This window comes from Geotrypetes seraphini, chromosome 1, assembly GCF_902459505.1.
Source record: "Geotrypetes seraphini chromosome 1, aGeoSer1.1, whole genome shotgun sequence".
NCBI classification, from domain to species: domain Eukaryota; kingdom Metazoa; phylum Chordata; class Amphibia; order Gymnophiona; family Dermophiidae; genus Geotrypetes; species Geotrypetes seraphini.
In genome coordinates, this window is record NC_047084.1 from 87,656,372 (window position 1) to 87,759,729 (window position 103,358).

General features: G+C 44.7%; 1 protein-coding gene across 6 annotated transcripts; it reads right to left on the minus strand.

Annotated features, from left to right (window-relative positions):
• Window positions 1–4,119: 4,119 nt before the first annotated feature.
• LIPG (lipase G, endothelial type) lies at window positions 4,120–62,650 on the minus strand. Of its 6 annotated transcripts, none has more exons than XM_033934686.1 (10): window positions 62,524–62,631; window positions 54,901–55,097; window positions 46,962–47,141; window positions 42,231–42,342; window positions 39,183–39,407; window positions 30,314–30,556; window positions 23,665–23,785; window positions 17,162–17,383; window positions 6,767–6,871; window positions 4,120–4,415 (listed from the first exon to the last, which is right to left on the minus strand). In XM_033934686.1, the coding sequence occupies exons 3-10, from the start codon at window positions 47,139–47,141 to the stop codon at window positions 4,403–4,405; spliced, it is 1,221 nt and encodes a 406-aa protein (XP_033790577.1). In that variant the 5' UTR covers window positions 54,901–55,097; window positions 62,524–62,631; the 3' UTR covers window positions 4,120–4,402. The 6 variants fall into 6 exon arrangements, with proteins under 6 accessions (XP_033790577.1, XP_033790555.1, XP_033790586.1 ...); XM_033934664.1 differs by lacking the exon at window positions 62,524–62,631 and adding an exon at window positions 62,272–62,508; XM_033934695.1 differs by lacking the exon at window positions 54,901–55,097 and having other exon boundaries at window positions 62,524–62,650.
• Window positions 62,651–103,358: the final 40,708 nt, after the last annotated feature.

A 103,358-nucleotide genomic window follows, 5' to 3' on the forward strand; every position in this document is an offset into this window, starting at 1 on the left:
CAGAATAATATGGTAACTAATTAAACTCTCCGTTTGACTCTCGCTGAAATCGTATAATTACACAGATGACTTGTACAAATCTTCACAGTTAGTTTCTTCCACAATACATCCCTAATGTTTTTGAATTTAAGAACTGGCTTATCTTTTACTCAGTATTTAAAATCCTCATTCAAAGAAGATCACTGTCATCTCTGAAAACTTTTAAAAATTGAGAATGATGCATTCACTGCAGCATTTCTTCCTTGTCCATGGCGGAAGTGACACTGTCAATCTTTATCTTGGTCATACAGTGTTTCCAAATCTCACTGAGAAACACATTTTCCCAGCGCAAACCTCCACAAGCAAGTCAATGCTCAAATCAGCCCTGCTTTTTGACTCTTTTAAGCAGCATATGGATTCCTCAACCTGTAATCACTACCGTGCCTGAAACATTTTTAATGTTATGAATGATGCCTTCACTGCTGTTTTCTTCCTTGATTCCAAAATGTAAGCTTGCTTCTAGATGTAGAGCTGGCAAGGTTGATGTTGTGGATAAAATGGACACTATAATATAGTATTATCTCTTAAGATTAGCTTTTTAAATATTCAATATCAATAGGATTTAATAACCTTCAGCAGAAATAGTAATGTTCTTCAATTTTTTGCAGAGCCTCGACCCTGAAGGTCCAAATGAAACATGATCATGGTCGGGAGAGGCAGAAAAAAAAAAATTCAATAGTTAAAGAGATAAGTGCAATATTTATTAAATTAAGTATATAATTAAAAATGATCCCGTGACGATTTTGGCTCATGCTAGAGAGACTATTGGATGCATGACTGCAAGAGTCTGCTGAGAATCGAAAAATATTATATTTGTCTAAGGGAGAAAATATTTGACTGTTATATGCTATATCCCTACAAGTGAATAGTGAAAATGTATTAATACTCTAATGAAGGGCATAACACTGGCACCAAGGCTGAATAGGTGCCTCATGGGTAGTACTTGCAGTGCCACTGGTGGCCAATAGGGGCTGCCATTTTCCCTTGTCTTAAATGCTAGAAGTTTAGCTATTTCAGGAAACATGCACAATAAGGAACTATGGGCTGGATTCACTAACCTGCCCGATCAGGTCCTAATCCCGGCAAGTCCGACTGATTCAGTAAACTTAAACATGCAGATGAGGGCGATCAGATAACGCCCCCATCTGCCTGCACGGCTCGCACATGTGCAGACCATATAGGAACAGCAATTTTTTATTTTTTTTAACTTTTGACTTTGAGGAAACGCCGCCACCTCCACTGACCCCAACCTGCATGGCTCCTAAAAGCTGGTCCCGCTTTTGCCAGATAAATGGAGCTCGTGGTTTTAACCCACTTTAAACCTGCGGGTTAAAACCATGGGCTCGCTGGGCGGGGAAGGGCAGGAGAACGGCGATGCAGGGGAAGATCAAGGCACAGCATGGCGGCATGAGGGTGAACAGCAGAGATAGCAGGGCAGCATTCGGGGCGAGCAGGCAGGAGAGATTGCAAGGCAGAGAGCAGGGCTTCCAGTCAGAAAGACGTTTTCGACTGGTCCCCAGCAGTCTCTTCTTCAGGTGATCGGCCAGCCCAGTCGGATTGGAAATTTGGTGTAGTGAATCGGGTCGCTGTCCAATTTGCATGCATTTCACCTTCTTTGCATGCAAGGATTCCAAGTGGATTGCTGAAGAGGTAAGTGAATCAGGCCAGAGGGAAATTTGATAGTTAAGTGGTCGCAAACCGATCGGTTTGCTTAGTGAATATAGCCCTATGAATACTACAGATACAATATATTTAAAGAATTTTCTTCTGCTCAGAATTTTAATAAAAACTCATTTGTACGCTATAAAGTTTCTATTCAAACCATTTACATATATACATGTCAAATAAATATAAGTGGTTAACAAAAGAATCATCATATACATAAAAGCTTCCAAGACAACAGTATAAATACTTACAGCATTTGACATGACATATAAAAATCAATCTTCAACTGGTAACATACACCCCCAGCACTAACAGGCATCATCATAGCATTCTCAATCATACCACTTAGAGGCAGATTATACAATTTTTACAAAATGGAATACATTGGCCTTGCATAACAAGGCTGGAGGTCCCCAGGAATTAAGATTCTCTCAAAGTTCACTCCAATTAACATACAATGAGACCAAGCCCTGATAATACTGTAAATTACAATGGACCTTATAACAGCTTCATACACTTGCCCAAGCCCCAAATTTAGGGCTTATGATCATGTAAGATCAGTTTAGGTCAATACGAACAGCTTGTATATGTAAAAACAGAAAAAATGTTCACACCTATGGATGGATAGATCTATGAACCATCTATGGAAGGTGGTATGTTCTATGGATGGAGAATTACAGGCTAACTTATGAACAAGTTTGCTTTTAATTTAAGATGGAACGAGAAAAGGGATGGGACTTGTATACTACCTTTACACATATACAGGTACTGTACTTAGGACAATAGAATATAAAGTGACTTGCCCAGGAACACAAAGACCAGTGCTGGGGATTGATCCTACAACCTCAGGATGCTGAGGCAGTAGCAATACCTAGGGTTACCAGACGTATGGGAAAACCGAGACATGTCCTCTTTTTAGAGAGCTGTCCAGGTTCTTGGATGGACTTTCCAAAACCCAGCAGTTTGTCCAGATTTTGGAAAGCCCTGAGCTCCGGCCACGTCTGGAAAGCCTTCAACAAGCATGCTCGGATGACATCACACATCCGCACATGCTGGAGGCCCTCCATATGCAGCCTGGAGGTCAGGAAAAAAAAAGAGATGCAGCTTTCAGGGGCGGGGCTAGAGGCAGATCAGGGCGAGGCAATGCATCCAGGTTTCTCCATCTTCAAATATGGTAACCCTAGCTCTACCATTAGGCCACTCCTCACCTGCCAGCTACATTTTCACTATGGTCTTGTTGTGGACCTCCATTTCTTCGGAAAAGGCATCAACTAAAGTGGGATCGATTTTATTTTTAAATATGAAACTAGCATCAAGTATGCTTAACATTTACCATCTTAAACCTTTGTCCAGTGCAAAGGCAACTGTACTTTAAAGTGAGATCTTAAGTTCCACTACATACAGCTAGCATCATGTCCAACTTCTCCAGCTCTCAAATAAGACCGAGTTGCATGAAATTTAGGGAGGAAAAATATAGTCAGAGCTCTGTTTCCAGAAACATTTGAGGAAGACAGTCAGGTAAGTGCTAAAAGGAGGGTAGAAGCCTTCTGAAGGCTATTGCTGTTCTGTAGGCAGATGTTTCTCACACCATTCATTATTCCAACTTCTACTGCCTTAGTCCGAGGGAAAGCATTCAGGTGGCTTTGTTTGAGAGACAAATTTAGCATAATAAAACTACATCGCCACAACTGCATAGCAGCTGCATAAAAACTGGTTCAATAGCAGTGCACACCTGGAACCTTTATAGTTCTTTATGTAGAGAGCAGATTTTACCAGAAACATGCTTGAAAAGTAGAAAGTAGATCTGGGCCACAGAGTGTGAAAAAAACCATGAAAATACTCAAACTTTAGGGGGGGGGGAGAAGGAGATTGTATACAGTACATGAATTCATTTCACTTTATAGCAGGAGTGCTTGATTCAGTCCTAAGGACACCCTCAACTAGTCAGGTTTTCAGGATATCCACAATGAATATTCATGAGAGTACTACCACCATCACATGCCAATTGCCTCCATTGAATATATGCACACATTGAGGAGTGGGGAATCTCCCTCTCCCACCCCCTATTTAGGTATGTCTTGAGGATAGGGTCAAGAACGACAGCTATCTAGAAATCTCCCAACACAAAATAGAAGCTTTTTTTTTCCTAAGTGGATTTTTCTTTTACCTGGAAAAAGAGGCCCCTTCGCCGAGCTTTTCCACCATACTGACATTTAAACCACTGTCATAGCTGTGTCTTAATATTGTCATCGTACTCTACTGTATTTAATAAAAGATTTTATATTAAACACTAGTTTGATTGTAAAGAAGTGGCAGAGCTTTTCTTGGAGCCATTTAATACCTCACTGTGGACAATGCAAGGTAAAGCAGAGCCTTGAGAATACGGGTTAATGAGACACATTTTGGAGGTGGAACTAAGTGTAAACAGATCTATTTAGTAGAATATCAAAGACAATAATCTGGAATCTGCTGTCATTTTTTTAAAACAGGCTTCCTCTGTGTGGAGAGATGTGGCCATCAGTGGTTCACTTGCCAATTCGTTCCTGTGGTTGAAATGTCTCATTCTGTAGAGTTGTCGTCATAACTCCTCACTCCAAATAGATGTAGAGGGTTGGAAGAGGGGGGGGGAAGTGTTGTTTGTTTTTTTAACAGAGTTCATTTTATGGTGGAGTCCTTCTTCAAAGAGGCCCCTGTAGCCTTATAAACTTAATCTGAAGGATGAAAGAGTAAGAAAAGAAAAATTTTTTGTTATACCTTCATCCAAACTGAGCTCTAACAGCAACATATGTTTGCTCAAATAAGAGAAAGTTAAAATGAATCGCTCTTCCTCAACAAAATTAGGAAACCTATTATAGGGGGTAGAGAAATGGCTTTATGCCTACAAATGTTGTAAAATTAGGAGATATGAATTATGGAAGTCTATTAAATTTAAAACAGTTGGTCAACCTTGACAAGGAATTCTAGCACCGACACAAAGCATTTCAAAGTATCATCAGCTAAAATGGGTATCTGGACAGACCAAAGCACCAAACCTGTCAAGCCAGAAAATGACAGAGCATACGAATGATCTAGTTCACTCAGCTTTCTTGACTATGGAAACGGTCCTTGGAACAGGCACCAAATGGAGATGAGTACAATAATTCACCACTTTTCGGTGAAGGGATTTAGATTTCTCTTGAATATCCCCTTTCACCCTCATCTTTTGACTCCTTGTTTTTATGCTCCATCGAGATGTTGAGCTCCTGTTCCAAGTTACAGCTTGGAGATTTAAACTGCTTCATCTCCCCGATCCTGCTTTTCCTCCAGAGTACACTAGTTATATATAATCTATCTCGTATACTTTGACAGACTGTTAACCATTTTGGTGACATCCCAACCTAGGCCAATCAGAGCCTTAGGCCCCTCCCAACCGCATATCTGCACTGGTAATTTTGCACTTTCGCACGTAAGTATGCCCGTTTGGTGAGCAGCACTAATCCAGCCATAGCGAGCAGATAAGTCTTCTTATTTTTCTGCTTTATTCATTCAATACTGTGATTGTGGGGGTAAGACATCGTAAGTGCTACGATGGTCTGATGGCAACCGATGTTGGATTCACGTCACTTGAACATCAAAAACAGGTTGTGGGTGTGAGAACTAAAATTCATTGATATACAGTCAAACCTCGGTTTGCGAGTAACCCAATTTGCGAGTGTTTTGAAAGACGAGCAAAACATTCTCGCAAAACGTCTCTCGCAAACCGAGTCTCGATTTGCGAGCACCCCCTGATAACCAGCATCGCTCCCCCCCGCTCGAATCGCCCCCCCCCCCCCCCGCGAGAACAGGAACCCCCCACCCACCAACTTTAATTCACCCCCCCTTTGGCACCGGCACTCAGCCCACAAGTGTCGGTGCCGCTTGAAGATCTTCTTCTTCCCAGTCTCTGCCGGCTTTGAGCATGCATCTGCACATGCTCAAGCCCTTCTAATTCTCGAGAATTAGAAGGGCTTGAGCATGCGCAGATGCATGCTCAAAGCCGGCAGAGACTGGGAAGAAGAAGATCTTCAAGCGGCACCGACACTTGTGGGCTGCGTGCCGGTGCCAAAGGAGGGGTGAGTTAAAGTTGGTTGGGCGGGGGGTTCCTGTTCTCACGGGGGGGTGCCGATTCGAGCGGGGGGGGCCTTTGCGAGCAGGGGGAGCGGTTCTCGTGCCGGTGCCAGACGGGGGGGGGGAGCAGCGCCCTGGCCTCGGGGGGGGGGGGGGGGAACATATCAAAGCGAGTTTCCATTATTTCCTATGGGGAAACTCGCTTTGATAAACGAGCATTTTGGATTACGAGCATGCTCCTGGAACGGATTATTATATACTGTATATTATTTGAACTGTGATTTATATTTGTTTATATAAGTGACAATCACAAGATAACTATATAGCTACTCCCTTATTATATATGGTTCAAGCCACATATTCACCATGGCCAAAAACAGATGATAGCCCAAGTTTTTGGAGAAGGAACAACAGGCCGCTAGCCAAAATGTCTAACTAGAGAATAACACGGGGACAAAATTTTCCCTATCCCGGCAAGTTCCTTTTCCTGTCCCTGCCCCATTACTGCAAGCTCTGCCCTTGTGTACAAAGCCTCACACACTTTAAAATCATAAGTGTTCGAGGCTTGTGCGTTTAAGGCAGTGCTGACAGGAATGGGGAAGGGTTGGGTCAGTGATAAAACTCGCAGGCATGGGACGGGGAAAATTGAGTTCCTGCAGGGACAGGGAAAAATTTGTCCCTGTGTCACTCTTAACCTCTCTTACTTTTAATAATAATTTTATTTTTATATACCGCCTGACCAGGAATGGTTCTAGGCAGTTCACAAGTAAAACTGAACATACAGCAAAAAATACAATTTAAAAATGGAAATAGATCAGACAGTAAAACATAAGAAATGCATAAAATTTTAAAAGACAACAAAATGGCATTAGGATACAAATTCTACAAATTTAGGTGGGTGCCTTCTCAGATTTGTAGCACAGGCCAAAGATGAGAAATGTGTGAGAAATAGGATAGGGGAGGAGCCAAACATTACCTTTTTCTACTTTTGACTTCCCAGCCATCTCTACACTTTGAGAAATAGAGATCTTTCCCAGGCGTTATCTCGGTCCTCTGGAGATCTTCAGCACAGAAAGTAAACCTACAAGTGTCAACAAGGCAGTCAATGCAAAAGTTTCCCAACGCACAAAAATATTACCTTAGATAAGGTGATACCAATTAGAAAGAGGGCCCCTTTCATTAATACTGCTGCCCGATTCGCCAAAGGCCTTCATGTTCCCCTCTTCTCTCTAGCGTCCTCCAGCTTCCCCCCTGGCCTCCCGGTCTCACCTTTAAAGCTAATTACAACAGTCTGCAGAGGATCACCATTAGGTAAAATGATTTTATTTTCAATATAGTGATTGAAATGTGTCAGTTTTGAGAATTTATATCTGCTGTGTATATATGAAAATGGAATGGAAAAATAATTGCATTAGTAAAGGGGATGGGATCTGGGGCAGAGCTTGGGTGGGCCTAGGGAGGTCTGTGGTTGGGGTACTCAGTTGATATTTGTTAGACTTAGGGGGTACTTAGCTTGAAGTAGTTGAGAAACACTGCTGTAGGCAATCAGCTGGCGCCAGTGCCTCTCCTTCTCTCTGGCTCTTCCCTGCTGGCATCCCCTACTGGCATCTCAGAGCTCATCTGGAGGGCCTCTGCACATGCACGGACGTCGACATAATGATGTCATGCATGTGTGTGATGTCATCACAGCGACGTCCGCACACTTCTGGATGCCTCAAGCCATGGCCACTACCTTTGGTGTGCCCCAGCTTGAGAAAGTTTGAGACACTGCTCTAAATGGACCAGGGGAGGCCAAGCCCAGGGCCCCTGCCCTCCCCCCTCATGGTGCATGCTTGCTTCTCAGATGGCCATCCAATGCAAATCTTACATGATATCCGAGTATCAAGGCCTGGGAAGTCCATCTCTCTTGATTTAAAAAACAAAACAAACCAAGGGTTTTGAGGCAGATGGAGGCTTTTAAAACAAAAGCAGGAAATCCAAGATGGTCGCTACACTAAAAAGTGTCCAGGGAGACACAGCAAAGTTCTGAAAAATTCTCAAAACAGGATTTTAGAGGTAGAGAACTCCTAACTAGAGAATGACACAGGGAAAAAATTGTCCCGTCTCCGCCCTGTCCCCACAAGCTCGATCCCCTCACCATCCCATTCCCGCAAACCTAGAGGGAAGATTGTTCTTTAAGTAGAAGGATGGGTTGGGGGAAGGGAGGTGGGGAGGTAAGGAAAAAAGGCAGGGGAGACTGATAGGGAAGAGTCAAAGGGGGATAGCGATTCAAATATTCTTAATCTAGCTCTTTCCCAGCGTCTTCTCCCCACTCTCTCTTCCCCTTTTCCCAGCATCTTCCCCCCAACTCTCTCTTCCCCTTTTCCCAGCATCTTCCCCCCAAACTCTCTCTTCCCCATTTCCCAGCATCTTCCCCCCAAACTCTCTCTTCCCCATTTCCTTTCAGGCTGCTTCAGCGTCTTCTCCTCTCCATCCCCCCTCCCCCCTTCACACGGTCCAGCAGCACCCGCCCATTGGCCGGAAGTACACCTCCTTCCCTCCTACCTTCTCTTTGTGGCGATTTCTATAAGGCTATGCGTTGTATTGTAGCTGGAGCCTTGAAGTCGCGTCGCATTGGTTGCTGAAAAAGTCTCCTCCGATGCAACTGGAAGCAGGAAGTTGCGTCAGGAGACTTTTCCAGCAGACACAAGCGACGTGACTTCAAGGCTCCGGCTGCAAAACGCATAGCCTTACAGAAATTGCCACGAAGAGAAGATGAGGGAGGGAGATGCACAGCTGGCGGGAGAGATGGGGGCAGTTGGACCGCGAGCTCATTCACCACGCAAGCACACTCCTTTAACTGCGGAGACAAGTCCATTCACTGCTCCACAGGGCGGTGAATGGCCTTGTTCCTGTACTCGCAGTGACCATTTTTTTTTGTCACCGTTTCAGCAGGTTACCTGCAGCTAGCCGCGGGTAACAACCACCGTGTCATTCTCCACCCCTAACTCTGTCATCCCCTGAAGTATCTCAAAGACAGTAATGATCTTCATTCACCATGCTGAACTGAATGCCTCAAACAAACAGGGATTCTTCAGAAGCTTGTTTCTTCGGGTTGCTTTTACCTCAGCTTAGCCTATAATCCTCTCCCCCCCATTGGACCTCCTATTTTTCAAGGTGAGGGGACACAGCTGGCTCCCAAAAAGTCTCCAGACCGACATGGGACCATAAACCTGCCTGCACTCACATTTTCTAGAATATCTGTGGAGCGAACTCTAAAAAGGCTAAACCCCGAGAAGAGCAAATGTTTAAGGCAGGCTGGCCAAGCAGGTGCCCTGCAGAAGAGAATGGCCTGCCTAGCCATAAAACTTCTGAAAGCAGAGTCTGCAGCTTCTCTTAGGCAGGGCTGCCCCAGGACTATTGGGAACTTCTTTGGCACCAAAAAGCCTAAAACTGCGGACTAAAACCCAAAATAAGAAATTTAGATGGAGGACAGATGAAGAGACAACTTCGTACCTTGCTTGCAGAAAGCAAAAACTGAGGAAAGGGTACTGCCCAGTTGACATGGGGAACAAAAACCCAGACCCATGGACCTGCACAGGTCTGCCTAAGCCCCGCCCCCTTGAACATGTTCACTTGTCGGGAGGGCATCTGTGCATGCGCTGGAGTGACACAATGATGTCACGCACGTGCATGTGATGTCGCAACGTTGCATCCAAGCGTGCATGGATGCCATCTTGACGTGACTGCTAGCTGCAAGCTTTTCAAAACCCAGACAAAGCGCCGGGTTTCGAAAAACCATCCGGACCCCTGTCCTCAAAAAGGAGGACATGTCCGAGGCAATCCAGACATCTGGTAACCTTAGGAAGGCAGAGCCAATAAAGGTAGGCGGAGCCAATAAAGGTAGATGCCTTCTGCGGGACAAGATGCGCAACAGCCACAGGTTCAGGATTCAAGATGCTTTTGCAATGGAGACACCATCAGGTAATCAGAGTGGCCCAGAAGTACCACTGGCCCTAGTAGTTGTGCAGTATATAATATGAAGGGGCCCACACAAAGGCAAAAAGGTCAAAGGTTCCCAAGAGTGGTGGTGAAACAGTGTCCCCAACAAAGGTTAAATCAATAACCAACACAATAAGGAGAATAAGGTAAATAATTATCAGAATTTTACAAGACTTAGGTACCTCAGTGCGAAGGGACAGCGACGGGAGCGTGGCTCCAACGCTTCACGCATCAAGGTGGCGCCGGGAAGGCGTACACCTATACACCATCATAGGGTACCAGAGTGTGTGTTTTTAAATTCAATATAACACTATCACCAAAAACAGGAGTGCAAAATAAACACAGGGCACTGTTACAACAACCAATCAGGGAACCCCCAGCCAACTCCCAAAAAATGAAAAAGCAAAACTTAGCTTCAAAAGATTTTCATCCAATGTCCAAGGAAAGTGAGAGAGAGAGCAGATGAAACGCCAGAAGACCAGGTTCAACCAGCCTGGTTTCGGGAGCAAGTCCCTTCTTCAGGAACCCATAACTGAACAAATCAATCAATGGCAGTCCTCCAGGAGAGCTGGGAAGAGGGGAGGCACCACTCTTGGGAACCTTTGACCTTTTTGCGGGTCTCTTTGTAAGGTTCTCTGGCAATTTTGTTTTTGGAGTTTGTTGTATATAATATGAAAACATTTTAGATGGCTGCCTTACTGGAAATGGTTGTACGACATACAAAAGTGTGATATTAAGCAGATGCATTAAAGCAAACGGAGGAAAGTGGTCTTGCTTTTTTCTGCCAGTCTAAAATAGTTAGTGACCTTTACGAGTCCTGGTTTAAGGTTAGAGGAAGAAAAAAACAACAACAAAAAATCATTCCTTTATCTAAGGCAGGGATGTGAAACAAAAGTCATACCAGAATTTGGTAGAAGACTTTCTTCTTTCATCCAAAGCAGGGGGCTTAGATAGAAGAAAGCCCAGGATTTGGGAAGAAAGTGTTCCTAGCTTTGAAACTCTTGAGCAGGGTCACCAGCAGTCAGAGGATCAGAATCGCTGCACTACCTGGCAAAGTGTCCAAGCAGTCAAGCTGCTGGCAGAATAGAAGCACTGATAATCTAGACCTGGTTTGGGTAGTAGACCCATTACCCTATAAGCTCAAGGTGCCATCTCTTTTGGGGAAATTCCTCCTTGGATGCCTCCTTGGGTTCAGGGAACCTTCAAGTTGAAGTTATGCACACATACCATAGAATTTAAAATCAGAGACAAGTTCCTTACTCAGGATGCAGACCTGGAATGATCTGGAACAGTTAGGTTATAGGAGGTCCTATGATCCAATTCCCAAGCAACTTTTATGATATACCTACTTTCCTTCTACATTTAAGTTAACTCAGTAGAGTACTTTGAAGATTGTTTGAGGGAGCTATACATAAACCTATACTAAGGGTTGCATTACGATAGGGGAATGAATTACAGTTAAGTAGAAGAACAATTTGCAAGAAGCATTATTTGCTTGTTAAATCATCTGTTTGCCCAACAGTTCTGTAATGTAATTTTGGTATTCTGGGCAGATTGCTGTACTGAGACCCTAATTACTGGGCAGGATGCTGTACCGAGACCCTAATTACTGGAGCTCAGGTATTTAAAGCTATGCCCTGCCCCCCCCTTGCCCCATTGGTGCTTCTTTCCTTTCCCTTCACCCACCTGTGGTCTTCTCCTGCCTCCACATCTGGTGACTTCAAGGTTTGAAAGATTTGGGGGGAGGGCATCACTGATCAATCAGGCGTATCATAAGGTTTCCTTTTATATAAAGTTGTCCAGAGGGAAGACTTCCAAGGTAAAAGGTTGACAGAGCCTGGGATGAAATGGCTGCGATGAACTTTCCCATGCTGGAAGGGCCCTGCTGAGCTGGCCATGCTGATTCATCCCATTCCTACCGATACCATGGAGCATTTACATAAGCAAAGTGACTCTTCCCTTTCACTTGGCCAAGAACCCAAGCCCTTTGTACAGTGTTACCAAAATGCCGTAGAAGTCAGAGGGAAGAGATTTTAAAAACTATGCTGAATAAGAATTCATATAGTCTGGGAATGTGCGTGCATACTCCCTTTTGACTAGGGTTAACCTCAGAATGCTTTGGCCAAGAGAAAGAGCGGGCTTAACCCTAACCTCAGGTCATTGCCCTTCACTCTACAAGCAATGCCAAGAAGTATAAGACGGAATAAACCAAGTCGTAAGTCAAAGCCTTTAGTTTCCAATGACAACTCAGGAGTAGATTGTGGTCCATCTCAAATTTGCATATTATATGATGAGTACTTTTTTTTCCATCAAGTAAAAGTTTTGATGTTTTTGTGCCTGGGTACTTGTTAGATTTCTTTCTAGGAAGTGGAGAGAATTTTAGGAATTGGTATTTGGAGTAGGACCGAGCCACATGGGGATAGGATCTTTGGCTGGGGAGAAGCAGCAGCAGAAAAGAACAGGACAGTCTAGAAGAAGTATGCAGGCAGATTGATAGGCTTAAAAACGATAAATCCCTGGAACTGGATGGCATCCATCCGAGGGTAATCAAGGAACTGAAAGGGGCTATAGCCAATCTGTCGATCAAATCAGGAAGGATTCCGGAAGACTGGAAAGTAGCGAATGTTATGCCAATCTTCAAGAAAGGTTCAAGGGGAGATCCGGGAAACTACAGACCGGTGAGTCTGACCTCGGTACCGGGAAAGATGGTAGAGGCGCTGATAAAAGGATCACATCATTGATCACCTTGACGGACACGATCTGATGAGAACCAGCCAGCATAGCTTCAGCAAAGGAAGATCTTGCTTGACGAACTTGCTGCACTTCGAGGGAGTAAACAGGCAGATAGACAAGGGTGACCCAGTGGACATTGTACATCTAGATTTTCAAAAGGCATTCGACAAGGTCCCGCATGAACAACTACTTTGAAAAATTGCGAGCCATGGAATCGAAGGTGAAATACTCACATGGATTAAAAACTGGCTGGGGATAGGAAAAAGAGAGTGGGGGTAAACGGACAATACTCGGACTGGAAAAGCATCATGAGTGGTGTGCCGCAGGGTTCGGTGCTTGGACCTGTGTTCTTCAACATATTTATTAATGACCTGGAAATTGGTACGACGAACAAGGTGATTAAATTTAAAGACAATACAAAGTTATTCAGTGTTGTGAAGAAACAGAAGGATTGCAAAGACCTGCAACGTGACACACGCTTGAGAAATGGCCAGCGACATGGCAAATGAGGTTTAACGTGGATAAGTGTAAGGTGATGCATGTCGGTAACAAAAATCTTAGACACGAATACAGGATGTCCGGTGCAGTACTCAGAGAGACCCCCCCCCCCAGGAAAGAGACTTAGGAGTACTAGTAGACAAGTCAATGAAGCCTTCCGCGTATTGTGCGGCGGCAACGAAAAGGGCAAACAGAATGCTAGAAATGATTAAGAAGGGGATCACGAACAGATTGGAGAAGGTCATCATGCTGCTGTACTGGGCCATTGTACACCCCCACCTGCAATACTGCGTCCAGCACTGGTTATACATGAAGGATACAGTACTACTCGAAAGGATCCAGAGAAGAGTGACTAAAATGGTTAAGGGGCTGGAGGAGTTGCTGTACAGTGAGAGATTAGAGAAACCGGGCCTCCATGGTCAAAACATTCAAGATAATGAAGGGAATAGACTTAGTATATAAAAACAGGTTGTTCACCCTCTCCAAGGCAGAGAGAACGAGAGGGCACTCTCTAAAGTTAAAAGGGGATAGATTCCATACAAACGTAAGGAAGTTCTTCTTCACTCAAAGGGTGGTAGAAAACTGGAACACTCTTCCGGAGGCTGATATAGGGGAAAACACGCTCCAGGGATTCAAGACAAAGTTAGACAAGTTCCTGCTGAACCAGAACATACGCAGGTAAGGTTAGTCTCAGTTAGGGCACTGGTCTTTGACCTAAGGGCTGCCGCGTGAGCGGACTGCTGGGCACAATGGACCACTGGTCTGACCCAGCAGTGGCAATTCTTATGTTCTTAACCATCAGTGCTGGGGAGAAGCAGCAGAAAAGAACAGGACAGGAGATGTTTATAGGGAGGAGGGAACCATCAGTGCTAGGTGCTCTCCCCCAGGAGCATTTTGCAAGCTGGAATCCTGCCCATGCACTACGCCCTATAGCACCCTTACCCTACATAGTATAACCACTGTAGAAGCAATCAATAGGGAGGGATTTTTGCACCCCTGTCTCTGTACCCTGCTCTCCCCCAGTCTGGCATCAGTTTCCTCTCCCCTGCCAAACTGGCTGGTGCTACGAGCACAGCAGTTTCTCAGTCTAGATCAGTGTCTCTCAAACGGTGCACCATGGCATAGTGGCGTGCCCCGAAGACATTCCAAGTGTGCCACTAGAGATTACAGATTACGTATACACTAGAATAGACATGTACGTACATATGCAAGAGTCTGTCAATGTTATGAGCATCTGTGTGCATAGGGATACAACCGCCAAGACAAGCATCATTCTTTGATGCGATTGGTCCTTGAAAACTAATGGCAAGTACATTAGATAAATTGTGAGCCCACTGGGACAGATAGGGGACATGCTTGAAGTACCTGAGTGTGGTTGTATAACTACAAAAAAAGTGGAATACAAGTCCCGATCCCTTTAGGATAATTACTGCATAAAAAGTAAAACGAAAACTAACTTCAGTAACAAAGAAAGCAAAGCTTTACCACCATTTGGATCTTCTTATCTCTGTGAACTTGGATTTTCTGCTCTGACAGAAATTAAATTTAAAAAAAAAAAGAGAACGACTGTAGATGGTGGATGATGAAATATCAACTATCAAGCTGCTTTTTGAATTAATTTGCACTCAAAAAAAACAAGAACATCTATCATTGATTAGTAATTCTATTCTGTCTTTTAGTTTCACTGTTGTTGCAATTACCCATAGTTAGCTTAAAGAACTTTAAATAACTCTCAAATTTAATTTTTTGTTGGTTTTGCAATTTTATAATTTCAATTATAATGCATCGTGAAAAACATTTGCTCCATTTAGTGTGCCGGAGCTAAAGTTTGAGATACACTGGTCTAGATCTTATGTTACCCAGGACCCAGTTTGGGTTTGAACCATGTGGCATATTGTATCCTGCATGGTTCAAATACAAGAGTACGATTCCAGGTGCAAGAGAAAAAAAAAAAAGTAGTGTTTTGGGCTTTGACATTCTCTTACTGTCCAACTATTAAATGGAAGTAGAGATGATAAAATTCCTATCTATACACAACTGTGTAAGGGCCAGTAACTGCCTCAGAAATCTGCTCCTCTCTTGCAGTTCCACAGGGAACCGTGCAGTTCTGACAATTTGGGCCGAATTTAGGACTTAAAGTGGTGAAATGGATTAGAAACTGTTTGATAGCCAGAGGGTGGTGGTTAATGGAATTTGATCAGAGGAAGGAAAGGTAAGTAGTGGAGTGCCACATGGAACGGGCGTTGGATCCAATTCTGGTGAATATATTTATGAGCAACATTGCTGAAGGGTAAGGCTTGCCTTTTTGTGGATGATACTTAGATTTGTAACAGAGAGGACACCCCAGAGGGCGTGGAAAACATGAAAAAGGATCCGCAAAAGTTAGAAGAGTGGTCTAAAGTTTGGCAACCAAAATTCAATGTGAAGTGCAGAGTGATACACTTGTGGAGTAGAAATGTGCTGAGAGGTGAGAGACTGATACGCATGGACGAGTAGAGGGATCTTGGGATGATAAATGTCCAAGGATCTGAAGGCTATGAAACAATGCTGGCTGTAGCCAGGAGGATGCTGGGTTGTATAGAAAGAGGCATAACTAGCAGTATTTATGCTCCTTTACAGGTCATTGGTGATGCCCCAACCAGAAAACTGTGTTCTGTTTTGGAGGCCTTATCTGGATAAGAATGTAAATAAAGACTTGAAGTGGTCCAGTGAAAAGACAAAAATAGTATGGAGCTTGTGCCAAAAAAATGTACATGAAGAGATTGATCCTGTTTCCATCAAAAACATTTTACCCTCCTTGTCCAATCCATCATCCTCTCCAGATTGGACTATTGCAACTCTATCTACTTAAGCCTAACTAAGAAAAACCTCCACAGACTCCAACGGATTCAGAATGCCGCGGCCAAGCTCATCTTCGCTAAAAATAAATTTGACCATGTCTCCCCGCTCCTGGCCAAGCTCCACTGGCTTCTGATAATCGCCAGGGTCCACTATAAATGCGCCTGTTTAACTTTCAAAATCCTAAATGGTATCCTCCCTCCCTTTATCCCTCTTTCTTGGAATTCCTCAAACCCTAATACCACCAGATCCTCCCACAAATTAAAACTATCCTTCCCCTCGCTAAAAGGCATTTCCCACACAGGAAAGCTAGGGACCTCCCTCCACTTCAAAATCACTGAGCTCTGGAACATCCTTACCTCCCCTCTTCGGAACTTGAGCTCTCTCCAAGTTTTCGGCAAACATCTGAAAACCTGGCTTTTCTCAAAAAATGTAAGTCTCCCTCCAACTTAGGAATCAAGGAAACTCTTATATCTTGGCATCCCAACTCCTCTAAATTTTCTTCACACTTCTTCCTCTAACCTTCTGTTGTAGTTCCTTCCTATTTCTCCTACTGTAAACCGCGTCGAGCTCTACAAACGTGGAGATGCGGTATACAAACCTAAGGATTAGATTAGATTAGATTGGAAGACCGGAATATGTATACTCTAGAGGAGAGGAGGGACAGGGGAGATATGATACAGATATATAAATACTTGAAAGGTATTAATATAAAAACAAATCCAGAGAAAAGAAAAATGGTAAAACTAGAGAGCGTGAATTGAAGTTGCAGGGGTGACAGACTTAAGGAGTGATGTTAGGAACTTCTTTTTTCACAGAGAGGGTGGTGGAAGCCTGGAATACCCTCCCGAGGGAGGTGATAGAGACGAAGACTTGACAGAATTTTAAAAAGAGTGGGACAAACACAGAGGATCTCTAATTAGGAAATAAATGGAATAAAACAAAGTAAGGCCAGTACTGGGTGTCCCGTACATGGCAATTTGATTTAGGATGAGCTGGTGAGGGCTTTGATAGAAGCCCCAGTGACAGGATACTTAGGATAGGCTCGGGTGGGCAAGTTTGTGAGGTCGCTTGTGCCTGGGAAATTAAAAAAGGTTTGGGGGAAGGGGCGGCAGCGATGAGGATGGGGGAGGGGCACCACACACCCTCACTACGCCGCTGTGTGGTGCTTCTTATTTAGATTGGCCTAGCCAATGAGGGATCTTCAGGGTTACTCAAGTATATTCATTGCAGTACTCCTGATGCCTCTAGGTGAGAATTGAGAAGCACTGCTCTAGTGCTTAAACACAGAACAAACACTGGCACCTGCAGTTCTACTCACTTCTGTTGTGTTTCGCCAGACTTGATTCTTATGCGCTTGACGTGCAGCTCTTTGTCGCTTGCGCCATTCCTTGACCAGTAATAGCTTTTCAGTTCTTTCCACAGAGAGTACCAGGCTTGACTCGCTCCTCCCCAGGATAGTTTGATTTTTAGAAGGTCACCAATGTCTTCCTCAGTGTGCACCAGAAAGGTGTTGGTGGCATTGAAGCTGATCTGTTCAGGTCTGCAATGTAAACAAATCCACTTAGGAGCCAACATGGACCTACTTCAGAGACCAACCTAAAAAACTGCCTTTTAAGCTTTTAGCTGAAACAAACTGCTACCAAAACCATCTAACCACTTTCAGGTGAAACCAAACTGCAGCCAGAACTTGCCACCTGGTGTCAGTCTAAACCAAAAAACTAAAGTTTGGCTGTGTGAATGTGAACCAATGTGGATTGTCACGAGATTTGCAGCATGGCGTCGGAGGTTCAAATTCCAGGAGCTACAAGCAGACAGACAGACAACTGGAGAGCCATGAAAAAAAAAAACCCACACAGTATTTCACGATTGTACAATGCGATTATTCATATTATAACAATACCATGAAAATATAAGTCAGCTTGGGATAAGATACTTGGAAAATCCTATGAGCAAAATGTTTGGAATAAACAATTAGGCTCTTTATTATGTGTATCTATTTCTAGTAATATGGTAGAGAATGGATGTAAAATGTTATATCGATGGTATTATACTCCTGTATGCTTAAAAGCTATGTTTGGTAAAGGTACAGATGAATTTTGGAGAATGTGTGGCACTCGAGGCTCTTTTATCCATATCTGGTGGAATTGTCCCAAGGTACAAATCTTTTGGGAACAAGTAATGAGTTTTGTATCAGAGGTATTGGGTATTCAGGTGTATAAAACTAAAGAATGTTGCTTATTGAATATGGCTATATTTGAAATACTGGATCATTATAGGAAATGGATTGGGCTAGTTTTGACATCAGAACGAATGGTATTAGCTGCATATGGGGGGGGAAAAAAGATATATCATCAATTAAGATAGTACAATGTAAGATAAAATTTGTCTATAATATGTCTAAATTAACTGCAATGAGAAGAAACCAAATATCCACTTAAAAAAAAAAAAAGTCTAAATATAAAATCAGGGAAGAATCTTCTATATTAGAATAGATTTGATTTCTTATATACCGCTATACCGTGAGGTTCAAAGCGATTTACAATGAAGATAGATTAAAGATACATTAAAATAAAATAAATAAAAATGGATCACGATGGTTTGAATCTATAGTGAGGGAGGGGGGTTTGTCACCTCCTGGCCTTAGGGGTGGGGGGGGGTTGTTTTTGGGTTGCGAGAGCTGATGGCGGGTGTTGGATTTTAACGACTTGGATAATTGTAATAGAAAAGAATATGATTTTGTTAGTTACTATAATAGTGTTTGGGTGGGGGATAATTTGGAAGGAAGGAAAATATTATTATTATAGTAATGTATATGGCTGCTTTGATGTATGATTTTGAAGCTTTGTTTTTTGAAATAGTTTAATAAAGAATATATTAAAAAAAATAATTTAAAAAAAAACAAACAACCAAAACTTGACCAACAAGTCTGGCACAATTACGTTCCAAAGTCAGTGCTAATGTAGTTATTACCCAAATACCCACCATGACAGGACCTTAATGAGAATGTGTAAAAAAATTGATTACCAGTTTTTATGCTTACCAAACTATGCACAAAAAAGAAAAAGTAGTATTGAGACGTTTCCCATTTTGTTTTTAGTTAAAAGGACAAGCGTGATAAATTCTTACTATACTGCGAACATACCAGCCTGGTGCACAAGCCAGAATAAATAAAAGCACATTCATGCAAGGAATACATTTCTCATATTGTCTATCAAGCTTCATTTTATTGTGCTTGATAACCCATTGCAGAAGGTTCCTCTCTCATAGAATGTAACTTCTACAAGCCACAAGTTTGATTAAAATGTTGCATCTTCATCATAAAACCAAAGTGAAAAACAAAAAAAGGAAAAAAATTCTAGAAAGATCCAGAAACTAGTTGGTTGTACTTGTGTGTCTTCAGGACTATCAGGAATAAAAGGCTTAGGAGGGGATTGTGTGCAGCTTAAGATGAGTTTCCCTGCTACGAGATTCAATGTTTCACTCCCAATGAGAAAAAGCAAGCCAAGCAAAGCAGAACAAATCAGGTACATGAATAGGGTAAGTCAAATCAGCTTTTTAAAATGTAGAAAAATGATCAGGATGCGCCAAAGGGCACGTTTTGGAGAAGCCTTCATCAGGAGTCCAATTCAGCTCTATGAAGGTGGTTTGAAAAGTTTGGTAAAAAAGCAAGCTAAACAATTTTTTTAAAACACTAGTTATTTCTCAACATAGTCCAACAAATTTCCAATTTTTCCATCCTGTTGGAAAAATAAGTTCATTCAAATTTAAAAATAATATTTAAAACTTTTCTTTTCCCACCAAAACTTTTTCAAAAACACTAAAGCACCCCTGACCTAGGACATTGGACACCTTTGAGTGTGTGGAAGGAAGGAGAGACATGCTGGAGGCATAGGGGGGGGGGAAGAAGGATGGAGCTTAGACCCCCCTCCCTCCAAACAAAAAGGGTGTTCCACTGCCTCTGGGGTCAGGCATCTGAGTCCCAAATTGTAACCCATGGTATATGGGCAACCCTGGTCCGTGTTATCAAATTTTCAGACAAACCAGCTCTCCTATTCTGAAAAAAACCATACCACTTAGGACAGTGAGATATCAACCATTCTGCTACAGCATCCCCTACTAGGCTTGCTGTAAATGGTTCAGTTTGCTTAAAATAAATTATTATTTTTGCTGAGAATAGGAGGCAATTATTTAGTACTAGTCTTTAAGCTCGTTACATTAACGGGTGCTAGAATAGATGTGTCTGTCTGTCTTTCTTTATCTCTCTCTCCTTGGCCGCTGTCTGTGTCTTTCTGTTTCTCCCCCCCCCCGAGCAAAGCTGTCTGCCCCCAGCACCCCTCCCCCCCCCAAAGCAGCCCCCTTTCCCTCTCCCTAACTGTCTCTCCATGGCCTTCTTCTGTCTTCCCCCAGAGCAAAGCTGTTTGCCCTAAGCACACCCCTCCCCCCAAAGCAGCCCCTTTTCCCTCTCCCTCTGGCCCCCTGTATTGATCCCCCTGCTTACCCTCCCTCCATCCCGGTGTCTTCTGGCCTGCTCCTCTTCAAAGCAGGCCGCGATCTTGGTGGCCGGCCCCAGCGAACCTCGCAGGCCGCTCCCCAAACTGGAAGCACGCTCCCTCCCGATGCGATCCCGTGCGTCAGAGGCAATGTGCTACCGAGGCTGGAAAGCGGCCCACGAGGCCCGCCAAAGCCGGCCACGATCGCAGGCTGCCCCGAAGAGGAGGATCAGCGGCAGCGGCAGCAGCGGTGAGCGAGGGCGGGAGGAGGCTTGCTTCAGGTTGGTGAGCGAGGGCGGGAGGAGGCTTGCTTCGGGTTGGTGAGTGAGGGCGGGAGGAGGGGAGTGGCCAGAATGATCCCTGGCCGGGTTCTAAAATGGAACACGGCCACGGATCACACACCACAGCAGCAGGGATCACGCTTTTTTAAAAAGCGCATGCGCTGCTAACGTTTTAATTTATTTAGTATTCTTGTGGTTTTTTTAAATTTTGTTTTCCTTATTAGTAATCTTTTTAATTACTGAATTTGGTTTTTTTAATTTCTTAGTGCTTTAGATTGTGAGCCTATTGGACAGCTAGGGATGTTTTTTCCCCCCCCCAACACCTTATATTAGTTTGTCATTGTTTGTGAACCGCTGTGAACTTCGAATGAGGTATTGGTGGTATACCAATAAAAACTGTATTGCAAATAGGTCTGTGTAAACCAGCAATCCTTAATAGTGTTAGATGTAAGGGGGAGAGGGTCTGTCTGTTGTGGGTGTCGGATGTTTGGATATGCAAAGCAGGATGTACTTCACTAAAATGTAGTCACAGGACTGAAAGAACATATGTGAAATCTCATATCAAGGAAGAGGGTTTAACCCACCCCTCTGTGCAGACTACAGTGCAAGGCAAAAATCTCTGCTGACCCTAGATATTCCTCAGGAGCGAAAGAAAAATAGAGCCCCAGCTGTAGCCTACACAAAGAGAAAAAAGCGGAGAAGTTTCACAGGGAGTGGGGTGCTGTGGCTGAACTCGGCAGGGTGAAGTTAATTGAAAAGGAGGAGAGGTATTGGGTATTTTTTATTGTGTTGTATCTTATGCATTCTTGTACCCCCACCTAGATAACAGGTGAAAATAACAGTATAAGGGTGGTCTGACCATTAGGCTAGCCACTTAGTGCTAGACTCACTAAACAGACCTACCAATCCAGGTCCGGGGGGGCTGATGCATGATGCGCCTTCATGCAAATGCAAATGATCGGAATCACGCCCCCAACCGACTGCAAGGATTGCTGAATAGCGATCCCGACGCATGCACAGACCATCTGTAGATGGTCTGCGCTAGAGGTCTGCATGGGAATGGGGATCGCGGGAATCCCACTGGTCCTGCGGGAATCCCCCATAACCCACGGGACTCTCACGGGGACCCCCCCTCTGGCCAACAGGACTCCCACGGGGATAGAAGGCTTTGGAAGAAGGGTTCGTCCATATAATATAATGGACACATCAGCCTTAGTAAAAGAGGGGGGTTTTTAAGTTAATTACCTGAACAGAAAACAAAAAAAGGGTTCCACCAAAGAGATTCCACAGGAAAACAGCAAAAGAACTGTATATTGATGATTCTGGCAGAAGTAATTGCTGCTTTTTATGGGGACGGGCAGGGATGGAGGTAATTCCTTGCGGGGATGGGTGGGGACGGAGAGGATCCTGGCGGGGACGAGTGGGGATGGAGAGGATCCTGGCGGGGACGAGTGGGATTTCTGTCCCCGCGCAACTCTCTAGTCTGCGCATGCTTACAGAGCAGCAACTTTTTAAAACTTTTTTTTACTTCTTTTTCTTCGTGAGCCCGTGGTTAAAGCCACAGGCTCGCAGTGCAGGGAAGGGCAGGAGAGTCAGAGCAGCGAGAGGAGGAGATTCGGGGCGGCAGGAAAGATGTAGGGGTGAGAGCAGGGCAGCAAGAGGAGGGCGGCAAGTCGGGGCAGAGAGCAGGAGACTCCAGGCAGAAAACAGGAGATGCAGTCGGAAAGCAGTGAGCGACTGGTCCCCAGCAGTCGCTTCTTTTCTTGATCAGCCAGCCCAGTCAGTGTTCCAGATTTGTTTAGTGAATTGCTGCCTGCCTACATTTGAATGCCGTTCCCCCTCATTTGCATGCGTGGATCTGATTGGAGGATGATCGGGACAGAGGTTAGTGAATCGGGTCGGAGGAAAATCGGGTTGCAAAGGGATCACTAAGTGGTCAGGACTCGATCGGTGGGCTTAGTGAATCTAGCACTTAGAATGGCAGAACTTGGGGTGGGGTAGGAAGGTGGCAGCATGGCTCTGGGGCATGTGAAAGCCTTTTTTCTGTTTGCAGTGGCGTATGGTCAGAGCCTTCAGGGGATTCAGTGAATCTCCAGCTCTACAGGCCCACTTTGTTTACTTATTACTCAAGCAAAAAGTAAAGAAAAAAAATTTTAAAAAGCAGGTTTCTAGGGCTGGGGATTCACCCAACCCCCTGAAGGCCCTGACAGTACAACTCCGAATTAGATTGCTTGTGCAGCTTCTGCCTGCTCAAACAAATTCAGAGGTGTGGCCTCAGGGCCTTAAGGGGGTTGGGTGAATCCCCTGACTGCACACCACTGCCAGTTTCCCTTCTTAGTGCAGTTCCCCCTGTTGCTGCCCCAATCCCAGAAGATTAAAAATGCATCAGCGCCAAGTGGGCCTGTGAACACAAACCCTTGTTGAAGTGCCGCTTCCCCCTCCCCCAAATACTTTTTTTTTTGGGGGGGGAGAGGGGAGAAGGAACAAAGCTGCACTTCAGCCGAGTCTGTTTACAGTGTCCGTACAGCACTGAAGATCATTAATCTTCTAGCCAACCCAGCAGGTGGTAGGGTGTGGCAACAGCAGCAAGAAGAGAAGATGAAAACCAGAGATTTTGGAAGGTATGCATCATAGCTAAAGACTGGATGGACCATTTGGGTCTTTATCTGCCATCATCTACTATGTTACTATGTAAAGGTTTGTGTAGAGCAGTGGTTCCCAACCCTGTCCTGGAGGACCACCAGGCCAATCGGGTTTTCAGGATAGCTCTAATAAATATGCACGAGAGAGATTTGCATATAATGGAAGTGACAGGCATGCAAATCTGCTCCATGCATATTCATTAGGGCTATCCTGAAAACCCGATTGGCCTGGCGGTCCTCCAGGACAGGGTTGGGAACCACTGGTGTAGAGCACCAAAAGCCCTTGGACAAGCATTGGTGGAGATGATTGCTGCAAGATGATGAATAATGTGGGCTGATCTATTCAAGAAAGCTGAAAATTGAGACCTTGAATGCTCATACCGAAATATGTTAAAACAGCACACTTACATTTGCAAAGAAAGTGGTTGAGAATCGTTGCTTGTGCCATAGAGGGTAACTGAGAAAGTGGGCTCACTATCTTCCATCTCTTTGTAATTGAAAATATGCATTTTCATCTGGTAATGATAAACTGGAAAAAAAAAAAAAAAAAAAATCATAACTTTAGGACACCATGGTGCAAGAGTCAATTTTCAGCAGTACTCGTAAGGCTGTGGAAAAGTGTGAGATATACATCAATGTCATTGAATGTGTCAGTATAATTCTGTGTTTAAGTGTACTCCCGCTTATAGAGTGCCAAATATTGGGGTTTCCCTGTACAAGCTATATCAGTGGTCTCAAACTCGCCAGGTACTATTTTGAGGCCCTCGGTATGTTTCTCACAATCACAAAAGTAAAATAAAACAAGTCTCTTGATCATATGTCTCTTTAGCTATAAATTACAATATTATTAAGACTTAGCCAAAAGGAAAGATTTTTAAACTATAAAGAGTTTTACCTCATGCAAAATTGTCATTTTTTAAAATAAGACATTAACTATTTTTTTTACTGAGGCCCTCCAAGTACCTACAAATCCAAAATGTGGCCCTGCAAAGAGTTTGAGACCACTGAGATATACGTATGGAGGGGCATAATCAAAAGAAACGTCTAAGTCCCTTTTGGGCTTAAATCGCTAGTCGCCCAAAGTCTGACATGGGAAAAGGTCAATTTTCGAAAAATATGTCCAACATAATTTTTTTTTAATTCGTCCAACTGTATGTCCAGCCGTCTGATCACCCAGACTGCTAAGTCATCCATCTTTATACCCCATTTTCGTCCAAAAATACGTCCAAGTCAAAAACGCCTAGAAAAAGACTGTTTGGAAGTGGGCAGGGTCAGCAAAGTGATGGACTGGACACACAAACATTGCACCAGAGTAGTGGGGTACCTTACAGGGCACTGCTGTGAACTTCACAAAAAGGGTGCCACATACACATCTCACCACAACAACCTTATAGGTCATGGTGAGCCCCCCAGAACCGACTAGACCCACTTGTCTACTACCCCAATAGCCCTTATGCTGCAGGTGCCACTTATATGGCAGTACATAAGGGTTTTGGGGGGTGCACATGTTTCACCATGCATGCAGTGGTTAGAGTGGCTTAAGGGTATGGGTTCTTCTGTTTCACTAGCCCACCCTCCAGACTCCTTAAGTCATCTCTGTGCAGCTCTACTAGGCTTTCCTATGCCAGGCTGCCAGGTGCTGATTATCTGGAGGCAGATGCGACATTTTTATTCCAATTTTTATGGAGATTGGGGAGAAGGGGGGGTGGGGGGTCAGTGATCACTGGGGGAGCATGTAGGGGTCTGTACTTTGTCCCTGCAGTGGTTATCTGGTCATTTTGGATATCTTCTTGCGACTTAGACCTGGTTTTAGATGGCCTAAGTCACAACGTCCAAGTTCCGTCTAGGCAGTGTTAAACTTTCGGTTATACATGCAGTACGACTAAGTCTAGGACGGCCCACGTCCCGCCCAAATCCCACCCTCACCACTCCTCCTGAAATGCTCCTTTTAGCTCTGGGTGTACTGCACCACTGTGAAGGCCTAAGTCGTTTTTAGATACGTCTAAAACCCGGTTCGATTATCGGCACGTGGATGACTCGTCTTACTGATCGATTTAGGCCGCTTTTTAGACATATTTCCATTTTGATTATCAGCCCCATAATATCTCAAAAAATCTACACCGAAAGTAATTCTATAAAGGACTACCCATTAAGGGTTATAGTGGCACCAAAAAAATAAAAAGCATTAAGGTCCAGATTCTCCAACTGCCACCAATAGGTGCCCAAGCTCAGTAAAAAATTTAAAAAAAAATAAAAAAAGCACCGCTATTTAAATGACATTTTTAACCGAGTTTCAAGATACCTACCAGCGCTGGAATCATGCCATTTATTTAGTTTTATAACCTGTCTTTCCCAGGAGCCCAGAACGGGTCACAAGGATACGTACACAGTAGTTATCAGGATCCACAAATGGAATAAAAGTTTAACCAACTTTATCTCGAACGCTCTTTCTTACCAAACTTTTAGGAAGTCAAAACTTATCTCTTTGATAAATTTCTCCGACTCCGCTTCTGCCTTGATGTACTTCTAAAATTCTTCCGGGAAAAATTTGATTCATCTTACCATGCTAATATAATTTTGAAAGTCTTTTTTGTAATAGCGCTGTCTGTATACAGTCTCTTCCGTAAACCGCTTTGAACTGTTTGTGGTATTGCGTTATATAAAAATACAAATGATGATGTTGATGATTATCATAAATTATACAGAATTTAAGACTGGTATCAACAACACATGCTAAGGAGAAACTACGAACACATATCGATCTTTCGGCAAAGATGGGCACCAGAAATTTAGGCCAGGGTTTTCCAGGCCTACGTTTCCAGTGCCTACCTTTTGATGGGAATCGCTCCTTCATAGGCTCTTTAGACCACCTAATGCCACGGTGGGCGTAACTAATGCTGGCAGTTGCATTAGGCGGCCTAAAGCGCCTACAGATGTGCGATTCACAAAGGTAGGCGCCAGAAATGTAGACCTAGAAAACCCTGGCCTACATTTCCGGTGTCTTCTTTTGCCGAAGGCTCGATTCTGTACCTGGTGCTGTCGTGCAATTGACATGCGATTGGCGGTTGCTTTTAAGGCAAGTGCTCTTTTATAAACAGCAATCAAACGTTAAGGGAATAGCGCTTACGCCAGGATCTACAACTAACTTTAGTTATTAGATCTACATCACCTGAACCTTAGTGTAAATCCTCATGTCTAGATTAGGCACAATCCCCCTTATTCTATAAAATTGCACATAAATTGTAGAAATGCCTCTGATCGTGCCCCCTTTTTACACCTGGGTATAAAATTTATGCGCAGGTTCCTGTGCCTAACTGCACGCAAAGATTTAGACTGATATTCATTCAATTTTCTATACTGTTCCCCCAGGGGAGCTCAGAACGGTTTACAAAAATTTATTCAGGTACTCAACATTTTTCCCCATCTGTCCCAGCGGGCTCATAATCTATTTAATGTACCTGGGGCAATTGGGGGAGGGAGGGATTAAGTGACCCGCCCAGGGTCACAAGGAGCAGTGTGGGTTTGAGCCCATAATCTCAGGGTGCTGAGGCTGTAGCTTTAACCACTACACCACCCTAGAAATCAAAATGTAGTAGAAGTGAGCCAAGTATAGGACAATCAAGTCTTTGTGACATCACTGATGAAGTTGGCTCTTAGGCATTGGTGGAATGAGGCATTGTGATGTCACAACACCAGATCCGATTGTCAGAGGCTGAAACTTTTCACACTATTTGTTCATTCAATTTTCTATACCATTCTCCCAAGGGAGCTCAGAACGGTTTACATAAATGTATTCCGGTACTCAAGCATTTTTCCCTGTCTGTCTAATGCACCTGGGGCAATGGGGGGTATTAAGTGACTTGCCCAGGGTCACAAGGAGCAGCATGGGTTTGAACTCATCACCTCAGGGTGCTAAGGTTGTAGTTTTAACCACCGTGCCACACTCTCCCACTCTCCCAATTATCAGGGCCCAATTAATTATCAGTGCTAATTGTCACTTTATTCAATTAAATTGCACATACCCCCCAAATTCTATAAATAGTGCTAAAATTGTAAGTGCCAAGGACACCCTTATTTGCAGCCTACTCTATAATAGAAAAAGCAAGCACCCATGTCAATCGCATGTGTGTGTCGGGACCAATGCGAGGACCTTTATTAGGCCAGTATGTGCCTGGCAGCAGGACCACACCACCTTAGGACAGTGAGATGTCAACGGGAACAATAGCAAGCTATTCAATACACCTTCCCCCTGTGAGTTTAATATCTTAAATGGATAGAAGGCTCGCTCCAGTCATAATTTATATCTGCGAGCATCAGCCACTATTCTTCATAGGTCCTTACTGTACAGCATATCCTCAAAGTGTATGCAAAAACAGTATTTTGAATATATATACTTATTAGAGAATGACACGGTGGCGGTTTACCCGCGGCCACCGCATTTTAGCCGCGGGTCACCGCCGAAAACGGGGAAGAAAACTAGCAGTCGCTGCGGCGACAGGGACAAGGCCATTCACCGCCCGCGGGGCGGTGAATGGGTCTTGTCCCCGCAGTGAGGCATGAAGGATCGCGCGGTCCCCGCAGCTCACACCCGCCTGCCCAATCGATTCTAGTGTTTAGCCAGCTCTCTCCCTTCTCCTCACCTTAGTTTGTAGATTTTCTTTTTCGGCGACCCGCACGCTATCAAAGAGCCGCTGCTGCTCAGTTTCGATCTTCTGCTCTGACGCAACCGGAAACAGGAAGTTGCAGCAGAGCAGAAGATTGAACACTGAGCAGCCGCGCGTGTGCGGCTCTTTGTGAAAGCGTGCAGGTCGCTGAAAAAGAAAGCCTGCTAAATAAGGTGAGGAGAAGGGAGAGAACTGGCTAAACACTAGGATCGATTGGGCAGGCGGGTGGGGGCTGCGAGGACCGTGCGATCACCCGTGTTCCCGGCTCAGACTGTAAGGAGGGAGTGAAAGGGAAAAGGATTCTGGGCCAAGGTGATGAAAATGGAAAGAAAAACCCACAGCAGGAAAGAAAGGGAAGGACAGGCAGGTGAGCCAGATGCTAGAAGCAGGGGGGGGGGAAGAAAGAGGGAAAAAAGCTAGATGGGGTTGAAAAGAAGAGACACACTGGTATGGAAGAGGAAGATAGGGGAAATCTGGACACAGGAAGGTAACAGAAAGAGGGGAAATTATGTGCATGGGGCATAAGGACAGAGACAAAAAGGGGACATGCCATGGGGATGGTATATGGACACAGGGGGGGGCAATGGCAGATACATAGGGGAGATATTAGAAAAGTATATAAAATCGTACCCGTTTGAGGCTTTTATGTATGCAGCGGTGACGGTGACGGGGCAGTGAATAGGGTTGCAGTGGCGGTGACGGGGCGGTGAATGGGGTGGCAGTGGCGGTGACGGGGCGGTGAAGGGAATGACGGTGACGGGGCGGTGCAGAGGATGGTGAGACGGGGACGGGGCGGTGACGGGGACCAATTTTTTCACCGTGTCATTCTCTAATACTTATCTCAAAAATAAAAATTCTCTCATGGGACCATCTAGGGTTGTTACCATATGGCTCCAGAAAAAAAAAATAAAAAAAAAAAAAGACACGATTAAGACATCTGTGTTTTACTTCCACTGAAAGCAATGGAAGAAAAACCCGGATATGTCTCAATCCGTCCTTTTTCTGGAGCCATATAATAACCCTAGGACAATCTGACATGATCTGATTTTGCTTAAAGCTGGGTCAGGGTAGTGATACCTGAAGAATTTAATATAGCATCTCATTCTTAAAAACCAAAAAACAATCTCTTCCCCCTCACAAGAGGCAAAGCTGAAAAATTGATGCTCATTTGGTATCCATTTGACCCCTCTTCACCGAGACGATATAACAGCTGGTTCTAGGTAAGGGCTGTAGATAAGTCTGGGGTATGCTCGAGTGCAATGCTTCACGACTCATACTCATGGACATCTTACCCATTACCACACCAGATAACGTTGCATTTAAAACAAAACAAAAAAAAAAAGACAACACAAAACCCTCACAACAAAACCATACACGCCTAAGGTCAACATCCCACCTCCTTTTGGACCAAGGGCCTTACGAAGTTAAAAACATTACTCCACAGCGATTAAAACCAAGGTCTTAACAGTCTCAAACAGATCAACATTAAGAAACACCCTAAAGACACTGGATCATCTGTTATTCTATTGTCCCTTAATACTCAACTTTTGGAAATCAATACGGGGACATATTAATCTGGTTATGGAGACAGTGATTCCATTATCTTATGAAACACCAATCTATGGGACACTATTATCCCTTAAGCCACCAAGACATAAAAACAGATTGTTAGGAGTCCTGTCTGGGATAGCCATACAAATGATCACATCAAATTGGAAGAACTTTGATCGCTTGAATTTTAGTTTCCGTCGACACTCGCTATGCCTTTGTTATGGGATGGAAAAAACGATTGCTGATCAAAGGGGAAATTTTCAATTAGTATGGAGTCCGTTGACTAACTTTATCAATAACTGAAAGTTTATAACTTACACATCCAAGGGGTGGGAGGGAGTGGGGGGGGGGGGGTTCTTTTGACTTTTACAGAAATTAACAGGGGGGAGGTTACTGATGGAATCTATACTTATTTGGGTTGGAGGAAGGGAGGGGTAAAAATGATTGCTTATGGCTTATTGGAAGTTGTAAGTGTTTTATCTGGATTTATTATATGTCTGTGTAATTGTAAATGCACTGTTGATAGTTTGGAAAAGCAATAAAGATTTATTTAAAAAAACAAAACAAAAAAAAACCCCCAAAAACAACCAAAACAAACAACCCACACCCTAAAGCAGGATTCAGCAATTCCTGTTCTTGATATCTCCCACATATTCATTGTGAATATCCTGAAAACATGACCTGACTGGGACTTTAGAGAACCAGAATTGAATACCTCTGCCCTAAAGCGTCAACTCTTATCTACTTCAAGATACAATATGCAACAATGATTTTACAGCCGTTACACACACACAAAAAGACACCCGACTGCTGTGTAAGGCAGACAGCTGCAGGGCATTCACCTTTGAAGGGCATATCTGCCCTGGTCTTCAAGTACATTCTGCTACTTCGTTTGCTTCTCGTCGTCCGGACATTGTAGCCAATGCTGTTGCAGCGGTTCTTGCGGCAACTCAAGCAGATGCCCTTCTCGAAACGGTTCGAGTCCGTACACCGAAATGCAAAACTCTCCTTGTCCTTGTTCATGAGGGAGTCCAAAAAGAGGTGCACGGATCGTTCGTGTTCGCACTTCACCACGTTACCAACATCTGTGGAGGCAGATTTCAAGAGGCGATCAGAGGGGGGTGGGGGAGGAAGCAGTTCTGAGACTTGGCACAGAAGTGGAAGAAATAGCCACATATTTTGGTCAAAGAAGCAGAGTGCAGAGAATTGGGAGGGGGGAAAGACAAGGAGCCAACTAAGATGTATAAAAAAAATTTTTTTTTTTTAAAAAGGACAGAAATTCAGGTTACTTTGATTGTTGCCAAGAAATATTCTCAAAATTAGATTAAATGCGAGCTGATTTTTTAATTCAGCGATTCCTGGCTTTCAAAAATTGATTTTATTTTTTTTAGGTACAGTATGTGTTGCTACATTCAATTCAATTAGATTTAGGCACCAAAAAAAAAAGAATGTAAACATTTAAAAATCTATTTCCATGTATTAAAGAAGTGATACAGATATTAACAAATCTAATTAACAACAACAACAAAAAAAACAACAACCACCCACAACACACACATACTGGTCCAAATGCAGTGAAAAAAAATTAGATGAAATGAGTTTTATGTACATTCCTAGAACCTTTTATTATAACAAGAATATAAATATGGCTCCAAACTTTGATTGCAAATAGCACACCAAATTTGCAATCAGCTTCAATTCTTTAATAAATCATTTTACTTTTTTTTAGGACCTTCAGAGTTGAGCGCAGCAATCTATCATGTCTTAAGAAAGCTGCTCAGATCATCATCAATCCTTTATTTTATATTTTTACCTTTTCCTTAAACATTCTTTCAATAAAGATATACTTTTGAAATCTTTAAATATCATTTAAGATATTTAAAACACCCAAATAAGGCTTTTATCTTATTATGTTAAGGTTCTGTTGGCTCGGGACCCGCCGACATGTTTCACCTCCTCGGCTGTGACATGTCAGCGGGTCCCGAGCCGACAGAACCTTAACATAATAAGATAAGTGCCTTGTGAGAGGAAGAGGAAAATGCGGTAAGCTCTTGTATGAAGGAGAATACACTGAGTAAGTCCTTGTATGATACAGGTGAAGCACAGTAAGTCCTTTAGATAACGCTAAAGGTGAAGAGATCAGACCTCAAAATGGAAAAAATTCTCTCTCTCCTCTCCTACTATAATAAATCAGTGTATTAACAGTCTAAAAAAATGATTTATGAGACATTTCTGACTACACTTATCAGCTGTCATGAGCTACGAGAAGTGAAATCTATGATAAGGAACAAACAAGCAAAGATCCAACTCTTCTGCATGGCAACAGGCCTCACAGCTGCTATGATATCATAAAAGGATGAATCATATATAGAATTCTCAAGAATATCATTTAGCAAGAGTATCTTGTGATGAAAGGGCAGAAGGGGGGGGTGAAGCTTGGAATTGCTGATGTGGTAGATTAAAGGGTCATATGCGGGAAAAGATAGATTTTCTGGTAAACAGGACATGCATATGGTATGACACAGATATTATGAACCAATTAATGAATTAACAAATGTAATGATGTGCAAGAAATAACCAATAAAGATTTATCATGTGATTTAGACCAATGTGGTGCTGGCCACCAAGAAATGTATAAAAATAGGCCTTTAAGAGGAAGTAAGCAGAACAGACATCAAAGGATCCTCAGGCCTGAAGATCACATTCTGTTACTCTATATGCTGAATGATTTATTCTTGTAAGCTGTTACTGATTTATTAATAAATATACTTATTGATTGATACCAGTATATAGAGTGTGAGGTCTCTATCTCGGGGTAGGCCTAGGCAGCTGGCCAACCTCACTTTTTAGCTCTCCCCAGACATAAATGAAGGTGATTATTTGGAATGCTCAACACCCAAAGACCTGAGCGCTGGTATATGGGGGGGAAAAATAAAAATAAAAAAAAAATGTATGACATGATTGGCAGCTGTTCCATGGGTGCTGCAGTTCATAACGAGCAAGGAAAGTCCTTCCAGCCTGTCCCCGTTAAACCTCAATACAAGGGGCAGGAGAAAAATCTCCAGCCTTATAACAAAAGGGACCTCTTGTATGCCACACCAGCTCAAAACAGCAGTTTCACCAGTTTCTACTAACACATACCTACAATGAAGTGAGAAAGTATTTTCCCCTCTTGATCTCCCCTATTGTATATATCACACTGAATGGCGACTGATCTTTACATAAAAATGTGATGTTAGAACCTGAGAAAAACCCATTAAAATTTTTTTTTATTATTTATTTAAGAAACATTATCCAACACCCATATGAAAAAAGTTCACTGCCCTTTTCACTCATCCAACCAAGTTTAATTGGTAATTAGATTCAGCCGATTGAACACAGCCAGCCCCGTTAAGGCTCGATATCTAGTGATGTTTGAGATTCATCGTGAGGGTAAAGCAGTCACCATAAAAGTTTCTTTTTTTTTTTAAATTCTTTATTCATTTTTTTATGTTACAACAAGTATAGCAATTAAACTCATATGAACTTAAAGATACACACTTGATTAACTCTCATATAAGCATAAAGTTTAACATTTCATTACAAATTAATATTCTATAATATTTTAAATATTATGTAAGAAATCTAAAATTTAAATCATTCTAATTGAATATAATAATCCCCCACCCCTCCCTCCCTATTCAATAATACATAAAATCATCCTTACTGTGAAAACTATTCAAATACTCATGTATTATATAATAACAACAAGTAAAACCCACCCCTTTTCCCCCCTAAACAAATTATCTTATCATGGGAAAAGTTAATCATTCATTACAAAAATCCATAAAAGTTTCTACAGATGTGCTATGCCATGAGCAAAATAATTCCAGGGCAGATGAGAGAAAAAAAAAATCTGTAGCCTTTTCCAGACTTGATATTTTAACAAAAACATTTCTAAAGCTCTGGGACTCCCCTGAACCACCTTCAGAGCCATTATCTCCAAATTGGGAATATTTTGGAACAGTGGTGAAATCTTCCCAGGAGTGGTCAACCTGCCAAAATTGCAGCAACAACTCATCTAGAAAGTCAAAAAATATATCCCAGAACATCCAAAGAACTGCAGGACCTCTCTAGCCTTAGCCAAGATCAGTGCGACTCCACAATAAAATAAAAGACTAAAGCTTAAATGAGATTCATCGGATAGCAGCAAAGCAAAAAAAAAAAACACTGCTGTCCAAGAGTAACATCAAACCTCATCCCACACTGGCAAAACGCAGTGTGGCACTAAGCGCTAGCGAGTCACAAAAGAAAAGCGCCGAGTGAGTAAGTCTCTTGTCCCGTCACAGCCTTACGGCAAAACACCAGCTAGCCATTGCCGGCAGTGGATCGGAGAAGTGACCTGAGATTCATCAGGCAGACACAGCACACACGGAATGGATTGAACCCTTCTGACATATCACTTGAGCAAGATAAGTTCTTTATTTTTTTGCCATTAAGGGCATCTTTTACTAAGGTGCGCTAGCGTTTTTAGCGCACACAGGAAATTACCGTACGCTACGCTTCTAGAACTAACGCCAGCTCAATGCTGGCGTTAAGGTCTAGCGCGCAATGTAGAACGCGCTATTCCATGTGTTTAAAGTCCTTGCACACCTTAGTAAAAGGAGCCCGAAGAGTTCTGAAGACTAATTTGTCACTTTGTTTCACCTTCAAGTACTTAAGTGTTTAAAGGGTTGACATGTGCATTGATGTTGCTCGAGCGGGAGGGGTGGGGTTTTTTTTTTAGTGATGAGGTCATTCCCCTCTCCAGTATGCTTGTTCAGTCTTGTACTTGCAGCATACGGGGATCCGAGGCTTCCCCCCCCCCCCTCCTTTATAAGTAATTCAAGTTTTTTGAAACAGTTTTGAAGCAGTTCAGTGACTTGAAAGATTCTTCATACACCAGAGATTGCTTATGGAATACCAACAAATTTCTAAACCGAGAGAGGTATTATTGGTGGAGTTAATTATCACTACTAGTATTTTAGCCCGTTACATTAACGGGTGCTAGAATATATGTCTGTGTGTCTTTATTTCTGTCTCTCTCTCCCTCCCGCTTCTCTCTCTCACCCTGGCCCCCTTTGTCTGTCTGTCTTTCTGTGTCTCTCCCTGCCCCTGTGTCTTTCTTCTTTTCTTTCTATCTGTCTCTCTCCCTGCCTCCTATGCAGCAGCATTTCTCTCCCACCATTTCCCTGTGCAGCAGCCACAGCAGGATTCCCTCCCCCTCCATCACTTCCCTGTGCAGCAGCAGCGTTTCCCCTACCCCCCTTTCCCTTCCTGCATTCTGGCCGGCTCCCTTAGTCCCTTACCACCCCCCCTTCCCTTCCCGTGGTCCCGACTAACCTTCCGATTTCAGCAGCGTCTACAGCACTATACACACTGCTGCTTCGGGGCCTTCAGTAGAAGGCCCCGAAGCAGCGTGTGTAGAGTGCTGCAGACGCTGCTTGAATCTGAAGGTTTCAGGACCCGCAGCCTTTGTCGGACCCGAAGTGAGCCCTTGGGGGGGGGGGGGTTGTTTGTTTGTTTTACGCGGGCCCAACCTGGAGCAGGAGGAGAAGCCTGGGAGGCAGCAATTAAAGTCCGTTCCGGCCCCCGCTGTCGTCCTGGCCAGTTCACATCCTTCAGACTGCAAGAGCTGCCGCATCCAACAGGCTCCGCGCTGCCACGCGCATGCGCACTCCTACCTGCGGGTCCCTACAGCTCACGGAAAACGGGAGCACGCAGGTGGGAGTGCGCATGCGCACTTAGGGCTTTATTATATTAGATATTTATATGCAGGTCGAAGAGAAACATCAAGTCACTTAATCCCCCATTGCCCCAGGTACATTAGATAGAGTGTGATATGGGGAAAAATGCTCGAGTACTTGAATGTAAACCACAGGCTCTAAGTGGTATATAAATACTAACCTACAGGGCTGCAGCCAACTGTGGAGCAAGTCCTGGTTGTGTGCAAGGAGGTTTCTAGCTGACAAACTGGGGGGGGATCCCTGCCAGCAGCAGCATGAGTGTGCCCGCCCATGGCTGTACCACTTCTGCGAAACTTAAAATTGAGTCATTAAGAATCACCTTACTATGACTTACTCCCTCCTTACCCTGCTAGGGACTGCGTTTGTTGGCTGCTCAGCAACCCCAGAGAGCTGAAGACCTGAACTCTGAATGAAACCCAGGTACAGTCTCCAATAGGGAAGCTTTAGTTTGTTGCTCGCTATGCTAAGCCCCAGTCTGTACATCATACTGGGCGGTGGCGAAAAGGGCGAACAGAATGCTAGGAATGATAAAGAAGGGGGGGGGGATCACGAACAGATCGGAGAAGGTTATCATGCCGCTGTACTGGGCCATGGTGCGCCCTCACCTGGAGGACTGCGTCCAGCATTGGTCACCGTACATGAAAAAAAAAAAAAGAGACATGATACTACTCGAACAGGTCCAGAGAAGAGCGACTAGGATGGTTAAGGGGTTGGAGGAACCAGTGACGTACCTAGCATATGTGACACCCGAGGCCTATCACTCTTTGACACACACCCCCCCATCTATATCAAAAATATGATTTTTATTAACAATCCACATATCGCACAACAAGAGAGTACCTAGGAAAGGCAGCATCTTAAACACTGTAGTGAGCACTAGAACACCAACACATACATTGTAAAACTAAACAAGCCAGATCCCGCACAGTCAATTGATCCTGCAGTCAATGCCAACTGAAAACTATGTTCTTTTCATACACACAGAACAGAGATACACCCTCGCCTAATATGGAATAATCAAACTAAAAATAGAAATATGTAGACAAAAGTTAAACTGAACCGCCAAGAAACCAGACTCTGCATACAATGCAACACCACAAAAACAGTGACACATGTCCCCTAATACTGTGCAAAATATAAGACAGATGTAAATTTGAAAAAACTGATACATAATCACCACTTTACTAATTAGCAAACAAAAATAAAACAAATGAGAAAGAAAATACCATTTTATTGGACTAATCCATTTTTCAATTAGCTTTCAGATGCCAAATCTTTCTTCAGAACAGTACAGTGTACTGCTGTTATGCTATCCTGTCCTGAGGAAAGGGTTTAGTCCAAAAAATTGCCTTACTTCCATTTCCTGTTTATAAACTTTTATCAATACAGTTACAATACTACTTGATTCTAAGTAAAGCAACAGAAAAATCTTTCTACCTTTTGTCGTTTCTTCTTTAATCATCTTCTCTTTGCTCTCTTCTTTCTATACAGGGCTTGTACTCTCCCTTCCATTCAACATCTGTCCTCTCTTTGCCCCTTCCACCCAGCTTCTGCCCTCTCTCTCTACCCCTTCCATCTACTGCCCACACTCTGTTTGCCCCTTCCATCTACTGTCCACCCTCTCTCTCTTCCGTATGGCATCTTCCCTCTTTCTATGACCCTGCAATAAACTGTATATCCGGGCTCCCTTCTCTCCTTTGCACACGATTTATTTCAGCTTCACCCCCTCTCCATTTTTCTTTCTCCACCCCCTCCCCTATGCTTTGTCATCTCTCTCTTTCTCTTCTCCTTTCCTTCCTTCCCACTCCACACCATGGTGTGGTATCTATCTCCTTCCCTCCCCTCCCCCCATGCCATGGCATTTCTTTCTCCCCCTCCATGGTCTTGTATCTCCTTTCCTTTTTTCCTTTCCCTCCCTCCCATGGACTTGGCATCTCTGGTTCCTCTCCCTTGTCTTCCTTCTCCCCTCTCTCTCCCCCCAATTGGGTGCAGCAGCAGCAGCATGTCTCCCCCCCCCCTTTCCCCTGTGCAGCAGCAGAATTTCTTTCCCCTTCCCCTGTGCAGCAGCAGCAGCATTTCTCCCCTTCCCCTGTGCGGCATTTCTTCCCCCCCCTTCCCTGTGCAGCAGCAACATCTCTTCCCTGCCCAGCATGTCTGGCCAGTTCACCTGCTCAAAGCAGCAGGCGTCTACACCTCACACGATCAGCAGCTGCGTTGGAAGCCTTCTCTGACATTGTGACAAAGGGAACGCTTCCGATGCAACCGCGGATTGCATGAGGAGCCGACGCCTGCAGCTTTGAGCAGGGGAGCCAGCCAGAAATGAAACAACCGCAGGAGAGAGCACAAGCTGGGACGGACACACTGTTTACAGCAGGGATGCCCACACTTTTTGGGCTTGGTAGCTACTTTTAAAATGACCAAGTCAAAAATGATCTACCAACAATAAAATTAAAAAAAAAACAAAAACACAAAGCACACTGTATGCAGAGAAAATGTTAAATTATAATTTATATTCATGGTTTTTTCAAAGAGGTCAAGGCAGATGACTCTATGCAATGTCACCTCTATACAAAAATAGACAAATACCTCCGCCCTTTTTATTAAACCGCGATAGTGGTTTTAGTGCAAGGAGCTGTGCTGAATGCCTCGCGCTGCTCAACGCTCATAGGCTCCCTGTGCTAAAAACCGCTACTGCGGTTTAGTAAAGGGGGCCATAGTGCAAAATATAGACAGCCGATATAAAATTATCAAAACGGACACATTTTGATCACTAAATTGAAATTAAAATCATTTTCCTACCTTTTTGTCTGGTGATTTCATGAGTCTCTGGTCCTTCTTCTGTAAAGCCAATATTTCTTTTTCTGCCTTTCTTTCTCTCTCCCCCTGGCCCCCCTCTTTATTTATGCCTTTCTTTCTCGCTCCCCCTAGCCCCCACAAAGCCATCATGCCAATTTCTCCACTTCCGATTCTTTCCTTACCCCCACCCTCAAGCCAGCAGCCGATTTCTCCCTGCTCCTTCCCCAAGCCAGGCCTGACGCTTACAAGCGCTGGGCCCACAAGACTTCACCTCCGGCATCAGTTCTAACGGGGAGGTAGTTCCAGGCCAGCCAGACAGCGATTGGCTGGCCCAGAACTTCCTCTCCGATATTAGAATTGACGCTGGAGATCTTGTGGGCCCTGCACTTTTTCCCTGCCCGCCTCACCTTTTTCCTCTACCTACCACGCAGTTGCTGGCTGGGTTAAGGTGTGACTCTGCGGGGGAGCCGGTGCCGGGATGCGGTGGTTAGACGAAGCAGCGGCAGAATAGGGAGGGTGGCTGGTTGTGCACCCCCTTGGGGCGTGCATCCGGGGCGGACCGCCCCCCCCCCTCCCCCTTGATCGCCACTGGGAGGAACTGCTGTACAGCGAAAGATTAGAGAAACTGGGCCTCTTCTCCCTCAAACAGAGGAGATTGAATGTTTCGATCATGTCCCCTCTCAAGGTACTGAAGGGAATAGACTTGGTAGATAAGGACAGGTTGTTCTCCCACTCCAAGGTAGAGAGAATGAGAGGGCACTCTCTAAAATTGAAAGAGGATAGATTCCATACAAACATAAGGAAGTTCTTCTTCACCCAGAGAGTGGTAGAAAATTGGAATGCTCTTCCGGAGGCTGTTACAGGGGAAAACACCCTCCAGGTATTCAAGACAAAGTTACGACAAGTTCCTGCTGAACAAGAACGTACGCAGGTAGGGCTAGTCTCAGTTAGGGCACTGGTCTTTGACCAGAGGGCCACTGCGTGAGCGGACTGCTGGGCATGATGGACCACTGGTCTGACCCAGCAGCAGCAATTCTTATGTTCTTATAAACGCAGACAGCCTATACGTTTGGAGCAGAGCTATTTAAAAAAAAAAAAAAAAAAAAAAAGAGGAGACTCATCACAGAACTACACCATGCCATGGACTTACTTCCATAGGCTATTGCTCCCAGAACTTCGCTTAGCCCACAGCCTGGCTGATGATCTCCCCCATTCGGATAGATATCAACGTGACCCACAGGCATTCGGATCCCAATGCTGACTCCCAGGGTTTCTCGGGTAAACGTATGAAGCACGTCCACAAAGTCTGCATCATCAGGGGACAGGCGCTTATGAGGGTCTGCCCCCTCAAACATTGGGCCAGCTGGATCCAGACCTAAAAAAAAAAGAGACAAGTAGATCTTTAGACATTAATCAGACGAGGCTGAAATTAGAGATCTTAACTGCAGAATCTTCAACCCAGGAGCATACAATGTCTTGATGCAAAATAATTTTCTAGTAATATAGTAACCAACAAAATTGTATTCTCAAGGTCTCGGGCTTCCTTATTTGAAGGGGGGAGGGGCAGCAATTTGAATGGTTTCCAATGCAGGGCTGGAAACACAGATGTACCTCCATAGGTGCAAAACAGCTACAGATAGAGGCCTTCCCCTATATATGGGCCATAATAAAAGGGAACTACTGGGCCCGGTGCAGCAGTATCCTGGCAAACCTGCCCTTGTGTTTGTAGAATAGCATGTCACCAGATTACCGGTACTCACTGCAGTGTTCAAAATGCCAGCATCCTCAGAGTCACTCCCTGCCCCCTTGAAATGAAGTACAGCTCAACTAAATTTTGGTGTCAGTTTTGGCCCAAAATCTGTGTTCTGCCTTTCAAATGAGAAATTGTGCACAGCCACCCCCCCCTACACACACACACTTCCTCTCCCCTCACCTCCTGGATCTCACTTGTCATTAGTGGGAGCGTCTCCTACTTGCTTCTGCTCATGCCACTTCCAATCACAAAATGGCTGTTGGGACCTCCAGCCAATGTCTTGTAAGACTGTCACTGGATGGCCTGGATGCCTTTTTAACCTGGAGCCAGCTGTGAGCAGAAGGGCAGTGGGGATGCTACTGCACCCATTACCCACCAAGATAGGCCCAGGAAGGGTCAGTAGTTTAATTTTCAGCAGACTCCACAGGTCCCATTTTCAGTTGGGCTTTATAACGAAGGCTAGAGTTATATGTCCAGGAAAACCCAGACATGACCTCTTTTTTTTAAGAGGACTGTCTGGATGCCTGGACATTTTGTTGTTGTTTTTTTTTAATGGGGAGTCTTGTCCAGGTTTAGCCAGCTCTCCTACTCCCCCCACCTACCTCATCGGCCACTGTAATTCAATCTTAAGGCAGCAGTAATAAGGTGAGCCTGCTGCCGCCAGTATGCCCCAGAAGCCACCTCTCTGCAGGTCCTGCCTATGTGGGAACAGGAAGTCGCTGCAGAGGTGGCTTCTGGGGGGCAGGCCAACAGCAGCAGACTCACCTCGTTGCTGTACCAGCTGCCCGAAGATTGAATTACAGTGACCGGGGAGGAGTTAGGTGGGGAAGTTGGGAGCTGAAAACGTCATAAGGCAGTGGTAGGGCACCTACTGCTACCTAACAGACCGTCATTACCAGAATCGGGCCCTCAATGTGTAGTTGGGATCTGGAATTTATTGCCAGAGAACGTGATGAAAGCGGTTAGCTTAGCATAAATTTCCTAAGAAAAAGTCCATAAGCCATTGCTAAGATGGACGTGTGAAAATTATCTGGCCAAATTCTTATGTGCAAGGTCCTTGAATATTCTAATCCATTCTTTAGTAATCTCTAAAATTGACTATTGTAATGCCCTGTTTAAAGGTCTGCCGCAAAAGGAAATTAGACGTCTTAAAATTATTCAAAACGCCTCTATTAAAATTATCTATAAAGCCAAAAAATTTGATCATGTGTCTCCATTACTGAAAAAAGCACATTGGCTCCCGGTCGCTCATCGTATATTATATAAAATATGTCTGCTTACCTTTAAATCTTTATTATTTAAAACCCCTGCTTTCGTTTTTAGAGTTCTAATTCCATATTCAACCTCTAGACCAGTGATTCCCAACCCTGTCCTGGAGGAACACCAGGCCAATCGGGTTTTCAGGCTAGCCCTAATGAATATGCATGAGAGAGATTTGCATATGATGGAAGTGATAGGCATGCAAATTTGCTTCATGCATATTCATTAGGGCTAGCCTGAAAACCCAATTGGCCTGGTGTTCCTCCAGGACAGGGTTGGGAACCATTGCTCTAGACTATTGAGATCAAATGACCAACATTTATTGGTCATTCCCTCGTTGAAAATTATTAACACGAGGCGTCATACTATTTTTTCGGTAACGGCTCCTCAATCGTGGAATGCCCTTCCACTATATATAAGAGAGGAAAAGAATTTGGACAAATTTAAGAGCAAACCTAAGAGTTTTCTTTTTAAAGATGCATTTAATGAGTAAACGGAATGCTATTGACTCTTTTTATCCATATATTTTATTATAATCTACATTTGTTTCCCTTCCTCTTGTTTTATACCTTAAACACCGATTGTAATTTTTTAATAATTTTCCCTTTTGTTTTGATATTGTTTGTATAAGTTATTATACCTAACAGACTTAGATTTAGCCTAGGATTGTTTGTATTTGTTGATTTAACTTGTCTTAACTCATGTTTGTGAGATATGTTTCCCATAATTTTGTATTTTTATTTAATGTACATCGCCTAGAACTTGGAATAGGCGATTAATCAAATTTTTATAATAAACTTGAAACTATTTCTAGGACAAGCAGCATAAAATCCATTTTACTCTTTTTGGGATCTTGCTAGGTACTTGGGATCTGGAGTGGCCACTGTTGGAAACAGAAATTTGGGGCATGATGGACCTTCGGCCTGTCCCAGTATGGCAATTTATGTTCTTTAGGGTCACGTGTGCAGGGCTGCAGAATGAGACCCGATGCATCTCCCTTCTTTCTCCCCAGCCCGACTGTCGCTGCAATGACCAGTGTTGGGAGAATTCGAGGAACAGTGAATGAAGGCTCAAAGAACCAAATCCCAGCCCTAGTTTGAAATGAACAGGTGGCACAAAACTGCCCCAAGTGCAGAGAGAATCAAGTGAACAGATAACATGGCAGCAGAAGGCAACGGGCCCCACCTGTAATTCTGCCAACGGTTCCATTTACCAAGCTGCCGGCAAATCCAGCCACATGAGCACCAAGACTGTAGCCAATCAAGTGAACATTTGCAAGTGATAATTGGAGCTTCTCCTGCAAAGAACAGAAAGTAAAATCTTAGAAACATAGAAAACAGAGAAGCATGATGGCAGATAAAAGACTAAATGGCCCAACCAGTCTGTCTATCCACAGTAACCATTATCTCTTCCTCTAAGAGATCCTAAGTTCCTATCCCACACCTTCTTAAATTCAGACACAGTCTCTTTCTCTACCACCTGTTCTGGGAGACTGTTCTACGCATCTACTACCCTTTCTGTAAAAAAGTATTTCCTTAGATTACTCTGGAGATTTCTCCTTAGATTACTTCATGCTATGCCCTCTCATTCCAGAGCTTCCTTTTAAATGAAAGAGAGACTCGACTCATGTGCATTTACGCCATGTAGATATTTAAATGTCTCTATCATATCTCCCCTCTGCCACCTTTCCTCCAAAGTATACAGATTGAGATCTTTAAGTCTGTTCCCGTACGCCTTATGATGAATCTGGCTAGAAAATTGACATCAAAATATTGGTAGGTGTAAACCAAGTTCTTATTTTGGTGTGTGAAGCCTGAACACAAATTTTAAGAGCTTGCTCAGTCTTTGTAAAGAATTTTTAAGTTGCACCAGCGAGATAGTTTTGAATTTAAGATTACAGTAGCTGCAAGAATTGTGTCCCAGTTCATCTTTTTAAGGACTACACGATCTTTAATAGCACATCCATCTAAAATCTCTATTATAGAACCAGACTCTGGTTTCTAATGATAGGGAATAGCTTACTACATCACAGCAAAGGCCTAATTTACTGAGCCATCTTCTCGTAGCCTCGAAATGGGAGGCCAGCCTGAGTAAATCACAACCCAAGCCTGCAAACCACATCTAGAGCTGTCCCTTGTGACAAATGGGCAGGGAGCTATAAAAACAGTTTAGCAGAATTGTAATCTCAATTTAGTAAGGGTGAGGGAGATACATAAGCAGCGAGGTTTTTGGTTTTTTTCCTTTAGCAAATGGACCATAAACACATGTTGGAGTGTATCACTAAGTATCAATTATATATGGCAAGTGTGGACCATCCCAAGGGATATCTTATAGGTGAAGTGTCTAGGGCATGCATTTCTAGAAAGATTTGCGCCCATGTTTTAGAAATAAAAGCATCAATACCAAATTTAGCTTTCCTTGCTGCTTCTAGGAAAAAGTGATGAGAGTGGAGACCAAACAACATAGTAACATAGTAGATGACGGTAGATAAAGGCCCGAATGGTCCATCCAGTCTGTCCAACTTGAAAATTTTAAAAATTTAAATTGAATCTCTTCTTAGCTATTTCTGGGCAAGAATCCAAAGCTCTACCCGGTACTGTGCTTGGTTTTCAATGGCCAAAATCTCAGTTAAAACCAACTCCAGCCCATCTACACCCTCCCAACCATTGAAGCCCTCCCAAGCCCATCCTCTCCTCTCCCAAACAGCCACCATATATAGACAGACACAGACCGTGCAAGTCTGCCCAGTACTGGCCTTAGCTCAATATTTACTATTATTTTCTGATTCTAGATCCTCTGTGTTCATCCCACACTTCTTTGAACTCCGTCACCGTTTTCCTCTCCACCATCTCCCTCAGGAGCACATTCCGGGTATCCACCACCCTCTCCGTAAAGTAGAATTTCCTAAAACTGCTCTTGAATCTACCACCCCTCAAACCTCAAATTATGTCCTCTGGTTTTACCATTGCCCTGGTTAACTAAGCAGTTCTCCAGGCTAGAACAAGTCACTCTCATCTCAGTGGGTTAGAACTGTTTACAGTATATGTTTCACAGCACACATAGCCTCTTGCTGCAGAGATAGGTAAATGCAGATTTGATTCAGCAATCCCTGAATTCCCAGTACTTTATTTTTTTTTTACGTATTAAACTTTTTAGCCTGCTCTCCCAAAGGAGCTCAGAACAGCTTACAAATCGGGTAGTCAAACATTTTCCCCTATCTGTCCTGGTGGGCTCACAATCATCTATTATAACTGGGGCAGTGGAAGATTAAGTGACTTGGCCAGGGTCACAAGGAACAACACAGGATTTGAACCCACAACCTCAGGGTGCTGAGGCTGTACCTCCAACTACTACACCACATTCCAACAGGACCCTACAGACGTGAGAGGATTTTAGGAACTCTGTATAGATATTGTCCTTAGAGAAAACGGGTACACCTACACATACATGAGAGACAAATAGAAATAAGGGTGAAGCAGGGGACATAAAGGGTGTATATTTTGGTTTAGAGTGGGTTTAGGAATCTCTGTCTCAAGTGGTTACTACTGTATATACTCAAATATAAACCGATCCAAATATAAACTGTGGTATCCTTTTTTCCCCCTCCAAAGGGGGGAGAGAAAAAAAAAAAAAAAAGATTGGTTTATTTATAAACCAAGGTTAGAAATTTGGGTTATCAAGTTGAGAATCTATAAAGATGTGTTCACCCATCTTGTAAATTACTAAACATAATAGAAATATCTGTGATGCATATATCACAAGGAGGCCCCTACATAGGAAAAACACACAACTACAAGCAACCACAAATTTAAATAATGTAGACAAAAATCAAACTTAAACCTCAAGAAGCCATATGCAGTTCAACACCAGAGAAAGAAAAACGGCACTCTACACTTTGGAATATAAAAAAGGAAGCAGAGCAAATTTACAATAAAACTGCATTTCCTGTTCATGAAAAAAAATATAAAATTATTTTTTCTACCTTTGTTGTCCGGCCATTTATTCATGCTTATCCTAGTTTCTGCTTTCTTCAGTCTTTTCTTAATGTTCTTTCCAGGGTCTGTAATCTACCTCTTCTCTCCTTGCTGTCTTCACGTCCTCTCCTACATCCATCTCTGACTTTAACCTTTTCCTTTCAGTTTTCCTCCATTTATTTTTCTGCATCTCTATCTGCTTGTGTTTCTCCAGTTGTTTTTTGGGGTGGGTTTTTTGGGTTTTTTTTTTTGCTAACTCTTCCCTCTCTCCCCTTCCAGCATCTTCTCTCTTTTCCACTTTATTTTCACTCTAACCAGTATCTCCTCTCTTGCCCCCTCCATCCAGCATATCCTCTCCCCTTTAACCTCCAACACCTCATCTCTTTTTCTCCCTCCACATACATCCAAGATCTCTCCCCATCACCTTTTACCCTTTGCTTCTTCCCAACGGAGTCGCGGGTCAGGAGCAGGCCCGACATGTGATGCAGGCAGCTAATGCCTTCCGCCAGTGGCAGTCCTCCATGCTGTTTGCCGGCCGCTGGGAGGAGGGGGAGCGAGGAATCAGTGGCGCATCTGGATTGTGAGCAGCCCGGCCTTCAGTCCCATTTCAGTCCCACTAAATTGGCTGGCAATAACTAAGCCAGATACTGCGGGGGCCTTCCCCCTTGCTAAATCTCTATAGGCTCTGTCAGTCTCTGTCCTGCCCCTAAAAATCAGGAAGTAACTTCAGAGGGCAGCGTCTGGCTTCGTTATTTGCCAGCCAGTTTAGTGCGACTGGGACAGAATGGGACCGAAGGCAGGGCTACTCACAATCTGGATGCGCTGCCGACTCCTCACTCTCCCCCTCCTTTTGGTGGCCGGCAAACAGCATGGAGGACCGCTGCGGTGGCCGCCGAGAGGAATCAGCTGTCGGCCTTGCATGTCGGGCCTGGCCCTGACCCGCGATGCCATTCCCCACAACCTGGTAGGCTTAAGTTTGGATTTTTTTTTTAACTACAGAAGTAGACTTAAATATAAACCGAGACCCCCAGTGACGTAGTAAGGGGAGGGGGGCGGCCCTCCCCGGTCACCGTCTTGGTGGGGGCACTGGCACCCATTTTCTCCTCCCCCGCCCCCTGCAGTGCACGCGCCATCTCTTCCCTTCCCCCCCTGCCTCCAACATTCCTGGCAGAAGCAGCTACCCATCATCTGCTGTCACGCTAGCATCAGCACTTCCTCTTGACGTTACTTCCTGGACTCGTGCCTAGCAGATGGTTATAATGCATTTTGGATGCCCTGGTAATCTAAGATAGTATCGAAAGCAGCAGCAATCCCTACCCACTGCTGCCCGTCCCAGTTTTGGGTTCAAAACAGCAACTTTGGTCTCTTTGGTAGGCTGCAAGACTACAGCTAGAGGTTGCTAATGCCATTTTGAACCCAGAGCAGTGCAGGCAACACTGACCGGGAATTGCTATTGGTCGGTTCTATGTTGCTATGCTTCTCTACTGGAGCTTTTCAAATCTTATCTTAGTTTTAAAAAAAGCCACATTCTGCATATTTAGGGGAAAAAAATGCAGTTTGTTCCTTCAAGTTCCACTGTGTAGAGGTATTCTATATGGTAATATCTTGATGTTCCACCTAGCTCAAAACCCCACACCCATAAAGGTTAATACTGACCAGCCAACATTTTGGCATGGAGTACCCACCTAATGGTTATGCAATGGGCTTTAATCCTGGCAAACTGGGTTCAATTCTTCCTGCAGCTTCTTATGACCTTGGGCAAGTCACTTAATCCTCCATTGCCTACTAGGAACAGAGAAAAGTACCTGCATAGAGAGTGTGCACAGTACTGTGTATATTTAAATAGAGCTACGGAAATTAGTAGCAGTATTTTAACTCCCTTACACAGGCTCACGACCTCGGACAAAATTTTGACAAAATTTCAAGCAAGCCCCGTCGTTACCTGTAGCCAATCCAGCAGCTTTGCTATTTCCTTTCCGACGACCTTGGTATTATTTACTGCACGAGGATAAAGCTGATGGGCAAGAACAAGCCAGTCTACCACCACCACGTTGGAATCCTGTTCCCTCTCCCGCAGAGCTTGTACCAGCTTCTGCTGCCAGCTTTCAAACATGCCACTCATCTACAAGAATGAAAGGAACAATTCATTTCTGCTCTCCACAAATTCACACACCAACAAGCAGTATGTAACTTCTAGCTACAACATACAGTAGGTAAAGGCTGTCAGCTGGCTCCAAATCCATTCAACAAGGTTGATCCAGTCCTAGGTTTATTCCACTGCAAGTAAAAACAAAAACTTATATTGCTTTCCTTAGGGGATGCAGTTCAGAAAGCAGAGCTAGAAATCCCCAGATGCAATAGGTGAATCCAGGACTGGATAAATCCTGCCAAGCAAATCTAGCACCAGTAGCCAACAGCTTTCCTCATCAAAAACTCTTCCAATATACAGCTGATATATGTACAGCGGGGACTGGGTAATGTCCTCTACTGCAGGTGCTTTTCAACCAAGTCTTCAGGGCACACCCAACTACCATATTTTCACCCATATACCGCACACCAGTGTAAAACGCGCACACAGGTATAGCGCGCGGGGAACACAAATTTATGTAAAAAAAATTTTACACAGCGCGCACACACATATACCGCGCATGCTAAAACCTCCTCCCACCTACTCCGAACCGGCATCCTCCCCCCCCCCGCTCGCTTACCCGAAAGAGCATTTTTTTTTCATTCGAATCCGGCATTCCCCCTGCGAACCGGCATCCTCCCCCCCCCCCGCTCACGTCAACCCCCCCCTCCACCGCGATCCTACATCCCCCCCAGCACCGCAAAACATCTCTTACCCGATTGGGCACCGGCACTAACACCAATGCACAGGATGTGCCGGTGCCAGTGCCCGAAGATCCTCCCTCGTTGGGTTGGGCTGGGTTGGGCGGTGCAAGAGAGATCCTCCTTCCTGCGCCGGGCTGAACTAGGCTTTGAGCATTTGCGCATGCTCAAAGCCTTCTGGTCTCGCTCTCTCCGAGATAATCTCATTTGCGCAAATGCTCAAAGCCCAGTTCAGCCCGGCACAGGGAAGAAGGAGGATCTCCCTCGCACCGCCCAGCCCAGCCCAGCCCAGCATAACGAGGGAGGATCTTCGGGCACTGGCACTGGCACGTCCTGTGCATTGGTGCTGGTGCCCAATCGGGTAAGAGATGTTTTGCGGTGCTGGGGGGGGGGGGTTGTAGGATCACGGGGGAGGGGGGTGACGCGAGCGGGGGGGGGAGGATGCCAGATCGGAATGAAAAAAAAAAAAGTTGTAAAAAATGCGCTCACATGTATAACGCGCACGGTTTGTAAAATCATGTATAACGCGCGCGTTATATGCGTGAAAATACGGTAGTCAAGTTTTCAGGATATCCATCATGAATACATATGAGATCTGAAGGTCAAGAAGGCGGTTTGTAAATCTCATACGCTTATTCATCATGGATATCCTGAAAACCAAACTGGCCAAATGGTCCCTGAAGAGCGAGTTGAAACCACTACTTTAGAATCTGTTTATGGAGGTATCAACTAGCTCAGTAGTTTTTATGCTTGCTTTGTGAATGTCCTAAAAACCTGATCGGCTGGATAAGTACTAAACTAACCAACCAACCCAGTGTGGACCTGGCATGAGTCAGCCACAGGGTTAAAGGTATAGCATTATTTCACTGACTGGAGAGCCACAGCTATGACACTTTGGCCCCAAGAGAAAAAAAAAAAAGAGAAAGGGCCAAAAAGGAACAAAGCACACAGTTGCTGCGGACAAGAAATTTAAAGACCAAAAAAGGTCCAAATGTGAGGTTAAAATATGTAAGCCAGGGAAAGGGAGGAGGGCTCCAGTGCCTGAGTGAGTGGAGACATCAAGGGCTGCCCGGGGACCCAGCTTGCTCAGCACTTCCATCACCCACCTATTTTGCTGAGGTCATCTTGTAGGCTGGCTCTCCAGTTTAAAAATCAGCAGCTGCAGAGTGGAGCCTAAAGGACATGCCAGGCCCCTTAGGAGCCAGAGAGTTTACATCTGTATATATTGCCCATTGAGATATGGAAAGTGCAAGTCGAAGGTTAAGAACATAGACGTTAGTTCTGCGATCGCAGGATCAATTGAAAAACTTTTAGCTTCCCTCAAGCAACTAGGAGCCTCCCCCTCCCTGTGCGGACAATAATTCTGGTGCCTCTGAGTTCAGGAGAAAGGCTTACCCTTGTTCCACCCATAGCTTACCTTTCTTCTCTGGTAGAGGGTTTGTTCCAAGTTGGTCCTTCTCTTATGAGAGGAGACCCAACCAACTTGCAAGAAAAGCCATCAGCTCTTGCTACTTCTAAGTTAAAAGCGGTTGAGTTTCCTAAAGAGGTATTTTCCCTTAAAGAGGAGGATAACTCAAGTTTCACATCTTGATATTTGGAAAGTAGTGAAGAGAACAGAGTATGCTTCAAGGATCAGTGAAAGTGACTTCTCTCACGCAGTGGTTGGAAAAATTGAGATTATGAAACATGATATTAACACTTCCTAGTGTTACTACAAAAATGGAATCTCAAATTGGAACATTGCAACAATCTAGTATATCTGTTATTACAAGATCACAGTTAGAATCTATGGAAAATATAATTAGATCACCTATTTTGAGATTTTTGAAATTTTCCTATATGTTTATTATTATCTCCCGAGATTCTATTGAGAAAATATTTTAAAGAGGTATTATCTCTAATGCTGACTCAACTGGAATCTCTAAATGTTATTATTTGCCTAATAAGATAGTACAGATTTCTCAAGGAGAAGGAGCATCATATTTCTTTGCTCCTAAAGATGTTATGGCTAATTTGATAGTCTTTTTGGAGACTACACAGGATGAGATAACTGAACGCTCTACTCTTTTGGTATCTTACCTCAGAACCTGACAAGGGTTTGATCTTGAAAAATTATTTTAGAAAGGATTCCCTCTTCTGTGGGGGCAAATTGCAAATATTTCCTGATGTTTATAGGCCAACACAAACTAGGCATAGGTAGTTTCTACAGGGAAGGCCTAAACTTACTTGCCTTGGAGGCTACTTTTTTTTCCTGAAATTCACTTCTAAAATGTATAGTTTCCCATCAAAATGTTCAGTATACTATTTTTTTTAGCCAGATCAGCTTGAGAGATTTCCGATAGATAAGGAAGCTAAATAGTATATAATTCTTTGGGTGGAGCGATATGCGATTCAGCCTTAGCAGGTTAGGAAATTTGCATTAGTTAATTAATTTTTTTGTAAATCTCCTTCCTCTCTTGTGATGTGGGCTTTTTATGTTTCCTGAATGTAATATATGTAAGCATTTACAAGAAATTTTGAAATAAAAAAATATGGAGGCCTGAACTCCTGAAGGAAAGGTGTTAGTTTGATTTTTCCTGTCACTTCTCCAATTAGTTGATATGCTTACCAGAACAAGGCACAATAAAAGGAAAATGGATGTCTGAAATGTCTTGAATTCAGTTACGGCCAAGTTTGGGACAGCAAAGTGGTAGATATGCCCAAAAGGAAGAAAGGACAAGAGATCGATATGAGGAAAACTGATGCCTAAGCCAGGGGTTCTCAGGACACATCTAACTAGTCAGGTTTTTAAGATTCCCACAATGAATATGCATAAACCAAGATTAGTACAATGCCTTTCTATCGCTGCACCTCAAGTATTGCATTCAATTCTAGTTGCTGCATCTCAAAAAGATAAAGTGGAATTAGAAAAGGTTCAGAGAACAGTCCGCCAAAATAATCAAGGGGATTAAATTCCTCTCTTATGAGGAAAGGCTAAAGAGGTTAGGACCCCCTCAACTTGGAAAAGAGATGGCCGAGGGGAAGATATGATCGAGGTCTACAAAATCCTGAGTGGTGTAGAATGGATAAAAGTGAATCTATTTTTATTCTTTCAAAAATTACAAGACTACGGGACGAAATGAAGTTACATAGAAATACCTTAAAACCAAAAGGAGGCAATATTGTTTCACTCAACCAGTCGTTAAGCTCTGCAACTCATTTCCAGAGCATGTGGTAACAGCAGTTAGTGAAGCTGGGTTTAAAAAAGGCTTTGATAAGTTTCTGGAGGAAAAGTCCACAGTATGCTCAAGAGACATGGGAGAAAGCACTGCTTGCGCTGGATAGGCATAATGGAATGCTGCTACTATTTGTGTCAACAACAACACACTCCTAATTTGCCAAACAAATCCTAAACTAGAAAAAACAAGGAAGGCAACCAAGTCACATCAAGGTCTGCGTTGGGGAAGCTCACAGTGCCAAACTTGGCTCACAGCTTATAAGCCAAATACAGTGTAACATGTCAAAAAGCATGTCACACTGTATAATGTTATAGGGCGCTCTCAGTGTGAACCCTCAGTGATAGGAGCACAGCTCCGACACTTCACTTCTGGGTCAAGGCGATAAGCCTCCACCCGCACACCATCATCGAGCGCCCTGTGTGTGCAAGAATCAAACCAATCAACAATCAAAGTGAGTAAATGAAACTCAACACAAACAACCTGAGCGACCCCCACACAAACCCTGCCAGCCAAACCCCCTCAAAAAGCATGCACAAAATCACAAACAAAATCAAAAACCATACCAAAAAGTGAAAAACATATCCAAAAATGAGCAATACTTATCCAAAACTGTAACACAAACGGAAAAACCGCGCCAGGAGGAAAGGTTCAACCGCGCTGGTTTCGGGAGGAGCCCTTCTTCAGGAACCTGGCCTCCAACAGAACACGAGCAGAGAGGAAGGCTGGAGGGCGGGGTGCCCGGGAGGAAGAGCACACCGGCTAAAACAGATCCACAGGTGACATCATGCACGAACCAGCCAATCATGCTGTGCCAGCACTCAACACAATCATAACCACAAAAAGGAACAGAAAAAGAAAGAGGGAGGGAACAAAGAACACCCACCAATGGAAACACCACAATCAGAAAAGTTCCCCCCCCCCCCCACACACACACACACACACACACACAAGCACTCCACACACTGTATCCAAAATCCATTATCTAAAGGAAGCCAAAAACCCTATTAGACAATGGTATTCCATTCCACACTTTCGTTAAGGCCATTCGGCTGAACAGATTGTAATTGAAAAATCCAATATTGTTCCCTGAGATTCAGATGAGCCTGTCGATCCCCCCTAAAGTCCCAAGGGACTTGCTCAAGCACGAACCAAGATAGGTCAGTAAAACAGTGACCAAAATCAGCACAGTGGGGTACCAGAGGGGCAGACTGAGATCCAGTACGGATCCGGCTTCTGTGTTCTTGCAGTCTGACCCTGACACTTCTGCTGGTCCGTCCCACATAGCACAAACCGCACGGGCAGATGATAACATAAACTACCCATTTAGAATCACACGAAGTTTGCGCTCTGAGGTGATAAGTGCGTTGAGTCCGGGGATGTTGCCAGGTAGAAATTGACAGAGATAAATGACACATATCACAATTCTTTTTCTGTTCTTCTTCTTCTTCTGTTCCTTTTTGTGGTTATGATTGTGTTGAGTGCTGGCACAGCATGATTGGCTGGTTCGTGCATGATGTCACCTGTGGATCTGTTTTAGCCGGTGTGCTCTTCCTCCCGGGCACCCCGCCCTCCAGCCTTCCTCTCTGCTCATGTTCTGTTGGAGGCCAGGTTCCTGAAGAAGGGCTCCTCCCGAAACCAGCGCGGTTGAACCTTTCCTCCTGGCGCGGTTTTTCCGTTTGTGTGACAGTTTTGGATAAGTATTGCTCATTTTTGGATATGTTTTTCACTTTTTGGTATGGTTTTTGATTTTGTTTGTGATTTTGTGCGTGCTTTTTGAGGGGGTTTGGCTGGCAGGGTTTGTGTGGGGGTCGCTCAGGTTGTTTGTGTTGAGTTTCATTTACTCACTTTGATTGTTGATTGGTTTGATTCTTGCACACACAGGGCGCTCGATGATGGTGTGCGGGTGGAGGCTTATCGCCTTGACCCAGAAGTGAAGTGTCGGAGCTGTGCTCCTATCACTGAGGGTTCACACTGAGAGCGCCCTATAACATTATACAGTGTGACATGCTTTTTGACATGTTACACTGTATTTGGCTTATAAGTTGTGAGCCAAGTTTGGCACTGTGAGCTTCCCCCATGCAGACTTTGCTACTATTTGTGTTTCTGCTAAGTATTGGCCACTGTGGAAAACAGAATTCACGGTTCGTGAATCGCAGACTCACTCATTCGCGGTCTGCTCCGACCGCCTCTTCCTGTAGTAAAGTCGGGATACACCAATCAGGAGCTGCGAGTGATTTTCTTCACCCGCCAGCACTCCAGCTGCCCTCTCCTGCCTTTTGGCAGACAGAAAACCGCATTTGCGATTTTTCAAAATTCGCATTTTTGGGGAGTACTGTACTGGGCTAGATGGACCATTGATCTGACCCAGTATGGCTATTGTTATGTTCATTGTATGCAGATCTCTCTCATGCATATTCATTATGGATATCCTGAAAATCAAATTGGCTAAGTGTGTCTTGAGGACTGGATTGAGAATAGTCCAAGGTATGACTGTATTAAGCTCACAAGGAGAGATGGTAAAATAGAACAGTGTATTTGAATTTGAAATGACTTCACCAATAACCAAAGCATGATACAAATAGTACGTTCATGATCAATCATCCCTCTGAATAAGAAATACCGTCTATAGTAAAAGTGCAGTAATAGCATGGCTTTGATAGATGCCCATGCACATATTGAACTAACTTGACTAGATCAGCTTGGTTGCACTTGCCAGCTGACAGCCAATAGAATAATCAGCAGCATACAGATATCAAGCTTCTATGGCCGACAGCTGGGAGATCTTTATCACTGGGAGTGGTGGCCAGATCTCAAGCACTGCAGATATATACAGCTGGTGTCAAATCTTTTGGGGGATATTAATTTTCAGTAGTACTTAAGCTACTGCTGAAGTCAAATAAATACAAGCATTGAGAGAGGAGAGAGAGAGAGAGGGGAAGAGAAAGAGAGAGAGGGGAAGAGAAAGAGAGAGAGAGAGGGGAAGAGAAAGAGAGAGAGGGAGAGGGGAAGAGAAAGAGAGAGAGATTATATATATATATTAGTCCGTTACATTAACGGGTGCTAGCTGTCTGTCTTTCTTCCCCCCCCACTTCCCTGTGCATCAGCAGCATTTCCCTTACCCCCCCCTCCTTCCCTTCCCGCGGTCCCGACAAATCTGCCAATTCCAGCAGCGTGTGCAGCACTCTACACACGCTGCTTCGGGGCCTTCTACTGCCCTGATTTACTCTGGCATGTCCCTGATGACATCATCAGAGACGCGGCAGAGCAAATCAGGGCAGTAGAAGGCCCCGAAGCAGCGTGTGTAGAGTGCTGCACACGCTGCTGGAGTCGGGATTGTGAAGAATGTAGCGGCTGGAGTGGTTTTTCGGCGCTTCCCTTCCTGCCCCGCAAGATATCGCCGCGGCTCCTCTCGATCTCCGCCAGCGTCGGAAGCCTTCTCAGACGCTGGTGCAGCTGGTGAGATGAGCCGAATATTGTGGAGAGTCCAGCGCTGGCGGCCAGTCCTGGCGGCAGTGTAGGTAGCTGCTGGGAAGAAGGCTGGGGACTCGTGCATGTGCACTCCTGCGGCCACAGACCTACAGATCAAGGAAGCACGCAGTATATATATATATATATATATATACACACACACATACATACACACACACATTGTAACCTGTGAATTAGATACCTAGTATGTGTTGAGTTAGGATAAAAACTTTTACTGTAATTATGGCAAATTATAACCCATTAACTGTATATTATGTATATTAACCTGTAACCCATTCTGAGCTCATTGGGGAGAACGGAACAGGAAACAAAAATATACATATACGCACGCACACACATACTTACTGTCCATCCATGGATTACAAAAAATGTTTTGGCTGTCGAGTTGAAGTTACAATGCTCTATGCTTTTATCTTGGCCTGCCAAAAGGTAGCAGCCTTCTTCAGGCAGATCCAGAGAGAAGCAAGTGTTAAATTTCACTAGATGCTTGCTGGCTTCTACAGGTTCATTTTCATCCTTCAGCAGATCAGCAATGGTATCATCTGCTCAGAAAGCAAGGCTAGCGTTACTTCTCTTGATTTACATGGTTTAAAAGCTATAACACAAAGTTCAAGTCAGAATATTTATGTGCAGGCCAGATTAATTTACTTAAAAAAAAGGCATTTTACGATCTTAGGAAGTGATAGAGAAAGAATACATCATTCCACAGATTACAGTCTGCCAAATCGTCTTCTCACTCAACTGATCCAAACATGTCATAGCAAGGCCGCGTGTCGTCCTGACCTAGATCAGCAAGTTTGCTAGTGTTTTCCTCTGAACAGGCTGCAGCATTGATGTATTTTGCTGCTTACTTTGGGGGAGGGAGAAGGTCAAGAAGTTATATTGACAGAGGGGGATAGGAGACAAATTCAACATTAGTACCTGGAATATTGGGGTGTGCAAAGGTGGTGGTGGTGGTGGGAAGCACCCTCCCAAATTACACCTATTCATTGCAGATTTCATGGCTTTTATGCTGGAAAGGAGAAGCACCTCAAGAGTTACCCTCCTGCTCCTTCAGGACTAGAGGCCAACCAAATTAGGTTTTGGTGCCCATTAAAAAAAATAAAAGCCCAGAATCCATTTTCTGCTTATTTTGGTTTTGGCCAAAATGTTAATTTTAATTTGAAATTATAACTTTTAGTTGAAGCCAAAAATGTGTGCTTTGAACCATTTGTCTCCCTCCTTCCCCTCACAAGGGGAGCCGACACTCCTCCCATCCCCCACCCAGGCCTATGTTACAATCCCTGGTGTCCAGGAGTGATCCCCAGTTTCTCCTGCTCATTCTAACTCTGCTCTCAAAATGACTGCCTTGGCCATACTACTGGGGAAGGGAGAGAGAAGCTACCGTTTGTATTTTGATTTTATACTCTGATCGCAGTAATAGTTATCTTGCACAATAGTTTATATGTTAACTAGAGTGCTCCAAATACATGCTTTGGATACAAAATTTTAGCAGGAAAATAAGTCTAAATTTGGGAGGACAAGCTCCTTGGGAGTTAACCGATCTGGCGATATGACATCAGCTGTCACCGAGCGTGGCACAAAGTCAACCACTGTAAAACCGTGGTGGCTTTCAGTTTTTCTATTAGCTATGGTCCATGTGTGTGGAGGGTAGTTTGCTTGAAGGCAAGATGTGGTCTTCCATTATTTAAATTCTTATATTATGGCTTGAATACCATAGGTGTAGCAGAAGGATGCAGAGTAAGGAAAATGGTAAAACCAGAGGGCATAATTTGAGGTGGAGGGGTGGTAGATTCAAGAGTAATGTTAGGAAATTCTTCTTTACGGAGAGGGTGGTGGATGCGTGGAATGCACTCCCGAGAGAGGTGGTGGAGAAGAAAACAGTGACAGAGATCAAACAAGCATGGGATGAGCACAGAGGATCTCTAATCAGAAAATAATGAGTATACATTAAGAACATAAGAATTGCCGCTGCTGGGTCAGACCAGTGGCCCATCATGCCCAGTCCGCTCACTTGGCGGCCCTCTGGTCAAAAACCAGCACCCTAACTGAGACTAGCCCTACCTGCGTACGTTCTGGTTAAGCAGGAACTTGTCTAACTTTGTCTTGAATCCCTGGAAGGTGTTTTCCCCTATGATAGCCTCCGGAAGAGCGTTCCAGTTTTCTACCACTCTCTGGGTGAAGAAGAACTTCCTTATGTTCATACGGAATCTATCCCCTTTCAATTTTAGAGAGTGCCCTCTCATTCTCCCTACCTTGGAGAGGGTGAACAATCTGTCCATATCTACTAAGTATATTCTCTTCAGTACCTTGACTGTGTCAATCATGTACCCTCTCAATCTCCTCTGTTCGAGGGAGAAGAGGCCCAGTTTCTCTAATCTTTCGCTGTACAGCAACTCCTCCAGCCCCTTAACCATCTTAGTCGCTCTTCTCTGGACCCTTTCGAGTAGTACTGTGTCCTTCTTCATGTACGGCGACCAGTGCTGGACGCAGTACTCCAGGTAAGGGCGCACCATTGAAGAAACTAAGGCCAGTACTGGGAAGTCTTGCATGGTCTGTGTCCCTTATATGAACTTTCTGTTGAGGACAAACTGGGGAGGGCTTCGATGGCTTCAATGGTTAAGATGGGCTGGAGTGAGCTTTGATGGAGACTCCAGTAGTTGGAACCTAAGCACATTACTGGGCAGGGTTCTGGGTTTCTGGCCCAGAAATATCTAAGAAAAAGGACCATTTAAACTAAATTAACTTATGGAGCAGACTGGATGGACCACTCGGTTCTTTATCTGCCATCATTTACTATGTTACTATGACTACAAGCTCTGGCCAACCCCAGAGGTCCTCACTGGCTCATATTCATACAACCAAACTTAAGGTTTCAGGTTCATTTGAAACCAGGTGAAAGTTTTGGCTGTAGTTTTGGTTTCAGCCGACCCTGAAAGTTAAAAAAGCAGTTTTGATAAGCCTCCACTTGGGACTTTCAGGCCTTGATAAGGCTGCAGAGCTGTAAGCCTGTATTTAAAAGCTGCTTAAAAAAAACAAAAAAAAAAACACCTCAAAACACCTCTTCATAGCTACCCCAACCATTAGAATGCCGAGCTTTATGTCAGATGCCGCCAGATGTGCAAGCAAGATTGTGGTGCAGAACAGGATGACCATGTTGGCCAACAACAGGCAGGTAGTGCAGCTACAGTCAGGAGAAACATTAGTGCTGCTGCCTGTTAATTGGGCCAGGCAGTGGCGTAGCGAGGGTAAAAGGTGCCTGGGGCAGTGGTGCCTCTTCTCTGCTCCCCCCCCAATCCGCTTCTTCTCCGTCCCCTCATACCGCCCCTTTAATATTTCCGGCAAGAGCAGCAATCCCAGCCTGTTGCTCAAGCCAACATCGGCTCTTCCTCTGATGTCACTTCCTAGGTGCGGGTCCAGGAAGAGATAGTAATGTAGTACATGATGGCAGATAAAGGTCCGAGTGGTCCATCCAGTCTGCCCAACCATACATGCTCCATAAATTAATTTAGTTTAAAATGGTCCTTTTTCTTAGATATTTCTGGGTCTGAAACCCAGAGCCCTGCCCAGTAGTGTACTTAAGTTCCATCTACTGGAGTCTCCAAAGCTCACTCCAACCCATCATAACCATCCCAGCCATCGAAGCCATCCCCAGCCCATCCTCAACTGAATGTCCATATACAGGACACAGGCCGTGCAAACCTGCCCAGTACTGGCCTTAGTTCCATTATTTTCTGATTAGAGATCCTCTGTGTTCATCCCACGCTTGTTTGAACTCTGTCACCGTTTTCTTCTCCACTACCTCCCTCAGGAGCGCATTCCACGAATCAACCACCCTCTCCGTAAAGGAGAATTTCCTAACATTACTCTTGAATCTATCACCCCTCAACCTCAAATCACGCCCTCTGGTTTTATCATTTTCCTTTCTCTGGAATAAATTTTGTTCTACATTAATACCTTTCAAGTATTTGAACATCTGAATCATATCTCCCCGTCCCTTCTTTCCTCTAGGGTACACATAAGAGCCGATGCTGGTACAAGCAGCAGGTTGGGATTGCTGCTCGTGCTGGGAACATTAAAGAAGTGTGGGAGAAGGGAAGGGGCACCCCCCACGAAGACGGCACCCGGGGTGGACCCCTCCCCCCCTTACCATGCCACTGGGGCCAGGAACTGTACTGTCCACCCTGGAGTTACTGGGCAAGGGAGCCTGTACCAGAATTGACAGCCATCAGCTTGGGGAAGGGAGGGAGCAGAGAAGGTTTGCTTTCCATTCTGCCGAGAGGAGAATTAATGATTTTGATGAATGAGGCAAGAGAAGGAAAAAAAACCCAAAAAACACAACTGGAAGAGGAATGCAGATGCTGTGTCAGAACTGAGATGACCAAAAAGGGTAGCAGCACTTGAAAAGGGGGGGGGGGGAGGACTGTCCATTTCAATTTTTAAATCAGGGTACAAGTTAGCTTACAATTGATCACAGGTGCCAGAAAGCCCAGGCACTCTGAACCTGCTGTACAATGGACAAGATGCATCAGAGGCTGCTACTGCTAATGCCACCAACATCCTTGGATCATCTATGGCAGTGTTTCTCAACGCAGTCCTGGAGTACCAACTTGCCAGTCAGGTTTTCAGGATATCTCCAATGAATATGCATAAACGTGATTTGCTTACACTGCCTCCATTATATGCAAGTTTCTTTCATGCATAGTCATTGGGGATATTCTGAAAACCCGACTGGCAAGGGGTTACTCCAGGACCGAGTTGAGAAACGCAGATCTATGGAACCAGTTCCAGGCATAGATTTAAAGCCCCTTCCCATCCTCCTCCTAAGACCTTCCAGATTCAAACTTAAGAATGTACATTTCAAATATTTTTCATGTTCTCTCATGGTTTTTGCCCCCAAAAAGTGTCAAGGAAAAAAAAGAAAGAAATCAAGTGCACTTTTTAGAAAGGCCACACTATTCATAATATTGCCCAAAACAAAAAATTAAGAAACATTAAAACAAAAAGCAAAGAGTCCCATACACATCAACACTTTAGCTGCACACCTCTTGAAATTAAGCCCTCTCCCTGCAGAACTCCAAAGCTGCCGACATGTCCCGTACCACAAGGGTCGGGTCGACCCTGATTTTTTGGCTTGTTATGGAATAACAAGGACATTTGCATGGTGAATGTTGTAAATTATTAAAGACTACTGAGCTGCGGTCTATAACCTAACACAAACTATTTATTTATATACCGTAAAACCTTACAGTTCCAATGCAATTAACGATAAAAGAAAAACCCAGCGATATACAAACTTAAGCTGATAAACATTTGGGAAAGTGCATTTTGACCCACCGCCAAGATCTGCCAGCTCTCAGAGGCAAAGCGATTATATTTAACTGCCGGGGGCTCATCGTGCAATTACACGTCTTCTAGAGCCTCTGGATTAGCATTACATTCTCTAAACGGAATATGAACACCCACAGGGAGCAGCTGCTTAAACCATTCCCTAACACTGTTAGCAAACCCCTTATCTAAATAGTCCCAAATGCATGAAGTTACTGTTTTGCTTTATAGACCGCACGTTCCAGTCACAGTTCCGAGAGGTGTATACTTATAGATGGGTAAAACAGGACCTTTTCCCGAAGGGTTTACAATCTAAATAATTATGAGGCAAGGGGAGATAAAGCAACTCGCCCAATATTGCAAGGAATGTCGGTTAGATTGAGCAGGGCTTAAAATCCAGGTTTGTATTTCAAGCTCTAGTTACTAGGTAATGCAGTACCACTTTAGAACGGTCTAAAACCAATAGTTGTTTTTTTTTTAAAAATTTATCTTTATTCATTTTTAAAGCTCACAATAAGTGTAACATATAATGCATTCATTTATACTTTAATAACACTTAATATATCATGAAATTCTAACTTGCATCAAATAACCCCCCTCCTACCAGATGGGTAAGAATAGCGAGATACAAAACGACAAAAAAAAAAAACAACTGCTGATCCATTCATTCATCCAACAACCTTTAGCTGCCAAGGGTAATCCTAAAAGGACTTCTCTACTATTTCCTGCAATAAGTTATCCGAAAACCCAGGAAACCATTTTAGAACTGCATCGTTCTCCGTCAGCCTATTGTTTCCAAATGCATCTCTTTTGGGCACAGCATAAAAAAAATAAAAATGAACCGCACACCACCTTGCATCCGAATATACCTTGGTGTAAATCTCTGCAAATTAAAACTAATACCATAGGTGGCTGCCGCGTCAACATTATTAAGGGCCCTAGCAATATGTTACCCCTGGCACAAAGAGCTTACTTAATATTGGGGAAGCTACCCCCTCCCCACCACACACCTGGCTCCCATGGCCAGTCATTTCCTGACTACTTACATGAGCCAAAGAGTGAAATACTGATACTAAGGGAAAGTTATTGGGACTTATATACACCGCCTTTCTGTAGTTATACAACCACACTCAAAGCAGTTTAGATATAGGCTACAAACATTTTCCCTAACTGTCCTGGTGGACTCACAATCTAATGTACCTGGGGCAGTGGAGGATTAAGCAATTTGCCCAGGGTCACAGGGAGCAGCACGGGGTTTGAAGTTGAACCCACAACATTAGGGTGTTGAAGCCGTAGCTCTAACCACTGCACCACACTCTCCTCCAAGGCACTCTTACTTTGCTCTATAGACCATAGGTGCCAGCTCTGTGGATGCTCATCACCCCCCAATATTTAGCCAGTGCCTTCACTTTGCCCGAGGAGGGGTAGTTTGTGATGGGCTCAGCACCCCCAATCATTCTAAACGTTCACTTCCAATATTTAGCCAGTGCCTTCACTTTGCCCGAGGAGTAGTTTGTTATGGGCTCAGCACCCCCAATCATTCTAAAAGTAAGTTGCTTCCTATACCATAAGCTTGAAAGACCCCTTAATAATCGTCGGCCTCCCTTATAATAACCCATTCAGCAATATCATAAGAACGTCACCAGAGTCCGAGTTAAGAAAGGGAATGTAGGTCAAAACGCAACCCTGTAGGACATTTCAGAATTCTTTCAAAATTTAAAGGCCACTTGATAAAACACTGCCTAATCAAGAAAAACACATCCAGACCAGGGAGAACTCAAGCACACTTTACCCCCCCCCCCCCCCAATCAAAGGCATGCAAAGCAAAATATATATATAGCCCCTCTGGTGGCTATATATATATATATATATATATACCTCTCAAATCTGCTGACCAGGACACCCCGACTACAAAACATTCAGGAAAGAACTGAAAAGCATACTATTCAAGAAATTTGTCAAATGAGCTAACCCAGGGGTAGGCAATTCCAGTCCTTGAGAGCCGAAGCCAGGTCAGGTTTTCAGGATAGCCACAATAAATATGCACGAGATAGAGTTGCGTCTCAAGGAGGCAGTGCATGCAAATCCATCTCATACATATTCATTGTGGAGATTCTGAAAACCTGACCTGGCTCCGGCTCTCAGGACCAGAATGACCTACCCCTGATCTAACCAAACCGTATCGACCCTTCCCCGATCCCGACGCACACCAAAGCTATCAACCTTGTAATCAATGCTCAGGCTAGATCTCCATGTAATGCAACACCACACAGGAGGAATCCGACAAGCGAGAGCAAGGCCCATCCCCCCCCCACCCCCCTCGAAGCCTTTAAACCCGTTCTCGATCGTCGCCACGTGGAAGCGGCGGAGCAGGTGCGCGACTCTCACCTTTCCACAGTCCTTCCTCCGCGAGCTGCGAGCAACCCCCGCCTGGCAGCGAGCAGACAAAGGCAATGCACAGCAGCGCGAAAAGGCTTCTCATGTCTCGGACACTTAGCAAACAATGGTCACTTTCTTTTCAACAGAGCACACAATTTCCCAAGCAAAAGTGGGGGGAGGGAGGAGGAGAAGAAAAAGAGTGAAAAGAAAGCCCCAGTGATGCCTGCAGGGAAAAGCCCGGCTCCTGTGCCGCGCACTCACTTGTAGTTTAAACGGGAATCACGTGGCCCATCGGCAGATCTCTTACTTCCCAATAATTTATGAAGGCCGACTGGTCACACCCCCGTGACGTAGTGGAAGGCTTGCCAAAGGAACGTTCGAAGGGTGAGCCCCCGCCACGCGCCCGGAACTCGCGAGTCAGGCTGCCAGCGGCTGGCGCGAGGCCTCCCTCTGATCCCCATGCCCCGCACAGACCTGAGAAGGGCTACCGGGATTTTAAGGAAAATCCAGTGAATTTATTCCCTTTCCCGGAATGTGTCGGGATAGCAGACTCGGCCGGGATAGGGGTCACGTCTACAGCATTTGAGCATGATGAATGTTTAGTAGACTTTTTCTTCTACTGTACTAGCACAATAAATTTTATATGTGGCAGCTCCCCGGATATATATATATATATTTTATTTTTTTTTGTCTGCTTACAGCATGTTCTTTAGTCTCGATCTTGCCCTAACTTGTTCCAAAATTCATCAGGGCCTTCCTTTGTTCATTCAAGTTTCAAGTTTATTAGGTTTTTATATACCCCTTATTCAAGTTTTTAATAAAATTTGATGGATCGCTTAATTGTAAAACAAAGCGATGAACAAATCTAAAAACATGTAGTACATTTCTCAGTACGGGGAGACGACATTATTAACATAAGTCAGACAATAAAACAAAACAGATCCAACAGGAAAATGGGGGAGGAACTACAATATTTGATAGGAAAGGAGACAAATAGGGGGGAAACGATAGGGGGTTTTACAGTCAGGTACTCAAGTATTTTCCCTTTCTGTCCCGGTGGGCTCGCAATCTATCTAACGTACCTGGTGCTATGGAAGACTGAGTGACTTGCCCAGGATCACAAGGAGCAGCGTGGGGTTTGGAACCCACATTAGAGCATTAACCGGTTTCTGATGCTAGATTGTACCCTTGCCATAAAATTAATTTCTTTCTATTTTAGTGCAATGACTAGAAGGAGGTGAAAAATACTTTCTCCGACTCTGTGACCGATTTATTTCGCTGTATGTTAATTGTGTCTAACTTAGGAATCGGAGAAATGCTGTTTTAGATCCGTCAGGTCCGTGTTTTACAACTGCTTGAATTCCGTCTCTTCCCCACCCCCACCCCCGGAAGGTGGAAACTACAGTCCAATATGAATTGTGCGCATAGAAATGAACTTTTACAAAATTATTTGAGGTGCTAAACTCAATTGAAATTACTTTTCCCCGGATACAGTCAAGAAATGTAGTCAATATTAGGGGTGCTCAAGCACCCACAGAGTTGGCTCCTATGATTGTGTGTGTATGTCTGGTGGATTTCTCTGGAATCAGACTTGTATGTACAGCAGAATTGGAAGACCGTGCATCCCCTTTGAACCGGCTAGCAATGATCCCGAGTGGATGCCGCCGGAGAAAAAGTTCTCAGCCCAACCAAGAAGAGAATGTTGTGGAGCCGTGAAATTTACACGTCATGCCACCCTTTTCTATTCATTTCATATCGTTGAAACGAAAAGCGTGGCATAACGTGTGAGTTTCACGGCTCCACAACATTCTCTTCTTGGTTGGGCTGAGAACTTTTCTGCGGGCCCCCATGTAGGAGAGAGCGGGCTGTGACTGCTGGTATTGTATCGGGCTGAGCACAGGATGCCCCTCACTGGTTTGAACTGAAGTCGTGGCAAAGTGAGAGTTGCTCAGCAGATCAGACCACCTCTGTGTGCAGCACTGATCAAAGGCATTCCTTATCTCCAGCAACGGATTTCTCTAGAGTTTTAATGTAATCGGCTTGAGATAACTGTTTTTGTTTTTTTTTACTGGGCACTAACATTCATTCTCTCCACTTCCATCTTCAGTAGTACCGTGTTTCCCGAAAATAAGCACTAGCATGATATTTGGGGTAGGTCCTAATATAAGCCCTACCTCCAAAATAAGCCCTAGTTAGATAGGCACCCCCCCCCCCCAAAGCCTCTCCTAAATGTCCCTGACTCCATCCCTCCTGACAATAGTGCTGCCCAATTTGCCGGTGTCAGCGCTTTCTTCCCCCCCCCCCTCATGTGTAGCAGCTTTCCTCCCCTCTCACCCATCCCCTTGCACAGCATCTTTCCATTCCCCCTCCCATGCAACAGGACTCCATCAACCCTCCAACCGCAAGGCCGACATACCGTACCTTCAAGTTTATTAGGTTTTTTATATACCACCTATCAAGATTATCTAAGCGGTTTTACAATCAGGTACTCAAGCATTTTCCCTATCTGTCCCGGCAGGCTCACAATCTATCTAACATACCTGAGGCTATGGAGGACTGAGTGACTTGCCCAAGGTCACAAGGAGCAGCGTGGGGTTTGAACCTACAACCCCAGGGTGCAGAGGCTGTAGCTTCAACCACTGCGCTACACACTTCTTCAGCATCGGCGGGTATCACACTGAAAGGCTACTTTGTTGCCTTCTCCACCGGGGCCTTCCCAGTAATGCGGCAGATGGAAGGTCCCGGCAGAGAAGGCAGCAAAGCAGCCTGTTCAGAGTGCTGCCGGCGATGCTGAAGGGAACGGAGGTATGGTATATCGGTCATGGTGGGAGGGGGAAGGGTCAGCAGGTTTATTGGGCAGGATCGTGGGTCAAACAAGCAGGGCGCAGAGGCTGCCGGTAGTTGAAGTACCATGCATATATATGGGACTGGGTGATGGAGTACAGAGTAGAAGGTAGGTTGAATGTAAATCGGGGCTGGGGGATAAGGGAGTTTCTACCCTGTAGACCTCTCCTCTTCGTCCTTATTGTTGGGTACCAACTGCAATGGGGCACTTACAAAGGCTCTAGAAATACTTTTGTTTTGGCTATTTTGTTTCCTTCATCCAAAGCAAATGTGGAAGGAGGACAGATTATTAAGGTACACAGCCCTCTGCAATGTGGCACAAGAATTGGGGTGGAGGAGAGGAAGGGAGAGATGATTGTTGTAGATGAAAAAAAAAAATAAGACATCGCCGAAAATAATCCCTAGTGCATGTTTGGGGCCAAAAATTAATATAAGACACTGTCTTATTTTCGGGGAAACACGGTAATACCATGAGCCTTTCTCTAACCTCCCTACCCAGGCAGTTTTTTTACTCTGCTGCCTGGCTCATTCCAGCTAGTCTCCATAGTCTTTTTCCAAGCCTGCCCTGCCAATCTCTTTTTCTCCCATACCACCCTCTCTCCTTGTTCCCGCTTCTTCCAGCCTCATTCTCACTCCCTTCACCTAGATTTAGCTCAATCTTTTAAAATATATTTTTTTAAAAACCCTGCCTTTCCAATTTCAAGGTGGTTTACAGTTTTCAGGTACTATAGGTCCCCCCACCCTAAAGAATTATCAAAGTGTCAGGGTTATGTGATTGGGCTACAATCCCCCACCCCAATGCACTATAGTATAGGGGTGACATTCTTCTATGCATAAAAGGTAAATAGGATCTGGGGCGATTATATGCAAGATTCTACAGTTGAGTAAACTGGTAGATAAACTAAACTAAACCTTAAGTTTATATACCGCATCATCTCCACGGATGTGGAGCTCGGCACGGTTTACAAGAACTTAAAATATAGGAAGAGAAGGAAAAAAAAGGTTTACATGAACTTATATATAGAAGAGAATAGTAAGGGGGGATAGAATTACATTTTAGTGAAAAGCCAGGTTTTCAGTTGCTTGCAGAATAATTGGAGGGAGCCCAGGTTCCGCAGCGGGGTAGTAAGGTCGTTCCAAAGACCTATGATTCTGAAGAGAGGGATTTTCCCAGTTTGCCTGCATAGCGAATACCGTGTAGAGAGGGGAAGGATAGTTTATACCTATGGGTGGGCCAGTAGAGTCAGGACTCGAGGAGTTAGAAGATAGTGGGATTAAGGGAGGAAGGATGCCGTGAATGATCTTAAAAGCCAGGCAGGAGCATTTGAAATGGATTCTGGAAATCACTGGGAGCCAGTGAAGTTTGGCTAGGAGTGGGGAGACATGGTCAGACTTGCGTTTTGCAAAGATCAACTTAGCTGCAGTATTCTGGATTAGTTGGAGTCTTTGAAGACTTTTTTTGATAGGATTAAGTAGATGGCATTGCAGTAGTCTAGTTTGGAGAGGATGATGGATTGGACAAGGACGGCGAAATGTTGTTGGCGAAAATAGGATCTTACTTTCCTCAGCATGTGGAGGCTGAAAAAGCATGATTTAGCCAAGGAGTTGAGGTGGTCATTGAGGGAGAGAGAAGAATCGATAATAATGCCAAGGACCTTGCTTGAGAACTCAAGCTGCAGTGCAGCGCCTGAGGGTAGTGCGAAGAGGATGGGCAGGTGTTCTAATTTTGGGCCGAGCCAGAGTAATTTTGTTTTTGATTCATTCAATTTCATCTGTACCGAGAAGGACCAGGAATGAAGTCTCATTATGCAAGCTGTAATGTTCTCATGGAGGTTGGTGAGGTTCTGGTCTGTCTCAAGGAGGACAAGGATGTCATCAGCGTATGTGTAGATTGTTTCAAGGGGGGATAATTGGAGGAGTTTCAGGGAGGACATATAAATGTTAAAGAGAATAGGGGATAGGGGTGATAGGGACACCGCAAGATGGTGTCCAAGGAACGGACATGGTACCATTTGTGTTGACAGTGTAGGAGTGAGAGCGTAGGAAGTTTGAGAACCACTTTAGGACGGTGGATTTGCTATGGGGTGGTAATTAGATGGTAAGGAAGGGTCGAGATCAGCTTTTTTCAGAAGAGAGGACAAGGCAATGTGTCCCATTTCTGTGGAGAACAGGCCCGATAGTAAAGCAGAATTTATAAGCCTGGTAAGGGAGGAGATGGCCTGCGCGAGAATGTTTTCGTAAAGGTAGGAAGGGAAAGGATCCAAGATGCAATTGCAGGATTTCAGTTTGAGACAGAGTTTAGAGATCTGGGATTCGGATACGAGTTCAAAGGCAGTCCAGGATCTATCAGCAGGGATAGGGTTGGAGTCGTTGGGAGGCAGAGAATTATAAGAGACTGCTGGGGGGAAAGAACTCCGTAAGGTAGTAATCTTTTTGTTGAAAAATTTAGCTAGGTCGTTTGCGGATGAGGGGGAAAGGGGAAAGGATGAGTCGTTTTTTGAGGTTAGGTTGCGCCAGATGTTGAACAGTACTATTTTGTTTTTTTGATCTGGTGATTTTATCTCCATAGAAATTCTTCCTTGCTTTTTTTAGTACTGTGTTATAGAACTTGATGTTGTCTCTCCAGGATTGTCTGTCTGAAGGGGATTTTGATTTTTTCCATTTATGTTCCAGGGCTCAACATTTCTGCTTTAATTCCCTGTGGTATGGAAGATACCAGGGAGCCTTGCGGGAGTGGAAGATAGGTTTAGTAAACAAAGGGGCAAGAGCACGGTAGGTAGTCCCGGAAAGGGTTACCCAATTATGCCAGTTGGAATCTGGGTCGGCATGTTTAGGAAAAGGGGGGGAGTTGGTTGAGAAACAGGTGATAGAGTTTGTGGGTCGGGGTGGAGTGCCAAGATGAGACATGAAAATGGGAAGGCAGAAAGAGCCTAGAAGGTGATCAGACCAGGTGACATGTTCCCAACGGGCCTCTTTGTCCGAAGTTTTTGTGCTCGGTCAGATCAAGGAAGCTGATGATGTCTAGTGTATGCCCCTTATCGTGGGTAGGGGTGGGCGAAGGAGCGGTGAAGCCTAGAGAGGTGAGGAAGTCTTTGAATTCGGTTGCATCTTTGCTGGTGTTATCATCTAGGTGGAGATTAATATCTCCAATGATCAGTAGTCTCTGGAATTTTAGGAAGGCCCTTGTTATGGTCTCAAGAGCGAGTTCAGAGGATTTGTTCCAGGGGGTTGGTGGGCGGTAAAGTAACAGGATACCTAATGGGTGGGGATGAAGTTCATCATTGACTGAAGGTAACATGAATTCTAAAGAGGTATGGCTGCTCTTTTCAAGGAGCTGGACATCGAAGAATGATTTGTAAAGCAGATCCAGGCCTCCTCCTTTCCGGTTGATTCTAGGTGAGAAGAGGCCATGGTAGCCAGGGGACAGAGTTCGTTTTGTGTGAATAAATCATCTTTTTCGATCCATGATTCTGTGATGCACAAGAAACCTGGATCGAAGTCTCCGAGTAGGTCTTTTAGTATTTGGGTCTTATTGCGGACTGATCTGGCGTTACAGTAGAGTGTTGGGACTGAGGTGAGAGAGTCGGAGGTAAGGTTGGGTAGGTTGGCTGGAGGAACAGGCTTTAAAGAGGTGTGATTGACTCCTCAATGTTTTTTGAAAGGGTGGGTTCTAGTGCGTACTAGTGCGGGGATTCTGAGGCCAGGGCAGACGTTGTTGGAGTTTGTGGAGTCGGGAAGGTTGGGGGGGGGAGAGGTTTTTGGCAGTGGGAAGTGTTGGTGAAAGAGCAGAGAAGAAGAAGGAGGAGCCAGGAAGGTGGCTTCATGGTGGGATCATGGAGAACTAATGAGAGGGGTTAGGGCAGAGCTTGCCAGGCAGGAGGGAGGAGAATTGAGTATAGGTTAGAGAATGACACGGGGAGCGATCCCCGCAGCGAACCGCTGCGTGGCTGCGGTTTGGCTGCGGGTTATGGTGACCTCATTAGCAAATCGCCGCAGACGCGGGGACAAATCCTTTCACCGACCGCAAAAACGGTGAATAGATTTGTCCCCGCAGGCCAATGTCCCCCCCTCTAGGAACCGCAATTTACCTGTGTTTTCACCGTGCTCCTCATTTGTCAGATCAACCCTTCCTGCCAATAGAACCCGCCCCCCCCCCCCCGACGATCGCCCTCACTGGTAGGAGGGTGCCCAACCCCTCCTGCCGGCACCCCCAACGGCCCCCTATATCGCCAATAGGAGGGTGCCCAACCCCTCCTGCCGGTCCCTCCCCCAACAAACCCCGCCATCCCGAAACACCACCCTTAGTCTTACTTTCCAAGTTGGACCGGACAGCTCCTCGCTCGTCTGGCCAGCAGGCCTGCCTCCGTCCAAATGAGGCGGGCCCGCCCCTCCCCTCCCCTGCCTAACCCACAGGATCCTAGGGCCTGATTGGCCCAAGCACCTAAGGCCCCTCCTATAGCGGGAGTGGCTTTAGGTGCCTAGACCAATCAGGCCCTAGGATCCTGTGGGTTGGGCAGGGTAGGGGCGGGCCCGCCTCATTTGGACGGAGGCAAGCCTGCTGGCCATACGTGTGAGGAGCCGTCCGGTCCAACTTGGAAAGTAAGACTAAGGGGGTTCCGGGGTGGGAGGGTTCGTTGGGGGGGGTCCAGCAGGAGGGGTTGGGTACCCTCCTGCCGGCTTTCTTAGGGGAGGCCATTGGGAGGACCGGCAGGAGGGGTTGGGTACCCTTCTGCTGCGATTGTCGGGAGGGCCGTTGGGGGGTCTACAGGAGGGGTTGGGTGCCCTCCTGCCGTGATCGCTGGGGGGAGGGGAGACTTGCAGCCGTAGCCGCGGTCACTATGCTAATCACAGCAGGGAGATCTTTGCCGCGATTAGGTACAGCGGCCGCGTCTACTTACCATATAGGCTAACATTGTAAGCATTTAAAGTACATGTCGTGTTTGTTTTTGCATTGCTAGCCCCAGGGGTGGTGGAAGATTAGTGATTGAAAAACTGTATGAAAAATAACTATTTTAAATTTAGTGATCAAAATGTGTCAGTTTTGAGAATTTATATTAATTAATTTTTTCTCTGCGTGTTTTGTTTTTGTATAGTTATTAACTAATATTTAACTAAGTTTTAAAGTTTTAAAGAATGTTTCCTTTATACGTAAATAAAGAAAAGTGAATGGGATTGCAGTGGCGGTGACGGGGCGGTGAATGGGGTGGCAGTGGCGGTGACGGGGCGGTGAAGAGGATGGTGAGACGGGGACGGGGCGGTGACGGGGATGGTGAGACGGGGACGGGGCGGTGACGGGGATGGTGAGACGGGGACGGGGCGGTGACGGGGACCAATTTTTTCACCGTGTCATTCTCTAGTATAGGTAAGGACTGAGTGAAACGGGAGAAGGGCTAAGAACTGAAGGAGATTACGCACCTAGTTGTTTCTAGTGAGATACAAACGGGGGTGAAACTTAACAATTGCTAATAGTGAGATACAGACTGAGGTGGAGCTTAGCAATTGTTAATTAGTAAGATAGGAACAGAGGTGGAGCTTAGCTGGGGAACGGTGGTAACTAGTCTGTATATGCAGAAGCAGGCTATATGCGGTAGCAGGCTATATATGCGGTAAACAGTGATGGGCAGTACAGGCTATATATGCGGTAACAGGTTGTACATGCGATGACTTGCTATATATATTGGCTATACATGTGGTTTTACATGCAGTAACAGGCTATAGATGCAGTCTGTGCATGTTTTAACAGGCTATAAGTGTGGCTTATAACAATCTATGACATGCTGTACATGCAGTTTGTACAAGTTAAATAAGCAGGCTATACAAGCTATACAGGTTATATAGGGACAGGGAAGGCTGTGTTGAATCAGCTGATAGAATCCCCAGGAAGAGCAGCAGTTGGGAGAGACGAAAGAAAACACAGTTCCCTCAGAGCCTGGTGTGCTTTTTCTCAAGTGACTTGGCACTAGAGGACAGCATTAGAGTAGCCCCTCTTTGTTGCTGTGTTGAAACCAGCTGATAGAACCCTCAGGAAGCTAAGGGTTATTAGATGCATAGGGGGAGAAATGACCAGGTGGAAAGAGGAAATGATAGTCCTTAGTGAGATCCCATTCTGGAGACTGCACCCTGAAAAGGATATAAACTAGAGAATGACACAAGGACAAATTTGTCCCTGTCCCTGCAGGAACTCAATTTCCCCGCCCAGTCCCTGTGAGTTTTGTAACTCTGCCTTAAATCCACAAGCCTCAAACATTTATGATTTTAAAGTGTTTGAGGCTTGTGCGGATCAGGACGGAGCTTAGGCATTGGTGGAATGAGGCATTATGACATCACAATCTGAGCTCTAGAATGTTGCTACTTATGATTTGAAAGTGTTTGAGGCTTCTACAAATGAAGACAGAGCTTGCAGGAATTGGGCAGGGACAGGAAATGAACTCGCTGGGATGGGAAAATGAGTTCCCGAAGGGACAGGGAAAAATTTGTCCCCATGTCATTCTCTAATATAAACAAGATGGAGTCAGTCCAGAGAGTCATAATAAAACATGAAGATCAATTTAAAGATCTAAACATGTATACCCTGAGGTAGAGACATCTAAAGAATGATATGAGGCTCTGAAAAAAAACCCAAACCACTATCCTAAGACGAGTGGTGGAGGAGCCTAATGGTTTGAACTGTGAGCTGAGAACCAGCAAAGCCAGGTTCAGATCCCACTAATTTTCCTCGTGATCCTGAGCAAGTCAACTTATCCCTCCGTTGTCTCAGTGGAAGGGAAATACCCACTGTACCTGAATGTAAGTCACCTTGAGCTACTGGCAAAGGCACAGACTAAATCTAGATATGATGGGTGAAAAGAGGTTAGATTCAGAAATGTGTGCATGCCTTCAGGTTGACCACTGACCCATGGCTGCATGCAGTGAGGAATCCTCCCTGTAATGTTTCAAAGCAGAATACAGGAGTGGTTTGCCAACGCCTTCTCCTGCACAGTGTGTGGCTCCTGGCCAACATAGGGCCCTGCAGCCTACAGTACCTGGTATTCCCCAGTGGTCCCCCATCCAGGTAGTAGCCAGGCCTGACCCTGCTTAGCTTCCAAAAATAAAAACAAGCTTACCCAAGGAAGCCAGACCACAGACTTAAGTTGATGAATAATCTAAGAAACATTTCTCTACAGAATAGGTGGTAGGGCATGGAATGTCCAGTGATGGGATAATCGCACACCAGACACCAGCACACCGACAATCCAGCGCTGACAATTCGGCGCAAGAAAGAAGCATGCCGTGGGAAAACTTATTTTTAAAGAGCTCTGACGGGGGATGTGGGGGGGAACCCCCACATAAACAGTGTTCACGCTGTCTTTTGGGGAGATGTGGAGGGGTGCAACCCCCCACATTATAGAGAAAACAGAACTTTTCCTGAAAAAATCAGAAAAGGTTCTGTTTTCTCTATAATGGAGGGTTCCAACCCCCCAATAGCAGCGTGAACACTATGCAGTAAGTGGGGGGGGTCCCCCTAAAATACCCCCCGTCGGAGCTCATTAAAAATAAGTTTTCCTACGGCGCGCTTCTTTCTTGCACCGAATTGTCAGCGCTGGATTGTCGGCACGCAGGTGTATCGCGCGCCACTGACTATGAACCGGAATGTCCCTCTAATAGAGGTGTTAGAGGTAAGAAACCAGAGGATAAGCATAATGGATCTCAGAGGGGGAGGACAAGATTGTAAGGATGAGCTGTATGGTCTTTTTCTGCCGCCATGGGCTGAGCTTGAGTTGCAGCTGCTAGAGCTGCATGGGCAGCAGAGGAAATCGGCAGCGCAGTCTTTTTCCACCATATGATTCACAGATGGCGGTGGCAGGCAGCCCAAAACATCCTCAGCCAGCGATCATTCCCCGTCCCTGCATATAATCCCCACCAGCGTGATTATCATGTTGGTGTGTTTTGAAGTCTTCTTTCTCCCTGTAATTACACAAGCAAACCCACTGGGCATGTGTATAAGTCACGGTAATGCATAACAGAAAAAGCAGTGGGAACACGGGCAGTGACAGCTGTCATCATGGTTTCAATTCATTACTGTACCATTTTGAGACCCAGGATTGCCGTGGCAGGAATAAGTGGGCATCGCTCCTATCCCACTGGATACCAAAGACCATCGGTAAAGACAAAGTGGGAAAATCTTGGGAGAGGGAGGGGTTATCAACAAGGAGTTGGCTTCATGAAGAGTTAGCCACATGGAGAAGGGGGGGGGTGATCCATGGAAGGGGTGTCCTCAAGGGCATTGCTGCCTCCAGGAGAGGGGAGGTGGTGTGAGGGAGGGTTTGCCAAAGGATAGATATGCCTCAGTGAGATGATTCTGTGCGGGGATTTGTCTGGCCCAAGGGGAGGGCACTGCCACGGGGAGAATTGTATTCCTTGATGGGGGCAGAGGGAGGGATTACTGCTGCTGGGAGCAGCAGATTTTTCCTCCCAAGGAATATCCCTCGCCATAGCAGCCAGCTCTGTGATCAAGTAGGGAATTTTCATTAGGGTCTTTTTGAAAAACTGGTTCCTATGTCCCTCAGCACTCCCTCTCGTTATGAAATGTGACACCTGGCATACACTCCCAGAAAGGCTTTGCTTAACACAAGACTATCTCTGTTTCAGCAAGCAGATGAAAGCTTGGCTTTTCTCACAAGCCTGTAATGGAAGAAGCAACTAACTAGCTAGTCACACACATACTCCTGGCAGAATTCTGCGCAACTGCACTGTGCAGAATTTGCACAAGAATTATCCACCTACGCAGAATTCTGCACAAACCGTCTGTTCTGCCCCTGTCCCCATCCCCTCCTTCTGCCCCGTGTGGTTCTGGCTTCTCTCCCACCCTCTGACCAACCCTCCCAACCCCCCGCCCATAAGATCAGACATACCCGCGGGCCTCCCAAGGAAGCAGCAGTGGTGGCAGCTGGCAGGCAGAGGCAGCATTGTGAATGGGCTGTTTGTGGACAGCCCCACTAGGGCCATCGCTCTGCTACATCACTTCCTGTAGATAGATGATGTGGTAGAGGGAAGGCCTTGCCAGGGCTAGCCAAGCAGCCTGTTCACAGTGCTGCCTCTGCTGGCTGGCTGCCACCGCTGCTGCTGCTTTGGGAGGCCCATAGGTATGTCTGATCTCACAGGGGTGGGGGTGGGGTTAGTTGGAGGGAGAGAGGTCAGACCCATGCAGGGCTGAAGGAGGAGAAAGGGACAGGGCCATGGATTCTAGACCACAATTGAGAGGGGGATGGAAGGACATGGATACTAGGCTCGTGATGGGGGGAGAGGAGCATCACTCAACCTCTTCTCCTCATCGGGCCATCTCCCTCCCTGTCATCTTCACGGCGCTTTTCAGAATCTTGATTAAAATCTAGGTTAAAAGTCCACTTTTTCTAGGCTGCTTTTAACTCCTAACTCCCACTCACTTGTAAAGGGCCCGTGTATGTTTTCTCATTCCCTCTTTGAGAAATTCCCTAACCCCTATTTGCCCTGTTAGTCTGCTTTAATTAGATTGTAAGCTCTATTGAGCAGGGATTGTCTCTTACATGTTTAATGTACAGCACTGCGTACTAGCAATGCTATAGAAATGATAAGTTTGCTCCTTTGCAGGTAACAAAGTATAAATATAAACCACTACATATAACATATGACAGACAACAAAATACACAAACCAGTTTCATGTAACATCATAAAAAGAATAGTTAGGGGGGGGAAAAAGGAAGACAGAGCTTCATGTATCTTTTACATTACATTTTTAGAAAATACCTTTAATGTTGTTGTTTCTATGGGATGTGAGCTTAATAGGAAGAAAGGGTACAGTATATTGATACGGAGGAAAGATAATAATAATAATTTATTTTCTTATATTCCGCCCTACCAACAGTTCTGGGCGGTTCACAACAAGGAATAAAACTGAATAATTCAGCGAAAGGGATACAATTTCATAATAAAAAGCAATACATCATAAGCAATCAAATGCAGCAGAGACTATTATTCAATTTAAAATATTATAAAATCTAATGAAGAGAAACATAATATATAAAAAAAATGGCCTACAGCATATGCTTCTAAATATCTATTAACTAATGATTGAACCCATCACAATTAAAAACATCAATCTAATTTATCAAATAAATATGTTTTTAAAACTTTCCTAAATGTACTATAAGAATAAGTTTGAGCGATCAATGGATGTAACCAGGAATTAAACTTCCCGGCCTGGTACTCCAATGTCTTGTCAAAAAAAGTTTTATAACAGCCATTCTGATCAATGATGTGCAGTCATCCTTGGCTTAAGGTGTTGAAAAAGGTGGCAACAAGGCTTTGTAAAAGTTTGGATACCCTACAGCAAGGTGATAAGACAGATGCAGTACGAGGGGCCACTGACAAGTTCTCAGCCCAACCAAGAAGAGAACGATGTGGAGCCCTGAAACTTACAAGCTGTTCCACGCTTTTCTTGACACTTTTCGTTCAAATGATATGAAATGAAACAAAAAGTGTCAAGAAAAGCATGGAATAACTTGTAAGTTTCAGGGCTCCACATCGTTCTCTTCTTGGTTGGGCTGAGAACCTTTCAGCGCCCCCTCGTGTTGTGATGTCATAATGCCTCATTCCACCAGTGCCTAAGAGCCAATCTCATCGGTGATGTCACAATGGCTTGGTTTCCCTGTACTTGTGCCCATTTACTAGATGCATTTGCCTCATTGAAACGAAAAGTGTAAATTTCATGGCTCCGCATCATTCTCTTCTTGTTTGGGCTGAGAACGTTTCAGCAGCCCCTCGTAATTGTTGGTGTCCTGGAGGATATTAGATAGATGAAATTGGTACGATGGGAGGGATAGATTGATTTCTTAGGGAGGGAGTTGCTTATTACGTATAATGTGAATTGTATGGTGTGTAAAGGAAATGTTTTCATTATACTGTATTTTCAGAGTATTATTTTCTATTCTATTCTATAACATAAACATAAAATCAACTTATAGACCACATAACCGTGAGGATCCATGCGGTTTACAAAAGATTAACCTACATCACAAATAGAACTCTAAAGAAATTAATTATCCAAAAATCTAGAAAATAAGTCTTCAAATGCCTTCTGAACTCCAAGGTGCGCTAGGGCTTTTACACGCGGAATAGCACACGCTACATTTCCGCGCACGCTAGACCTTAACGCTAGTATTGAGCTGGCATTAGTTCTAGAAGCGTAGCGTGCGGTAATTTCCTGCGTGCGCTAAAAACGCTAGCGCACCTTAGTAAAAGGAGCCCCAAGTGTGACATAGATGCAAAGAATAGTTGCCTAAAATCTTTATCCCAAAGAGTGGCCTGATATGACAGTGTACGTTCGTGATATCTTTTAAACTTGCAACCCTTCACTAGATTGTAGGCAGATAACTTTGAAAAACATTCCAGTACTCCCCCGATATTCACGGGGGTTCCATTCCAGGAACCCCCGTGAATCTTGAAAAACCGCGAATACGGATTTTTGTGGGGGGAGACTGGAGAGGACAGCGGGAGAGGCAGGAGAGAGCAGCCGGAGTGCCGGTGAGTGAAGGAAATCACTCGCTGTATGCTCCGACCGCCTCTTCCTGCACTAAAGTCGGGCCTCACCAATCAGGAGCTGCGTGTCAAAGCATCTCCTGATTGGTAAGGCCCAACTTTAGTACAGGAGGAGGCGGTCGGAGCATACAGCGAGTGATTTCCTTCACTCGCCAGCGCTCCGGCTGCTCTCTCCTGCCTCTCCAGCTGTCCTCTCCTGATTGGCAGCTCGCATTCAGAAAATACCGTGAATGACCGGGACCGCAAACCGCTGACCGTAAATGACCGGGGGAACACTGTACATCACAATTTCCATCTATCCTTACATTTATTTTTTTTAAATAAGCCTTTAATAATTTCTGGTAATTGGAGCTAGAGGAGCAGAAGGAAAATTGTTAGGCAAAAACCATGATATGAAAAAAAATTATCCGGTGACTGAAACACAGGGCCAAACAAACAGGACTGTGGGAAGATGGTCCAGGGAGAAACTGGCGTTGCCCTTGGGTGTATTTCTAAGAGCCTATCTCCCTATCTGCTGAGTGCATTATTTTTTCTGCAAGTTTCTTTAAACATTTGTTTGAATGCTTGGACTTCTTTAAGACTTAATACAGCACATTCTGAAAAGCTGTTCTCAGTTTTTTACAATGTTACACAGCTTTTCACAGCTGCAGGAGAAGAGACAATAGGCCTTAACAAAAATGAGCAGCAATAGAAAACTCATATGACCAAGCACACAAAAGAAAGTAAGTAGAACTCCAGAAAGAATCTTTTCTTTTTTTGGGGGGGGGGGGATGAAAAGGGCTTTTTGTTACTGTAGTCTTTAATTTACTGACTGAGATTTATTCTTTAAAAAGGACTGAATAGCAAAACAATTACTTATTCGAAACACAGAAGAAAGACGTCTTCATGCATGTACTCATAGGGGGTAATTCTACACAGATATCTAAAGTTACACGCTGGGGTCCTGAACGCTAAGCACAAATTCTACAATCGGCAATTATGCGCTAATTGGCATTATAGAGTATTAGCTAGGTTCACAGTTCTGGGCCTAATTTTTAGGCATAAGAACTTATGCAAGCTCATTGGCTGGTGTAAATGCTATTATTTTATTTATTCAATTTTCTATACTGTTCTCCCAGGGGACCTCAGAATGGTTTACATGAATTTATTCAGGCACTCAAGCATTTTTCCCTGTCTGTCCTGGTGAGCTCACAATCTGTCTAATGTACCTGGGGCAATGGAGGGATTAAGTGACTTGCCCAGGGTCACAAGGAACAGTGTGGGTTTGAACCCACAAGCTCAGGGGACTGAGGCTGTAGCTTTACCCACTGCACCACTCTAGAAATCAAGATGTAGTAGAAGTGAGTCAAGTATAGGTCAATCAAGCCATTGTGACATCACTGATGAGGTTGGCTCTTAGGCATTGGTAGAATGAGGCATTATGACATCATAGTACCAGCTCTGGTTATCAGAGGCTGAAGCTTTTCACGCTATTTATTTATTCAATTTTCTATACCATTTTCGCAGGGGAGCTCAGAATGATTTACATGAATTTATTCAGGCACTCAAGCATTTTTCCCTGTCTGACTCACAGTCTATCTAATGTACTCAGGGCAATGGGGGGATTAAGTGACTTGCCCAGGGTCACAAGGAGCAGCGTGGGTTTGAACCCACAACCCCAGGGTACTGAGGCTCTAGCTTTAACCACTGTGCCAGCCAAACTGTGCTCTCCAAGGCTGATGTTCAGAACAATTGCAAATAGCACATAAATGTACTCACAGCTACTTAGCTATTTCCTCCCAATGCTCAGAAACAGCGCACTAAATCACCCTCCGCCCTTACCGCAGGAAACCTAACGCCAGCTCGGAGCTGGCACTAGGATAGGATTTCCAGGAAACTGCTGGTGAAAGCTGCCTTTCTTTCTTGAATTCTCCTCGGACATACTGGCAGCCATTGACCCCTGGCTTTTGTCTAATCTTCGGCAATGGCGGATTGTATAAAACTCCCATTGAACCCCTTCCCTCCTGGCTGGCTCTGATCAAGTTTCCCGCCTTGGCCTGTCTTCTCCCCCTGCCCTCTATTCACTACCACCACCCAATCCTTGAAAAGAGATCTTGTTTTATTTTTTTCAGAAGAGACAGGCTGGTGAGTGTATCCTCTTCCTAGATCCATGCTCCCTGGTATGACAATACCAGGGAACACGATACGAGTATTATGAGTGTATATACATAGGTTGAATATACTATGGCATAAATCCTACTACTATTAATTATTTATATAGCGTTACCAGCCGTACCCAGCGCTGTACAGAGTCACAAAGAAGAAAACAGTCCCTGCTCGAAAGAGCTTACAATCTAAAAAGCCAAGACAGACAAACAGGATGTCATGGATACAGTTAAGAGGAAGGGTTAATCAGCTGGCTGGGTTGGAGGGTAGAGGAGTAGGGTTAAGGATTGAAGGCTATATCAAAAAGGTGGGTTTTCAGTCTGCTTTTAAACAAGGGAAGGGAAAGGGCTTGATGGACAAACTCAGGTAATTTATTCCAGGCATAGGGTGCAGCTAGATGAAAGGAACAAAGTCTGGAATTGGAAGTGGAGAAGAAGGGTACAGCTATGAGTGGCTTATCTGAGAAACAGAGTTCTCTGGGAGGTGTATAAGGAGAGAGAAGAGAGATATTGAGGGGCAGCAGAATGAACACACTTGTAGGTCAACAATATGAGCTTGAATTGTATGTGATGGTAGATAGGGAGCCAGTGAAGTGATTTAAAAAGAGGGGTGACATGAGGTTGGTGAAAGATGAGTCGTTCAGCAGAGTTTTGCACAGATTACAAGGGGGGGAGGCGACACTGCAGGAGAACAATTAAAAGTAGATTGCAGTAATCTAAGCGTGAGGTTACGAGAACGTGGACAAGGGTCCGGGTAGTGTGTTCAGAGAGGAAGGGGCAAATTTTGGTGATATTGAAGAGATAGAAGCATCAGGTTTTAGCAGCTTGTTGGATGTGCGTAGAAAATGAGAGGTCGGAAATTGGAATCAAAGACAACTCCAAGGTTGCGAGCAGAGGAGACTGGAACAATGACAGTATTATTTACTGAGATAGAAAAAGGAGGAGGAGGTTTAAGTGGAAAGAGGAGCAGCTCAGTCTTGGACGTATTTAGTTTCAGATGATGGCAGGACATCCAGGCAGCAATGTCAGCCAAACAGGCAATGACTTTTTCTTGAACTTTAGGTGAAATTTCGGGTGTAGAGAGGTAAATCTGGAAGTCATTAGCATACAGGTGATACTGGAAGCCATGGGAGGAAAGCAGGGCACCAAGGGAAGAGGTATAGAGAGAGAAGAGGTCCTAAGACAGAACCCTGGGGTATGCCAACCACTAGCGGGGTAGCAGCAGAAGAGGACCCACCAACACATACACTAAAGGTGCGTTGGGGGAGGTAGGAGGCAAACCAGGAGAGGACAGATTCATGGAATCCAAGCAAGGCCAGCGTATCAAGGAGTAAGTTGTGATTAACAGTATCAAAGGCAGCAGACAGGTCAAGAAGGATGAGGATCGAGTAAAGCCCTTAAATCTGGCCATGAACAAGTCACTGCAGACTTTGGTGAGGGCACTCTCTGTGGAATTCTGGGGCCAAAAGCCAGATTGCAGGGGATCAAGAATCTGTAGAGTTGAAAGGAAGTCGAGGCAGCAACGGAGAACAGCACATAGAAACATAGAAATAGATGGCAGATAAGGGCCACGGCCCATCAAGTCTGCCCACTCCAGTGACCCTCCCTATCTATCTTTGCGGATAGATCCCACATGTCTATCCCATCTGGCCTTAAAATCTGGCACACTGCTGGCCTCAATAACCTGAAGTGGAAGACTATTCCGGCGATCAACCACCCTTTCAGTGAAGAAGAACTTTCTAGTGTCACTGTGCAGTTTCCCGCCCCTGATTTTCCACGAATGCCCCCTTGTTGCCGCGGGACCCTTGAAGAAGAAGATGTCTTCTTCCACCTCGATGCGGCCCGTGAGATACTTGAATGTCTCGATCATATCTCCCCTCTCTCTACGTTCCTCGAGTGAGTAGAGCTGCAATTTTCCTAACCGCTCCTCGTACGGGAGCTCCTTGAGTCCTGAGACCATCCTGGTGGCCATTCTCTGGACCGATTCCAGTCTCAGCACATCCTTGCGGTAATGCGGCCTCCAGAATTGCACACAGTACTCCAGGTGCGGTCTCACCATGGATCTATACAGTGGCATACTGACTTCAGGTTTACAGCTGACGAAACTCCTGCGTATGCAACCTATGATTTGCCTTGCTTTGGATGAAGCTTGCTCCATTATGTTTCTATATTTCTATGTTTCACTTGATTTGCAGACTTCATGTCTTCCCTGACAATCACCCCTAAGTCTCTTTCTGCTTCAGTTCTTGTTAGGATCTCGCCATTTAGGGTGTAAATCTTGCATGGATTTTGGCTTCCCAGGTGCATGACTTTGCATTTTTTGGCATTGAAACTGAGTTGCCAGGACCTAGACCAGTGCTCCAGTAGAAGTAGGTCATGCATCATATCGTCTGCCATTGCACTTTTGTCTGTTGTGCTTTCACTACATTGCTTAGTTTGGCATCATCGGCGAATAATGTTATTCTACCTCGGAGCCCTTCTGTCAAGTCTCTTCTATAGATGTTGAACAAGATTGGGCCCAGGACGGAGCCTTGTGGCACTCCACTTATCACCTCTGACACACTCGAGTAGCTTGGATAGGAGCGGAAGAAGGGAGGCAGGGCGATAATTGGATGGGGCAGGTGGGGTCTAGCAAAAGTTTTTTGAGAAGAGGCTTAACCGCCGCATGTTTGAAGGCAGCAGGGGCAGTTGCAGTGGAGACACATTGAGAATATGGCATATGGGAAGGAACACGGTATGTGAGATGGGGTTGAGTAGAGGGGTGGAAATAAGGACCGAGGGGCATCTATTAGACTTGGCTGAAGACAGAAGATGAATACATAAGATTAATGTATATACATGGTGAATATAGTATTCCCTAGTGTATACTAAACTGTCAGTGATTACTATCTATGGTATTACCATGTATTGTAACACCTTTACAGAAGCTCATATCAACCGCTCTGAGTTGACTCCCCAATCATTAGTAGAGGTATATAAGCAGGTGCTGAGAGAAGAAACAATGAACGAGAGCTTTGCTAGTGTACAGCTCTTGTGTGCACATGCCAGGCATATTCCTCCTCCTTATTGAAAAATAAACTTCCCAATGCTTAACACTAATAGCGCGTATATGATTTGTATGCTCTTAGTGTTGAACATCAGGAAGTTATTTTTTTTTTAGCACTGCTCCTGCAGTACACTTCCCACTCCGTATTCGCAAATTCCTTATCTACGGATTCGCTTATTTGTGGTTTTAAACCTAAAAATACTTTTTGTTTTTTTCGGGCTATTTTAAGCCCTGAAAGCCCCCCTCCCCCTCCCCCCTAAGCCTTACCTGGTGGTCTAGCAGGTTTTCGGGGCAAGAGCAATCTTCCCACGCTCCTGCCCCATGCAAATCGCTCACAGGAAATGGCTTGAGAGACTACGGGAGCTCAAGGCAGCCATTTCCTGTGAGCGATCTGCACGGGGCAGGAGCGTGGGAAGATCGCTCTTGCCTGAAAATCCACTAGACTACCAGGTAAGGCTTAAGAGAGGGCTTTCAGGGCTTAAAATAGCCAGGGGAAGTGGGGGTTAGGGGCAGAATCAGCCCAAATATTATTCACGGTTTTTTAATATTTGCAGCCCGGCTCTGCCCCTAACCCCCCGCGAATACAGAGGGGGAAGTGTATTCTCCTGTGCTATAGAGAACAGCGCAGGAGTTCTGAGCTTCGGCCCGTCAGTTAGGCCAGTAACTGTATTCTGTAATCCGTGTGCCCAACTGCTAGGCATCGAACAAAAAAAATCTCAAATGCAACACAAAGATACTTAAAATTCACTGGTAGAAGCAGCTAAGCCAGTAAACCAACCCAGAGCAACTCAGAACGCCCCCTTCTTCAGGAACCAACGCTAAACCCAAATTTTGAATTGGCTGTCAGGCAGAATGCAGTTCAGCTGCAACTCGGCTGCTGACAGCCGATTCAAGGTTGGCGGCGTCCGGCTTTTGTTTGGATTTAGCGCTGGTTCCTGAAACCATGCCTGGTCGAACCATCTAACGAGGTCTACTGTTTCACGGAGTAAAATTGTTTAATAATTGTGATGATAACAATGTATTTTCATGTAGTTTTTCTGATTCTTCAATTGTATACATTATAAAAGTTTGAAATGTCAATAAAGATTTACAAAAAAAAAAAAAAGGGGTGGGGACAAGTCCAGGACAAATATCAGGAAGTTCTGCTTCACACAAAGGGTGGTTGACACCTGGAATGCTCTCCCAAAGGAGGTTATACCGGAAGCGACCGTCCTAGGATTTAAAAGCAAACTAGATGCACATCTCCTTACGAGAGGCATAGAGGGATATGGGTGACTAAAAATTACAAAATTTAACTACAAAATATTACTCACCAGAGATAGGTCACATCTGAATGGTGCCGTGGTGTTTTCATCTACAGTCTGGCAAGACATTTTCTACCAGCACAGCACGGCGTTTCAGATCATGGTCCCAAGCTAAGTAAAACTTTTTTTTGCTTTTCCTGTGTACAGTGATGGGTATATTACCCTTTTGATAATTACATTTCAGTGGCGGTGGAGTTTTTTTGCCAGTGATAGTACATAAGCAGCTTGGACTTTAAACAGTATTGAAGTTGTTTACTGCTGCATTGAAATTTTTGAGGCTTTTTCTCCACTGGTTTGTGAAATGGTTATCGGGGGAAAGTAACCCATCTCTGGTGAGTAATATTTTGGAGTTAAATTTTGGGATTTTTTCTATTACTCTTTGTTTTTTTCTTGTGTGACTATAAATTACGCCAGGTGTACACCTAGCTGGGCCTCCGCATGTGCAGATCGCCGGACTTCATGGACCGAAGGTCTGATCCAGAGATGGCGGTTCTTATGTTATTATTAATTGTGTATTCAATAGTGCATTTTATGCAGTGTTTATGGTCAACTAATTGCTTTGCACTGTCAAAGTTTGAAAATCAATAAAGATTTATTTTAAAAAATGAATTTAATATAGTTTTCGTGCACTAGTTTAATGTTCACATTTCATTTATGCACACGTACCCTGTGATGGTGTGCACGTACGTGGTGCGTGATGGTGTATAGCGTCACAGTGAGCTTGTGGACCCGCTGATTGAGCCATCTACAGAAGCGTTGGAACGGCGACTTTGTTGCCATCTCCTTATGCTTACTTCCTCACACTGAGGGTACGTTTCGTTTCAACTAATTATTTATTTTGATCAAGGGGGCAATTTAGCGACCAATGTGGTTGCTCTGGGTTGGTCAACTGGCTTAGCTGCTTCTACCAGCAACTGCTAGGCATGACTGTGACCTTCCTATGCCCCTGTAGTTATGCACCTTGGATTTTACACACTTAAGAGAGTGTGGAGCAGTGGTTAAAACTCTAGCCTCAGCACCCTGAGGTTGTGGGTTCAAACCCACCCTGGGCAAGTCATTCAACTGCAGCTTTTACTGCAAAGTTTTGAGAATCTTAGCCATTAGTACATTAGATAGATTGTGAGCCTGCAGGGACAGACAGGAAAAAATGTTTACGTATCTGAATAAATTAATGTAAACCGTTCTGAGCTCCCCTGGGAGAATGGCATAGAAAATGGAATAAATTTGTAGAATACTGCACATTACTGCCAAGTAATGCCAATTGATAGTTAACACTATCTAGCAGCTAATTTAATGATTAAGTCATGCAACTGACACTCTTCTATAGCTCGAGAATGCAACTTTGCTCTTTAAGCACAAAATTGGTCACATACGATTCTAGAATTAAAGAGATGCTCTCCAAAAGACCATGATCAGCATTGTTAGCCTGCCCCTCAGATCCCTGCCAAAAGCTGCTTTCACCCAGTTTCTTATCACAGCTGGGACTACAGCGAGTTCATTCCAGGCAGTAAGCATCAGCTTATTGATAAGAAACCCGGTGAGAGATGCCAGCTGGTGAAATCCCTCAGGGAAGGTTGTTGCATGAGGAAATGGCGATGCTGAAAAGCATCCGAAGGATGAAGAATTTTTAGGAGAACATACTTGGAGAATCAGAGGAGAAGGAAGATCTTGCTTAATGATTATCACTCCTAGCAGCAAACAGTTTAGCATCCCTGACTTGCCATCCCCGCAGGAATTCAATTTCCCCCATCCCGTCCCCGTGAGTTTTGTCGCTCTCCCTGCCCCATTCCCGTAAGCTCAGCCTTAACAGCACAAGCCTCGAACCCTTATGATTTTAATGTATTTGAGGCTTGTTCAGATGAAGATGGAGCTTGCAGGAACGAGGCAGGGACAGGAAAAGAACTCACCGGGATGGGACGGGAGTTCCCGCGGAGACGAGGAATAATTTCTCCCCCATGTCATTCTGTATTGCCATCGCTTCAGTTTCAGAACTGATGTGCAGCTCTGCGATCAAGGACAGAGGATCACATGTTATACAGAGAAAAGGGGAAGCAGAATACTCCAGAGACCATAAGAAAGAGAAGGAGGATTGCTATTGGTGACCTTCTCATTATTTGGCAGTATCCATTTCTTGAATTGCCAGATATAGCTCTGTTGTAAGACATTTTCCATTGCTGGTCCAATTCTGATGAATTGCTTACTGCCAGAGTTTCAGCTGTAGAGACCCAGTTTGGGGTGTGCCCAGTTCTGGTAATATTTCAGAAAGGGGAGTGGTGGAGAGGAAAACGGGGATGGAATTAAAAAAGCGTGGGATAAACATAGAGGATCTCTAATTAGAAAATGAAGAATGTAAATTAAAGAGCTAAGGTTGGTACTGGACAGACTTGCACGGTCTGTGTCCCATCTGTGATGATTTGGTGTAGGATTGGGCTGGGTAGGGCATCAGTGGGAACTCCACTAACTTGGAACATGAGGGATATTACTGGCCAGACTTTATGGTAGATATCCTGCAAACAGGATGTTTGGATAGGCTGGAGTGAGCTTGGACGGCAGTCTTTGGAACCTAGGAGAATTCCAGGTGGACTTTACAGTCTATGACCCAGAAATATCAAAGAAGAGACATGTTAATTTAATCATGTATTTTTAATAGGTATAACTAATGGGCAGACTGGATGGACCGTTCAGGTCTTTATCTGCCGTCTTTTACTATGCTACTATATCTTCAGGAGTGTACGTTTATGTTCTGGCGGGTGCAGTGGGAACAGCCATTTTACAAAGATACACTGTACATGGAAAAATTGAATGGCACAAACCTGGCAGCTTTCGCTTGGAGATGGAAGCGACCACTTCCACTACCTTTCTGAATGTGACTTCACCCAGCTACTCTATGCTTTAGTCCTCTCCCGCATGGACTACTGCAACGCGCCATTCAACGGTCTCACAGCGAAGAACTTACAAAGTCTCCAGTGTGTACACAAAATGCGGCAATCAGACTTCTAAAAAACCTCCATTCCCATGACCCCCAGTTCCCGGGCTCTTTCATTGGCTCACTGGATGCCCATAGCCAAATGTTGTGTCTTCAAGGACCTGAGGCATGTGTTCAACTCCTTGCACGACACGGCACCGGGCTACAGGATGACCAAGCTTCCTCCATACGTGACGAACAGGTCCCTTCGCTCCCAGGATGAAATACACCTCAAAACACCCTGATCAGGCCCTTCAACTCCAAACTGCCAAATGATTTTCCTACTCCCACTTCATATTAATCCACTGAAATCAACTGCCCCCCCCCCCCCCCCCGAGATTAGATCACTTGAAGGACTCCTCAACTTTAGGAAAGCAATAAAAACATACCTCTTCACCTAACTCCCCCGCCCACAACTTATAGAATACAAAGAAATGTATATTGATATCCTCGCATTAGGATAAAAACTTGTATTGAAAAATCTTGTACTGTTGCAACCTCTAAACTGTATATTATGTATATTGGTATTAGATCCTTGGATATTTTCAAAACATGTCTAAATCCGATTTGGACATATGGCGCTAGACGTCCAAAGTCAGCAGTAAGAAAATGCCTACTTTCTTTTTTTTTTTTCTTTTTATAATTATTTATTCATTTTTACAAGTGTAAATAGAAATAACATTTAAACTTACAAACATCACTTGAATTTCTATTATAACATCTTAAATTAATGAAATTTATCCCCCCCTCCCACCCTTACCATATCATATGTAATCATGTATATCATATATCAGACTTAGAGCTATCTATTTTATGTAAACGAACAGGGGTCCAAAATGCTCTATGTAACAGAAAAAGAACCAAGTTTGTCTCATAGATGCAGACACTGCACATCTCATCCTCAAAGACCAAATTCGTGGCCATTGAGACGCCGTAATTTGATGCTTGATCTCAATGCTCCAAATGTCCCGAAGACCAGTTTTTGCTCATCTACTATCTAACTTTATATTGTAGGATCCCCTTGTATGCAGCTTGCTTCAGCTATTCTTAAGAGTGATAGCAATGGACACAATTGAAGCCCAATGCAGGAAAGATTAGTACAGAAACTGCAGGCTTTGAGTATGTAGGAAGCACCTCCTGAATTGATGCTTTAAACAAAATGCAGCATGATGTTTTTAAACATTATGGGCACAGTAGAAGATGGTTTATTTGTACTAAAAGATGTGTCTTTGGGATTGTTTCATTAAAGGCCTTGCATAAAGGGAAGAATAATGATTAATAGTCATGGGTTCTAAAGTGTGTTGATTGGATGGGAAAACTAACTGAAGTTATCTGGATACAATAATAGATTAGAGAGAAGTAGAATAAGATACAAAAAAAAAAATGCCTACTTTCAAAAGGGAAACCACCATACATCTAGAAATATATATATATTTAAAATCCTCTATCTGCACATCCAGACCATTGGGACACCCAGACCGTCAGGGTGTCTGTCTTTATACCATATTTTTGAACAAAATGTCGTCCAAGTCCCAAACACCCAGAACAAGGCCATTTGGACGTGAGAGGGGCCAGTCCTGTAATGGACTGGCCATCCAGACATGTCAACACAGCAGTGGGGCACCTTAGATGGCACTGCTGTGAATTTCACATAAAGGGTGCCAGATAAACATCTCACCCGAACTCCCTTATATGTTATGGTGTGCCCCCAAAAACCACTATACCCACCAGTCTACAACCCCAATAGTCCTTATGGCTGCAGGTGGCACTTATATGGCATTAGAGTAGGGTTTTGGTAGGCTCTCACTTTCCACCATAAATATAGTGGTTGGAGGACTCAAGCTTATGGGCCTGGGTCCTCCTTTCTATGGTTCATTAGCCCACCCCCCAGGCTACTTAAGACACCTGTGTGCAGCTCTCCTAGGCTTCCCCATACCAGATACTGCTGCTTTAGAGACAGGTATGCACCTTTTTTGTTCTAATTTTTGTGTGGTGGAAGGGGGTCAGTGAGCACTGGGGGAGTCTTACCTTGAAGCATGCAGTGGTTATTTGGTCAGTTTGAGCACCTTTGTGGCTCTTAGACCCTTCTAAAATAGGTCTAGTTCCAAACATATAAGTTCCGTCCAGGATGTTTTGCAAAATGTTTGATTGCTGCAAGAAGTCCATGGCTATCCTGCCTTTGAGACCGCCCAAAGCCTGCCCATAACACGCCTCCACCATGCCCATCTCGTGCTCTGGACACACAGCAGCAGGAACACCCCGCTAGATGTACAGAAAGACAGTTTCGATTATGGGCACTTAGACATCCTGGCGATTAATACGTCCAAGTGCTGATTTAGGATGTTTTTTGGATGTCTTATGTTTTTTTATTATGAGCCCCTTAGTATGTGTATGGAGAATAGATATGTTTATTTTAGCCTCACTTAACCCATGTCCCCTTGAAATCTCTTGCAATGAGACATTGGGGCCTCCAGCCTATCAGGACACTTTGGTCCCTGCCTCCCATGTGGGTTGGTGGGAGATCAGGCTGATAACTGGCCCTTTAGTGAAAAGAGGAGACTGAGAGGGGACATGATTGAAACGTTCAAGATAATGAAGGGAATAGACTTAGTAGATAAAGACAGTTTGTTCGCCCTCTCCAAGGAAGAGAGAATGAGAGGACACTCTCTAAAGTTAAAAGGGGATAGATTCCGTACAAACGTAAGGAAGTTCTTTACCCAGAGAGTGGTAGACAACTGGAACGCTCTTCCGGAGTCTGTTATAGGGGAAAACACCCTCCAGGGATTCAAGACAAAGTTGGACAAGTTCCTGCTAAACTGGAACGTACGCAGGTGAGGCTGGACTCATTTAGAGCACTGGTTTTTGACCTAAGAGCCGCCATGTGAGCGGACTGCTGGGCACGATGGACCACTGGTCTGACCCAGCAGCAGCAATTCTTATGTTCTTAAACAGGACCTGGATTCTAAAAAAAAGGCCAGCGACAACCTGCATCTTTAGCTCAAACTAGCATCAGAAGTTCCTCTTTCATAGACATCTGAATTTCCCCAGATGTCCTTTTTGAGGACATGTTCGGAGGTCCGGATGGCTTTTCCCAAAACACTTTGTCCGGGTTTTGAAAAGCTTCCCATCAAAATCGCATTGGGAAGAGGCATCTGCACATGCGTGGATGTAACGCGGTGACATCATGTCCGCACATGCACGGATGCCATCTGGGGGCAGGACTAGGCGGAACGGGGCAGAACTGGGTGGGCCTGGGGATGTGGCCATGGGTCCGGATTTTCCTTTGGGAAAATCTGGTAACCCTACTCTTTTATGCACACCATTCACTCAAGGTGAGTTTCTCTCCAACCCCCCCCCCCATCAACTTTTTTTCTACCAGCAACTTCTGCTCTTACTTGGAAGCTTGATTCTCTAAAGTCACCGTGCATTTAACAATGGCGCTAAACCATCGTTAAATGCACAGATTTTACCACCCACTTATTAAAATGGCTGTGTTTTTTTCTGTGCTTTCTAGCATCCTCTGATTGTACTATGCAAATATAGTACAATTAGAGGTCATTAATATTAAAACTGTAGTCTAACAAGGTCATTAATTCTAAATTGACCTCTGTAGGCGATATTTAAAAAGGAACACCCCTCCATTTATGAGGAATCTGGGCCGATATTTACCAGCAGTTTCTGAGCTCAGGCACTGACAAGAAAATAAAGCAGCTCAGACCAGCCCCAATTCCATGTAGTGCCCCCTCAAGAATTGCCACCCTCTGCTGATGCCCAACCACCCCAAGCAGCAGATCGGCAGGGGGAATATCCACTCCCTCCTGCCATAGGCTTTTTTTAATGGGTGCAGTTGTTGGGTGTGCACTGCACACACACAAGAGATACACACATAACCCCCCTCAACAACAAGCTTCCCCCCCCCGACAACCCCACCCCACACACAAGCATAGTAGTCTAGTGGGCCAATCCACCTCCGACCCCTCCCTGGCAAGCTTCCCCCCCCTGACTGTCTCCCACAGCCCCCCACCACACAAGCCTGGTGGTCTAGTGTTCTGTATATATTTTGGCATCATTGTTTTTGCACATGCCCATATATGTGAGTGTCCATATAGAATTGTTCCTTATGGGAAATGTTTATTGTGAATTTGATATACTGCTCTAGCATTAACTAGTCTAAGCAGTTTACAGAATAAAGGAATGTACATAAAACTAAAAATTCAAAAGAACTCCATAAATTACAGGGTGCTGAGGCTGTAGCTTTAACTATTGCACTACTCTAGAAATCAAAATGTAGCAGCAGTGAGCTAAGTATAGGCAGGCAATCAAGCCATTGTGACGTCACTGATGAGGTTGGTTCTTAGGCATTGATGGAATGAGGCATTGTGATGTCACAATACCAGCTCTGGCTATGAGAGACTGAAACTTTTCACACAATTGAGTTATTTAATTTTCTATACTGTTCTCCCAGGAAAGCTCAGAATGGCTTACACAAATTTATTCATGTACTCAAGCATTTTCCCTGTCTGTTCTGGTGGGCTCATAAATCTATCTAATGTACCTGGGGCAATGGGGGGAATTAAATGATTTGCCCAGGGTCACAAGGAGCAGCGTGGGTTTGAACTCACAAACTCTGGGTGCTGAAGCTGTAGCTTTAACCACTGTGCCACACACTCCCCTGCATCTGTAGTGTACAAAAACATTTCATAGCTAATTGGGAGATATGGTCAGTAAAGGACAGATAAGAGTCAAAGATAATTCCCAAATATTTCAATGAAGAAACTGGTATAGGATAGAATAGGGGTGGGCAACAAGGGCCACAATCCAGTCAGGTTTTCCCCAATGAATATGCATGAGATCTATTTGCATGCACTGCCTCCCATTGTATGCAAATGGATCTCATGCATATTCATTGGGGAAATCCTGAAAACCCGATTGGATTGCAACCCTCGTTGCCCACCCCTGGGATAGAAGCACATCTGCATGTCATAGTGTCATTTAAAGGTGGAGATTGGCTACAAGTGCAAACAGCTACACACACGGGAGAGAGGATCTTGATCTTCAGGTCAGGGATGGGGAGAGATGCATGTGTCGTAGTGCGAGTGCCAGCAATTCCAGGGTGGATTCCAAAAGGGGCATCTGGTGGGACCACTTTCCATTTATTAACATGTACCACCCGATATTAAAATCATTTGTCCTCACCTAGCCTCATAAGGACCAGTGAAATAGCCAGGGTGAAAAGCAGCCAGGGTGGTGGTACCCCTCCCCCACCCTCTTCTCCACCCCCTACACCACCTGCTCCTTCCCCTCCCCCTCCTGCTGCGCATGCCCCCCGGTTCTCTTCCCCCTACCTTTTTCAACATTCCCTGTGCGAGCAGCAACCTCAACCTACTGCTGACACCAGCGTCAGCTCTTCCACTGATGTCACATCCTAGGCACGGGTCCAGGAAGTGATGTCAGAGGAAGAGCCGGCACTGGCGTGAGCAGCAGGTTGGGGTTGCTGCTCATGCTGTGAATGTTAAAGACTTGCAAAGAAGTTGGTATGTGGGATGGATGATAGCGGCTATGTGTGGATCCTTGACGAAGCGGAAGCGAAACATGTTGGGTCCAACCGCTTAGTCACCAATTAAGATTAGTACAACACATTAAATGATAAAAAGTTAAATAAAAATAAAAAAGTGTTTGAAATTAGTAACAGAGAACATTGAGCCTGGACCAGTGAGGAGTTAACACATGATCCTCCCCGAAAAATTTTACTTATAACGAGACGGAGGAGGGGTGTTTCTGAGGTCTTTGGCATTACATGTATTTATGAATATACAGTGGTGCCTCGCATAACGGACGCCTCGCACAGCGAACGCTGCGCACAATGAACTTCAGGTCTTGCTTCCCACAACGAACTTCGTTTCACACAACGAAGTCGCCCGAGCTGCATCCTTCCGCGCAGTGTGCGTGACGCTACCGGCTACCCTCCTCCATCAACCAAATGGGAAGTTACATCATGAGGGGAGAGGAAGGAGGAAGGAAGCCGTTGGCAGCATACGCACTGTTAGAGCCCCGTGGCTTGTGTTAAAGTTGTTTACAGACTTCAACAGCAGCGGGAGAAAGCAGTCGCCGGCCCTGTTTCGCCGATCGAGGGGGGGCCCTGTTTCGCCAATCGAGGGGGGGCCCTGTTTCACCGATTGAGGGGGGGTGCCTGGTGTTGCCGATCACTGCGGGGGGGGGGGGCGGGCTTTGGCAGAGGTGGGAGAAAGCAGTAAATGAGTGGAAGTTGGCAGGCCTGGGGATGGAAGGGCAGTCGAAATACGGTATGTTGGAGCAGGGGATGAGAGGGAGGGAGAGAAGGGGAAATATTGGACAAGGGCAGAAGGGATGCTAAATCATAGGGTGACAGGCAGAGAGAACAACAGGAAAAAGAGTGGAAGCAATCTTGAACCCTGAGGGTGAGGGAAGAGAGAGGTGGTGAGATGATTGATCATGGGGAGAGGGACAAAAGGGAATAGAGATGGGATAGGAAGATAGTGGAAGTAAAAGGACAGGGAGATGTATGTTTTTAGATGTATCTAAATAAAAATAATAACAAAAAATTTATCTTTTTTTATGTCATCTTAGCATATTTTATGCTACAGAACGAATTATTTTTTTTAACATGTATTGTTATGGGAAAACGCGTTTCACATAACGAACTTTTCGCATAACAAACTTGCTCCTGGAACCAATTAAGTTCGTTGTGTGAGGCACCACTGTTATTGCAAAAGTGGATGATGGTGAAAGAAGATTAATACTGAACACCTTGGAATTAGCTTGGAAGTTGTGAATGTTAAAGAGGCACGAGGGAAGGGGCATGCACACGTGGTAGTGGGGGGAGGGGAAGGAGCAGAGGGGAAGATGGGTGCTGGCGTTCGGGGAGACCCCCCTCCCTTACTATGCCACTGATAAGGACATAAGAGTTGCCATACTGGAACAGACCAAAGTCCATCAAGCCCAGTATCCTGTTTCCAGCAGTGGCCAACCCAGGTCTCAAGTACCAGGCAGAAACCCAAAGAGTAGCAACATTCCAAAGATGAGATTGTGATGTCATAATGCCTCATTCCACCAATGCCTAAGAGCCAGCCTCATCAGTGATGTCACAATGGCTTGGTTATTCTATATTTGACTCACATAAGAATTGCCATACTGGGACAGACCAAAGGTCCATCAAGTCCAACATCCTGTTTCCAATAGTGGCCAATCTAGGTCACAGGTACCTGGTAAGATCCCAAGGAGTAAAACAGATTTTATGCTGCTTATCAAAGGAATAAGCAGTGGATTTCCTCACACTATCTCAATTATGGCTTATGGACTTTTGTTTTAGGAAATTTTCCAAACTCTTGCATTGCACACCATAAAAACCAACTAGGTGGGAATGGGTCTTGCTTGTCTTTTAAGAACGATAGGGCAGATCTTTGTGGGTTTCCTGTGGGATTATTTACAGAAACTCGACAAGTCACGTTTTGATAACTTTGGAACTTGCTGTGAGGTAATGGACACGATAGTCCAAAGCACAGAGCACGCTGCCCTGGATTCTTGAGAAACCAGCAGTTTCCCAGTGACCTCGGCAAGACTTATAGCTGCAATTGTATAAATAAAGCCGTAGCCGAGGACGTGTCAGCATTTTCATTATAAATAAAGATGTGTGCGAGGCCAAGGAATTAATTAACATGGGGTGGGGGGGGGGGTAAAATATAGCTAAAGGGTTTCTTTCATTCTGTGTTTATAGGAACGAATGCTCGGTACACATTCGGTGCCACAGTTGAAACATAAATCTGTGTGATAGATTTGATTTAAGCAAACATCAAATGCACAGTTGTGATTTGGAAAGCTTCCGTCTCCTTGCATATCTAGGGGAAAAAAGAATTCTTTGTGTCTCAGTGCTTGGTGGTTAGGGCACTTTAGAAACATAGAAACATAGAAAAATGACGGCAGAAAAGGGCCAAAGCCCATCAAGTCTGCCCACTCCAGTGACCCTTCCCCCAACCTCCTGCCCTTACCTCATCAGAGATCCCACATGAATATCCCATTTATTTTTGAAATCTGCCACGCTGTTGGCCTCAATCACCTGCCGTGGGAGTTCATTCCAATGATCGACCACCCTCTCGGTGAAGAAATACTTTCTGGAGTCCCCATGAAATTTCCCTCCCCTGATTTTCAGCGGATGCCCTCTGGTGGACGAAGGTCCCATAAGACGGAAGATATCCTCTTCCACCTCGATACGACCCGTGATATATTTAAATGTCTCAATCATGTCTCCTCTCTCTCTTCGTTCTTCAAGTGAGTACAGCTGCAATTTATTCAGCCTTACTTCATACGGAAGATCCTTGAGCCCCGAGACCATCCTGGTGGCCATCCGCTGAACTGACTCAACTCTCAGCACATCTTTCTGGTAATGTGGTCTCCAGAATTGAACACAATATTCCAAATGAGGTCTCACCATGGACCTGTACAGTGGCATTATGACCTCTGGCATCCTGCTGATAAAACCTCTACGGATACAACCCTTTCATTACAGTGTGGTGAAATCTGGGTTCAGTGCATTCTAACCAAAGACTTTGCGCATGCTAAGCCCAGGTTCAACATGGTGCCTTTTATTATTATTAATTTTCAGGCAGTGTGCTAATGTTCTCATTAGCATTTGGCACCTGCAAAAATTGTAATGTGGAATCACCGCATCCTTTTTAGGTAGGATTGTCAGATTTTACATTCGTAAAATCCGGACCCCTAGATCCGCCCATCCCCGCTCCGTTATGCTCCAGTCCTGCCCCTAACCTCGCCCCCACTTGCTGTGGTCGGGCATGAGGGCATCTGTGCATGCAGCACAATGACATCACATGCACGTGACATGCGCGGATGACCTCTTGCCTCACACAATTTCGGGGCAAGCTTTTCAAAACCCATTTTTTGTTTTGATATATACTGATAGTTAGCATTCCCATGTTATCCAGCTAGCACATTAGAATTATCATGCTTTAACTAGATAAAGCATGGTTAATATGGGAGCACTTAGCATCCACTGAAAATAGGGTTAGCAGACCTTCCGATTTCCCCAGAGATGTCCAGGGGCCAGGCAGCTTTTCAAAATCCAGCACTGGATTTTGAAAAGCTGCCTGGCCCCCGGACATGTCTGGGGAAATCGGAAGGTCTACTAACCCTATTTTCAGTGGATGCTAAGTGCTCCCATATTAACCATGCTTTATCTAGTTAAAGCATGATAATTCTAATGTGCTAGCTGGATAACATGGGAATGCTAACTATCAGTATATATCAAAACAAAAAATGGTAATAAACCAAAAATATACCAAATGTCAGCCACCTAATGGTTTATTTTTTGAAAGTGCATCCCACTATAACACTGTGCACAAGTGTTTTTAAATGATGGAAAAGGATCTCAGAAATGCAAACCATGGGCAAAGTTGATGTCCATGGTTATAATTGGATTGAATCTTCTTCCATTGATCCAGAAAAACCTTCATAAGTCCTTTTTCTCAATATGTTACTACAAAACTCATTTTGATAAACTTTTTTACTTTATTTTTCTTATTTCCTTTACTTTATCTTTTGTTACTCTTTGGGATTCCAGAATCTTGCTATTCTTTAGGATTCTGAATGGAATGTTGCTACTCTTTGGGTTTTGGCCAGGGACTGGTGACCTGGATTGGCCACCATGAGAACGGGCTGCTGGGCTTGATGGACCATTAGTCTGACCTTGTAAAGCAGGGGTGTCAAAGTCCCTCCTCGAGGGCCGCAATCCAGTCGGGTTTTCAGGATTTCCCCAATGAATATGCATGAGATCTATTTGCATGCACTGCTTTCATAGTATGCTAATAGATCTCATGCATATTCATTGGGGAAATCCTGAAAAACTGACTGGATTGCGGCCCTCAAGGAGGGATTTTGACGCCCCTGCTGTAAGGCTATTCATATGTTCTTATGATAGTTGTAGGATACAATCATATCCACATGAAATGGCAGCAGCAGTAATTTAATCCAATTAATTCCCTCCGGCACCCCCCTTCTATCACTTGCCCAGCTGTGCTTTGCTTTCTCCTCCAATCACCCTCCTAACCTAAATTCCTACTCAGCAGTTCCTTATAGGGTATACAATATTGTTGCACGTTTGTATAAAATTGGGCAAGGGTGTTGCCTTAACCACACAAAGAATGTTTACTCTAGAGAGGTGTATGCCAGCTTCAGGTATCAGTTTCTATGAGGTGATCCTTAGTACAAAGCTGCAAGAAGCGAGGCAATGCTGGTAGTGACTCTTGAATGAAATGAACTATATTTATTATTTATTTCTAAAATTTATAGCGGTTTAACAGTAAAAACATTCACAGTAGTTCTAGACAAAATACATTAAAAACCATCTTCAGTAGCAGTAGCCCTCAAAAAAATGGGGAAGCAGTGTACAGTGGTACCTTGGATTACGAGCATAATCCGTACCAGGAGCATGCTCGTAATCCAAAATGCTCGTTTATCAAAGCGAGTTTCCCCATAGGAAATAATGGAAACTCGCTTTGATACGTTCCCCCCCCCCCCCCCGAGGCCAGCGGCGCTGCTCTATCGTCCCACCTCGAGAATCGACATTGCTCCCCCTGAAGGCCCCTCCCGGAATCCGGAACCCCCCGCCGCTGCTTACTGTCACCTGGGCCTCGGCACCAGCACCGGCATGTCCTGTGCATTGGTGCCGGTGCCCGAAGATCGGCCTCCTCTTCTTGCTGGGCCTTGAGCATCTGCGCATGCTCAAGGCCTGCAAGTTCACAGAGAGAATGCAAACTCGCAGGCCTTGAGCATGCACGGATGCTCAAGGCCCAGCAAGAAGAGGAGGCCGAACTTCGAGCACCGGCACCAACGCACAGGACATGCCGGTGCCAGTGCCCAGATGACAGTAAGCAGCGGTGGGGGGTGCCGGATCACAGGGGGAAGGGTGCCAGATCGCGGGGGGCGCCGCTCGCAAATGGAGGCATGCTCGGTTTCCGAGGCGCTGATTTTGCGAATGTTTTGCTCATCTTGCAAAACACTGGCAAACCGGTGCACTCATAAACCGAGGTACCACTGTATTAGCAAACTATGCTACATTAAATCATCCTAATGACAAGTCAAAATATCCAGACTAACTTGCAGCACAAAATCAGAAAAAGGCCTCAACATATAGTTTGGTCTTTAACATTTTTTTTCTAAACTTTGACCGGTCAGAACAGGTCCTCAGGATGCCAGGAAGATGGTTCCACAACTTCACTCCTGCCAAGGACATCATTGCTGTTCTAAATTTAACATATTGGACAACAATTATGTAGTAACTACCTGGCCAATTTTCGAAGCGTTAATCGGCTGGGAACAACCGCCTACTGGCTAACTCGCTTATTGGCGTCTAGTCAGTCTTTTTCAACTACGCTTAACTAGTTATCTTAGCTCAGTGTATTGCAAACTGTGTGCCACAGTGAGATTCCGGTGAACAGTGAGACGCCAGCGCCTTTCGCAGCGAGATGCACATCCTGTAGGTAGTCAGCTGGCACCGGTACCTCTCTCTCTGCACCCCCCCACCCCCACGGGCTTACTGATTTTACAGTCAGTGAGCTCTGTGCATATGCGGACATCGACATGATGACATCATAAATGTGCATGATGTCACCACGTCAACATCCGCGCACGCCCAGAGGCCCTCCCGACGTGGCCCCGAGTTTAGTGTGCTGTGGCTTCAAAATGTTTGTGAGACACTGTCTTAAACTAAACTAAACTAAACTAAACCTTAAGTTTATATACCGCGTCATCTCCACGGAAGTGGAGCTCGACACGGTTTACAGGAATTAAAACAGAGAAAGGAACTACAGTGGAAGGAAGAAGGGCTGCTAAACAGGAAGGAAAGAGGGGGCTTTGAATAATGGAGGTGGGGGGGGGTGGTTACATTTTGGAGAAAAGCCAGGTTTTCAGATGTTTTCTGAAGTGTTGGAGGGAGGTCGAACTCCGAAGGTGGGCAGAGAAGCTGTTCCACAGCTCGGTGATCCTGAAGAGGAGGGATGTTCCAAGTTTTCCTGTGTGGGAAATGCCATTTAGAGATGGGAAGGATAGTTTAAATTTCTGAGTGGATCTGGTGGGGTGGGTACTCGAGAGCCAGGATAGTGGAAAGAGGGGAGGAAGGATGCCGTGAAGAGATTTGAAGGTGAGACAGGCGCATTTGTAGCGAACCCTGAGGGTGACTGGGAGCCAGTGAAGCTTAGACAGAAGCGGGGAGACATGGTCGAATTTGCCTTTTGTGAAGATTAGTTTAGCCGCGGTATTTTGAATCCGTTGGATTCTGAGGAGATTTTTCTTTGTTAGGCTTAGGTAGATGGAGTTGCAGTAATCAAGTCTGGATAAGATGATGGATTGGACAAGGACAGCGAAATGTTGTTGGTGGAAGCAGGATCTGACTTTTCTTAGCATATGAAGATTGAAAAAGCATTTTTTTACTAGGGAGTTGATGTGGTCGTTGAAGGACAGTGTAGAGTCGATGATGATGAAGAGTTAGTGAAATTGAAATTAGCTGAAAATGAAGAGTTAGTGCTGAAGGGCAAGCTGGCTAGGTCAGGGTGCTCCAGGGGCATTTCGGGGATGGAGTCCGGTTAGTTCCCGATATTCAGAGCTAGTCAGTGTTGGCGCATAAATAAGACCGCATACATAACTGTCCTAATGCATGGCCAGCTAGCTCTAAATATCAAGTTAACCGGGCTTGAGCTAGCCAGCTTACAGAAAAAAATGAATATTCAGTGCCAGCTACCACACATGGCCCTGCTTTGAATATCCAGGTTCAGTGATGGTGGAAGACATTAACAGCACTGTCAACCACCAGGGTGTTTTTCTGAAGTAAAGAACATAAAGGGAAAAGGATTGGGCCTTGTATACTGCCTTTTTGTAGATTTACAATCATACCCAAAGCAGTTCACATACAGGTACTTCAAAGTAGAGAATGACACGGGGAAAAAATCTATCCCCGTCCCCGCCGTCCCCTTCACCGCTCCATCCCCGAACCCACCATCCTCTTCACCGCCCCGTCCCCGCAGCATCCTCCCTTCCCTCTCGCCACCTCACCACCCTTCAGCGGCCCGAGAATCTCCCTCCCTCCCCCTTACCTTCACAGTGTGAATAAACTTAAGGGAGGGAAGGCGCGCGGTCACCGATCGCGCGTGCGGCCCCTTCCCTCTCTCCCTCCCTCCGGCCAAATCTATCTCCCTTCCTCCCTATTACCTTCGCGGCGCTTTAGAAAAGAAACTGAAGCTGGCGAAGCCTACCTGAGCCATCCTGTAGTCGCTTGTGTGTGGGCAGAAGCTTCTTCTCTGATGCAACTGGAAGTTGCGTCAGAGAAGCTTCCGCCCACACGCACGTGACTGCAGGGCAGCACAGGCAGGCTTCGCCAGCTTCAGTTTCTTTTCTAAAGCGCCGTGAAGGTAAGGGGGAGGGAGATAGATTTGGCCGGAGGTAGGGAGGGGGGCCGTGCGCGATCGGTGACCACACGCCTCCCCCCCCCCTTAACTGCGGGGACAAAGCCATTCACCGTTCCAAGGGACGGTGGATGGCCTTGTCCCCGTGCCCGCAGTGAGCACTCCCCCCCCCCCCCACACACACACACAACTGTTTCGGCAGGTTACCTGCAGCTACCCGCAGGTAACTGCCACCGTGTCATTCTCTACTTCAAAGCATTTTCCCTATCTGTTCTGGTAGGCTCACAATCTATCTAATGTACCTGGGGTGGTCAAGAATTAAGTGAACTGCCCAGGGTCAGCACAACGTATAAACCCACAACCTCGGTGCTGAGGCTGTAGCTCTAACCATTGTGCCACATTCTCCTTCAATACAATATCAGAAGTCAGCCAGTCAGTATAGAACAATGAAGCCACTGTGACATCACTGATGAGGTTGGCTTTTATTGATGGAATGAGGCATTATGACATCAGGGAAAGAGATACAGAATTGTGTACCACCACACTCAAAGCATTTTCCCTATCTGTCCCAGTGGTCTCACAATCTATCTAATGTACCTGGGGCAGCAGATGATTCAGTGACTTGCCCAGGATCACTGTAGGATTTGAACCTACAACCTCAGGGTGCACCACACTCTCCTAACCATCTATCCCAGTGGTATAGGTCAGTGCTTACATTTGCACCCTTCCCCATTCATCACATTAAATGTGTATGTATTACTTTTAACATTTTATATGGTATTTTCATTCCTCTTGTTCCTCTGTTTATAGATTTTTCTATGCTAGAGGCATTCAACAATTTAAACTTTCCCTTCCTTCTAGGAAAGGTATTAAAGGAGTCAAGAACTTTAGCCTTTCTTTGGCTTTTAAATTTTCTCAATTATGGAATGAACTCCCTTTAACTTTGAGATGCCCTAGTCCTTTCCAATTCTTCCGCAAATCATTAAAAACTTTTTTATTTGCTAAACATTTTGAAAACTAATCTCCTTGCAATTTTAGCATTGTTTTTTTTAAATTACTGTTAACCGAGTCGAGCTTCCTCTGGTTGATGACCCGGTATATAAAGCTAAGTTTTAGTTTAGTTTAGTTCCTGCCTCCTTCCCCAGGCAGCCCAATCCTAGTCGACCCCATGTTTTGAGGTCGGCTTTAAATTTCCTAAGAGAGGAGTAGCAACAAGGGAATTCCGTGAGAAAGGGCCTGCAAAATAGAATGATTGGTGATGTGTCGACTCAAGTTGTGCATATAATGGACCAGACAAAAAAGTTGTTCAGTGAACGCAGAACGCGGGGTGGATTGTAAGGAATAGTTAGGCAGGTGAGATAATCTGGGGTCCCAAATTGATATGCTCTAAAAGTCATAAAAAGAACTTTGAAAGAGTACATGATCAATGGCGTAGCGAGGGTAGGTGGCGCCCTCCCTGCTCTTCACCCCACCCCCCACTTGCCCCATCCCTTTCCCCTATACATCTTTAAATCTTTGTCAGCACGAGCCACTGCTCTGGCCTTCTGCTCGTGCCGGCGTTGGCTTTCCCTCTGATGTCACTTCCTGGCTAGCAGCAGCAGGCTAGAGAAGTTGCTCGCACTGATGAAGATTTAAAGAGGTGCGGGGAGGGTGTGAGCATGGCATATGGCGGGGGGGGGGGGGAGGAGAGGTTCTAGCGCCCCTACCAAGATGGTAACCAGGGCAGTCCGCCCCCCTGACTAAGCCACTGTACATTATTCTCTGTGTGATTGGAAGCTAGTGGTGAGATTTCAAAAGAATAGAAACACTGCCATATCTGCCAGCCTTACAAAACAGTTTGATTTCAACATTTTGAAGAGTTTGCAGGTTTTTTAATATTGCAGTCTGGTATCCCTGTATAGATAATGTTGCAATAATCTAATCTTGAAATATAAAAGGAATGCATTAATGTTCAAGTTAATGATTTTACACTTCTCGGTCCGTATTCGCTGTGATAGGGGATTAACAGAACCGCAATTACAGAAAAACCACAAATAACTTTTTCATGTTATTCGCTGTTTTCAATTAAAAACCATCATGAATATGGTGAAACCGCGAATAACATGGTGGGAGACCTGGCCTGTTCCTGAAGGAGAGGCAAAACACGGTGAAGAAAGTGCTGGGAATCAGGGATTTTCTGTAAATGCTTGGAATCAGTGATTTCTCTATGCAAGCTGATGTAATTTGGGGGGAGGAGCCAGCAAGCCAAAAATCGTGAATAATCAAAACCATGAATGCTGAAACCGCGAATACGGAGGGAGAAGTGTATAGACTTTTCAGGACAATTAGAGGGCGTCAGGACAGATATGATCTGGGAACAATTTGCTGTCCCAGACTGGGATTTTTTCTGTAAATTATATTCAAAGTATGCAAAAAATAATGTCGATTAGATGTTTGCCCGAGAACTGCTGGTGGGGCGGTATACAAGAAAATAAAATTATTATTATTATTATTAAATAGATGATGAATTGAGCATAATTGGTGAAAGGCGGATAAACTCACCATGGTTAAGGCAGAAATCTGGGGAAGAAAAAACAGTTGGGAGTCCAAAATTATCCACGGGTAACGGAAGATGTCCAATGGTGTGATCTTATTGCCAAAGAGTAAAAGTGGCTCGATAGGTCTTCTCTTTATTTAGGACAAGCCTATTTTGCGACAACCAGTTGGCAACCAGTTCTAAGCAATTTTGCAAGGGGAACATAGAGGGAGTAGAAGGCTTTACAGATAATAGCATGAGAATATTGTCTGCATAGAAATGGGCTGAAATTCATTGAGCTTGAATAAAGGAAGAGGATTGAAGAAAAGGTTGAATATAAGTGGTGAACAAATGGAGCCTTAAAGTACTCCACTATTTAGTGGATGATTAAGTGACTGGGTCAATGAGGTATGTATCTTAAAGAGTCTGTTAGTGAGAAAAGTAATGAACCAAGAGGGGAGCATGGTAAGAGCCTTCGAGCCGCAGGCACTTGGCTGGCTGCCCTACTTCCTGACGACATTGAAGGGTCCTTTGCAGGATGGTACATCTAAGCATCCGCTCCCTTGTTCATCAGGAGCGCAGTAAGAGTCTTCGAGCTGCAGGCACTTGTCTGGCTGCCCTACTTCTTGACAATGTTGGTGGGTCCCTTTGCAGGATGGTACATCTGGGTGTTTTCTTCCTTGTTCATCGGGAGCTTGGTGAGAGCATGCACTTGACTGGCTGCCCTACTTCCTGATGACATTGGAGGGTCCTTTGCAGGACAGCATATCTGGGCATCTGCTTCATAGATAGAACATGGGCGAGTGGCTGTGGGTGTATGCCCGAAGAGGCATGTCCAAAGGGGCACACACCTTTGGAGTGTTTGAGCGTGAGATACTGTTCCACTCTAGTTGAGGAATAGAAAGGGAAAATTGAAGAGAGGATTGAAAGGGAAAATTGTCCCGACAAAGATAAAACGCCAAATGGATAAACATCTGACTTCAATGATATCATCTACACTTGCCAGATCTCCATCTCCTCTTGAGACTTCCCTAGCATTAGGGGGACCTACCCCACCCCCGCAACCTGTTGGAGAGAGACTTTACTTTTCTAATATAGAAACTTCCAGGTTAGTTTCATTACGGGAATCTATAAAAGAACAAGATTCTAATGAAATATCTCAGCATTCTCAAACCACTGAGACTCAGATTTCTAAGATACATGTTCCTGTCTCTTTTCTGTACCATTCATTAGATGATTCTTCTTTGGAAGGATGGGATATATTTTTAAAGAATATAATG

What these genes read in the sequence shown, in the direction of transcription:
- LIPG (XM_033934664.1), bottom strand. Translation starts at nt 62,365, where the DNA reads ATGAGAAGCCTTTTCGCGCTGCTGTGCATTGCCTTTGTCTGCTCGCTG. An exon ending in CAACCACTTTCTTTGCAAAT is followed by an intron (nt 17,384 to 23,664) that starts GTAAGTGTGCTG and finishes TTTACATTGCAG; the next exon opens with ACCTGAACAGATCAGCTTCA. An exon ending in TCTGGCGAAACACAACAGAA is followed by an intron (nt 6,872 to 17,161) that starts GTGAGTAGAACT and finishes TGACACTTGTAG; the next exon opens with GTTTACTTTCTGTGCTGAAG.